At 40.2% G+C, this 144,179-nt stretch overlaps 5 protein-coding genes and 1 pseudogene across 5 annotated transcripts in view; 4 read left to right on the top strand and 2 right to left on the bottom strand.

Annotated features, from left to right (window-relative positions):
• Positions 1–7,047, bottom strand: part of SDC4 (syndecan 4) — a 25,374-nt gene extending 18,327 nt beyond the window's left edge. Inside the window, exon 1 of the mRNA XM_070941709.1 lies at positions 6,850–7,047. Within this exon, the coding sequence (XP_070797810.1) occupies positions 6,850–6,918 (69 nt within the window). The 5' untranslated portion in view covers positions 6,919–7,047. The remainder of the gene's footprint in view (positions 1–6,849) is intronic.
• Positions 7,048–39,350: 32,303 nt separating this feature from the next.
• On the top strand, positions 39,351–47,973 carry SYS1 (SYS1 golgi trafficking protein). The gene is made up of 4 exons (XM_070939993.1): positions 39,351–39,507; positions 44,729–45,005; positions 45,390–45,457; positions 47,167–47,973. The coding sequence occupies exons 2-4, from the start codon at positions 44,844–44,846 to the stop codon at positions 47,405–47,407; spliced, it is 471 nt and encodes a 156-aa protein (XP_070796094.1). The 5' UTR covers positions 39,351–39,507; positions 44,729–44,843; the 3' UTR covers positions 47,408–47,973.
• Positions 47,974–52,818: 4,845 nt separating this feature from the next.
• Positions 52,819–63,994, bottom strand: LOC139314872 (neuritin-like). Its single transcript, XM_070940826.1, has 3 exons — positions 63,952–63,994; positions 62,802–62,967; positions 52,819–53,044 (listed from the first exon to the last, which is right to left on the bottom strand). The coding sequence occupies exons 1-3, from the start codon at positions 63,992–63,994 to the stop codon at positions 52,819–52,821; spliced, it is 435 nt and encodes a 144-aa protein (XP_070796927.1).
• A 6,012-nt stretch (positions 63,995–70,006) lies between these two features.
• Positions 70,007–72,186, top strand: LOC139315093 (large ribosomal subunit protein eL20-like; annotated as a pseudogene).
• A 12,481-nt stretch (positions 72,187–84,667) lies between these two features.
• Positions 84,668–117,078, top strand: DBNDD2 (dysbindin domain containing 2). The gene is made up of 4 exons (XM_070939992.1): positions 84,668–84,884; positions 106,882–107,037; positions 107,891–108,037; positions 115,377–117,078. The coding sequence occupies exons 1-4, from the start codon at positions 84,839–84,841 to the stop codon at positions 115,577–115,579; spliced, it is 552 nt and encodes a 183-aa protein (XP_070796093.1). The 5' UTR covers positions 84,668–84,838; the 3' UTR covers positions 115,580–117,078.
• A 12,750-nt stretch (positions 117,079–129,828) lies between these two features.
• On the top strand, positions 129,829–143,979 carry PIGT (phosphatidylinositol glycan anchor biosynthesis class T). Its single transcript, XM_070941708.1, has 12 exons — positions 129,829–130,012; positions 131,885–132,062; positions 133,872–133,999; positions 134,820–134,920; positions 135,170–135,256; positions 136,353–136,440; positions 136,527–136,624; positions 138,109–138,274; positions 138,769–138,969; positions 140,565–140,730; positions 140,827–140,910; positions 142,528–143,979. The coding sequence occupies exons 1-12, from the start codon at positions 129,829–129,831 to the stop codon at positions 142,778–142,780; spliced, it is 1,734 nt and encodes a 577-aa protein (XP_070797809.1). The 3' UTR covers positions 142,781–143,979.
• Positions 143,980–144,179: the final 200 nt, after the last annotated feature.

Genomic DNA, 144,179 nt, shown 5'->3' with positions numbered 1-144,179 from the left:
AGTTATTATAATAAATGTGTGTTTGCTTCCCAAAAAACAAGGAGTTTCCATAAGCTATGCTTAATTATCGTGATGTCTCATTTACAAATAGCAAGGTGGGGAAGATTGATAGATTGTGAATTTGTAACAAGGACTTAACCTTTTCTCCTAATGTAACTCCATCGAGTAGAATATATTGCAGTACTGGTATAGTATTAACATTAATGACGCTTTGCCTATAGGAAATGGAAATGAGGGACAATTAAGAAGTTGACTTGTGAAATTACCCAGTATGGAGACCTGGTTGTTACAGCAAAAATATATATGTTGGCATGACTGAAAAGAGAAATCATGTTCTTCCACACGTATCTACAAAAAAACAATGCGTGTTAAGTGGACTGCTTCTCAGTGAAGTTGTAAATGCTAACTCTCAACATTTTTCTGAGAATAGTTAGCAATGGCAGCAGATCTTATACGTGACTTAAACTTCTGAGAATGTCAAGTTGTTTAGAAAGCTTGACTTACTGGGTATAATGAGTTTAAGAAAGAATGTTCTTTTCAGAGGCAAATAGCACTGAATCAATTTCATTTGTATTACAGTCTTAGCATATAATCATAAAAATATGTAAGAAGGTGTGCATAATATATTACAAAAGCTTAGCACATTGCAGTGATATCAGAATATATAGATTTCACATAATTCTCCACATTACAGTCGCATTCCCATAACCGCTTATTTAGACAGTCAAATTAAACTCAGAGATTACTTGCAAGTAGATATGTATATAGAACTGCAATGCATGTCTGCATATAAAAGATATTATATAGCTTTTCTTTTAAAGAAACATTTCTTATTTGCTTCAGAACTGAACATATCCAGGGTCATTCCTCCTAAGTTTCAGTATATTTGCAAAAGGCAAGTCTCATTAAAGCTTTTAAAAAGAAAACTACTAAAACTAAGATAAATCAGTTCCTTGAAAATGATCAGACTCTACTAACTTCTCATACCTCCATAAATAGGTTCTGCTGCAAACTGGCAGTGCAACTGGCAGTGCAACCCTCCTATGTTTCTGGACCAAGGAAAAGTCGATGTTCAACAGGTTTACCACATAAAATTTTCTTTATATCAACAGGAACGCAAAACCTAATATTAAGTTCTCATGCTGAGCACTGATGTTTTCAAATCTGACCTTATATAATAACTACGGACACATCTTGCTTGGAATTATTTGCACAATCTATCTCTGCTCTATTGGGAAGTGCTGAATTTCTTGAGTCTCCTCAGATCTACATTCTATAGCAGATCGCTGGTAGAATCTGTCTGAGGGCTTCTATTACTTCCAAATTTAATCAATTTGCCAAATGGTCAATAACAAATGCTAGGACGTCGAACATCTCTTGGGAAAATTTACTTTCCCTGTCTAGTTCATAACAATGTCAACAGCTACAAAACGATAGAGAATTGCTGAGTTTTCAACATGCTTGTATGCATTCTGTATGCATGTTGACTTGATGCTTGTTCACCGTACAAGGTCCTCTCTCCTCATTCCCTTGCTGTAGTTGACAGAACCAATATTTCCTAACTATGCTTTCCCTGCTCTACAAGACCCAAAAGGTTTCAGATCAGATGAACATAGGATGTATTCTTCATTAAATACTGTTGCCACTAATTTTGCAATATATCTTCCTCCATTTCCTATGTGACATAAAACAAACACTAGGAGGTTGTCTTTACCCCCCAGGAGTTGTTTTCACTTAGTCATCTTCCATTTCAAATAGCAACTTGTAGACAAAATCAATATGCCACAGTACTACGTCATACTTTTTCCTCATGCTTAGTCTTTCCAGTGTGACATACTAGGCCAAGAGAGCAAGGCATATCAACAATAGCAAGAATTTTCCTAGGAAGAGTTCAGCCAGAACCACTTATTTTCTATGGTGCCATTCCCCTCTCTATAAAGTTTTACAGTACCACAGCCGTACTTTTAGACTCAAGAATTCTGAGTATTTCACTTAGAAGAACAGTGGGTGTTTGACAAGTGGTGAAGTGGTACAGTTTCAAGTGATAGCAGTGAACAGGTGGACATAAAGTATCTTACCGATATTGAAGTCTTACAATGTAATAAACCAGGTCCTAATTCATTTGCTAGAAAATATGAAAAAAGCTATGTAACTCAATTTAGGGTGGCAGGACTGACAATGAAACTGAGCCAAAACAACGCAATATCAACATTCTGAAATGTATTTTATAATGGCCTAACTTTGTGCAACTTTTCTACCTACATTCAACCCTAGATTAATACAAAATCAACAAAATATAGTATTTCTGTTGCTAGATATAAAATTCAAATGGGCTAGCAGCTAAATTAAGGTTACAAAAATCTGAACAATCATTTGGCAGCCAAAGGATTCAGTAAATTCTAGTGGTCTTTCAATTTTGGCAGCCCTGAACTAGCAGCTCTACTCAACTTATATTAAATTACTAGCTGGGTCTTAGATGCTTACCAGTAAGTTTGTTAGGTCCACTTATTTCACCCCAAACCATGTGTGACCTATAACCCAGTGGCAGGGAAAGGATGCCTGAAAAGATCTAATGTTCCTTCAAACACAACCAAGTCAGAGTTCACAAATATAAAATCATATTGTAGTTCTTTGATTTTGTTTTTATATATTGTGTGAATCCAGTGACTGCATTTGCAGAATGTGAATTTAGCCATTTGTGACCTATTCAAACCATGATCCCAGAACATTATAGCTTTATAGGCATACTGTATACATAGTACTATGGGTCAGCCTTTATCATCCCACTGTCTTGCTGATTTCTTCATTATTTGTTGTTTCTATTACTTTACTATTAAAGTGGGAACACATCTAAACAATTCGTTTGCCATAATAGTTATATGGGAAATATTATGAAGTCGAAGACTGAAGCCAGTTAAGGCAACCTACACAAACTAAACAAACATCCATTTTTCTTAACATTTTTTCACTTCAAATTTCTTTCCTCTGTGTTTAAAAGATTTAAGACACTCTCATCTTCTGGAGATGTGAGTTGATGGCTTTGGATGATACAGGCCCAACCATATTTTAATTTTATGGCATGTTCTGTCTCCTGTCACATATCCCTACATGCTAAACGACTAGAAACTATAGAAAAATCTCAAGAACCACAAAAAATATTTGGCCATTCACTGCTAAACATATTCTGGAGATGCTAGTAAAAGGAAGCTAATCATCTTTGATTTTGTCAAGCTACAAGATGCTTCTAACACGGCCAGTCTTTGAACAGGGAGTTATATCATACTGGCCAAATGAAGGTATATCTGTACTGTGTCTCAGCCTGCCTAAACCACATGTTATAGATTGGAAATAAAATTACAAATTTAGGCTAACAATGCTGATTTGATTCTGAGAGACAGAAAATAAAACTGGGAAAGAGTAGAAAGAACAAGCCTGAGGGATCCATGGCAGCAGGACAGGACAAACCGGTTTGTTCATTAATAATGCTGCACTACTTTTCAAAACAATAAGCTCAGCCAGATTCTTATATTTTTTGAAATTAGATTAACACTGCCTGAACACCAAGATGGGAAAAAAACTTGGCATGCTGCATTTACGACACAATCTGATTCCCCACAGCAAGGCTTTGTGAATGCCAACTGTCACAGAACTGTAAAATATGATTCATGAACCACCCTTTCATTATAATCCTTGTGGGGGGGGGCTTCTAGAAAGAGTTAAGAGGAATTTGTGCAAAATAAAGAGTAAAAAGTAGCATTAAACCAGAGACGTGTACTATAGGTAAACCCACATCATGGAGATCATCAGAGGTCTATTAAAATATGTCAGGTGAATAGCCCACGAGGAATCTGGAACACAGTTTTCAGTTTTCAGCAAAAACAGAAAGTCAGGGAGGAAATGACTAAATAGACTACACATTTCACAGCTTGGGCAATTCAGCTTAATTCAGTTTATCTCAACCATATAAGGCAATCTTTTATAGAAAAGTTATGTACTGGTAGTCCTCGACTTTCAACAGTTCATTTAGTGACCATTCAAAGTTACAGCAGCATTGAAAAAAGGGGCTTATAACCATTTCTCCATACTTGCAATCTTTGTAGCATCCCCATGATCACGTGAGCAAAATTCAGATGCTTGGCAACTGACCCATACTTATGATATTGCTGTGTCCCAAGGTCATATGATCACTTTTTTGCAACCTCTTGACGAGCAAAAACAATGGGGAAGCCAGTTTCATTTAACAACTGTGTTACTAGCTTAGCAACTGCAGTGATTCACTTAACAACTGATGTAAGAGAGGTCATAAAATGGGCAAAATTCACTTAACAAATGTCTCACTTAACAGAAATTTTGGGCTCAATTGTGGTCTTAAATTGAGGACTACCTGTAACCTATCACAATCCAGATGTTACTGAATTACCACTCCCAACATCCCTCAGCACTGGTTAAATTGCTGAGAATGGCAATTCAGCATCTCCTAGAAGGCTACAGCCTTTCTGATCCTTCTTTTACAGAATACCAAATAGTTAGAATCTCTGAACTTTTTTACTAACCCAATAAGGCAATAAAATCAGCCCTCAGATTCATATAACTTTCTGCATGGATCCACTTAAAACAAGTGACAACCTCTCATGTATTTTAATATTCTATAAAATTAAGGTGAGTTAGTATTTAGGACACCCTCTGAAAAGTTAGGTAACTACATATTTTGCTAAAGACTGAGGAAACCATCAACAGAACCTTTGACTAAGAAATTGCAGGAATGTTTAAAACAAAAGTGTTCAATTTCAGAAATGCTTTGTTATCTTAAAATTCTTTGACTCATCAGTTTTGAGGCCAATATCTTTTGCATTTTTAAGCTAAGTGAATGTTGCCTCCGATGAAAAGTTTACAAATTATTACTACTTATAAATAAAATATGCTATGCCAATCCATTAGTAAGAAATGAAAGCTTGTGTTCTACTAACTAAATGCAGAATTTTTAAGAACAATCTGGCAAAGGATAGTAAACAGCAAGTACAAGAGGGTTAAAATATTCATGCTTCTGAAGTCTACAGATTACTGCAATCCATACCCAAATCCAGCAAAAACAAAAACAAACTGCAGGAGAAGATCACAGAACATCACAGTACAATTACAGACAAAGGCTCAAATGACAGACAAGAAAGCAGGACAAAAACTAAACTGGCAATGGAGTAATACAGCTAGATCTGAAATAAGATAAAGGGGGAGGGATTAAGCATCAAGCCCCAGTTTATAAACATCACCCTTCCCCTCTAGAAATACATAGTCGTCCCTCACTCAAATTACTAAAAACTTAAGAAACATTTCCTAAATACAGGCTGTTGTGAAGTAACATAACCTGAATTATTCCTCTATGCTGCTGTTCAAAGCTTTCTGATCTTCTCCCAGCATAACCTTATAAAGCAAGTTGCAACTAAATCTCCCACCATCTCTTCTGAGGAGACACAAAGCTTTAACGAATTTTATTAGATTTTTTTTCACACCTTAATCATTTGATAAGTAACTCTGGCAGCGAACATGTCTGGTACCACTTCCTTCTCCTGTTTCTCCCAGAACAAGGGCCCTGGTGAGGTGGGTTGGGCTGAGGGAGAGTGACTGGGCTGCCCCCCTCCCCATCCAGCTGGCTTTCTTGGCTAGGGTGTTACTAGAACTCCCGTCTCCTAGACCAGATTTCTAGACCAGTAACTTAACCACTCCAACCAAATTTGAGAGATCAGCAACAGGCAAGACCAGTGTTTGGCAAGGTCAAAGGTTGAAGAGTGTTTGCAAAGAGGATAAAACAGCTTGGCTAAATAACCTGAAAAAAGGAGAAGCAAAACAGCAGCTTTCTTTTCTCAAAAAGCAGAAAGAGGCGAATGAACCAGAAGCAAAGAAATGACGGTCAGATTTACAGGAAAACCCCAGGATCTCTAATGTGTCAAGCCTCCCGGGAATTTCACTTAATGGGTTCTGTGTGACGATAGAGAATTGCAAGAGCCAGGCTTTGGGTCAGCGGTTACTCATTCCACAGCTATGAGCTGGAGGAAGTGCTAAATAAGGCAACAACACGGCATGCCGTTTGCCAAACTGCGCTGGTACTTGGGAGACTGAGAACATTTGGGGCGGATGGTGTGGGGGGGGGGAGGAATCCACCAGGCAGTCAATGAGATGATGAAAACCATCCCGCTGGTCGTAAAGGACGGAGGAAGAGATTGCCAAGAGGGGGAGAAGCTTCTCCACCCCCCCCCGCCCCCGTTCCCCAATGGCAATACGCTCAAAAGCTATCGAGAAGATAGCTGCGGGTTAAGCAAACGCTGCGCTAAAAGTAATACAAGACCGAGTGAGAATAAACTACTAAGCGGGGGGCCAAAGGGGTCGCAGCGTCTCTCTCTCTCTCTCTCTCCCACCCTCCCTCTCTCCTAACTTCCTGCGAAGAAAGGGCGACTCGCTCCGGCTTTTAGCCCAGCGTCCCTCTCTATTCCGGCGTTTGGAGAGAGAGAGAGGATTACTTGAGAAAAAGGGGTGGATTTCTCTTCGGAAAAGGGGGACGGGGGTCCCTCTCTCCGGCGTGGCCCCGGGAGTAAAAGGGCGATCTCCTTTCTCCCCCCCCCCCCCATTACTTGATCCGCAAAAGCCATCAAAAGGACGAAGAAGATCGAAGCCCGGTACCCAACTTCGTCCTAACTCCGCCAGCGAGAATGGTTTACAAATCAAGGCCGGGCAATCCCGGGCTAATTTCCCTCCTTCCACCACCACCCCCCAAAAAAAAACCCACCGCCAACCCTTTGCTGCTCCCCCCCCCATTCCTCCTCCTCCTCCACGCAAATCCCCGACAACGCCACTCACCGACTCCGCTTCCACGCTGACGGCGAGTAGGAGAGCGGCGCACAGGCCGGCGAGGCGAGCGAGTTGCATGGCGTTTCTGGAGAAGGCGAAGAGCGCGGAGCGAAATCAGCCGCCGTGAGTCCGATGTAACCCCCCCGCGTCGGCGCTCAGCTTTCTTATAGGCGGCCCCGTCGCGGCCCGCCTCTTTCTCTCTCGAGGAGGAGCCGAAGGGGGTGGGGGGGCTCTCGCTTGCAAAGGGCGGACGGCGGGAAGTTTCCCTGCTTTCGCGATTCCTTTCGTGTTGCTCGCGCCGCCTCTCTCTCGCGTTCCCTTTCAGGTACGTACCGAGTACGGCGGTGTTGTTCCCCGGCCGTTCACAACAGCCGGTCTGGGTCGTCCGCCAATTTCAGTCTGACGCGGAGACTGGCCGCCAGCGGGCGATACAGAAACGTGTCGGCTTCCACACCACGGAGTAATGGAGGATGCTTCGTTGTTGATGTTGCCCCGCTCTTGGACATACAGGTAGTCATCTATTTACTACAGTGGAGCCCAAAATTTCTCTTGTTAGGCCAGACGTTGTTAAGTGACTTTTGCCCCATTTTACGACCTTTCTTGCCACAGTCGTTAAGTGAATCACTGCAGTTGTTAAGTTAGTAACATTGTTGTTAAATTAATCTGGCTTCCCCATTGACTTTGCTTGCCGAAGGGTGCAAAAGGGGTCCCATGACTCCCAAGACCCTGCAATGGCCATAAATATGAGTCAGTTGCCAAGGATCTGAATTTTGATCGCATGGCCATGGGGATGCTGTGACAGTCATAAGTGTGAAAAACAGTCATAAGTCCCTTTTTTCAGTGACATGGTAACTTCAAACGGTCACTAAATGAACTGTTGTAAGTCAAAGACTACCTGTGCTCTTGTAATGTACACAATGAGCTGCTGCTTTCAAGTTGTCTGGGAAATTTTGCAAGAAGCAGAATAGGGGGAGTAATTAGGTATGGACTTCTTTCAAAACACTGGGGAAATAAGGGGCACTGCCAGGGCCTGGTCTCCCTCTAGATCAGGGGTTCATAAAAACACCAACATGAAGACAAGTGAAGAATGAAAACAGTACAATAAAACTTGGAAAAGTGAATTTATTTTAGCAACAGGAGCTCTTCTCCAGAATCTTTCTGCACTCCCCAAAGGAGATACAGCTCACAGTTTAGGAAATCCTGCTCTAGATGCATTGGAGATGCTGCTCCCTGAGTACCCAGGTAGTCTACTTTTTGGCACATTGGCTGGAAACATCCATTTTAAGTCATCTAAAAAAAATGCCAGGTTGTGGAAGTCCCAAAAGTGCTTTTTCAGGAGGCAACTGGGCTTTCTTATTTTCTTTGAAGACGTTTCGCTTTTCATCCAAGAAGCTGCTTCGGCTCTGACTGGATGATAGGGAATGGAAGGATTTATATTCCTTGCAGGCTGCTGGTCATTTGCATTCTTTCAGAGAGTCCTTGAGGCCATTAGGAGGTTTATCTGTGTCCTCAGGGTTAGCTGAATAGTGCAAATGTGTGTGGAGAGCCTTCTTGGCTGCAGGATGTTTTCTGCCCAGTGTCCCTTCACTGTTGAAGACAAGCGCAGGCTGTTGGGGATGAATCTGTGTTGTATGCGTCTCAAACTGAAGTGCAAATGGTTCCTGTAGATTTGTAGGTTGTGGAAGGTTACTGACTGTAATTAGGTTTGGAAGATGCTTTTGGCAGCATTGCTTTCAAAGATTCACACCAGGCCTAGAGGAGAGAACGGGGGGATTTCCATGAGGCCATATGAAGAAGTAATGGCAGAAGTTGAAAATATTTCTAGACTGTAGTTTGCAAGCTCCTGGAAGTTATAAATCACTGTGATCTGAAGGGTGAAAGGTTCCACATACCTAACATCACCTCTTCATCTTCCACATTACTTGCAGCAAATAGTTTTACAAAGCTGATCGCCCAATGCTGTGTCTCTAGCCACAGAGAACTGAAACTTAACTCATTTCTGGTTCATTTTTTAACTATCTCTGCTGTCTGAGAGTCGACATGGTGTTAATCTCTCTCTCTCTCTCTCTGAAAATAGGCAAGGTGTGAAATTTGGGGGCTTAAAGATGCAGATTACAGGTAGTCCTCAAATTACAACCATTTGTTTAGTGCAGTGGTGAAATTCAAATTTTTTTACTATCGGTTCTGTGGGTGTGGCGTGTCGGGCGTGGTGTGGCGTGGCGGGCATGGCGTGGTGGGCGTGGCAGGGGAAGGATACTGCAAAATCTCCATTCCCATCCCACTCTGGGACTAGTCAGAGGTGGTATTTGCCGGTTCTCCAAACTACTCAAACTTTCCACTACTGGTTCTCTAGAACCTGTTAGAACCTGTGGATTTCACCCCTGGTTTAGTGACCATTTGAGTTATAACAGCACTGAAAAAAGTAATGAACAATTCTTGTGCTCACAACTGTCCCAGCATCCCCACAGTTGTTATCAAAATTCAAGTGCTTGACAACTGGCAAATATTTACAACCGTTGCAGTGTCCTGGGGTCATGTGATCGTCATTGTGATCTACCCAGCTGACTTCTGACAAGCAAATGGGGAAGCACATTCGCTTAACAACTGCAGTGATTCGCCTAACAACCATGGCAATAAAGGTCATAAAATTGGGCACAACTTTCTTAACAACCACCTTGCTTACAAGTGGAAATGCTGGTCCCAACTCTGGTCATAAGCTGAGGACTACCTGTAGTGTCCTGGTGCCCCATTCCAACTCGGTTGAGAAGGGATTAAAAACTGGATGTAATTAAAAATTAAATATAGTTAAAGCCATGTGGCTTTTCAAAAGGATGCCTTGGCTTGTTGAAGGCTTGAGCAAAACTACCCTACAAAGTACAGGGTACTTTCAACTTACGACCACAATTGGGCCCAAAATTGATGTTGCTAAGTGAGAAATTTGTTAACTGAACCTTGCCCCATTTTACAGCTTTTCTTGCCTTATTTGTTAAGTGAATCACTACAGTTGTTAAAGCCCACTAATAGGCTTTCCTTACATTCTTGAGTTGAAATTTAAGTCCTCCACTTATGACCATCTGTTTAGACGACTCTTTGAAGTTATGACAGCACTGAAAAAAGTGATTTACCACCAGTCCTCACACTTCCCACTGTTGCCACATGCCAAGGTCACATGATCGTCATTTGTGACCTTCCCACAGGCCTCCAACAAGCAATGTGTGAAGATGGATTTGCTTAGCAACCGCATGATTCACTTAACAACTGAAGAGAAAAAAGGTAGTAAAATTGGGTGTAGCTCACTTAAGAACCGTGATGGAACTTGCAGTCCAATTACGGTTGTAAATTAAGAACTACCTGCATAACTATATAAATTATCTTGCCCTCACAGCCCTTCTTCCCCATGACTTAGCAACTAGCTTAGGCAATGTTGCTATCCTAGCATAACATATTGTGATACAGTTTTGGGCAGCAGTTTGTGGCTTCCCTACAGTTCTCTCCCCTCCACACAGCATCATCTGCCAGCAGGAAAACCAGCTAAATTCTGCCAACGTCTCTTTCTCTGCCCACAGAGACATGGCCTTTCTATCAAGAGGCCTTGCTTTATCCTGACCCAAAAAGCTGCACTATAAGCAACTCTAGTAAGAGAAGGGAAGGGAAGGGAAGGGAAGGGAAGGGAAGGGAAGGGAAGGGAAGGGAAGAGAGAAGAGGAGAGGGGAGGAGAGAGGAGAGGAGAGGAGAGGAGAAAGAGAGAAGAGAAAAGAAGAGAAGAGAAGAGAAGAGAAGAGAAGAGAAGAGAAGAGAAGAGAAGAGAAGAGAAGAGAAGAGAAGAGAAGAGAAGAGAAGAGAAAAACTTCAAGGGAGCTTGGAGAAATGTTTAGATTTGGAATGCCTTTTTTTCCTCAGAGATACATGTGTGCTTGGGTCCCTCATGAAGGAAATGTGCCAAGAGCAACTTTTACAAGTAGAGTAGGAGAAAGAAGCAAAGGTTCTGGGCGAGGACCCAGCTCTGTTTCTGGATGTGAAATCAGTTGGCAGAAATGCTGGATTTTATTGCAGATATATGAAGAAAAGCAAACTAAGGTTGGTCTTTGGCATAAGTGTCTTCCCTGCTGTTTCATCACAAATACTTCCACAGCTAGCAGTTCTTGAGGGCCAAATTTCTCTTGGGGGTTGGAAACCAACTTTTGATCAAAAACAAGCTTAAATTGCCAAGTAAATAGTCCTGAATTACATTGAAATCTGAAATCTATGCGTTGCCACCGATCATGGATTTACAGTAGCTGAAGAAACACCGATCCACATTTCTGCCAAATGCAGCATCTTCCAATTCCTCCCAAGGAGCCTCACTTTTCCCAGCTATATCTTTGCTCCTTCCAAAGCTCTTTAGGGGCCACATGTCTCAACAGAAATACAGTAAATCGTTATTGCACAGAATATTGGAGAAATGCCATCGCCTTCATTCTTACTTGTCCTCTTTATTTCTATGAGCCATCCTTTTTTTTTATTGCTTCTTAAGCCAATAAATTGTAGGAAGAAATTATGTAAAGATGCTTGGGATTTTATGTTTTGGGTGGATAACTCTCTGAAACCTGGATGGAAGCAAATTTGGTGTAGTAGAAGAAACTAGACAAAGAAACATTAAGTTCAAAAATGGTCTGAATCTGGCAGAACTTGGGGAGAAAGAAAAACAGTCCAGGGAAAAAAAAGTACCCAATGCATCCCTGTGAGACTAGCAGTTGGGCACTATGTGGGAATACTATCAGTTGTTCCATGCTTAGCCTCTGCCTTCTGATTACCATATTTTTTGGACTATAAAATGCACCAGAGTATAAGACGCACCAAGATTTCGAAAAGGTAAACAAGAAAAAAAAGTTTTTGTCCTCCCCAGCCCCCAGGAGCACTCCGCAGGCCTCCCAAACCCTCTGCGTTTGGGATGCGTGACACGTGGGGGGTTTGGGAGACCAAAAATGGGGTGTGCAGAGTGTTTGGGAGGCCTGCAGAGTGCTCCTGGGGGCTGGGGAAGGCAAAAACGCCCACCCTGCAGCAGTGGTGAAATGTAAAATTTGTTACTACCGGTTCTGTGGGCATGGCTTGGGGGCGGGGGGTAATGTGACTGGGTGGGTGTGGCCAACTTTTTTTTTTTTAACTGTTAAAACCATTTTTTCTACAACTTCTTCGGCTGAAGAGGTTGTAAAAAAATGCTTTTAAAAGCCTCTGGCAATCCCAGCTGAGTTGCCTGATCGTCAGTGGCTTTTTTTTCTTTTAAAAACATTTTTTCTACAACCTCTTTGGCCGAAGTGGTTGTAGAAAAAATGCTTTTAAAAGCCTCTGACAATCCCAGCTGAGCCGCGCGATCATCAGAGGCTTTTTTTTTTACTTTTAAAAGCATTTTTTTCTGCCGAAGAGGTTGTAGAGAAAATGCTTTTAAATTTTTTTTAAAAGCCTCTGATGATTGCGCAGCTCAGCTGGGCATGGGGGGGCAGGGATCCAGTCTGAACCGGGAGCATTTCACCCCTGCTCTGCAGGCCTTCCAAACTCTCTGCGCATCCTGTTTTTGCAAAAAACCGGCCTGTTTTTGGCAAAAACAGGATGCGCGGGACGGGGCTTCAGTAGGCCAAAAATGGCTGCATTTGGTGTATAAGACACACCGACATTTCCACCCTCTTTTAGGGGGGAAAAAAGTGCATCTTATACTCCGAAAAGTATGGTAAGTGACCCAAACTGGAGCTGATACAGGTAGTCCTCAACCTATGACCACAATGGAGGTCAAAATTTCTGTTGTTAAGCGAGACAATTGTTAAGTGGATTTTTCCTCATTTTACTATTTTTCTTGCACAGTTGTTAAGTGAATCGTTGTTAAATTAGTAACATGGTTAAGTGAGTCTGGCTTCTTCATTGACTTTGCTGGTCAAAATGTACACTGCTGGACCCTGCTACTTGTTATAAACATGAGTCAATTGCCAAGCATTTAAATTTTGATCACGTGACACTGAGGATGATCAACGGTCTTTAAGTGTGAAAAAGGTCACTTTTTTTCAGTGCTGTTGTAATTTCAAATGGTCACTAAACAAACGGTTGTAAGTCAAGAACTATATGTATTAAGGGTGTAGATATTAATTTAAAAGCTTTTCTTATCTTGTTATTCTTCCCAACTCAAAGGAATGTTGAAAAGTAATTGTCAAAGAGATTCAAGGCTGTCCTTTTGTCCTGTCTCATCAGCAGGATTACCTCAAAACTGAGCAGAAAAGGACCAAATGAATGCGTGGAGGTCATGTTAAAGAATGGACTGGATCTGGTTGAAGACCGGAGAAAGACCTGACAGTTAGAACAGTTAATCAGTGGAAAGACTTGCCTCCAGAAGTTGTGAATGCTCCAACACTGGAAGTTTTAAAGAAGATGTTGGATAACCATTTGTCTGAAGTGGTGTAGGATTTCCTGCCTAAGCAGGGGGTTGGACTAGAAGACCTCCAAGGTCCCTTCCAACTCTGTTATTCTATTCTATTCTAAAAGATAAATCCAGGGGGAAAAATATCCCTAATGTATTTCTGTGGAAGAGACATTTGGCCGGCAAATAGTAATGTTATCAGCCCTTTCATTCTAAGAAGCCATGCTGTGGATATTTTCTGTAACTTACTATCTTCATCCATTCTATGAATGTTTCCATTTAGGATATACACACAGAGACACAAAATTTAGTGGTTTGTCTCCAAAACAATCTATTGGAATGTTTTCTTTTGCACCTGGAAAGGCCAGTCTGACATTTTAGATTAGTTACATTTCAAGAACAGGAGATGGTTCCAATGGAGGAATGGGCCATGTATGAACCATTCCATTTCCAGTGCCAACTATACACTTCTGGAAAGGCAAAGCCACCTCAGAACTTCAAATCTGCCCATAGGGAAATGGGATGGAATGAGGCAGAAATCATTGTTTTTCACACAAAAATTCCTTGACGCCCCTCAAGCTCCCTCCTGCTCCAAATTTTTAAAGAGTTTTTTTAATTTAGAAAAATGACTGAAAAGCTGACATGGCACCAGCCTAAAGTATACATTGTATCTTCTGCACTGTTTTTGGACCTACATAGATTCTAGGATTTTATTTTTACAATTTGGATGGCTGTAAATGCTTTGATTCCCTTCTAACAGTGCTTCTCAGCCTTGGTAACTTTAAGGTGTATGGATTTCAATTCCCAGAATTCCCTAGCGAGCATCCATGATCCCATATCCCAACATCCATTTTGGGAGTTGAAGTCCACGCATCTTAAAAGTGCCAAGATTGAGAAACACTGTTCTAAAATATGAATGCTTTTTGTAATTGGTGGTGTCCATGATCATAACTTTGTGAGTGTCTCCATCCTATGGTCTTAAAAGTCCAGTGTATCCACTGGGCCAAAAATTAAGGATATCTGTAGTCAACAACTTCCAAATAAATTATTAGAGTTAACATTGGGGGTTTTTTAAAGGTACCCAGCCTATGCTGGGTACTGGGTCCCTCCTGGTGACCTGCTGGGGTGGCAGGAGAAACCCACGCAGACCCAAGTTATGCCTTGACCTGCGCCATTTCGGACAGGGACCCTTTCAGATCCCTGCTCTGGACAAATCCGGGGCCAATACTGAGTGTCTTGAGGGGTCCAATCCCCAAGAGAGGCCACAGCTGGAAGGTGGCACCACACTCATCACCAACCCCCTTGAAGTACCTTCGAACAGTGTGGTTTCAGCATTGACATCCCCACCTACCCAGGATCTGACCTGCCGATTTCTCGGCAGCCATCTTGTTGTACCTTTCAGTACGGCCTTTTGGTAAGGCCTCTGGCAGGCGGTAATACTGGCCGAGGGCCCTTCGAGGGCAAGTTGTTAATCCCCGGTATAGATGGGCTGGAATGCTTCTCTATTCGCGGTGACCTGTTTCTTATCAGAACCCCAGAGTTAACATTGTTGATCATTGATAATAAAAGATCATGTCAAATAAGGAATCCAAAATATTAGACACAAAGGGGAGAATGTGGCTGTTTCAAAGACCAGTGTTTTATCTAACTTCATTTTTATTTATTTTTTCTTGTGTGGTATTCTGCTTTTCTTTTTAAGCCATTTGACTGTTTTAATTATCACTCATAATCTGCCAAATGAACTTCAATGTGGGCTTACTGAATAAATAATATATATGTTATGAATAGTCCCTACTTTCGAGGCAAAACATAATGCACATTTCATTTCTTGTATTAGCCCAGTTGATTTTTAAAATTCTAAAGAGATTATGTGAGAGGTTCACTTCCAATGCATAAGAACAAAATCATCTTTAAGCCTTAATGGAAAATATTCTTTTTTTCTTTTGTAGAAAAAGCAGATTCAGAATTCAGTCCTGTATTTAAAAGTAACTGCCATTGAAATCCAGAATAAAAATTACTCTTAAGAAGACTTGTATAGAATAAATTTAAACTCATTTAAAAAATGAATACAAATATATGCCCATTTATTGGAATTAAATATAGTAAGAATTGCACTTAGATAAGCACACTTAGGATAATGTTATAAAAAAATTCTTACTGAGCATCTCATACCTTTGTCTTTCATGTTTCAAAAATAATTAATTCCATTAAATTATTTCCTTTTACTTGTTTTAAGTGTGTAGTATATGCAGTTGCTTTTCATAAAAGTTCAAAGATGGCTTGCAAATCAGTTAATAACTAACAAGTTTAAAAAGTACAAATTTTCTCAGGTCAGAACCAAAACACTATTACAACAGATTTTATCTTCTGACTTATTTGTATGGGAAAATAATATTTTCAAAGACATGTGTTGCTTACTTCTAAAGAACACTGCAATGGCACAAAGATTTTAGTTATTATTATTATTTATTTATTTATTTGTCAAGCATGTATGAGAAAATAAACATAAGTATAAACATTACATATAAACATATAAGTATAAACAGGTATAAATATAAACATAAGAAATTAATACGAATAAATGGGGCAGTAGGTCAGGGACGGTAGGCACGCTGGTGTGCTTATGCACACCCCTTTACAGACCTCTTAGGAATAGGGTGAGGTCCACGGTTATGAACGATAAGTCTTTGTCAGTGTACTATTCTGGCTCTGAGAAATTTCTGAAGGTGTTACACTACTCTGACTTTTGCATCTAAAATTGCTATAAACTGAACCCTGGGGAAATGTGTCTTAAAGCCTGTTAAAGGAGCAGTTGATGCTTTGATGCCAAAGAAAGCACATAGATGGTGGGCAGCGATGATTCATCTTTATTTCCTTCATATGGAAGGACAAGCCAGTCATGTGGGTGGCTTGTCATTTGAATAGCTTGTGCCGGAACTGTATAGGAGTTCTAGGGAATTCATGAAGCTACAGGATTTCAGAGACAAAGCCAAACCGTATCTGGGCTGCCAAAATCCTGACAGTCATTAAATAGCAGCAGGGAGTTATTTTATGTATGTGTTTTATGATTGTCCTGATTTATATAGAAGCCTTGCTTTTAAATAACTAAAACCTGGGCAAACACTCATGGTTTCATAGATGTGTGCAATAAACAACAGTGGCAGGAAAATGACAATGTGCACGCAATGACATCATAATACAAGTAGTGATATTTGTGTTGTGATTCACATTCCATTATTTTCACATCACATTCCTTTCCTACAGAAACCTATGTATGCAGCCATATGTTTGCTTAAAACTGGGGTATATGAATGTACATTGGTTTCTTCACCTGACCTCTACATGAGCATGCACCAAAATTATATGCCTGGAGCTCATCCCAAGCCTGTGATTGAAGATTCTGAATTGTACTGTTCTTTCCTTCTTATTTTGACACTGTCCAAGGACAGGCTCAAGTGTACAAAATCTGGCGGTCTTGGTCATCCATTACCTTGGAAGGAAGCCAGTGATGGCAGGGACTTGAAATCAAGCCAGTGGCAAAACAGCAATAGGAATATCAGTTTTGTTCTGGTCTAGTTTTTTTCTGAATCAAGGATAAATAGTGAGCACTTCCATTCAGCAGTAGGGAAAAACTTTTGGCCCATCTCCTAACTACATGCCTTGTGATAAGTAGTCTTGATCAGGGTCTAGGGATGTGATGACTCCCCCAGACCTGTCCCCAGATACCTCTCCAGGCATGAGTTCAGAGGCGGATGAAGCAGTCCCAGGCATGTCAGGAGTGGAGTTGGTCAATGGCTCCAAAGAGCCATCTGAGAGTGATTTGGCTGAAGCACAGCTGCAGGTGGACAGCCCTGAGGCTTCAGATGAGGAAAGCATATAGTTGCAGCCAGTTAGTGATGAGGAGGAGGAACTGCCTTCTGCTCTTGATCCAAGAATATCATGTTTCCCCGAAAATAAGACCCTGTCTTACATTTTTTTGAACCCTGAATAAGCACTTGGCCTTATTGTGCTCAAAAGCCAGATCATGTTTATTATCAGGGGAGGTCTTATTTTGGGGAAAACAGGGTATATAAGGCAGAGAAAAGGCAGCAAAAATCAGCTGTTTACTCACAAGTAGCCTTGTCCCTCTGGCTATTTAGCACAACAGACAGTTGGAGCCGATGCTGAGAACAATAAATTCATTCCCTAGCTGCGTGTTTCTTGGTTGTTATAATTCCTGCCTTGCTTTGGATTGACACTGACTTTGGATCACGTCTTATGAACTGCCTTGTGAATCCTCTTGTATTGTGGATTTAATTTTGCCTGGTGGATTTATTTTGTTTGGGAAACTTTCAAGTGCCTTGTTGACTCATTGGCCATTGCTCTGTGGACTAGCATTGGTCTACTTTTGGCTGGACTTAATTGGGACAGACCTGAATTTTTGGTGAATTGCTGGGGAATATTAATAAACCTACTAAACCATCATTACATGTGTGTGTGAGTGAGCAGGATAGTATAAGGGATGTTTTTCCAGGACTCCATAAACTTGGATGGAAAAAAATTATATTACAGGTAGTCCTTACTAACAATGATAATTGAGACCTGGAACTCTTGTTGCTAAGCAATGCGGTCATAAAGGCACAATGTTACATGACTGTACCACCATATGCCCACAATTCTGGCAATCCCAGTTGCCATTATTAGGCAAATCCCAAATGATTGCAGCATCCCACAGTCACATAATTGCCATTTGCAACTTCCTGTCAGCTTCCCCATTGACTTTGCTTGTTAGAAGCCAGCAGTGAAGGTGGTAGGATACTGTGGTGTAATTGCAACCTGGATGTTGAGCTCCCAAATTGTGGTCATGTGATTGTGGGGATACTACAATGGTTGCAACTATAAGGACCCATCATAAATATCCTCATTCATAACGTCTAACAAGTGGATGTTAAACAAGGACTATTTATATTGTCGCTAACCCCTATCTGAGATTTAGCTTTTCTTGTTTTGAATCTTGTTTTCTTTGTGATACACTCTAGAACTATGGACTTTATTTTATGCACTTAAAATCTTCTGAGAAGGGGTTAATGGATTTTACCAGACTCTCAGAGGCTCCATGGCACAAAAGGGTTAATAACCTGTGTTTTGTAGCTATTCCATTTTCTTTCTTTCTTTCTTTCTTTCTTTTTTCACCTCTCTAAACTGAAACATATAGTTCTGGTGATCTTTGTACTTCCAATTTGCATGATGTTTTTGTAGCAGGGTCTCCTGGCAGCTGGTGTCCTTGCAACAAATAAGTATACTGTAAACACTCATGAACTGTAATCCTGATTGCTAAGACTATATTTTGTCCATCGGTTTATTCTCAAATAACTGTTCCTTCTGAGAGGATTTACAGCAACTTTCAGTAGCCTGTAAATGCAAAAGTGTTCCCTCGATTAACAAATCTCTTAACTCATAGGGAGTACTTCATATTGTTGAAAATAAATTCCCCAGAGGCAAGCTACCAAAAATTTAGATTTAAACCGATTTACAAAGGAAAGGAAGCATTATCTATCTACCACAACTATATCACAAAATAAAAAGTGTTTTTATTGTGGAAAAATATCCCTTTATATCATACAAATGTCCATTTGTTCAATATCGTTAGTAAATTATACATTTTTTTTATCTGTTAAGAAAATATAGATAAAAATTGGAAAATGGGAGAGGAATAGATTTAAAGTTTCTTGATTCTTACTGGTGGAAAATTTTAGGAAATTTTCTCACAAAAACAATTGACTGAAAAGTGTTGATTAACTCAATCACTACTACTAGCAGGGATTTATTTCTGTCAGTATTTTACTAAAATAAATTCTGATTACAAAGTTATACTCCATTCTTTCCTTTTCTCTGAAATATAGTTTAATTGATATATGAAAAGATATTTGCCCTTTGAGGCCAGTGCCGTGAGACAAATAAGGTATTGGAGTATGAATGAGAAGTCTAAGTTAAAATCCAGCCTGGACCAAACATCTCTCTTAATTCTACTTATTTTACAAAATGTATGTTGTAAGAAAAATAGAAAAAGTGAGCTGTGTACCACTTTGAGGAAGAAACGTGGGATATACAGTAAATGGTGTTAATAACTAACATCAGTACATCATGAGAAAATCTACATTTATATTACAGTGTTTTGATTACTTAAGAATATGAGGAACACATTCTTCAAAAACATTAGTATGTATTTTTTTATACTGCTTTGAGACTCAGAGCACTACATAACATTAAATCTAATTCAGATCTATGAATTCAAATAGCAACAAGTGTCATATTTTCATATTTTGCCAGTAAGGAAAAGTAGGTAATATGAATTCCATCATTCCAAGAATAATTCTTCCTGTGGCAGGATATAAATGTAATAAATTATCACAAAAAATAGAGTAACAGTTGTTAACATGAGACATTGTTATTTTTTAAAAAGAGGTAGATACCAAGAACCAAAAAAGCCAAGATGGCAGACACAACCATGCAATAGAAATTTCATCCCTTCTTACATGCATGTAAGAAATCGTGAGGCTTTCAATGATTCACTTGTGGAGGCCATTTTGATTTTTTTCAAAGTTCCCTTCCCCAACCCAGATGCCCTGGGTAGATGTTAACATTTATTTTCTTTTCAAAAGATGTGACCTTCCTTTGGCAAAGGGTAAAACCACAAGACAGCTAATAAAATTGTTCAAAGCATCTCTTACAAGAATACTTTACATAAAAAAAAAAAAATCCCCTTTGAGTTATCTCAAAATAGATACAGAGTATTTTCATTTCATTATACTGGTTATTTAAATCCCATTCCTTTACTAAAATACCTAATAATCAAATCAACATTAAAAATGCATCATTGGAAGAAAAAAAGCAGATATAAATACAAAATGCATTAAAATAGCAAGAAGATAGCAATATGAAATATTCTAATACAGCAGGTTTTTTTTCTTTTTTTAATTTGATTTATATGCCGCCCTTCTCCGGAGACTCAGGGCGGCTTACAATGCGTTAAGCAATAGCCTTCATACTTTTGTATATTTATACAAAGTCAGCTTATTGCCCCCACAAACTGGGTCCTCATTTCACCTACCTTAGAAAGGATGGAAGGCTGAGTCAACCTTGAGCCTTGGAGGGATTCGAACCAGCAGTAAATAGCAGGCAGCTGTGTTAATAACAGGGTGCGTAGACCACTGTACTATCAAGGCTCTTGGTTGATTGGTTAATGTTTAAAACCTATTCTAAATACAAAATCATCATCAAATGAACATTATATTATCTTTTCATACTTTCTGTATGGTTCTATATGTTTGTATGACTTCAATTCATGTTTGTATTTCACCTTACACATGTACTGAGTATTGGATAATTTACAGTGCTTTGGTGGCATATTTTTGTGTAACACCTGGAATTTCTAGTAAAATTGCATTTTTTTCTGGACCAAGAAAAATATCTCAGCAGCCACATTCCAAAACAAAGTGAGTCAATGTAAAAAGAATTTAGAGATGACCTTAGGATGGTATGAAACAGCTATTAAGGAGGGACCCAAAGAAGTGGTTAGACAGTATGAAGACTGATAGAAGCAGGAGAAAAATGCTCACTATCACCAGTCCCCAACTTGTTTTTATTTAGTATGAGATGGGACAGAAAAAAGTCTAGATTTTCATATCATAATATCCAGAATAATAAAGTACTATTCCTAGAATTCCTGTGGGTCTGTTCTTAATTTGACTGACCTCAAACAACTGACAATAGGGCTAGGACAAAACCTAAATTTGATATACAGCTAATCTTTGATTTACGATCACAATTGGGACCACAGTTTGCATTGCTAATGAAGGCAATTATTAAATGATTTGCACCTAATTTTATAACCTTTTCGTCATGGTTGTTAAGCAAATCACTGCAGTGAATCTCACGTATGTTAAGTGAATCCGGCTTCCTCCATTGATTTTGCTTGTCGGAAGCCAACAAGAAAAGGATTACAAATAGGGATCACATGATCCTGGGATACTGCAACCATCATAAATACATGCCAGTTGCCAAGCATCCAAATTTTGATTACATGACCATAGGGATGTTGTGGCAGTCATAAGTGCAAGGACCAGTTTTAAATCACTTTTTTTCAGTGCCATTGTAACTTTGAATGGTCACTAAATGAATGGTTGTAAATCGAGTACTACCTGTAATTTATGTTTAGTTAACATTAAATATTACACTCAATCCTCATTATGTATGGGAATTATGTTCTTGAAAATCCCTGCAGAAACAGAAACTATGGTTATTGAAGCATTTGTCGTAGTGGGAACATGTGGACTATTAGCAATATGGAGACTTGTTAACGTAACCAAAACTGTGAGAACAAGACAAGAATGCAGTTTCCCTGTGCCTAGCTCATGTTGACTCTGTGCAGGAAGGGTCTCATACACTTTTCCCTATTCTGCATGGCTGCATAGAACCATTTTGAGACTGTTTCATGATAAATGGATTACACTTTTATAGACACATATAAGCAAATCTGCAGAAGCAGAATGCATGGATAATGAGGATTAGTATCATTTAGTCATCTATTGAATAATTTTCTGGCACATTAAAAATTATAATATATTTTTTGGAGATCTATTGGGGATATATCCAAGGTTCTTGGAGACTGCCTTAATATATTTAAGCCAAAAGGATTTCTAGCTGAAACTTTGAAGAGCTGCTGCTAGGCAGCATAGACAAAACTAAATCCCACTGTCTTTGCCTTCATTCAGATGCCATAATATTTATCCTTAGTATTAGCTTTATTTCCCCAGGAAATTGCAATTTGCTGCATCAGGTAAAATGACAACCGGGGTTAATTTTATTGACATTTCATTCCGAGCTTGGGTGTTAATCAAATGTGGAAGCAAATGTTCCCCATCTCTTCTTTGCAAAGAGTAGGGAAGAGAAAGTGAGAGTCCATAGGAGCTTGGAATTGTTCTCTTAAGAATGAACCATCCAGTATTTTTATCATGTCTGAACATTCTCAGTATGATTGATCTTAATACATGGTTATTTTCCTCCTGAGATAATCTGGAGTTTTATGAAGATGGTATCTAGTGCCTAGATACTTTGAGGGGGGGGGGTTATAGGTAGTTCTCAACTTATGACCACAACTGTGCCCAAAATTTTTGTTGCCAAGCAAGACCATTGTTAAATGAGTTTCGTTCCATTTCTTGCCACATTGACTTTGCTTATCAAAGGTTTGCAAAAAGTGATCACATGATCCCATGACATAAATACATGCCAGTTGCCAAGCATCCAAATTTTGATCACGTAACCATGGGGATGCTGCGATGGTCATAAGTATGACATAAGGCCATAAGTAACTTTTTTCAGTGTCTTGTAACTTTGAACAGTCACTAAATGAATGGTTGTTAAATTGAGGACTACCTGTAGTAAAAATAGTTGTTGGATTCAGAGAACAAAACACAACAATGGATAGTCTCATATAGTCATATATGACAATGAAGAAGTTCACAAACTTAGAAGATCATTTTTGCTATCTTTGCTGAACTCCCTCTGCAGTGTTGGATTGCAGGAGCTTAATTGTTACTTCTTATTATCAGCCAGGGCATTTTGAATTTCGGTACTTACTTTGAACTTTCAGGTTGAAAAATGCAAAGATCTTGGTTTCTCGCGCCTAAACAAAGTGATAAAAAAGAAAGAAAAAGATCACTGACTTGAGGCCAGTGAGTAATACATGAAGTGGGAAAATCAACTGATGTGCTGATGGGTTTCCCAGCCTTAAGAGATTTGCATGAATTCAGTTTGTTCATTTCCTGAACAAACACTGAAGGTTTTCATCTCTAATTTTTAAGTTGAAACTTTTCAAATTACACTGATTCTTACCATGTGGCATAATATTTTTAAATTAAGAATATGAATATCATTTTCCAATTAGATAAAAATAATTAATTCTTCAAAGTTATCTGTGCAATATTGATAACTTTAATTTTCTATACAATATTGAAGAAACTTTGACTATATCTATAAAATACGATTTTTATAATCATAGTGAAGGTTTGTTTGATATTGTTGTTGTGAATAGCATGCAGTCAGGAGAAAGGTGTGAAAACTGCTTTTTTTTCCAAGGCTATCTGCCCTTAAATCAGATTTTAAAAGCACAGTTCATACCAGGGATTCCATTAGAGTAATATATAATAGGAATTCTTCTGCTCAAACCACCTATAATTAATGTTTGAAAGGTAAAACAAAGGAAAATAACTTTGGTTCACCTGCCTTTTTTCAAAACAAGCATTAGGAATCTAGAAATTATGTCAATTCTGCCAAACCTGTTACAATAAACATTTTTAAAGTGTGCTTAACCTTCCCAACTTGCTATAGTTTTGAAGAAAGAACCCTATATATTTTTTCTTGTGAATGTCGATCCCAGTTATGCCAATTTCTGCTGAAAACTCCCCTCTCAATTACCAACACCTAAGAGATCATGGAGAGATTTTTAATAGTAAAGTGCACCTACATGGACAAATAATAGTCCAAAGGATAAAGTGTGAGCCTTCAGATCAAATTGGGAGTAAATTTTTGATCAGATCCTACAGCAACTACTTCTTTAAAACAGTAACATATGCTTTTTAATAAGTATTTTCCCCAACATATAGTTTTAACCTTTGGCACCGTTCAAATGCAGTTTTACACACACCATTGAAAATTTTGCCTTCCCCAAAAAGACAATGACCTTCACTTGTCTATCCTGTAAGAACTTTGCTAGATTAAAGTCAAAAGCCAATCTAACACAATGCTTGGTTCCTCTAGAAGCAGGGGTGATCTTGAAGCTATCCCTCTGTTGATGTAGCTTAGAACTGTGTTGGCATTTTTGGCAGCTGCCGCCACTGCTTGCTCATACTTAAGTGGTCATCCACCAGGACACCTAGATCCTTCTCACAGTTACTACTGTTGAGCAGGAGTGAAATTCAGCAGGTTCTGACAGGTTCTGGAGAACCGGTAGCAGAAGTTTTAGGTAGTTCAGTGAACCGGCAAATACCACCTCTGGCTGGCCCCAGAGTGGGATGGGAATGGAGATTTTACAATATCCTTCTCCCAGGAGTGGGAAGGGAACTGGAATTTTGCAGTAGCCTTCCCCTGGAGTGGGGTGGGAATGGAGATTTTGCAGTATCTTTCCCCTGCCACGCCTACCAAGCCACACCCAGCAAGCCACACCACACCCACCAAGCCACGCCCACAGAACCGGTAGTAAAAAATGTGAATTCCACCACTGTCTAGAAGTCAAGTGCTATTATTTGCAAAACACTAGTGTTAGGTGAAAAAAACCTTAATACTTTGGATTTAAAATATGTGAATCTGCATCAAGTGTTCTCTTTTATTATTTCCAAAACAACATTACGTTAAAACTATGCAAAGGGGCTCAAAATGCCATCCAACTCACCAGCTACAAGATGACTCTCCCCAAATGGAAAAGAATGAGACTACAGTAAATGTGGTATGGTGGGAGAAGCCGGTAAAATATGAGTTAGAATTGCTTTGGGGGTTGTAGGAAAAACAGTCCAGAAAAAGAACCCCAGATTTTCATTAGGAAAAGCTGCCGAATGCCCCTATCTTAAGGATCCTTTTCCTGGTCATATGATCTAGGACAAAGCACATCCAGCTTGCTCTATGCTTCCCAGTGCGCACATAATACTCAAGCACAGAGAGATGTAGCACAAGAGGAAAACAAAAAATGCAAACACAATACACTACTTTATTGCACCGGGGAGGGGGAGAGAAGCCTCTTATGACCACTGCTGGTAAAGGGATTGGAAAAAATTTAAAAACCCGTGCTCTGCATTTTCTTTAACTTGTTTTTTTTTAAGCCCACAGGAATTACAAAAGGATCTGGCCTTCTGTTCAGAAGATGGAAATAAAAAAACATCCACTACTTTGTCCAACAAAAACCAAAACACATAACAATGAGCAATAGTTTTCTGCAATTCTGCTACTGTACTAATAGTATACAGTAGCTTCATCCCATAGAACTGTTGGCATCATGTAATCAGTTCCCCAACTTTGAGGGATGAACATGTAGATTTCGAACAGAGGATCAGAACCAGTTCTTGACCTCACCAGCCTTAGAAGTGGCATTTCTGTACCATTATAAACCTATAAACTGTAATAATAACATCTTATAGTGAAATAGATATAGATATAGATATAGATATATAGATATATTGCATAAGTGCACCAGTGTGCCTACCGTCCCTGTCCTAATATTCCTTTTTACTCTTACTCTTTTCATATATTCAAATTATGTTTATACTTTTACCTGTTATGTTATATGTGCTTGACAAATAAATAAATAAATAATAATTAAAAAATAAATAAGTCCTCCCATTCAGTAGTGGGTTCCACTTACCTTCGCTACCGGTTCGGAACTGTGAGCATGCTTGCGCGCTTCACTTGTGCGCAGCGCTTCTGCGCATGCACAGAGCATCTATGATGACATCCAGGTGGGTGGGCGGAGCCTCCCACCGCCACTGCTCCCATGCCTACTACAAAGAAGAAAAGTGAAATATAAGGAATAAATCATATTTCTTGGCAAACAATCAAAAATCATTCTGGGGTACAGGATTAGGTAGCGGGCCACAGGGTGTGTATCACACAAGGAATAAGTGGAGTGAAGATGCAAAAAAAAAATGTATTGGACAGAAAAGATTTCCGGGTAAGTGGAGAATAGAGGGAGAAAGTTTCTTGCTTGTGAAAACATATTAATCTTGTTCTGTTTTAGCACAAAGGGGGGTTTGTTGTCAACCTAAAAATGAGTAACTGCATCATTGTTTGGCAATTGTGCAATTGAAATCTGGGAGTTCAAGTCGGGTGGGCCCAGCAATTGTACAACTGGATTTAAATGACTCCACGTGGCTTTGGAGCAATATCCATTTCTGGTAGACCATCGCATGCCATCATGTGAACATCCACTTGTCTTAATGAAGATGCACCCCAGAGACAGATTCTCAGAATTTCAGCTCTCTGAAGTGCTCAGGAGATAGCTTGAAAATGGAAACTAATTGCTTAAAATTTCTGCTATAAGGGGAAATTCTGTGGTTTTGTGGTTCTTTGCAGAGCAGGCTGAACAGCTGAGCTGGGACTTTCCCAAACATAATGGTTGATTACATCACAATCAAATTATCTGAAATGGCCTTTGCCAGTCTCGTTGCCTGGAAAAGTCAACAGCCACCCAAGTGGGATTTTCCTTCTTTCTAGCTAAATAACTTATCATGTTTAGAAAGCTCAGAAACAGCCCAGTTGTGTCACATTCAAACTGACAAAAGGAAAAGGGAAGCTGTAGGATGTGACATAAGCCAAGTGGAAAAAATCCTAATAAAACAAATTAATCTTGCAAACAACTGTATCAAACCTCTCCTTATGCACAGAGAAGCAGGATTTTTAAAATTATTATTCACCTTCCTGAAAGCTGGGAAATTTCTGAAAAAGATTATTGCTGGACCTTCCTTTTCCCTTCACACAGAAGAATATTATTCAATTTCTTATCCCACACTGCCTTGGAGGTATTCCTGTTTATAAACCTTGGCATCAGAATTAATTTCCTAAATAATTACAAATAGAATAATAAGAGTATAAAAGTTTGAAATAGAAACTTAAATAACCCAGTTCCATACACTTCATGTATTAAGGAAGGCTTCCTCAACCTGATGCACCCCAGATGTTTCCAAAGAAAAGTAATGTCCTCTATAAACGGTATGTTAGGCACAGTTACTAGTCCACTTCTCAATCCCCCAAAGATGTTTGAAAACAACTTCACTGATGATGGACCTTTCAGTAACAAGAAACCCAAAACATTGCTCATCCTGTGTTGTTGCAGCTGTTCTTCTGCAGTAACAACTTGCAGAACAAGTGGCAGAAACTGAAACTATTACTAATTTCATACCTGTTCTGAACACCATTGCTAGAGGGTCTAGGGAAAAGATGTGAAGCTGTCAAAGTAGCCTTCCTTTAGAGCAGAGGCGGGGAACTATGGCCCCTTTATAACTTGTGGACTTCAACTCCCAGAATTCTGGGAATTGAAGTCAACAGGTCATAAAAGGGCCATAGTTCTCCATCCCTGCTTTAAAACTAGGTGGCCAATGTTTGAGGATGTGGGGCAGGGGTGGGATTCAGAAATTTTAGCAACCAGTTCTCTGCTCGATTGCTGGATCGGCATGGCCATGGTGGGCATGGCCTACTTGACCTCCTGCACCATGGGGGATGGGGTGTTTTTGCCCTGCCCAGGCTCTGGAGGCTTTCCTCAAGCCTCTGGGAGGGTGAAAATGGCCTCTCCCGGGCTCCAGAGGCCCTTCAGAGCCAGAAACGGGCCTGTTTTCGGACTTCCAGTGCTTTGGTAGGCCTGTTTTTTACCCTCCCCAGGCTCCAGAGCCTTTCCTTGAGCCTCTGGGAGGGAAAAAATGGCCTCCCTTGGGCTCTGAAGGCCAGAAAAGGGCCCATTTCTGGACTTCTGGAAGGCCCATTTTTCGCCCTCCCAGAGCCTCCATGTGGGCCCTGCACTTACCTAGCATCCAAAACGGGCCATGTGGAGACTCCTGGGAGGGGAGGGGAAGGGTGGGAGGGGTCAGCTAGTCTTTGCAACAACTGGTTCGGCCAACCAGATTAAAATTAACATCTGGTTCACCCAAACCTGTCCAAACCATCTGAATCCCACCCCTGATGTGGGGACCACAATTTAGTTTTCTCACTTTCCAGAGAACTGCAGGAAGCCGTCAGTGGCATCACTGGAAGAAATGAGTCTGAACTATTTCTACACAGTTCCTCATTTTTTGTAGGAATAGGAACATGAAGATTCTGAGATTAATAATTTCCATTCCCTCCTCCCTCAACTGTTCCAACCCACTGAAAAATTGCATAACATGGCTGCACTTGGGGAGGGAGGGAGGGAGGGAGAGAGAGAGAAAGAGAGAGAGAGATGGATGATAGGTCATGGCCACCTGTGTCTTGCAGGAATTTGTCTGCTTCTAAACTACAGGGTGACAACATTTCCATATGAAAACCAGCTTCAGAGCAATGCCTTTGCGGCTGAGCCAGAAGTAAACTGGTTCATCTGCTAAAGCATAGTGACAGCATGGTTTAAGAGCAATGCAAAGCCAATTCAGGGGGAACATAAGCATCTGGTGTGGAATTGTCCTTAGATGACATTCCTCATCATTTCCGTCTCTGAAGGTAACAGAATAGGGAAAGCTGACACAAATAGTATAAAACAATTAGGAAATTTAAGGCACGTGGACATTTAAAGGAATATTTAGCCCCAGTAAGGCAGAACAATGACACGGACTACATTAATCCCTCTCATACATTCAAAAGACTGCTTTTTGAAAATATAATAATACAGGTACTCCTTGACTTTCAAGTTCATTTAGTGACTGTTCAAAGTGCAGAGAAGAGTGCAGAGAAGAGCAACAAAGATGATTAGGGGACTGGAGGCTAAAACATATGAAGAACGGTTGCAGGAATTGGGTATGTCTAGTTTGATGAAAAGAAGGACTAGGGGTGACATGATAGCCATGTTCCAATATCTCAGGGGTTGCCACAAAGAACCCCTGTGAATAGTTGCCACAAACTATTCTTCAAAGCACCTGAGGGTAGAACAAGAAGCAATGGGTGGAAACTAATCAAGGAGAGAAGCAATTTAGAACTAAGGAGAAATTTCCTGACAGTTGGAACAATTGAACAGTGGAACAACTTGCCTCCAGAAGTTGTGAATGCCTCAACACTGGAAATTTTTAAGAAGATGTTGGATAACCATTTGTCTGAAGTGGTGTAGGGTTTCCTGCCTGGGCAGAGGGTTGGACTAGAAGAGCTCCAAGGTCCCTTCCAACTCTGTTATTCTATTCTATTCTAAGTTGCAACAGCACTGAAAAAAGTGACTTATGACCATTTTTCTCACTTACGACCATTTCAGCATCTCCCATGGTCACATGATCAAAATTCAGACACTTAGAAACTGACTCATATTGGTATGACAGTTGCAGTATCTTGGGGTCATGTGATCTCCTTTTGGGACCTTCTTTTAAGCAAAGTCAATGCGGAAGCCAGCTTCACTTATCAACTGTGTTACTAACAACTGCAGTGCTTCACTTAACAACTGTGACAAGAAGGGTCGTAAAATGGGGGTAAAATTCACTTAAATGTTTCACTTAGCAACGGAAATTTTGAGCTCAATTGCAGTCATAAATTGAGGATTATCTGTAGTTCATCTACTGGTAATAGGCCACATTGACTCTGACAGACCACATAATAATTATTTCCATCCACATGGAATAGCCATTTTGAAGGCTTGCTCAGGAAGGGGTAATACGGGAATGGACACTCTTCAAGATACCTCAAACAGAAGCACTCTCAGCAGTCTTTACAAATCTAATGCTGTGCTAGTTTGGGAGTGGTGAAAGTTGTAATTCAATTCAATCTGGAAAGCATGAGGTTCGGGAAGAAAAGGAGCAAATTTATTTGAAATGTATGCTGAAATAAATGAGTTTCACACTATGTACAGATTGACCAGTGGTGAAATCCAAATTTTTTTACTACCGCTTCTGTGTGTGTGGCTTGGTGGACATGGTGTGGCTTGGTGGGCATGGCAGGGGAAGGATACTGCAAAATCTCCATTCCCACCCCACTCCAGGGGAAGGATACTGCAAAATCCCCATTCCCTCCCCACTCCTGGGGGAAGGATATTGCAAAATCTCCATTCCCACCCCACTCTGGGGCCCGCCAGAGGTGGCATTTGCCGGTTCTCTGAACTGCTCAAAATTTCTGCTACCGATTCTCCAGAACCTGTCAGGACCTGCTGGATTTCACCCCTGAGATTGACATATACATAAGTTGTGTTCCATCTTCATGGAAGCCACCATCCTTACAGTTTTACTATCCCCATTCGGTTATTCTAGGAACTAGACAGGAATTCTAATAAGTCTCTAGAGCAGGGGTGTCAAATCACATCGTCATGGCATCGTCACATGACCTTATCGCAACTTTTTCCCCCTTCGCTAAACTGGGCGTGGGTGTGGCCAGCATGTGACGCATCCAGCCATGGGCCACAAGTTTGACACCCCTGCTCTAGAGGCTGTGTTAGAGTTCCTCATGTCAGTATCACTTATGTGAAATATACAGATTCTGTTTTGCTTAAATTAAACCAAGCCATTGGAGGAATCACATCTTGTTTCAATTTTGCACAGCTGAAGTTGTTGCTCTAGCTTTCATGCGGCCAGATGGCATTCCCCTTATGGACTTGTAAAGACCATATTAAAGTCTATTGTAGTGAAAGGAATTAGCCTAGCATGTAGAGTGAGCCAGCTTTTTCCTGCTTAGGGGCTCAATGCTTCTGGAGTAAACTGAAACAAGCACTGAGTATGATCCAGACAAAAGCATTCTCCGAGTCCCCCCTTTTTGTCTCTCTTGTCACCCTCTTCTTTCTCTTCCAAGTCAAGTAGGCTTTTAGCATGTCTCTGATTAGATCTTCTGCAGAGCCACAAAGGTTTGCATTGTTGAGTCTATTAGACTTGATTAATTTTCTTTTCTATAAATCAGTTGCCAAAGAAAATGAAAACTAGAACAAAAGTGGTTGCTCGTTGGGAAAATAAGTCATATTTGGCATGGTTTGTTGTGAATGAGAAGTCTTGATTTGTTCTTCCCTTTATACAACTAGGTAAAATTAACCAGGAATGGATATTCGTGATATTTGAACCTGATTTGGCTGCCTTACATTCCTGTCTCGTTTTGTAGTGAAGAAACAGGATTCCATGTTCAGACATCACAATAAGTTACCTTTTCCTACTTTACTTGCTTGCATTTCACTGTATAAATTAGGACTTCTGGTTCATTGTTATATATGATTATGCACATGTCTAAGGTTGTTTAATGCATTAGAATCATGTCAGGAAAAAGAAGAATGCCGAAAGCAGTTATGGGCTTTATTTAATGATTTCCTGAGGCGAAGACAACCTGGTGCCCAATACTTATTTTAGATTTAAAGCCCCATTATCCCCAGTCACTATAAGATACTGGGGAATGATTGTTGGGATTGCCGCAAATACCTAGAAAATGTCAGATTATTTGTGGGATCAAATCAGGCAATTTGGTAATGTTTGATATGTTCAAAGAGTTGTTCCCCGTATGAAATAACAGTGGACTTTTGCAACTAAGAAGAAATTCAAAAGTAGTTTGTGAAAATTCAGCCACAATTTTTTTCACAAACCCATATAAGGTTAGCATCATTATAGCACTAATGTTATAAAATTTTGGGACAGTGTGATGATGATTATCTCAAACCAGATAGAAAATGAAAATGAAAAAAAAAGGTATGTATTTATCTGAAAAAAAGTAGGTCACAACCTATACAGAAGTAACCTAGACAAAAGTCCTTTCGTCATGTTAGTGAGCCTCACCTGCCCAGGAATTTCCAGTCTTTTTGACTGGGGAAAGCACCCTGCTGTGTGTAATGGACCTGCATATAATTTCTGCTTTGAATATGATAATGAGAGAAGTAGGTGGGGCTCAACAGGTTTTTGAATACAACACGGCATTCAAAGGTTAGAAGTATATGAACAAAAGGATCACATTTATAGATAGTACACATTTCAAGAAGTGAAACTATTTTACAGTTATATCATACTTGTTTTCCTTTTAGCTTTGTCTCCATGTCTCTTATTGCCTTAAGCTTATTGTGGCATGCACTGTTACTTTTTAACTTTGTTAATCTATATTTCATTTACCAGGACTATGCTTAATATTTTAGTTTCCCTCTAGATCATTTTCCTCTTCTACATTTTGCATCATCTCCCAGAATTCTCCTATATTTTCTTGTTTCATTCTTTCAGGATTTATTTATGCGTGGTCTTCACTATTTCACATGGATTAATGTATAGCTCACACGTGTTATTTGTACTTATTCCACCAATGACTAAATTGTGAGGATGCTGGAAGTTAAAATTAACAATATGTGGAATGCCACAGGTTGTCCATTCCTCTGCTAAGTCATAACTAAAGAAATCTCATTGTAAATAACATTACTCATGTTATTCTAGTTGTTTGGTTTATCTAGGCTTCAAGCCAATTGGAAATGCAGACAGAAGATTCTGCAATGTAATGAAGGAAGTTAGCACCCACCCCTTTCCTAGAAGAATGAAATATTTTAGGAAATATTAAAAAGGCAGAATATTATGCTTCTCTGGATGAGAAATGGAGAAGCATGTTTTAAAGACAAAGCAGCTCCCATTTTCCTGCCTCCACCCTTTGTCAATGGGCCAGAGGCAGAAACTCAATCTTTGTCAATGGACCATCATCTGCAACACAATAGGACCCATCTAGCACCAGAAACTAACACAATAGGACCCATCTAGCAATAGAAACTCACCACATGACACCTGGGAAGATTACATCAGCCAGCAAGGCTAGCTAAGACCCCCCACCCCCTGGCAGTCTGACAACCAATCAGGATACTCTTTCTGGGCCCCTGGAAGTTCAAAGCCAGAGAGGACATAAAACCCCGGGACTCACTGCATCTCACCCCTTTTCTGTTCAGGAACTCAAACCATGTGATCCTGTCCACCATTAAACCATCTTTCCAAGCAATCTCCATATTTCCAGTGTCTTTTTCCCCACTTGGAGCTGAACTCAGAAGGATATTTCTTCCTACAGAAGACAAGCGGGCAGGGGGAGGGAGGGCAAAGAAGGTTTGGCAAACCATCACAATTGTCTGTTTGTTAACTCTTTGTACCCCCATCTTGTTGTCAGCTTTTCCTCGTAAATGTAAGTGATAACATAGTACATGGCACACTGCCATGACAATCTTAACAAGGCTCTAAAGTGGATCATCCAGAAGATCTGATTCAATCAACCAGAAAAAATACATGAAGTAATCTGTACAGAGTTGGAAGAGTCATATTTTCTCCTCCCTTCATCAATAGCATGAGAATAAATTATTTCCTCATTTTTACCAATCCAAATTATAGGCATGTTGCTACAAGCTGTGAAAAGCAGCAACAGTATTAGAAAAGAAGTTCATATACAAAATAAAACATCTCTGAAAATAAGATGTCCCAAAAAATTAAAGAGCATTCTTTAATAAAAATAGATTTGGTTAACATTAGTTATGCAATTCTCAAAAATAATTGTTCCAACCAAGCCTAGATTATTTACTGTATTAAGAGGATTTGCCACCTAGTGACAGCAAAGCAGCATGACACCAAGATAAATTACAAATATTTCAGGGCAGGATTTGTCCATCATAGATCATGAATATATCTTAAAAAAACCTGGTTTAATGTGCTTTAATCTATTTTTTCAGATGGTAAGTTTGCTGGCACAATGTTCCACCTACATTGTCAGTCTCTTCTCTGCTCAATTACAAAGCCAGTAAGTCCTGCTTAAGAGTTTTCTCTAGCAATTATTGTTCTACTAGCAGATAGACTAGGCTCTTTCTAAAACAATCTGCCTGTTAGGCTCATGTAGCAACAAATTCCCTAACAGGCAACAAGATTGCTAGAGAAAGTGAAAATCTAAGACATTTCTGAAGTGATCCAGTATGATGTCAGTCCAGCATCACCAATCATAATGCTCAAGAAGGAAAATTGGCAATGACTGGAGAAGAAAATGGTTGCATAAACAAACAGGAATTAAGTGAACTGCAAAGCTTGTATTTTGAGAGAATATGGAGAACACACTGTATGCACATCAGATCAGAAGAGAACACCCTGATGTTAGCTGGACTTGGGTGTAAATTGTGGATGACAAAGAAGATTATTACACAACCATGTCCCTAAAGAAGCTTAGTGAGGCATTTTCAAGTTGAAGGTAGAGGAATGAAAATGTCCCCCTTGATACCTTAAAGTTGGCTGAAGAGAAGGATGGAAGAAGACAGAGGTAGTATATGATGAAGAAATTTGTCTTTGTTCCTTTCCAAGTTCAAAAAGTAAGATTCCAGAATTCCTTGCAAAATGTTTTTAGGATGATACTTATTTACTGTATATTTTCCACTTTGCTTAAGAGTTCAGAATGGCACTAAAATCAGTTTCACAATCCTTACTTTGTGATCACAAGAATCCTGCAAAATAATCATGACAGGGAAACAATGCCTTATTTTAGTTTCCTTTTTGTAAGTTTCAATGCATAAACATAAAGCACAGAGTGGTGTGGGGGGGGGAAGACTAAAGGCTGTTCTGCAATAAAAATAAAAAAAGCAATTCACAGTGCCAAATGCAATATATGACTTCATTATTTCCATTAAATTCAGACATAACCATTCTCAGACAAGACTTTGCATATATCAGTCAGCCTTCATTATGGATGTCCCCAAGGGTGAAATCCAATTTTTTTTACTACCGGTTCTGTGGGCGTGGCTTGGTGGGTGTGGTGTGGCTTGGTGGGCGAAGCTTGGGCATGGCAGAGAAAGGATGCTGCAAAATCTCCATTCCCATCCCAATCCAGGGGAAGGATATTGCAAAATCACCCCACTCTGGGGCCAGCCAGAGATGGTATTTGCCGGTTCTCCAAACTACTCAAAATTTCCGCTACCGGTTCTCCAGAACCTGTCAGAACCTGCTGGATTTCACCCCTGGATGTCCCCTATTTACTTATACCATTTTTGTCTCTCAATAGAATTTGAGCTCCATTCAGTAAGACTGACCATGGTTTAATCCCAGAATCTACTGCATGGATTTAGTCTTGGATTACATGGAACAATTGACTTTGTGCCTTGGGTGAGTTCCATTACCTTTGCTACCGGTTTGCAACGGGAGTGTGCACGTGCACAGAGCATCCATGATGACGTCTGGGTGGGTGGGCGGAGCCTCCCGCCACCGTTACTACCAGTTCACAAGATCCAGACCAAACCGGTAGCAACCCACCACTGCTTTGTGCCTTGACTAAGAAAAAATGAGGGGCTCCTAATTTACCATCTCCAGTGCAGGAGGGTTATTTTGCTTCAGTCTCTACCAAAAATGCCCATGAAAGAGTTACCTTGGCTCATGCAAAAACTACTGAATGCCATTGACCAGGGGTGTCGAACTCACGTTGTCACGGCAGCGTCACATGACATGAGAACTTTTTTCCCCTTTGCTAAACCAGGCGGGGGCATTGCCAGCACATGATACATCCGGCCCATGGGCCGGGAGTTTGACAGCCCTCCATTGACTGTACTATAAAATGACCTCAAAGGATTACTTCCATTAAGGCTTTGATAAACATGCCTTTTCAAACGGTTTGCACAGCCATCACAGAGTAATCAGCCTCTATTCAAAGAGAAATGTGGATCTAAAAATGTGGATCTAAAAATGCCTCATGGCATTTTTTCCTAGCTGGGGCTCCAGAACAAGGTTCTGTTCTCCAGTAAGGATAGTGATTGCTCCTGCTCCTGACATGGGTAGCAAGAGTTGCTCTAAACAGGTTGTAGTCAGGCTGTAAACATGTCCTAAAGATAGAGACTGCAGGCCCTTGCTGCTACAGATACCCAAAAGAAGGGAAGGTAGACAGTGCAGGACCTATCCTACCTATGGATCCTTAATTGTCAATATGTAGAGGCTAGATATCAATGTAATTCATTGTTAGCTAGCCCAAGAAAAATGGCAGAGGAGACTATGGACAGCTGCTCCAGAGTCCCAAGTGAGTGCATGTCCCATCATGTACAGCTGAACTGGGGGAGCCATTGCCAGCGCAGCCCCTTCCTGCAGGAGCTACTGATGTGAACCTACAAGTTCAAACAGCTACTGATGTGGGCCTACAACCCCATATTTGTTTTGTTTTTGTGAAGAAATGGGAATATTGTGTTTTGTGAGGTTAAGACTTCCTTGACACATACATTGAAAACTAATCAGTCTTGTGACTCAGAATGTTCATATAAGAGATTTTCTTCCATTTTCCAATCTGAGCAACCTTGATCTAGTTTTAGTCTGCTTCAGCAGCCAGCTGGCTCCAAGATGGAGGCCTTGATGTGAGGACATGTCATAAACAGTAATCAGGCTATCTTGAAAGCAAGGTAAAGAGATATATGAATGAGCACAGTGTCCAGATAAGCTACCTGCTTGTTTAATCTTAGTGTTTTATTTTACTTTACTTTTACTTACTCAATTTACTTACTTACTAAGACTCAGTTTAATCTTAGCGTTTATGTCATTTTACTTAATATCCCATTTTCATGTGCTGAGAGCATGTAGGAAAGTCTTAACTGTTGAAGGGCAACTTCAAAGCTTTTCTTTCTTGTAGCGCTTTATTTTTAAATCAGACAGCACTTTAAGTAGAGGATATTTTCAAACAAAGAAGTGTCCTTCATAAAGGAGGGCACATTTCACAAGACCACAGTAGCAATTGTTTACCTTTCTTGAGAATTTTCAAAGAAAGATTAGAAAAACCACCAATCTGGCAACCCAATGTCTCGTATCTTCAAAGATAAATCCCGCAGTTGCTTCCAAGAAAACACACCCAGGTTTGCAGATTCAGAAATTGACTTTTTAGTTAATTCTTCTTTGGAAGGAACTGAACCCATTTCACGAGGGTCAGCAAAAACAAGCTTGCTTTCTGATAACATATTTCATCAGTCAGCACATATGGTTGTTTTTGGTCTGTCTCAAGGAGGTTGATTCATCTGTCTTATGATTCAGAAAATTTCACCTTAATAAGTTATTTCTAGTACTCTTGATTTTGAAACTTCTTCCTCCTTCCTTCTTTTCTACATTTCCTTTGTTTCATCATAGAGCCTGGCTAGGAATGGGTGAGTGTAGACCTTTTGAAACTCACAATGTTTTCCAAAACTTCCTTGCTTCTCTTAATAATGGAATGATGACATGCGGTTAGCTGGAATGAGGAAAACAACTTCGGAAACAAACATATGGAGAACTAATAAGAAAAGGGATGTTATTTTCATATTTGTTTTCACAAATACAATGAGGATAACATCAGATAGCCTTTTCCAATTGGATTTCTTCCAGATATATTCCTGCTTCCAGGCAGCTGGAAGATAGCAAGCAAGGGAAGGCAGCTGTAGATATTTAGAAGTTCTGTGTTCCAATCAACATGTTATTTTTATCTCTGCCCAGAACAACACTTGTTGGAAAATATTGGGGGTGGTACTAGACAATCCTGAAATAGGAATCAAAGGATTTGCATAGAATCTTATAGTTGAATAAATGACCCTCAATGTTATTTTCTGAACAGTGTCATTTGATTAGCAATACAAGCCCATGTATTCCTGCATTAAAACAGCCCCTATTTAAAGTAAAACAATAAGTATGAATGTGGCCAGTTATTTCTGATGACCGCACATACAAATCTGCATTGTTTATTTGCAACAACTAAATTATTTACTTGTTGTATCTCAGAAAGCTCAAACTGCCCAAAGAGCTGCTGATTCAGTTCTACAGAGGAATTATTGAGTGTCACCTGCACCTCTATAACTGTCTGGTTTGGCTCTGCAACCAAACAAGACGTAGACTTCAATGGATAATTAGAACTGCAGAAAAAACAATTGCTACCAATCTGCCTTCCATTGAGGACCTGTATACTGCAAGGGTCAAAAAGTGGGCTGTGAAAGTATCGACAAACCCCACACATCCTGGACATAAATTGTTTCAACTCCTACCCTCAAAACGACACTATAGGGCACTGCACACCAGAACAACTAGAAACAAGGACAGTTTTTTCGTGAATGCTATCACTCTGCTTAACAACTACTTCCCACAACACTGTCAAATAATTTACTAAGACTGTATTACTATTATTCTTCTCATCCTTCCTAGAGCCTATCTCTTTCCACTTATTACTATAACCATGTTGCTTGTATCTTTACAATTTATATTGTTTTATTGTTTCCTAATATGATTTGATTATTAGTATCCTACTAAGTGTTGCATTTTATGTTTCTTGATGAATACATTTTATTTTTTTCTTTATGTACACTGAGAGCATATACACCAAAGACAAATTCCTTGTGTGTCCAATCACACTTGGCCAATAAAAAATTATATCTATCTATCTATCCTATCTGGCACTGCTTTTATTCTGGGAAGTTTTTTTGGGTGTCCCATTTTAGGTACAACTCAGGATTTCCTGATATTCTCCAATCCAACGACCAAAAAAGTCCTATCCTGCTTAGATTTTCTAGATTACCGCATTTCTACAGTGCTAAACTTGGCGGAACTTGTACCCTACAGCTATTTAGTGGTTTTGAATTTCACAGCTGCCCCATGGGGGCGAGATTGGGTATTCTAATCCAAGACATAGCAGGGGTTGTATTAATTGAGCTCTCCTATCGAGTATCAAGAAGATATTTAAATTTTCTCTCTTTACATCTTCGGATTGGAAAACGACGGCCCGAAGAAGTTATTTATTACACGATGCGAACGTGACGGACGGACGAAACGAGTAAGGCTGACTCAGCGCTGGGTCATCCCGACCAACTCTAGAGCAGGGATCTCCAATCTTGGCAACTTTAAGATTTGTGGACTTCAACTCCCAGAGTTCTTCAGCCAGGTTTCTGGCTGAGGAACTCTGGGAGTTGAAGTCCACAAGTTTTATAGTTGCCAAGGTTGGAGACCCCTGCTCTAGAGGTTCCCTTGGAAGTGATGCCTCTGGAGCCAAGATTCAGGCAACATCTCATTGCATGCTTGAAATAAAGAGTGAAACACTGCCTGCACTTTTGGGGAAACATTTAAACATTGTAGTGCACCGTAGCACTAGAGCTTAGCACTGTTCTGTACACCGTCCAATGTTTACACTGGAAATTAAAGCCAGTCCACTTTTTTTTTAAATGAGCATCTCTTTTGAAAAGCACCTCTTTGAAAAATATCAAAGACTGTTTCACAGAAAGTTAAGGCTTCAGCGTATTATGAGAGTTTGTAAATATTCAGCCGCATTAAATGAATGAATTAGAGCAAAGTATCTTCCCTTCATTCTGAAAGCACCCTTAGAACAATATACAATAATTTAGATTTTTTTTTTTTAAAAAAAAAAGTATTCTCTACTTTTCTATCTCTACGGCTCAGGGACAACATAGACTCCCACCGGCCCGCAACTGTGTTCCTGTGTTCGATGTCACTTCCTTTTCACTGGCTACCTTTCTAGGCGCGCGGGGTTGTTTCCATGGCCCCTTGGAAGGACGAGGTTGTCTCAGTGTTCCTTTCTGGGCGGCCGGAGGCCGCGTGACTCGATGGTTCGACGGAAAGAATCAGCTGCGGAGACGGGGCCTGGCGGAGCGGAGCCTGTGTTGTCGTGGCTTCTCGGTCTGGTCGAAGGGAGAGATCGAAGAAATGCGAAGGGTAAATCGGGAGGATTTGAAGGGGAAATGACGGATTTGCTGCTCGATGCCGCGTCCATTGGGAGGAGTGATCGTGAGAATGGGGTGGGGGTGGGGGTGTCGGATGGGCTTCTTTTAGGATGATGCGTCTTTCTTTCGTTTCCTTCCCTAGACAGAAAACCAGCAGGGATGCTGTTCTCCCATCATGATCTAAAACAATGGAGTGTCTTTTCTTTTCTTTCTTTCTTTCTTTCTTTCTTTCTTTCTTTCTTTCTTTCTTTCTTTCTTTCTTTCTTTCCTTCCTTCCTTCCTTCCTTCCTTCCTTCCTTCCTTCCTTCCTTCCTTCCTTCCTTCCTTCCTTCCTTCTTTCTTTCTTTCTTTCCTTCCTTCCTTCCTTCCTTCCTTCCTTCCTTCCTTCCTTCCTTCCTTCCTTTTCTTTTTTGTAAAGACACTGGAATCTTGGAACTCAGGAAAGAAAAAACTCAGCCAGACATGTGTGAGCCATGCCACAAGATCTGTGGTTGTTTGGCTTCACAAACCTCCCCGGGTGAAAACTCAGTCAATTGTGGTTTAGGGGTGACTTGTGAATCCAGTCATTTGTGGTTTGTTGCATAAACAGTTGGGTAAATCATTTGTGATTGTTTCAACTTCTACCCTCAAAAAGACGCTATAGGGCACTGCACACCAAAACAACTGGACATAAGGACAGTTTTTTCCCTGAATGCCATCACTCTGATTAACAACTAATTCCCACAACACTTCTCTGCCTTACTAGTATCTATCTCTTCCCACTTATTACTATAACCATGTTGCTTATATCTTTCAATTATATTGTTTTTATTTGTTTTGTAGTATGATTTGATAGCTTATTAGTAACCTTGACTATCACTAAGTGTTGTATCTTTTTATTCTTGATGAATGTATTTTATTCTCCTTATGTACACTGAGAGCATATGCACTAAAGACAAATTCCTTGTGTGTCCAATCACACTTGGCCAATAAAGAATCCTATCCTATCCTGTCCTGTCCTGTCCTGTCCTATCCTATCCTATCCCACCCACCCCACCCCACCCCACCCCACCCTATTCTAAAAGCCAATTCGTGGAGCAAGCCCTTCATCTTTAGCATCTTTCAAGCTTAGTATATGTTGATGGTGAAAAGGTTGCCATGACTGTAGATTTTTTTTTTTTTAATTTGATTAAAATTTTAAAAAGCCGCCCGGAGACTCAGGGAGGCTTACAATGCGTTAAGCAATAGCCTTCATACTTTTGTATATTTATACAAAGTCAGTTTATTGCCCCCACAAACTGGGTCCTCAATTTATCTACCTTAGAAAGGATGGAAGGCTGAGTCAACCTTGAGCCTGGTGAGATTCGAACTTACAGTAATTGCAGACAGCTGGATGTTAATTACAATGCATTAGTCTGCTGTGCTATCCAGGCTCCTAAGAATTGAAGCTTATCAGGCTTTTGACTCTCTTCCTAACTTGTGTAATGGTGACTGGGTTTCTACATCATGTTAGACTATCATGTGACTGGTTTGGGCTTAATATAACGTAGGAATCCAGTCACTGTGATTGGCATTCTATGTTTCCTGCCTGTTATTTATGAACCCAATTGTTGTAACATAACACCAGTCTGGTTGCAGTCCAAACAGATAAATATATCCATCAGTTAAAATAATGTGTGAGATGCCACCAACTGATGCAGCTTCCAAAGTGCATGTTCAGTCTCAAAATTTGGACCTAACAAATGCTGATCTCTGAACAGATATATAATGTCATTTGGCTTAATTAACCGTTGGAACAGCTTGCCTTCAGAAGCTGTGGGTGCTTCATCATTGGAGGTTTTTAAGAAGAGACTGGACAGTTACCTGTCTGAAATGGTATAGGGCATGGGTGTCAAACTCATGTCATCACGGCTACGTCACATGATGTATTGGGACTTCCCCCCTTCACTAAACTGGGTGGGCATGGCCAGTGCATGATGCATCCGGCCCATGGGCCGGGAGTTTAACAGCCCTGGTATAGGGTCTCCTGCTTGAGTAGGGGGTTGAACTAAAAGACCTACAAGGTCCCTTCCAGCTCTATTTTGATTGATTGATTGGTTTTCTATTAAATTCCACAGACATAAAGTGAACTACTGTCTATTTTCCTCTATAAAGAAGGGCTTAAGGTCCAAGAGAATAGTACCATGTCAAAGACTTGCTGGATGGTCAATGTTCTAACCCAAGTATACAGGTTGATTTATGACTATTTATTTATTTATTTATTTATTTATTTATTTATTTATTTATTTATTATATTTCTATACCGCCTTTCTCCCGTAGGACTCAAGGCGGTGTACAGTCAAGAAAAATATAGACACACAAACATCATAAAATTGCTAATTAAAATTGTTACTTAGTTTGGTCAATTAAATAAAACCCAGAATTAGATAACATTTAAAAAATCATTTGCATGTTTGTATGTTTAGCCCTGCCTGTTGGAACATCAGGGTCTTGAGGGCACGGCGGAAAGCACGGAGATCAGGGATATTCCGTATCTCCGGGGGCAGTTCATTCCAAAGGGTTGGAGCCCCCACAGAGAAGGCCCTCCCCCTGGGAGTCGCCAGTCGACATAATTTGACTGACGGTACCCTGAGTAGTCCCTCCCTGTGAGAACGAACTGGTCGGTGGGAGGCTATTGGTGGCAAAAGACAGTCTCGTAGGTACCCAGGTCCTAAGCCATGGAGCGCTTTAAAGGTGATAACTAACACCTTGAATCGCACCCGGAAAACCACCGGGAGCCAGTGCAGCTCGCGTAGGAGAGGTGTTACATGGGCGTAATGAGCTGTGCCCATAATCACCCGCGCGGCTACGTTCTGGACCAGTTGGAGCCTCCGGGTGCTTTTCAAGGGGAGCCCCATGTAGAGAGCATTACAGTAGTCCATACGGGAGGTAACTAGGGCATGAGTGACCGTGCGCAAGGTGTCCCGATCCAGAAAGGGACGCAACTGGCGGATCAGGCGAACCTGATAAAAGGCACCCCTGGCCACGGCCGTCAAATGATCTTCTAAAGATAACCGTGAATCCAGGAGGACACCCAAGTTGCGGGCCCTCTCTGTGGGGAGCAAGATCTCATCCCCTATTGTCAGTGATGGTACCAGCTGACTATACCGGGACGCCGGAAGCCACAGCCACTCGGTCTTGGAGGGGTTGAGTCTGAGCTTGTTTCTCCCCATCCAGATCCGCACGGCCTCCAGGCAACGGGACATCACAGCAAGGATGTGATATATAATAATAACTATAATGGAGCTGTCAATTATAGTCATAAGTCATGATGGTCATAAAGCATGTCACCATGTGACCAGACCCAATTTTACCCCCCTCTTTTTTTTTTTTTTTTTTTGCAGCAGTCATTAAGCAAATGCTGAAGCTGTTGAGCAAGTGCCATGGTTCTTAAATGAACCCATTGTTCTCTATGGGGCATTTTTTGCTGGAAATCAGAAGTAAATGCCGGTTTACGGCAAAAACACAAATTGCAGTCATGTGACTAAAGGGTGTTGCAAACAATAGTAAATGCAGGCCAGTTGCCAAGCACCTGAAGTGTAGTCACATGACTATGGGGAAGAGTGATTTCAGAAAGGGGCCATAAATAGCTTTTTGGGGTCTGTCGTAATTTTGAATGGTCACTAAGTGACCTGTTGTAAGGTGACAACTAGCTGTGTAGCAGTGAGACCGTCATAGGAAATCTCCTACGATAGGTGGGAGAATGAGATGGCTAAGTAAAATACTTCACAAAGGATGTACTTTTGATAGATAGAAAAAATGCCTGCAATTTAATACACTTATCTACAAGTCTCATTAAGTGTATCTGAACTTATTCCTGAACAAATATGCAGTTGTTATTTTACAAAATTAAATAGACATGATAGCAGAAGGATGTAATGAAGACCTTTACTAGTCAATGCAGAAATGGAAATAAATCCACTTACATTGCACTGGGTTGCAAATTAAACTCTAAATTATGATGCTTTTAGGATGAATGTTTCATAGATTTATAAATTTCTGACAAGGAATAAGATTACTGACTAATATTAGACATGAAGGGGTCATGACTAATATGTGCTCAGTCTTTGTTTTTTTACAATGAAATGTCAGTAATGGAAGCAGAAAGTTGTATTTGCTGGATCTTTTTCATGGTCAAGAAAGTCAGTTTTTCCATTGTTTGAAGAACAGCTTCCATTTGAAACCACTCTTCTTCTGAATTTTCTAATGGATATTTTATTCATGTTGAATATGTTGTTGTTGTTAGTTGCAAAGTCGTGTCCGACCCATCATGACCCCATGGACAACGTTCCTCCTGGCCTTTGTGTCCTCTATCATCCTCTGAAGTCCATTTAAGCTCACACCTACTGCTTCAGTGACTCCATCTAGCCACCTCATTCTCTGTTATCCCCTTCTTCTTTTGCCCTCAATCGTTCCCAGCATTAGGCTCTTCTCCAGTGAGTCCTTCCTTCTTATTAAGTGGCCAAAGTATTTGAGTTTCATCCCAAATCATAGGGTTGGATGGAATAATATATACAAATGTAATTCTGCAAGGCTTCCTCTATAAGAATCAGAGTGTGTACTCTTTCCATTCTATTTATCACCTATAACCAGATCTGGAAATTTCATTTATTGTAACTTACCGTATTTTTCGGAGTATAAAATGCACCTTTTTCTCTGGGTGTGTCTTATACTCTGAATGTAGCCCTGCCCAGCTTCTCAACCGATGTTCAGAGGCTGAAAAAACCACCAGAAACCAAGCTTCAGAAAAGAAGCCCCCAAACAGAGTTTCAGAGGCTTTTTTTCTGAAGCTGTTTCGGAGGCTTTCAGAGGCAGAAAAAAAAGCAAAAAAAAAAAGCAAGGCACAGAGCTCACAACTAAGGAACCTGTTGCTAAAATTCACTTGTGGGAACAGCTGATTGGGATATTTCGGGAGCCCAATCCACCTGCCAGTCAGCTTTTTTCTTATTTTCCTCCCCAGAAACTAAGGTTCGTCTTATACTTCGTTGCATCTTGTACTTTAAAAAATATGGTAATAACTTTCCTATGCCAAGCTTGGGTCAGTGTCCTCACTTTAGGAAGCTGTAAGTAAACTGGTAGTATTGTAATTGGAAAAAGATGCAATACAGTTCTTGGATTTTGGAGAAGTTGTACATTAGAATGCCTTCTTTTTGTTGGATTTAATTGGAATGACACAATTTTTTTTTCCCTTTCAGGTGCTGCTGGAATCACTCTGCATTCTCTAGACAGTGACACGAGAGATTTTATGTTTTAAGACATCCGTGGGTTATTTATATATTTCTATGCAGCCTATGGGCTATTGCTTCAGGAATGGCTCCCCAGTTCCGCAGTTATGTTTGGGATCCTGCTCTTATCATTTCTCAGATCATGCTCATGCAAGCAATCTATTACAGCAGTCTGGGGCTTTGGTTGGCTCTAGTAGACAGTCTGGTACAGAGCAACCCTTCACTGGACCAGATTTTCAGTTATGAGGTAGGTAATTTCATTTTCAGTATGTCAAAACGAAATTCTGACAAATCAAAGTAGGCAGTAGGGAAAGAAAAATCTTGTAGAAGATTTTTAGGAGGAATACTGAAAGCTAACGTATAATGGATTACTTCTCATATAATTTACATTTAAATTTAACGTACTTTTTTGGCATATATTATAAATGAAATCATCAGTATGTCAAAAGTTAACATGCACTGTTTCAAATTCCTGCCTTTATTATATCAGTATTAAAATGAGTTTGATTACTTGTCCAGATAGTGCCTCTTGAACTATAGAACTGATCTAACAGGATGTATCATTGAAGCCAGTAGATCTTAGCTGGTTTAAAGTTTATTGCAATGACTATGTTTATTTGTATCTGTACAGGTTTTGGGATTTGCCACCTCTCCTGGGAGACTTTCCACAATGGCATTTATCCTAAATGCACTCACCTGGTAAGTTGGGTTATATATTTCTGACATCCTCAAACCAAACACTTTTAGAGTGGGGAGCTGCCTCTTGATAAAAACAGAAGCATTTAGATTATCAGTGCTGAAATTTGAAGGCCAAACTAAAGAAGGTTGGGATTAGGCATTTGACATGATTAACTGAGTAGCCCAAAATATCTGACTGCCAGGTGGACAGATTGAGCGATAGAACAATGGGTACACATCTGAAAGACCAGGCTGGAAACACAGTGTCCAGGAGAAAATCTACCTGTGTAATTCCTAAGAGAGGACACTGAGTTGATAAAATGTAATGAAATCAGGTTGGTGGAACTGCTCAAATCCTACGGAGAGATCATGAAGAGGAGTCTAGAGAAAAAGCATAGAAGCAGGGCCATACAGAAAGATGAAGCCAAATAATGGTGATATCTAATGCAAAAAAAAAGTGAAATTGGAGTTGTTTAAGGTGTAATGAAGAAAAGGAAAGAATTTCAAGAGGGAGTATATCCAAGGAAAATGTGCTTAAAAGTTACAGTTTTAGAAAGGAAAAACACATAGTTTTAATTACCCAAATTTTCTACGACTCATAACCATTCATTTAGTGACCATTCGAAGTTCCAATGATAGTTTAAAAAAGTTACGTAGGACCATTTTTTCACATGACTGTTGCAACAACCCTGTGGTCAGGTGATCAAAATTCAGGCAACTGGCATGTACTTATGACAGTTGCATTGTTCCATTGTCATATGATCACAATTTGTAACCTTCCCAACCGACTTCAGACAAAGTTAAGGGGGTGAAGCTAGATTTGCTTAATGACCACATGATTCATTCAACAGCTGCAGTGATTTGTTTAACAACTGTGGCAAAAGGGTCGTAAAATGGGGGGGAACTCACTTAACAACTGCCTTACCTAGCAATGGAAATTTTGGGCTCAGTTGTGGTTGTAAGTCGAGGACTACTTGTATATAATTATCCTTGTAGACCAGTGATGGCTAACCTTTTTGCTGTCGCATGCCAAAAGCGTGGGGAGCGTGGGGTGGGTCGCACGTGTGCGTGCCCACACCCATACTTCAATGCATCCCGCCCCCCCATGCATGCATGCGCGACCCCCCCCACGTTCCCCCCCTTTTGGCACACGATGGCACAGTGGGCCCAGTAGGCCCATTTTTCGCCCCCCCCCCCCGGCTCTAGAGGCTTTCTTGGAGCCTGGGGAGGGCAAAAGCAGCCCTCCCCACCCCACCCGCAGGCCCTCTGGAGGCCGGAAACGGCCCATTTCCTGACTTCCAGTGGGCCGGAAGGCTCAAAAATCATCTGGCTGAGCTAGGGCAATGCTCGTGTGCCCACAGATATGGCTCAACTTATGGCTGCCATAAGTTCGCCATCACGGTTCTAGACTTTGAAGACTATGGTAAAAAAAAAAAAAAGAAAGACATACGTATAAAACAGAAAAGTAAGGAAATTTTTATATTAAAATTTCACTTTATTTTCAGCTACCAATTTTTTAAAGGGCCTAAAATTGCTGAAATAGAAAGGAATATAAAATGTTTATCTTTGGAGTCTAAATTTTCCTTTAATTTCTTGGCTTTCTCACATAGCTTGGATTAAGATTTAAATGAAAATCCATGAGATATACCTTGCATAGCTTATATGGAAAACAGAATGTTGAAGATGGTGTGTCTTAAGGTTTGACACAATTCTTTTCTTTTCTTCTGCAGTGCCGTCGGTTTATTGTATTTTATTCGACGAGGAAAGCAGTGCTTGGATTTCACCGCCACGGTTCATTTTTTTCACCTGTTGGGCTGCTGGATTTACAACGGATCCTTTCCAACAGCTTTGACCTGGTGGCTTGTACATACTGTCTGCACAGCACTCATGGCTGTGATTGGGGAATACCTCTGTATGAGGACAGAACTGAAAGAAATCCCATTAAATTCAGCCCCCAAATCCAGTGTATAGGCCGTCAGGGGCACTGTGTTTCTCCATCAGTATCAGCATCTTGGTGCTAGTTTGTGAAACGTGGAAATGCAACTGAAGAAATCCCGAGGGCCTTAAGTATATTAGATGGGAGACTGACATTTGCAATACTTTGATAGGCCAAGGTGAATATAGTTTTTACATAACTCATTTTGTATTACTATGCAGACGTGCCCAATTTGCCAAAGTGATCAGACTCAAGTGTTGGATAAAATGCATAAAAGACATGGGAAGCGGACTGATTTTGAGAAGCAATCACTGAGTGTGATGGGTCACCATTTCCTTTCTCTATAGTGAACATCAGTTGACTAGAGAACTCCCAACAATTGCACAATAGACACTTTGTTCCCTTTTATCCTTCATATACTTGTTTTTACTTCCACTTTTTGAATTAAAGGATCAAGGAGATCAAACAATGCAGAAAGGCACATTATTCACTTGGTTGCTCAGATTCCAGAAAGCTTATTAACAGCAAAGAGTAATGTGACTGTATTTATTGGACTGAAAAAAAATACTATTTTATTTAATAAAGACTTCAATGTATTCATCAGGCTGGATCGTATCACCTAATATGACAGTAGAAATGAGAACGTCATCAGTCAGTAATACAATTTAGAAAACCATGGCCTAGACCAGGGGTCCCCAACCTTGGCAACTTTAAGACTTGTGGACTTCAACTCCCAGAATTCCTCAGCCAGCAAAACTGTTCTCTTGCAAAGCTGGCTGAGGAATTCTGGGAGTTGAAGTCTACAAGTCTTAATGTTGCCAAGGTTGGGGAGCCCTGGCCTAGACTTTTAAACTACTGGCTTCAAAAAGGGGAACAAGGACGAACTGCTCTTGTTCACAATCTGGCATAGAGAGGTAACTGCCTCCTGGTTACATACCCCGAGACAGGAGATGTTTCAAATGAGTCCTCTTGTTTACCGCAATGAATGTTTTATGTTGAAGATTCACTCTTCATAACCAAGGAAACTTGCAAGCTCTTGTGCAGGGCACAAAAAAACAGGATGGTTTCTTTTTGTAACTACTACTCCTGTCAGGATAGACTTGTTTTGCATATAATTGTAATTGTCTTCTTAGGATGGAACCTGAGTAAACTCTGTCCTTCAGAAATAATATTGACTTCCTGTGAAAAGAAAGGGTGTGAAGGGAAGGTTCATCTATAATGCACCCCAGGGTTGCTGTATTTTTTTATTTTATTTTCTTTTAAATGTTACTTTTTTTGGATATATCCCAGAGTTTTCCTTTTGTATATAAATATTTGGGAATGCTAATAATTTGTATCGGTTACAGTTGGGAAGCTAATGCTTGTAATGATTTAAGGTGAATAATTTTGGAATATGAACTTTATAAACCAGGGCTGTCAAACTCGTGACCCGTGGGCCGGATGCATCATGCACTGGCCACGCCCACGCCCGGTTTAGCAAAGAGGGGGAAAGTCCCGATACGTCATGTGACACCACTGTGACGCCGCAAGTTTGACACCCCTGTTAAAAACTATGTCTCAAAGCGCTTAGGTTGGATCCATTGACAACATATAAAGAAACCCCGAAGTTCTGCCAAAATAGCATGTTCTGATCCACATTCGGTACTTAAATATAGATTTGGGCAGAAGGAATATCCTTGCACCGTAGCTGGGAAATATAGGTGAGTCACACTGCCTTCATCCAATGTTAACATAAGCATAACAGTATATTTGTTGAATTATAGCTGCATTAACATCACTTCTTCCAGAAGATGGCACTGCTTTCTTTTGAGACAGCAGTGCAAGCCACTGCAATTCCTGTTGTTGGCTAAGATATTATGCAATCTGTCTGCAGTACTTATGTGTATGAGCACATGTGCGCTCAAGGCATTCGCTTTCCTTTGGGAGTATCATAATAGCATACCTAACGCAGCAAAGGAGATTTGCAGCCATTTCAATGAATCTCTGTAGACTAACATTGACTAAAGACTAGAATCTAATTAGGCAGACAATGACAATCTTAGTGCTGAGAGTTTCCATCCCCATTATTTGAGATCTATTTAGCAGATGTGATATTAATGATATGCTTTGAAGAAAAGCTAGGTTTCACATTTATTTAAGATCGAAGGCTGTGTTTGGAATTCAGGAACATGTTTAAATAAGGCAAAGTGAAGAAGTGGTTAAAAAGAAATGGGTTTGTTTGTTTGCAACTGATTTGACCCCACCTACTTTCCATAAATTGACAGAACCAACAAGCAAAAGATGCTTTTTTTGGGATTGGAGATTGGAATGCCAGAGTTGAAAATAATAAGGAAACTGAATTTAATCATAAGGCCAAGGAAACCTAGAAAATTAAGCAAAATAGTGACTTTCTGCTAATAATGATGACAATAATTAACTCCTGCTAATCAAATTATTTCTTGATTGCTGGCACAAGTCTTCAGATCACCAAAAGCATTCCTATGTGTGTGGACATCACCTGATGGACTAAGCAGAATCAAATCAATTGTATCATTGACACAAGGAGATAGAAGACTTAGTTATAGCAAGAAAGATTGAAGTCCGAGACGGATTGAAGATCCCAAACTGCTTGTGTACAAGATGTAAGTCAATTTCCATGTGATCTTGAGCGTATATCCATCATTCTCAAGAAGAATATCAAGATTCTCTTCAAAATCCTGGCCCTTATTGACAGGAAACCACAGGAACAATAGAATGAAGTCAAAGAGGTTGTTAAAGATTGATGTGGAAAGTTCCTGAACTCAGAAGGAAATTTCATCCTTAAATTAGTCTAGTAAGGGACACTAATGTACAGATAGCAAAAGTTGTTCTCAACACACGACTATAAATTGGGACTGGAGCAGTGGTGAAATCTAAAATTTGTTACTACTGGTTCTGTGGGCGTGGCTTCGTGGTGGTGGTAATGTGACGGTGGGCGTGGCCAACTTTTTTAAAACCATTTTTTCTACAACCTCTGGCGAAGAGGTTGTAAAAAAATGCTTTCAAAAGGCTTTGACGATCCCAGCTGAGTTGCCTGATAGGCAGAGGCTTTTTTTCTTTTAAATACCTCTGACGATCAGGCAACTCAGCTTGGATCGTCAGAGGCATTTAAAAGAAAAAAAGGGTTTTTTTCTTTTAAAAGCCTTTGACGATCCCAGCTGAGCCGCGTGATCATCAGAGGCTTTTTTTTTTAACTTTTAAAAGCATTTTTTGGCTGAAGAGGTTGTTAAAAAAAGGCTTTTAAAAGTAAAAAAAGAAAAGCCTCTGATGATTGTGCGGCTCAGCTGGGCATGGGGGAGGCAGGAATTTTTGCTACCGGTTCTCCGAACCACCCGCCTCCATCGCTACCGGATCGGGTGATCCGGTCCGAACCGGGAGCATTTCAACCCTGGACCTGAGTGAGGTTGTAAATCATTGTAGTTATAAATTGAGGCATCCACATGACAGGATCCAATTTTTTTAATGGTTTTTACAGTGGCCATAAGTGAACCATGTGTTCGTAAGAATCATGCAGTTATTAAGCAAATCCATTCTCCTGAATGCTTGCGGTTATTTTTTGCCGGAAACTGGCAAAAAATGTCAGAAACAAGAAAAATATATTGCAAATTGCAGTGACATGACTGGTATGCTACAGCTGGTCACGAATGCAAGCCGATTGCCAAGCACCCCAAATGTTCATGTGACCATAGGGAGGGGGTTCCCATGTTTTAAGATAGATGGATACCCTTTCTGAAGCCGCTGTAACTTTGAACGGTCATTAAATAATTGGTCATAAATTGAAGACTACCTGTAATGATTCAAAGATCAAACAAAAATGGAAGGAGTATATGGACATTCTCTACAGTGTGGATGTTAATATCCAAGATAGCCTTAGAAGATTTCATCTATTTACATGAATGTCAAATATTAGAAAATCAAGTTGGATCTAGAGATGGGAAGGCCTGGAAAAAAACCCAGAAAAATTGGGGGGGAAACAGGTTTTTTTCTGTTTTTTCTGTTTTTCTGTTTTTTTCCATTTTTCTGTTTTTTCCGGAAAAATACTATGACTAAACGCATGGAACACTGTTATCTTCCCACCAAAGGTGGTCCCTATTTTTCTACTTGCATTTTTTACGTGCTTTTGAACTGCTAGGTTGGCAGAAGCTGAGACAAGTAACAGGAGCTCACCCCGTTAATGTGGCACTAGGGATTCGAACCACTGAACTGCCGACCTTTCGATCAACAAGCTCAGCATCTTAGCCACTGAGCCACCGCGCCCCCCCAAAGGAATGTAGGGAACTTCAAAGTTGAACTGCAATTCCCGCAAGCCTCAACCCAAATAGGCAGTTATAAGGGATACCCAGAGAAACAATGAACAGTCAGTTCCATATTTCTCCGTTGTTATTTTACAGCAATGTTCATACTTCATTCAGGTGATTCTCTGAACATCCACCCAACCTGCCATACAGAAGTTTTCCTTAGAAAATTGCAAAATACTTACTTCTCACTGAATATTTCTTTCCATTTCAGAAATATTTACTGTAATACACATTGTATTTTGCAACATTCAGGGGAAGTTCAGGTAGGAGGAAAAACTAGTTGTCAGGAATGGAGGAAAAAGAGTATCACAGCATTATTCCTTGCAAACATATGTAGATGGGTTGTTCCTTAAGACTTATGGACTTCAATGGGAGCTGGCTGAGGAATTCTGGGAGTTGAAGTCCACAAGTCTTAAAGTTGCCAAGGTTGGAGACCCCGGCCTTAAGCTACCTCAGGGTTTTGGTCAATCTTCTTTAGCTCTGAAGTCATATACCAACATAATGTAAATCTCTTGCATGACTAATCATTCCTTTAAATACCTCTATAACAAGTCAATCATCAGTCTGTAATCTTCCTTTGGACATTTTGGAGAGCTCATTTTAGGTAGGTAATAAAACCATCATGTTCTGCTGAGAGAATCCAGTTATTTTAAAACCTCTTGCTACCCTCTTGAGTTCCTCAACATTTTCTTTCCTAAAATTGCAAATTTGTTAATTACAGAAGTTACATCTATATACAAAAAGCAAGTTGCTAAAAAGTTCTTTAAATGTAGAAATCAGTACAACAGTTGGAATGAAATGTTTACCAAAGCAAACCCTAATTAGCAGGTCAAGATACAAAAACTAGTGACACCATTCCACTCATGCCACAGTTTCCTATGCAAGCTGTAATTTAGTAATTTAATTTTGAGATCCTTAAGGCATGCACAACTTTTGATTGTCAAAATTCAATTGGAACACTTACCATATTTACAACTGACCTCACTGGAAAAATTAAATATTAGGAAATTCTGTTACCACAATCAAAAATTCACTAAAAAAGAAAAAAAACCCACCACAAACAATATTTTCCAAATATTAATGGGAAAAAAGCATATGTTCATTTGTACAAAATCACAGAGCTGTTGCCTTCATAAATTGAACCAAATGAGCATCAGAGTGATGCCTAATAAAAAAAGGGTTGGGACCTGGGATGAGGGTAAATTCTGGTAGTTACTGGAGATGCAGAGGTCAAAAAGATTGCCTTCAAATTTGATTTTTCTAGATTCCCTTTTCAACTTTTCCCAGACAGTCACCATCTCCTTCTGGCACACCCAAAGAGTAGCCATCGCACAATTATGAAATTCATTCCAATATCTGCAAAAGAAAAAGGAAACAATAAGTTATTTACCACCAATAGAAGAGAATATTTGTAGTTCGGGGTTGAATTGTGGGGTCCTTGGTGCTCTCTGAGATCCCATCAAATGCAGAGAGACTAAGGACTCCACAGTTCTTTGCCACAAAAGTCACAGATAGACATGGGCCATCTATGAAGAACATAACCTGTCTATCCATCTGTCCATCCACCATCCATAAAAGGTAAAGGTAAAGTTCCCCTCGCACACATATGCTAGTCTTTCCCGACTCTAGGGGGCGATGCTCATCTCCATTTCAAAGCTGAAGAACCAGCACTGTCCAGAGATGTCTCCATGGTCATGTGTCCGGCATGACTAAACGCCAAAGGCGCACGGAACGCTGTTACCTTCCCACCAAAAGTGATCCCTATTTTTCTACGTGCATTTTTTACGTGCTTTCGAACTGCTAGGTTGGCAGATCCTGGGACAAGTAACAGGAGCTCACCCTGTTACACAGCACTAGGGATTCGAACTGCCATAATATCTAATATCCATAATATCTGGTTAATTGGTCTATGCATTTATGATCTACTTTAGGTCTTTTTTTTAATAAATGACCTGCTTCAATTCTAACCATTTTAGAAAGTCAACTCTGAGGAGCAAAGAAACCTATCCTCACACAATGACTATAATTAATACATAGTTCCTCTGTACAGAATCTTTTCCAGGTCACAGGAGGATACTGTTCCAAGTATGCAGCAGGATCTCCAAAATAATTCTAATGGAGTATTTAATACTATGCAGCTGAAAAGTGAAATTTAGTGCCTGCCATACAAGACTATAAACTCCGGAAAGGTTTATCTAGTCAAGAATGAGAAATTTTCTAATGGTTTTGGGGGCATTATAGAGAAATCGAAAAAAGTAGCTAAATAAGGAGAATCCCACATGATGCAATTGCTATTTTCTGAGGGTTTTAAATTTTTTTAGATTGAGCAATTTTCCATATCTATTCAGCTAAAGCCTATTTGGCTTGGTGGACGTGGTGTGGTTTGGTGGGCGTGGCTTGGCTTGGCTTGGCTTGGCTTGGCTTAGTGGGCATGGCAGGGGAAGGATACTGCAAAATCTCAATTCCCACCACACTCCAGGGGAAGGATATTGCAAAATCCCCATTCCCACCCTACTCTGGGGCCAGCCAGAGGTGGTATTTGCTGGTTCTCCGAACTACTCAAGATTTCCGCTACCGGTTCTACAGAACTTGTCACAACCTGCTGGATTTCACCCGATGCAAACCTTCAAAGTTCTTTTTTTTTTCTTCCCTTCCTTGTTTATTTACGAAAATTAGAACTCATGGTCTCCTGATTTCTAGTCTGATGCTTTAACCCAACACCAAATTGGTGATATACTTACAATCTTATATTGTGCTTTATATATATTGTGCTTTTATGGTGTGCTAAAGCAGCCTTAGTGAAAGTGCTATTTTCAAGAAGTTTTGTGTTCAAACTTTCAGACTGAGAGCAAGAAATAGCGTTGGTACCGCTTTAAACCACCAATATGGCTGTTTTAAGAGAAATGTTTATCTAAACAACCCATCACTATATATTCTTACTATATTCTACATCAATGTAATGTTTTTCTCCATTTGTTTTTATTTTGTACATTGAAATCCATAGCATAATAAGAAACCATTATAAAATTGACAAGATAGCTTTTGCCAACTTGCATGAAAAATATTAAAGCATTGGATGGTTTCAAATATTAAATTATCCTTTGGAGGGAGCCTCCACCATGTGGTGGTGCCCAGAGCAATTGCTTTCCCCTTAAAAAGTCCCTGAAATCACACAAAAAGAGCCTCTAGTTGATTGCCAGCTGTCAAGAACTCATTAAATAGAAGAAATGTGGTAGAAGAAATCTTCTAAGACAATAATGAGAGAGATTGGTGCAAAACAAGGTAAACTCTGCTTTGATTTTCTATGGTTGTTTCCTCTGAATCCTGCAGCAATGTGGGGGAGTGGGGGGGGTAGAGTAAGGGGAAGCAATCCAGTGTGAAAGCAGTTGGATGTTAGCTGGTTCCATATTTAAAAAAATAAAAAAGAAAGGAGGAGAGTAACTAGTAAGGACTGAAGTGCCAATTTGTCAGAGGATCGGGATTCTCTCTTTTGACTCTTCCCCTTTCAACTGGATAATTTCAATTTCCCAATGCCTGGTTTTTACAGACTTTATTTGTTTGGGAATCAAATTATGTCACATGCTCTGTCAGTTTTAGATTTTGGGAGATGTTGCACAATTCAACCCCTCTAAAGGCAAATACACCAAAACAAAACTAATTCTATTATAGATCACTTTCCAAAGCATTCATTCTAATCATATTTGTCACCAATGAGCCTTTTCTTATTGTAGACGACAGAAACTCAGAAGCTTCCTCAGAAAAGAGGCCAGTCTTGGATGCACAACAGTACTGTAGAACAGTGGTCACCAACCGGTGGTCCGTGGACCACTGGTGGTCCGCAAGAAAATTTTGGTGGTCCTCAGAAAAATTATTTGCATTTTTTATATTGCACTAAATCAGAGTTCCTCAAACTATGGCCCCTGGGCCGGATCATGCAATGAACATTTGTGTTACTGCAGAGAGTCTCCCCTTCTGGGTCTTTTTGTGCAGATTGGAGGGGGGCAGAAATTCCGACTTGGGGTCTGCTTCAGCCTCCTGGTGTGAGGCTTTGGGTGAAGGCTGGAGGGAAGTGCCACTGGTGGTGAAGAGCCGAAGGGCCTCGTTCCAGTGGAACTGCCTCATGGCCTGGAACTGGCTGACCATCTCAGCCTGCTGAGCCTCCAGGCACTGGTACCTGGCCTTGCACTCCTGCAGGTCTTCCCTCTGCTTGGAAAGCCTATGCTCCTAGTCCTCAGTGAGATGCTTGTGGTGAGACTCTTCGGTCAGATCCAATTTGAACTGAGCTGTTTTACCAACTCTTTCTCATGGTGGCTGCTTAGCTCCAGTAACTGCTTCCTGTTGGAGCCCTAAGGAGCCTGGGCAGGCAGGCAAGGAATAGCAAGTAGAGGCTGGCAAGGCACCCCTCAACATGAGTGACATTGAATTGGCCACGCCCAGCCAGTCACATGACCACCTTGCCACACCCACCCAGCCAATCATTAGGCAGATCATATTAGTGGTCCGCACGATTTAAAATTATGAATTTACTGGTCCCTCAGGTCCGAAAAGTTGGTGACCCCTGCTGTAGAAGGAAGACTAAGATTTTTGTCTTTGTCTGATTCAACTCTTGTATCGCAACAATAAGGACATTGCTCATTTTGTGCTAGAACCCCTCAGAAACCCTAATTCAGGGGTGGGCTGCTGAGGGTTTGCAGGGGTTCGGGAGAACCTCTAGCTAAGATTCTGTACAGTTTGGAGAACCTCCCCAAATCCCACTCCTGGCTGGTCCTGCCCGCCCCACCCCACCCCTCCTAGGAGTCCCCATGTGGCCCATAAATTCAGGGTGTATGCAGAGGTTCGGGGAGGGCAATAAATGGGCCTACCGGAAGTTCGGGAAGTGGGCCTCCAGAGCCCGGGGAGGCCTTTTTTGCCCTTCCGGAGGCTTGAGGAAAGACTCTGGAACCTGGGAAGGGCGAAAATCCCCCCACCCCGGCCGTGGTGCAGGAGCCCAACTAGACGACACCAGTGGTGGGTTTCAAAAATTTTTACTAACGGTTCTGTGGGTGTGGCTTAGTGGAAATCTCCATTTCCTCCCCAATCCAGGGGAAGGTTACGGCAAAATCCCCATTTCCTCCCAATCAGCTGGGACTTGGGAGGCAGAGAATAGATGTGGGCGGGGCCAGTCAGAATTTTTACTACCGGTTCTCCGAACTACTCAAAATTTCTGCTACCGGTTCTCCAGAACTGGTCAGAACCTGCTGAAACCCACCTCTGGGCCACACCAACCATGGCCACGCCCACCCAGCAACCAGGTAGAGAACCCCTTGCTAAAATCTTTGAAGCCCACCCCTGCCCTAATTGTTCCTGATGCATAGGTACTAAGAAGACTTATGAGAGTCACACAACAGAGTGCTTCCTCACAAAGAGGAAAAAAGAAAAATACAACATGAGAGCAGGAAAATGCCATCAACACAGCAAACGTGTTGTCCACTAGGAATTTGTGACCAATATAACATGGGTATGGAAGGACAAACTTGTCAGTAAAGTATTCATGTATTATTTAATGATTTGCTTATTTCTTTGCCTTAAACCTATCCTCTAATGCTAGCAAACACTCAGGGTGGCTAACAAAATTGAGGAAAAACAGAGTATAAAAAGGTTTAAAACCTTTTAAATGGCATAGGACCCGGGTACCTCCGAGACCGTCTTCTGCCACCAATAGCCTCCCACCGACCAGTTCGTTCCCACAGAGAGGGTCTCCTCAGGGTGCCATCAGCCAAGTTATGTCAGCTGGCGACGCCCAGGGGGAGGGCCTTCTCTGTGGGAGCCCCAGCCCTGTGGAATGAACTGCCCCCGGAAATTCGTAAGATATCTGACCTCCGGGTGTTTCGCTGCGCATTGAAGACCCTGTTGTTCCGCCAGGCCGGACTATCAACACAATAGTTTTAAATTGGGGTATTTAAATTTATTGGGGTTTTAAATTTGAGCCACTTATTTAATTATTTTAAATTTTATATCATTGTTTTGTCTGTGTTTTTAAATAGGCTGTACACCGCCCTGAGTCCTTCGGGAGAAGGGCGGTATAGAAATAAAATTATTATTATTATTATTATTATTATTATTATTATTATTATTATTATTAAAACAAATCATCGATACTAAAATCAATGAACAATTAAGGACCTCGCAAAAGGATTAACATTTTTTTCTAAATGCTGAGAGACTGGTGGCAAATATAACTCCTGAGCAACAGCATCCTATCAACTGGGAGCAACACAAGAGCAGGACTTCCTGGTCAAGAACCAGAAAAATAATCCAATAGGGGCATTTTCAAAAGGACTTCTCCTGCATGCCAGGTTTGGATAATTGTACCCTACGTTATCTGGGCTTTCAAAGCCAAGACCAACATCTTAAACCATGCTTGGCAAGTAATTGGCAGTACTGCAGATCTTTCAAACTGGGAACTGTGATTCCTCTCCCTTGCATCAGCCTAACTATATGTTTTACATCAAGCTGTACTCTGCAATAGCTCCGTTCTTTTTTTTTTTCCGCCTGTGGTAAATTTTTTATTACATTTCTCATCTTCACTTTTTCTCAAGGTTGCACATTGTCATATTGTTTATTGTTCGTGTGTGTAAATGTGTTCCTTCAGCACTGAATCATGAACCACTTTAGTTTTTCAATGGTTCTTTAGTCAAGCTTCATTATCAGACTATTGGTTTATTTCCCCATTACATTCTGTACCACTGTTTTGCATTTCTTCACATCTTGAATATGAAAACAGGCCTACATGTTTAAGTTTGAAGGTTCTTCTGGTAACTGGTTTTCCTTTTCAAAGAAAATTGAACCGAGTTTTAGAAAATCTTGTTCTGTTGTGTGATAGATGAGGAAAAAACAAATAGCTTTGGCATCTTTTTGGAATTTGTTAGCCCACAGTGGTAGCGTAAACTAAGACAGTGGTTGCCAACCAGTGGTCTGTGGACCACTGGTGGTCTGTGAGAAAATTTTGATGGTCCGCAGAAAAATTATTTGCATTTTTATATTGCACTAAATACTATTTATCTTTTTTAAAATGCATATTAGTGGTCCGTGGGATTTAAAATTATGAATTTAGTGATCCCTGAGGTCCAAAAGGTTGGTGACCACTGAACTAAGAAACCAATGCTAAGAAACCAATGCCAAGAGCCACAGTGGCACAGTGGTTAGAGTGCAGTACTGCAGGCTACTTCAGCTGACTGCTAGTTGCAGTTTGGCAGTTCAAATCTCACCAGGCTCAAGGTTGACTCAGCCTTGCATCCTTCCGAGGTCAATAAAATGAGGACCCAGATTGTTGGGGGCAATGTGCTGACTCTGTAAACTGCTTAGAGAGGGCTGTAAAAGCACTATGAAGTGGTATATAAATCTAAGTCAGTGGTGGGTTGCCCCCAGTTCGCACTGGTTCTATAGGTTCTCACTGGTTCTATCTGTATATAGTCCTCTGTTGTGGTCCGCCAGCAACCTGCGGAGCTGGCAGCAGAGTTGGACAGTGAGGAGGCTGGGGAGGAACATGGGCCAGTCCTGGAGTCTGGGGAAGGCTCAGATGAGGGCTCTGTGTCGGAGGCAGAGATGGGGCCAGGGCCATCTGGGAGTTATGTGCAGACTCCGGAGCCTCCAGAGTGGGACATCAGAGAGGCAGAGGAACAGGGGGAGCCTGTTCCTAGTGCGCACATGTGCAGAGCTGCCAGAAGGCAAGAACAGTTAAAACAAAAGGGACGACTCGGGACTAAGGCTTGGAGATGATTGGCCCCTCCCATAAGACATAAAGGAAGAGCAAAGGCACGTGGGCCTTTGCAGAAAGCAACATTGTGGATGGTGTCGGTTTGTACTTTGAACCTCCATTTTTGATTCTGTGTTTCTATATGGTCTTGCCAAGATAATTGCCAATTGGGTCTTCGGCAGCGTGTCAAAGGAGATAAAGGAAGCCTAGGTCAGGACATCCTTGACTTACAACAGTTTGTTCAGTGACCTTTTGAAGTTATAACAGCACTAAAAAAAGTGACTTACGATCATTTTTTCACACTTTAAATATTTGCAGCATCCCTATGGTCACACAATCAAAATTCGGATGTTTGGCAACTGACTCATATTTTTGACAGTTGCAATGTCCTGGGATCATGTGATTAGCTTTAGCGACCTTCTGACAAGCCAAGTCAATGGGGGAGCCAGATTCACTTAACAACCTTGTTACTACCTTAATAACTGCCGTGATTCCCTTAACATTTCTTAACCTTAACATTCCTTAACCGCCGCAGGCTACGGATCCCCACCCCCCACCGCTGACAATCGCTAGGCCCTCGCCACCGAACCCCGCCACAGGCTACAGATCCCCTACGCATAAATACTGAATCTGAGGCTAGGCTCCGAACCCCCACTGCCGAAACCCCCGCCACCAAATCCCCCACCACCATCACCATCGCAAGACTACCTTTAAAACGTCCACCAAGAAAAACTCACACAAACCGAGACTCTCCCTGGAAGCCCCGAAGTTCCTTTAAAAAACTCCACCAAGAAAAAACTTTAAAAACTTTAAACTTAACAACTGTGGCAAGAAAAGTCATGAAATGGGGCAAAATTCATTTAACAAATGTCTCACTCAGCAGAAGAAATGTTGGGTTCAACTGTGGTCATAAATCAAGGACTACCGATACAGTAATCTGCATCATCATCATCTAGTACTAGGATTCCACATCCAGTAATGTTCTTTACATCGGCATCCCTTCCTTCTTCTGTCCTCTACCAAATGCTTATTTTTCCTTTATTAATCCCTTCATTTTATTACATGAAAAATTTCTTTGCCCTCTTCCATCTGGTCTTTTTATCAGCTTTATCACAATCTAATTTACTGTGGTTTCTACATTCCCCCATCTCAATAGTTCTTCTCACACAGTTTTGACAGGACAGTGTTTCTCCAGAACGTCTGGCTTTTTCCTTAATTGTTTTGTACATTTCCTAGTTTGTCTATAATGTTTGCTCTGTCCAGCATTTCACCTTGGAAGCTTCAATGAGCGGCATTTATCTCTACAATTCCTTTATTTCTTCCCATTCTCATGTCTGCTTATAATCATTCTCTGCTCAGACTTGCTGCAAGCTAAATTTCCAACATCTTGATGTTTTTGCTATTTTACTGCCTTCTTCTTGCACTTGATTAGATTAAAGATAAACAACCAGATGTGTTTGTACTCTCCTCAATCCTCTGGCTGTGAAGCTGCCCAAGGTGGCAAACCAAGCCTGGCAAAGAACAATGGGATAATAAAACACTACCCATTATGGTTAATATTGGTAGTTAGAAAATGCATAGTTTAAAGTCAAAGGCCATTGCAGACCAAGGAAATTCAACAAGCACCACAAAACAAATGATAAAGCTATATTAATCGAAGCTTTGAAGGTTGTGGGATTAAAGTGAGTGGAGAAATTATACAAGATAAAGGATGAACTCCTTCCCAGCATCCTCCCCTTATAGTTGCCTTAAATCAAAGAATTGGATACCAGAAAATCTAATCATATTATACCTATCAGGGCACTGATAGGATGAAAGCCAGCACACTGAATTGGTAGCCAACCAAAACTGTTCTGGCTCAAATTGTATTCACGGAAGCAGATTTCTTAAAATTCTAGTATGGTACCCCATTCTTTACTTGAAACCAAATGCGTGTTTCATAAGAGGCAGCAGAACTGGCTTTGTCTTTGCTATCTACAAAATGACATTTCTAATTGTGTTTAGAATCTAGGGTTCTAACATGTCAGTAAGGGACAGCAAGCACTTCTCAACAATGAAGGACTTGTTCTCTTGTATTGGTACTAACTTTAATTAGTCTTTTGCTTTCAATTGATGGTTGTCTTTGAGGAAGTGCCAATGGTAGCATTTAAAATAAAGGATAAAAACATACTAATTCCAAGCCAGTTTCAAAAGAAAGCTCCTTCCGTTATTGTGGTTCCTATGGCTAAGCAGAAAGATGGAACCATTTTCTGTGGGGAACACAATTTGCTAGCCAATTAATAGACATGAGACCAACTACTGTACTATGAGAGTGGAAACCATGACTTTTTCCATTAATATTAAGAGAATATTCAGTGGAAACATTCACACAGGAGAAAAGGGAAGAGGATATCAGTCATTCTGATTTAGAAGGCTGGCAGGACAAGAAGCAATGAATAGAATAGAATAGAATAGAATAGAATAGAATAGAATAGAATAGAATAGAATGGAATGGAATGGAATGGAATGGAATGGAATGGAATGGAATGGAATGGAGTGGAGTGGAGTGGAGTGGAGTGGAATGGAATGGAATGGAATGGAATGGAATGGAATGGAATGGAATGGAATGGAATGGAATGGAATGGAATGGAATTCTTTATTGGCCGGCCAAGTGTGATTGGACACACAAGGAATTTGTCTTTGGTGAATAAAATACATTTATCAAGAATAAAAAGATACAACATTTAGTGATAGTCAAGGTTACTAATAAGCTATCAAATCGTACTAGGAAACAAATAAAAACAATATAAACTGAGAGATATAAGCAACATGATTATTGTAATAAGTGGGAAGAGATGGATACAAGTAAGGAAGAGAAGAATAATAGTAATATAGTCTTAGTAAATTATTTGACAGTGTTGTGGGAATTAGTTATTAAGCAGAGTGATGGCATTCAGGAAAAAAAACTGTCCTTGTGTCTAGTTGTTCTGGTGTGCAGTGCCCTATAGTGTCGTTTTGAGGATAGAAGTTGAAACAATTTATGTCCAGGATGTGAAGGGTCTGTAGATATGGATGGAAGCTAATCAATAAGAGAAGCAACTTAGAACTAAGGAGAAATTTCCTGACAGAACAATTAATCAGTGGAACAATTTGCCTCCAGAAGTTGTAAATGCTCCAACACTGGAAGTTTTTAAGAAGAGGTTGGATAACCATTTGTGTCTGAAATAGTATAGGTCAGGTTTCCTGCTTGAGCAGGGGCTTGGGCTAGAAGACCTCCAAGGTCCCTTCCAACTCTGCTATTTTGTTATTCTCAATGATTAAAGGGACAACTGCACTATATTCAAGATACACATCATGATAGGATGTTCCTACAGTACAATTTAGAGGTTTGCTGCTCACCCACAAACAACCTGCAATCCTTGCAGCAGACTCTGGTTCACTTTGTCTTCTTCAGCTTCTTCTTCATATCTAGCCATGTTCTCTCCTAATTTTAAGATGCAGCCAGAGAAATCTTGATAAATATTTTCACACTGAGTTTCTGCCGTCAGTAACTTGAGCAAGTACCCTGCAAATGGAAAAGGGGCTTAATGTAGCATCTAATAGCACACCTCTTTTTCCAGGCACTTCATCTAAAGACCAATTTCCCTTCAATAAGAAGCACAAAATATATGTGTGCAATACACACACACACACACACACACATAATTCATTCAACATAATGAATGGTCATCATATACAAGAAGCAGAACCAAAATTAAGTACTAAGTAGAATTCTGCTTCAAACATTGCATTAATCCACAATGTCATTAGGGTATCATTTGAAAAGTCACAGCCTATGGTTGGTGTTAGGCAACCCGAGCCGGTTGTGGGGTTTATTCAAATAAACTATGCTTTAACAAACTCTAGCATAGCCTAGTAAAATACAACTTGCTGGACAAGATCAGTGTTAGGGATTTTGACCTGGAATACATGATTTCCAAAGGAGGGACTAAACAAAGAGCTGGGCCAGTATGATCTTTTGTAAACTGCCCTCTTTCACGAGGCTATTTAAAACGTAAAATGGAAAACGAGATGCGCTTGGTACTTTAAAAGAAAAAAAGCAGCCACAAAGAATAAAAGGAATCAGTAGATGAACGGAAAAGTAAACTTGCATCATTCTTGAATTCACCGTCCCTGCTTTTGGAAAGTCTCACCAACTTAACTGAATTCTGAAAGCGTTCCTTAGAAAGGTTTCCCTTGGAAACGAAGCCATGGTTTTAACTAAGTTTGTAGTCAGAAGTTGCCCATCACTAACACTATCCCGGGCTCTTCTACTGTCTGTTATCAATTTCGGGAAGTTAACAGAGGAACCCTTCTAACGATGCAGAGAAAGAGGAATAACATCGATTCTTGCCTAGTAAACTGTTATTTAACATATCTGGATTTTTTTTTTTCAAGTTCCAGTTATCCTTTCGACAAACACCCCCCCCCACCCCCACGTATCCACTCAGAGGATGCCATTCCCATCCTCTGGACCGGCGTCCGCGATCGGGAGGAGATTTGGGCTTACCCAGAGTGATGAGTAGCAGCACCGTGCCGGGTCGAAGTGCCATTGTCTCCGCTGTGGCTGCCTGGTTTAGGGGCTCCGGGTAAACTGGGTCGCCGCCACCGGCAGCCCTCCCATTCCTCTTCCGTGGGGAGGACCCGAGGGGCTTCTCGACCTCCCGAGGAGAAAGTCAAGGTGGGAATTGACCCTGGCAAAGCTCTGCGGGAGCCTCCACGCCACGCGGGGGGGAAAAGTGCCACGATTCCTCTTCGGAGCGCGCTTGCTCTGCCTCTGCCCTCGCTCAGGTCGGGCTCTCTGGCGCCGAGGGCAGGGCAGACCTTGCCCAGGTGCTTTGCGGATCAGCCACGCGAGACGGACACGGCGGGGGACGTCGCGGGTCGAAGGAGGCAGGGAAGAAAAAAGAGGGACAGGGCAGAACAAGCCCACTGCCAAGAGAACTGCCCGTCATCTGCACCTCTAGAACTGTCTGGTTTGGCTCTGCCACCCAACAAGACAGAGACAGACTTCAGAGGAAGATTAGCACTGCAGGAAAAACAATCGCTACCAACCTGCCTTCCATTGAGGACCTGTATACTGCACGAGTCAAAAAGAGGGCTGGGAAAATATTTACAGACCCCTCGCATCCTGGACATAAACTGTTTCAACTCCTACCCTCAAAACGACTCTATAGAGCACTGCACACCAGAACAACTAGACACAAGGACAGTTTTTTTTCCCCCAATGCCATCACCCTGCTAAACAAATAATTCCCTCAACACTGTCAACTATTTACTAAGTCTGCATTACTATTAATTTTCTCATCGTTCCCGCCACCCATCTCCTCCCACTTATGATGTATGACTGTAACTTTGTTGCTTGTATCCCTACGATTTATACTGATATTGTTTCCTGATTGCTTATTTGTACCCTCTGACTATCATTAAGTGTTGTACCTTATGATTCTCGATGAACATACTTGATGAACCTGCGGAATGCCACCTCTGATTGCCTTGTGTTACCTCTGGAACTGAATTCAGCCTCCAATATTCCACAAATTAGTAGCTGCCCTAAATTAATATTAGCAATACTGTAACACTCTTTTCACCTCAATCTTTATTTTCTTCAAAACATTAATTAAAATGTGTGTGCCCGCTTCCCAAGGAGAGGAATTATCTTTGAAATGCATTTATCAGTATTCAGCTAAGGGAGACAATTTATGTACATGTTGGTTTTCTCTAGTTTATGCACTTTTTTGTAGTGTTGTTTAGTTTGTTTCATTTTTGTATTTTGTGTTTTTTTTTTTTTTGTATTTTAGTCATACTATAACATTTTTGACTAGCATTCCAAGCAGAGGTGGTATTCAGCTGGTTCTGACCAGTTCTGGAGAACCGGTAGCGGAAATTTTGAGTAGTTCAGAGAACCGGTAAATACCACCTCTGACTGGCCCCGCCCCCATCTATTATCTGCCTCCCAAGTCCCAGCTGATTGGGAGGAAATGGGGATTTTGCAGTAACCTTCCCCTGGAGTGGGAAGGGAATGGAGATTTTACAGTATCCTTCCCCTGCCATGCCCACCAAGCCACACCCATCAAGTCATGCCACACCCACCAAACCACGGTCACAGAATCAGTAGTAAAAAAATTTGAATCCCACCACTGGTTTCAAGCCATGATTCTAAAAAACCCCAATTCTGCTTAACCAGCTTATCCTAAACTTCAATAGCTTGGCAAAGAAGTCAGAGATGGTTCCACATGTTCAAGACGAACCCATTCAGAATCTACCCCTTCAGAATACGTGAGTTTACTTTTAAGTAGGTTTATGAATCAGAATAGGTAATATAGAAGATATGCCTCTAGCCAAATTATAGGAACATTTCTAATTACTAAAACGTCTTAATTCAGCCTTAACTCCTATTTCTCTTGCTTTTGAAGCCCTCAGAAACCCTACTTCAGCATGCTCAGTGCAGTTAAAGCAAAAGATTAAGGCTGATTTTAGTCTTCTGTTTCTGATCCTCACAAAACATGTTGGTGTTGATTGAATTGGGTCTCCTTCAGAGCATCCTTTGCATGCATCCTGCTGAGCTGTAACATGGTCCACAGCTCTGGGGAAGGTTTGCTGGATCTGGTACCTGCCTTTAAATGGCAGCTCAATTTTTAAGGAGGTAGTGGCAAGAGGTGATACCAACTAACTTGCAGCCTTCTTGAACAAATCAAATCAAACTGTCATGATCCTGACTAATGAACTCAAGCAAATCAGAACTCGGAGGCTAAAGTCTTCCTCTAAGAACTTCTTTATTGGATATATCATATTGGCATGATCAAATGGAAAACCAACTCTAAATGTTTCCCGCGGTTTCAGTATAATTAAAATAGAAAATAATTCCCTCCCCAAAAGTCACAGGTCACGTTGGCCAATTAGGTTAATTGGCGGGATTTCCACGCACTCCTCCCTGTAGAGATGACCTTGGTTCCCATGAGAAAGTTCTGTGTTTTGTCTAGCAATGTATTTCATCCTCCTTCCCCCTCTCCACTCTGAGTGGCAACTGAGGAACAGAAAAATGGCTTCTGCCAGATCCAATTCAAAGTTGACACGAACTATTAGAAAGGCAGGAACTCCTAGGTCATTGGCTGGAAGAGCACAATATCCTAGATCAGGGGTTCTCAACCTTTTCTTCCGTGGAGCCCTGGTTGAGAACCACTGTCCTAGATATTCCCAGCATTTGTGCCCTGGTGTGCCAGTGTGCCTGTAAACAACTTTTTTAGTTTCTTGCTTTATCTGACTTTTGGGGTTTTTTACTAAAATAAACTAATAATTTTTGAAATAAGGCTCCCAACTGCCAATCTTCAACATCAAGTTTGTTTCTAAGAGGTTTCTAGATGAATGGATCCAGTGGAACCCTTTGGTTAGAAATGTATACACTTGTCTAGGAAAGCAGAAAAGGTAAACAGGTAGGGTGCATGGGTGGGGAGTCAAGATTTAGACAGAATTCTAGTAAATCAGTGCTCTGTAGCTGCTTATGTTTCTTATGGCCACCATGATATGCATAGAAAGTCTTCAACTACCATGTTTCCCCAAAAATAAGACCCTGTCTTATATTTTTTTGAACCCTGAAATATGCGTTTGGCCTTATTGCCATGCGCTCAAAAGCCCATCAAAAGATGTCTTATTTTGGGGAAAACGGTATCATTTTCAAGTGTGCCATTATATTATATTGGTTCTGTGCCTTCAAGTCGATGTTGACTCCTGGCAACTACCTGGACTAGACCTTATAGTTTTCTTGGCAAGATTTCAGAAGCATCTGGCCATTGCCTCCTTCCTAAGGCTGAGAGAGGGTGATTGGCCCAAAATCACCCAGCTAGCTTCAATGCCTAAGGAAGGACTAGAACTCACAGTCTCCAGGTTTCTAGACTTTAATCACTATACCAAACTGGTCCTCATAATATGCTATTAAAATCCTACAAAAGCTTAAGAGATTTTAGCATTCCTACACAATGCTAAAATTTGATTGGCTCGCTGTTGCACAAATAGAGGCAATTGGGATTAATCACTAAATCCTGATTCAGTTAAGACTGCTGTATTAGAGTAATGCTCTTTCCTGGCCAACTGACAACCCTGTTCTGGGCATATTTTTTTTGAGGGGGGTGCTTAAGAGCTCCCTTTAGCCATTCTAGTATAATTTCTGTTACATGTAAATGATGTTGAAATCATCTCTACATTCCAGCTGGTGCCATGATTACATTGTACAAGGCAGCCATACAAAAACACTAGAGTTTATTGTGTATAAATATCCTAAAATGTTGGCCCATTGAGGATTCTGAGGTCATTTATTCACGAGCGAACCCTAGAGAGCAGACATTTTTATTCTGTATACTCTCTGATGAGTACTAAGCCTATTTAATATGTAAACTATATCACTTTTTCAGATCAAGGAAGTTATTTTGCAAAACCAGAATACTAAGAGAAATATGTTTTCATAGAATCAGAGACCTTAGAATCTAGCCCCGTGATGGCGAACCTATGGCACGCGTGCCACAGGTGGCACATGGAGCCATGTCACCTGCCATGCCAGCTCAGCTCCGGCGCACATATGTGCGCTGGCCAGCTGATTTTCGAGCCTTCTGGGCCCACCAGAAGTAGGGAAACAGCCTGTTTCCTGCCTCTGGAGGGCCTCGGGGTGGGGGTGGGGAAGTCCTGTTTTTCTTTCTCACCTGGCTCCAGATCCTCTCTATGCATCTGGGGAGGGCCAAAACAGCCTTCCCTACCCCCTCGGAGGTCCTCTGGAGGCCTGAAACAGCCCATTTCCCAACTCCCGGTTGGACAAGAAGTAACACTTTTTGCTGTCCCCAGCCTCCAGAGACTCCTAGAGTCTCTGGGATAAGAGATTGATGAGATGAAGTTGTTGTGGACTGAATGTAAAAATTTAGCTATGATGCCAGGTCTCTTATTTGTGGTGCAATAGAAAGGGTATAAATAGTGTTGTAGATGCCTCTGGTTATTGGTCAGGATAGGCAAAACCTAAGGACCCATCTGGAATACAAATCCCATAACCATTATTCCCCTCCCTTGGCCTGAATAAGCATGCCCAATTCTTTGCCAAGTCCAGACAGGTTTTGTGTTTGAAGGATGATCAATATCCCATTTATTGCAGGAATATGAGTTAATAGGGCACTTAATAGATCTATCTCTTCAGGATTCTTCTTACTACAGTATCTTCAGAGCATCTGAAATGAACGTCAGTCCGGTCAAGCCAGTTTCTTAAAAGAGAAAAAAAGTAATAAGGATGCTCACATGTGAGACTTTCAAACCAAGGTTCCAAAATTATACCACTGCTACTATTTATTACTAGTATTAATGTTGAAATTTAATCCCTCCTGTTCTGTTCTTTTCTTTTGCCTGCGGCAAACATATGTTCCACCTACTTAGACCTATAAAAATCACTCTATTAATCATCCCAAAGATGTTCATCAAAGCCTTTCTTTTAAATCTGGGGAGAAAAACCCACCTGATTTTATTTATCTTTTTTTTTTAAAAAAAACCTAGTTTTTAACTTTAAAAAAATGTAAAAGACTACCACCTTGCAGAGTAAAGCTTCGTCCTACAATATCACATAAATCTGAGAGATATTCCTAAGAAATAAAACTGGAGGTAACTTAAAGCCCAATCTTCAGTTTTGTTTGGATATGAATCAACTTGGTAAAAGAAAAAGACATGAGTTGTCTGGAGATCAATAGCAATGGTCTTGAGAAAGAACTAGAGAAGTCAATGAGAAGGACCCCACCAGTTCGCTTTCTGCTAAATGTTGTGTGTGTGTGGGAGGGGAGATTGATGGAGGGAGGAATTGGCCTTGACCCAATGTAATTCTTTGTGGGAGAATGGCTACAAGATGTTCTCAAAATTTAGCTGTGACCACCAGTCCCAAAGAAATAGCCTCTCTCTGTTTTAATTCCATGCAAAAGGTCTTGCAAGACATGAAATTGTAAATGTGCTTCCTCAATCTGAGTAGGCAAAGATATTCCCCTTTTTGGTTGCCAGTTGGGTCAGCAATTCTGTTCTTTGTGTGTTCTGACCTAGGCTCCCTTATCTCACTTGATAAGCTGCCACGTAACTTGTTTCCAAATGCAGAGTAAGGCAAAACTTGGCACAGAGTCTCTTAAAATCACAAACAGAACTTTCCACTCTTTAAATGACCAAAGGAATGAACGAATTGTTTCCTGCAAAAGCTCCTTCCATGTTCACTCCTCTTTTATTTCCTATGGGAGGGCCAATCATCTTCAAGGTGTGGCTTTACAAGTCGACCCTGCTTTCTGAGTTGTTCTTGTCTTCTGACAGCTCTGCACATGTGCACACTGGGAATGGGCTCCAGCTGCTCCTCTGCCTTGCTACTGTCTATCTCCCTCTGCCTCTGACGCAGAGCCCTCGTCCGAGCTTTCCCCAGCCCCCAGGACTGACCCATGTTCCTCCCCAACCTCCTCACTGTCTGACTCTACTGCCAGCTCCACTGGCCGCTGGTGGGCCACAACATTGTGTTTTCATTTCTAATAGACCCCAAGCTATTGCTGTGACTTTCCCCCCTTACCTTAATGAATCCAATTCCTCTCAATCGATTAGATAAGATGAGCACTTTGAAACGTGCTGTTTATACAATTTCTGAGTCTCTAACCTTGTTCACTTCAAGAGTAAGCAGGATGGGAATCACCATAGAGACATTGTACCAACCAGGAAATATTCCCTGATTGCTTCAGAGTAAAGTGCTGAAGCTATTGACAAGACTCTAAAGATACTCAAGTTTGACTTTTAGACAAAAACTGGCTTCTTAGGCAGGCCTGAGTTTCTTTAAGAGACTCTGTACCCTAGGCAACAATAATTGAAGTTTGGTTGCTCACAGAATATGACTTCTGACATTCTGAATAATTGATGGTGATGATGTGCTCCAGAGACTCATTACACGATCTGGTGCAGCAGGGCTTGGTCCATCTCAGAGCTGAAGGTCTACAGAGCATTCTGGGTGCTGGCATGTGGAACCGGTGAGGGAGGCCTTTCAAGCAGAGTGCTTCATAACATCCTGAGGTTGAAGCCTTCAAGGATGTCTCAGGGAAACAATCATCTTCAACCTCTTTGTCAATAGACACCTTAGTAATATCTATGACAGGCTCAATGACCATATCAGCATTAGAACTCAGACTATCTGCAGAGGAGACGCTCATCCTGTCATAGAAGCAGAATGGAAGCATTATTATGAATCTGCATTCTGGTTTGCTCTGTCTTTCTACCACAGAATATAGAAGAAACAATTGTTGGTTTGTTCCTCTGGAACCACCCAATGAATTGATATTTCGATTTACTAACAATGTAATGCCACAGACTGGTATCCTCTGGAAGTACTAAGACTACAGTTCTAAGCCAACTTGGCCAACATGACGCTGTAATCCCAGTACACTTGCACTTACCAGATTGGCTGGTCTAAATTTTGATAGTATCAAGTTGGTTAAAATAGTATATTTTCACTAATGCGTTTGAAATCTGTGGCATGGCCTTTCTGACTGAACTGGGAAAATCTTTTGGACTACTGCTTTCTATGGGGAGAGCCAGATGAAGTTCTCTTTCAATTCTTGAATTGATCGTGTGTTTTTCCCATCCTTCCCTGAGACCCAGTGGCCACCATAATGTCAAATAATACATTGGCTTGTAAATAATCATGTCACAACAATGAAATAATATTTGAATGAGAAATCACCAGGATATCTCGGCTCTTTAGGAAGTCAAAAAACATTCCCAGAATAAGATAATGCAAATCATTTCCATATTATTGCCAAGAAAATTATCATCAGCTCAACTGAAGGGAGTCTTTACTTTTCTTGATAGCAAGTTTTAAAAACATTTCACTTTAATGATCCAACTTTATCTCATTTGGGCAAAATGCATGCACAAAAATTTCTCAATTATTCTCACTTACCCTAAAATGGAAGTGGATCTCTTTGATGGCTTTTCAAGCACTAGCATTTTCAGGTATTTGTTGGCTAATTCCCAAAGCCACTTAATTCTGCGGTTTCGGCTCTTGAACATTTTGAGTAGAACCAATTTCTTCATTATCTACCGGAGTTCAGAGAGAAACAAGGTAAATTTGCAAATGCATTCTACTGTTTTCTGATCTTAACTATGTTTTCCTTAACAATAGACCACATTCCTGAGCCAGTGTGTTGTAGTGGTTAAGACTGTAGTAGTTGAATGCCTTTCTGATGACTGTGAGAGAGATGAGATCATAAGGGAGTATAAAAATGTTGGGAGATGCCTTCCTAGTCCAGGGTATCCAATACCACTTTTTATTGGGTTCACAGGTTTGCTCCTAACTATGTTGTTGCAAAATCCTATTTCTAGTGTTTTATATTCAGCTAAGAAGATTAAAAAAATATTCTGAGGAAATTGTATACTGTGGACAGGTTTATGAGAATTCTCTTCCAAAGATGAAAAACTTTGTTATTAGGCTGCCCTGAGATTCTCACAGTGGAACTCACAGTACGAACAGTATGAACAAGGAATGTCAGGATCTGACAACTGTTGGAGATGCTACACAGTGCTATCATGATATGAGAACACATCATAGAATTTATGCTCATCCTTTTCAGATTATGAAGGTGGAAGAGATGGCTGCTGACAATTTATATAGATTTGCTGTCAAAATTAAGTTCCCATTGCCACAAAGAATGGTGTGCCACCAGTATGCTTCATCACCAAGAGACCAAATACATTCTTCTTGATGTAGGCTTGATTTATATGCTCCAGATATCAATATTGTTCTTTCTGAACATTTATGAAACAAAAAACAAAAGATCCTGGATGAGGAGTGGAGGGTTTGCTATTAGCCAGACATTCACTGGGTGGCCTTGGGCCAGTCACTGTCTTTCAGTCCAATTTACCTCACCAGATGTCAGTGTGATGTGAATTTCCTAGGGGAGTAAAGCACTATGAAGCGATATATAAGTGTCATTGCTATCCTATAAGATCTTGAAGAAATGAGGTATTTGTTTTGTTTTGTAATCTAACAAATAAAAGTTGCTTCTTCCCAAACCATTCTGCCTAATTCAGGATTTGATTCATAATTTGACCAAGAGTAGGCCACAGGTTATGTGTAGTCCCTGAAAATCAGGGGTGAAATCCAGCAGGTTCTGACATGTTCTGGAGAACCGGTAGCAGAAGTTTTGAGTAGTTCGGAGAACTGGCAAATGCCACCTCTGGCTGGCCCCAGAATGGGCTGGCCCCAAATCAGGGGTGAAATCCAGCAGGTTCTGACATATTCTGGAGAACTGGTAGCAGAAGTTTGGAGTAGTTTGGAGAACTGGCAAATGCCACCTCTGGCTGGGCCCAGAATGGAGATTTTGTAATATCCTTCCCCCAGGAGTGGGGAGGAAATGAGGATTTTGCAGTATCCTTACCCTGCCACACCCAAGCCATGCCCACCAAGCCACACCACGCCCACCAAGCCACACCCACAGAACCAATAGTAAAAAAATTTGGATTTCACCACTGCTGAAAATCCTTTGGGGGGAATAGTTGTGTCCCTCATTCATTCATGCTCTCTCCTCTATTGTGATTCCTAGCTATCATACAGCTATCTAACCTAAATTAAATTTGAGGGAGAAAGGAAGAAATGCCGTCTTACCCTTTTGAGTTGGCTTATTACTTGTACTAAATTGCTTATCTGTGGTACTTCATTAGTCACATCAATGATCTGGGAAAGGGAAAGGGGGGGGGGAGGGGGAGAGGGGAGGGAGAAAGGAAGGAAGGAAGGAAGGAAAGAAAGAAGGAAGGAAGTTATAGAGATAAGAGAAAAGGACACATGATTAAGAGTAATAAAGTATTAGAACAACCTCATCCAATAAATTAGGCTAATTCTATAATATCAAATGGCCCCATATTAGTGCAACTTTTTAAAGCCATACAACCGTAATCTGAAAAGTAACCTTGACCAAGGCAAAAATATAATTTTAATCTATTTTATTTACATTTAAATTTAATGAGAAGAATGCAAATAAATAAAGCAAATATTATTACTATTGTGTAATTGATCATTTTTCTTTTCTATCACATCAATATAACTGTTTTTGCTGGCAATGCTTAGAAAGTCCTTGGATTGCAACATCCACAGTATTCAAGGCTGGGTGTAGCTTGGGCCTTCAGAAGTGAAACCCAACCAAGTGGCCTCAACAGATATCAATATAATAAGAACTAACTCAGATGAATGAAAATGGTTGTGATCTGCACCCTCAATGTAAAATCTACTAGATCTGAAACTGGCCAGAGTAATGGATTAGATAAATCATTATAGAATTGTGGAAACTATGTGTCTAAGTAAGCAAACTAGATGGAACTCAACAGGGGCTTTTCACAGTTATTGAGAATTCGATGAATTAAAACATGCTAGTTTAGAGTTTGATAATCTATTGTCATAAAGAGCCTCTTTTAGGATATAAAAGTGGATTCTTGCACTGTGCAAGAGATTGAATTCAGTGATCCCCAAGTTATCCTTTCTAATCTTACATGCTATGAATGCAGAGCACAAATATTGCATTACATATATCCTTAAGGAACAAGTGTCCCACAAATTTAACACAGTTGCTGAGTTAATCAGGTTTCTGAGCTAACACAATACATTGGAACATAAACTAACCCAAAGGGCTATAGCTGCAAATTAGGTTACATCTATAGTGAGCATGATTTATTGGAAAAAATGAAAGATAAACCTGAAAAAAGGGCAAATCAGAAAAAGGTTCATAAGAATAAAAAAATGTAATTGTTTATGTTTATAACTTCGCTGCACAAAGGAAAACTAAAGAACAAAAGTAAGGGGGAAAAAACTATATAGCCCTCCCAAAAATAGCATGAAAGAATTCAAAATATCCAAGCTTAATATTTGGTGCAAATGAAGTCCTAGATCTTTAATGAAACTTGCTATAGAATTGCTTATAAATATTCTGAAATGACTGTATAGAATGGCTTTCCCCAACAAGGTGCTCTGTTGAAAAAAACTCCAGACTTCTGAACCAGCCTGGTCTTGGCAATCCTCAGCATATTTGAAGGATGCCATGTCGGATAAAACTACAGGAGATGAGCTGTAAGTAAAAACATACATGACACAATAAAGAAAGATGGCTCAGCTTTGTGACCAAAGGCCAAAGGCCATGAAGGCTAGGGAATTCTGGGAATTGAAGTCTACACATCTTAAAACTGTCAAGGGTGAGAAACTCTGGCCTTAGTTTACCTTCTCATTTGAGTTCAATACAATTTAATTTGCCTTGTTTGTTTCAGTCTATCTTTTGATTCAAATATTTTGCTGCACACTCCAATGCAAGATTCTTAAAGTGTCTCTATCTTTAAAAATATAATGGTTTAGATGCACATTTATGGTTCTTCTATCTAGTCATTGCTTTGTCTCTTTTATCTTCATCAACCATTCCATGCCATTACACCATCATCCCAATTGCTGTGCTCAGCAATTGGGATGTTGCTGTACTCCCTCCAGCTGCCCAATAAGGACCCTGCCCCAAAAGCAACTAATGTGCACCTTGAACCCATGTCTGCCTAACAACATTTCCTTTTTTCAGCTAAGAAAAGCATTCCTAACTGCCCACTGTTTTAGAGAGCATCATCAGTGCCATCTTTTGAAGAGATTGGAAAAGTGTGATTGGACACACAAGGAATTTGTCTTTGGTGCATATGGTCTCAGTGTACATAAACAACAAATAAAATATATTTGTCAAGAATCATAAGATACAACACTTAGTGATAGTCATAGGATACTAATAAGCAATCAAATCATACTAGGAAACAATAAAAACAATATACAGTAAGTTGTAAAGATGCAAGCAACATGGATATAGCCATAAGTGGGAAGAGATAGGTACTAATAAGGATGAGAAGAACTACAGTCTTAATAGTTAATTTGACAGTGTTGTGATGGACCCAGGAGACTTGTATTGGATGCAAGAGAGAATGGGGAAGTCATGGAATCCAGGAGGTGGGGTGAGATTGGACTTTGAGTAGGAAACAGATTGCTAAATAGCTTCAGAGAAAATGCTGCAAATCAGCTTTTCCAATGTATCCTCTAAAGCAGAAGCTGCTAATCCCACACACACATTTTCCATGGCAACATGGAGACAAAAGCAAATGTTACTGATAATTGATCAGTGCGAATCTTGCATGTGGAAGAAATTATAGACAGGACTAACTCATTGGAAATATTAAGACACCAAATTCAAAATACTTTTGTTAAGCATTATTACATCAGAAATAGGCTTTAAAAATATCAGGCAGTAGCTGCACTCATTTCAGCAAGTCTGTGACAAAATCAGAGCTAAATTAGGATCCAACCTGATTAAAATAAGATGTGACAAAAGCAAAAATAGCAGAAACTTGAGAAATACAATTAGCAAAAATGTCCTAAAGACCAATGGCACTGACTGCTTCTTTAAGCATCCCATGTTTTCATCTAGCATCTGAAAATCATTGAAATAGATATGATATGAGCTGCCTTAGAGGGAGAGTTCCATCAATAAGTTGCTATTACCTTGGCAGAAGATGGAAGTGCCATCTATAACTGTTTGCCAAGAGAAATTTTGAAAGTTAGGTTTATTTTATTTATTTATGTGTAGTCCATCTTATCTATAGATTTATACGAGGAGTAAAACCTATACTCATTATGAGATACCGACTACTCATTCTTATGATTGGCAGGGTGTATACAGGTAGTCCTCGATTTACAGCAGTTTATTTAATGACTGTTCAAAGTTACAGCACTGAAAAAGTGACTTATGACCATTTTTCACACATATGACCATTGCAGAATCCCCGTGGTCACGTGATTTACGGTTGCTTGACAAGGTGGTTCATATTTAGGACAGCTGCAATGTCCCAGAAGGTCCCAGGATCCCTTTTTGTGACCTTCTGACAAGCAAAGTCAATGGGAAAGCCAGATTCACTTAACAACCGTGTTACTAATGTTACAACGGCAGTGTGATTCATTTAATAAATATGACAAGAAAAGTCATAAAATGGGACAAAATTCACTTAACAAATTACTCACTTAGCAACATAAATTTTGGGCTTAGTAAGTCAAGGACCATCTGTATCAGTAAAGTGTTTCTTATGGATCAATGAAACGACCAGTCAAATCTTAGTCAACTGGAAGCATCTATCTCTTCTAAACAGCTTCTAGACCTGAACTGGGAGACCTACAAATTGTGGATATCACATAATCACTGTTTTACTTTTATGAAGCTTAATTTCATTCAGTTTTGAGGCATGGGATGGTAGAGACAGAAAGGCCTTCAATCTTGACATATGGTATATACTACCCACCATCTACTCTGGCTATTTCCTCTACCCTTGAAGTCTCCAAGTGACTTTTACCCTTGGCTGATAATCCAATTTATATAATCAAGCTCTTTGAATAAGAACCATGATTTTGAGGATTTGGAATATACAGTATTGCTGCAATATCATTTGTTAGATTGACAAATATCATTTGTTAGTTCAGCAAATTGCTAAAGTCAATATATAACACTGATGGAACAGTGGAAAGAGGCCTTTCTCAGTTTTGCTTCTATAGAAGATAATTCAATGTTTCTGCCTTAAAATGATATTTTTAGCAAATTAGTTTGCATACTATGATTCATTAGCTTTTTTCCCCAAGAACAAGTTATTTCCTTCCTTTTATTAGTTATTTAATAACTTCGGTTTTAACCCTGTATACCAGGATGGGAAACATAGGATCTTCCAAATATTGCTAACTGAAACTGCAATCAACCCCAGGCAACATGGCCAATGGTGAGGAATCACAGAATATATGGTTAAGCAACATCTGGAAGGTCATCTCTTCTTCACATTTACAACATTATGGCTTGTTGATATTAATTAATCTTACTTCTGAAAAGAACAATGTATGTAACCCATCAAAATCAGTGCACAAAACCATAATGCAATAAAATATTTCAAATAGAACTTAGTATTACAAAGTTACAAATAATTATTCCATAATTGGAGATTGTTAGAGTCGCTATTAAAATGATAATCAACTTTCAAATGAAACTTAGGTCCATAATATTCAAAATGCCTCAAGAGGGAATACATTAAGACATTCTTTCTTCTTCCCAACAGCCTTCATCTTCTTTCAGGTGGTTCAGCCAGAGCTTCACAGGAGGGCCTGTAGCTCATAAGCAAGATAGTTGAGAGAAAAGGTGATTGCTCCCTCTGGCTCTGAGAAGCTACTGGGCCTCTTGGGTTTGGGGAGCCATGAGTGATGTTCAAGCTGCACAGATGCTGTGACATCATTTCTTTGTGACATCAGAAACCATGACAGTAATGGCAGAGAAATTAAAGTGCTGGAGAAAAGGGTGGGAGGAGCAGGATTATGGAAAACAACTGGAAATATTACCTGAGGTGGTGTTGTTTTTTTCTGAGTGGCTGAGACAGAATCCAATAAGGGAATTCTCAGATTGGCTTTAGGTTAAGGCTGAGTAGGCAGTAACCTAGCCAGTTTTGCTGGCAGAGGAACTCTGGGAGTTGAAGTCCACAAATCTTAAAGTTGCCAAGGTTGGAGACCCCTGATTTACGGGGCCAAAATTTAGGAAGTGCCAGCATCACACCTCCTTCCAAATCATTCTACAAATGCAAATATTTTCTTTGATGGGAGGCAACGTAGCCGAGGGTATTGAGAGCACCAGCAGCTCTCCAAAGGAAGGAGTAGCTTTAACTGTTTCATATTACATTAGGACAGCCTCAGTGTATTGTTCTTCAGATGTGGAATGTCTATGGAGAAGGCTGGAGCTTAGGCTGGCGATTTAGATCTTATGAATTTTTTCTATAAGTTAGACTTCATGAGACCTTCTAAATCACTAGTCTCAGCTCCAACCTTTTTTGGAATACAGAGGTATTTTTAGAAGCACTTGTCTGGTTACTCTGTTGACAAGAACTTGCTGTAAATGTGAAGAACAGTCTTGTGCAGATTGTTCTTATTGGGGCTATTCAAAGAGAAAAGCTAGGAAATATATGATAGAGTGGAAGTTTTATTTATTGATTGATTTATTTTAAATTATTTTAATAAATAACTCAAGATGGTGAACACATACAATATTCTTTCCCCACCCTATTTTCTCCACAACAACAACCCTGTGAGGTGAGTTGGGTTGAGGTAAGTAACTGGTCCAAGATCACCAAGCCACCTTTCATGCCTAAAGATGGGACTGGAGTCACTAGACCTAGTTGCCAGATGTTTATCCTGAATTCCTGAGGGTGCCATTTAATTGTTTACTTTCAGGACTCAATTCTGATATTGAAAAATGGCTTTTAAGGTGTAGTCAGTTTTGGTATTAGTTTTATTGAAAAAACTGACAAACAGAATTATCATACAATCAAGAGTTCAAAAATCTATCAAAGTAATCATTGCACAAAATATACAATAATAGATGGCAATTACATAACCCTCAGCTGTTGACATGCGAGGTGTCAAACTGGCGGCCCACAGGCTGGATGCGACATGCTCAGGCCACGCCCATCCCAGCTCCGTGAATTGGGAAAACGTTGCAATATGTCATGTGACGGCAACGTGACGCCGCGAGTTTAACACCGTGTGCTAGAGTCAATACCAAGCAGTAACCATTAGCCTTTCCAGAGGAAATTTAATAAAGTTGCAGGCATAAATCATAGTTTTTTGGGAGCAAGGAGGATGTTCGGTATGAAAAAGCATAAGAAGACATCTATTGGACCACCCATTCAATCATTCTGGGATACACTCTGGTTAAAAGGAAATCACAAAAGCACAGATAACAGGATGGATCACATCGATGGTGGGTTGCCCCCAGTTCAGACCAGTTCTCAAGAACCGGTCCCACCCACCACCCTGGATGTCATCATCAGTGATCTGCACATCCACAGAAGCTTTTGCGCATGCACAGAAGCAAGGTGCGCGTGTGAGCAAAGGGATCGCGCACGCGCGATCCCATTGTGAACCGGTAGTAAAGGTAAGTAGAACCCACCTCTGGATCATATGCTTGTGTAATTGTTCCCCAGCAACTTGTATTTAGCTTCTTCTGACTCAGAAGGTACTACTAGATTGTGTTCTATCTGCATTTCCCCCTGAAATTTTTTATTTAATCTTTCTGAAGAAGCTCCTGCTTTGTTTAAGAGGAGACGAAAACAAATAAATAGGGAGACAGCTGGAACTAAAAGTCAAAAATATTTTTTTCAGATTATAGTTTACTTTCATAATTAGAGCAGAATGAGCTAACCACTTATCAATTATTCATACCCTAGGCATGTAGAGTGTTGTTGTTATTGTTGTTGTTTAAAAAAAGATGTTTCTACAGATTTGGGAGTCATGCCTCACATGTGCTATTGAGTCCTGACATCCCATTCTTCATTTTAGACACTGCACCTTATTTAGAAGCACAGAAAGAAATCATTTTCAGATGCAATGAATGACGAGATTAGAAAGGAATGAGATTATCAAGCAAGCTGAATTTCTTTTAACTGATTGCAAGACTAAAAATATTAACGTGAAATTATTACGAAATGCAGGATGCTTTGGTATTTTATCAGCAGGGGGCAATGTTGCTCAGATTAAAATCACCATGGAAACTATACAGTAAAGCAGGACAGATAAGGCAAGGAAGATTGCATCCTTATTTCTAACAGAACTGTCAAGTAATAAAAATGATTAGTCCACCCGCTGTCTGGCATTTAACATCTTGATTCATGAACCTGTTAAAATAAACACTTGAAGTGTCTCACAGATAGCTGATGCAGTACTTGAATGACATTTATATTACATTTCTACAACAGGAAAGTTGGGTAACGGGTCATATTTCTGCTTTAAGATCAAAGGCAATCAACAGCTTTATGATGTGGGACTTCAACACCCAGAATTCCCCAGCCAGCAAGGAAGCTGGCTGGGGAATTCTGGGAGTTGAAGTCCATACTCCTTGAAGCTGCCAAGACTGAGAAACACTGATCTAAATGAAACAAAATTAGCACTGTTAATTGGTTAGCATAGGTTGGTAGGCTGCCAGAATATACCACTGCAGTGCAGTAGGTTAAATTGAGAAATCTAAAACTTCCTTGGAAGAAAATGATGGCAAACTCCTGCCGTATTATGCCAAGAAAACTATGTAAAAATGTCCATAAAATTAATAAGAGAAAGGTTTGACTCAGAGGTGAGTGTTCCTACTTTGGAGGATGGAGACTAGAATGTTAAAGCTACAATAATGGGCTTCATGAACACATACTTAGACAAAAACCGTATATTATGTTCAGCAAATTATTCCAAGAGCACTTCCTGAATTTAAAAAGTGCAGGCAACTTGGCAATGTGGTTCCTTTTGTGAAGGACAGCTTTAAATAAAATCCAATTTGAATTCCACCTTCTAAACTGGCAGTGAATCAATTCACTGCTGATGACTGCTGCTCTGACTCTAAAAAATAATTCTTTCATTAACAACCATACATAGCTCTCTTGTGCGTAAGTAGGATTGCAAAAACAATGCATGAAAATTCAGTAAAACCCAGATGTGCCCAGAATTTTTCTATCTTGGAAATCATCTCCCATCCATACATAACTCCAACCTTATTAGTTCTAAGATTGGGGAAGGGGATCTGTGACCCTCCTCATGCTGCTAAATTATATATAAGTTACAGTGGACATGTGGACTAGTTCTTGTTCAACAGTGTTTAGGTTTCCCTAACATCTTTCCTCCAACATGGGTGCAAGCATGAGTTCTTGAAACTGTCACTTTTTCATCTATACAATATAATTACCTGTCTTCTGTCACCCAGTTAGAAACAGTTGGTATGGAAAAGGACAATAGCAAGTGATCCCAAATGAAAAGACAAAAAAGATTGATCTAAAATCAGAGGGGCAACCTGAAGTGGAAGAGAAATGCATGAATAGACAAGGCAAGCAAGCCAGTTAAGACTAGACTAGACTAGACTAGACTAGACTAGACTAGACTAGACTAGACTAGACTAGACTAGACTAGACTAGACTAGACTAGACTAGACTAGACTAGACTTGAATTGAATTGAATTGAATTGAATTCTTTTTTGGCCAAGTGTGATTGGACACACAAGGAATTTGTCTTGGTGCATACGCTCTCAGAGTACATAAAAGATACATTCGTCAAGAGTCATAAGGTACAACACTTAATGATAGTCATAGGGAAACAGTCAATATAAATCTTAAGGATACCAGTAGCAAGGTTACAGTCATACAATCATAAGTGGAAGGAGATGGGTGGTGGGAACGATGAGAAGGTTAATAGAAGTGCAGACTTAATAAATAGTTTGACAGTGTTGAGGGAATTATTTGTTTAGCAGAGATGGCCTATACATAACAACACGCAGACACAATGTAAGGACAGCCTCCTTGAATTTAATATCCTCCAGATGGGAATTGTATGCATTCCAAACTTGGGGGGGGAGGGGGGAATAAGATTGAAAGAGGGAGAAGTCAGGTCCATATTTTCACCATAGTCCTGAAGACCTTCCATAAGTGGCTCTGTGATTATGGATGTTAATAGACTCCTGTTGAACACCACTTGGTGGAGGAAGCCAAGGTTATGTTCAATGGTGACTTGGATGAAGGAGTCTGTAGGGCACTCTCTTGCGCTGGAGGTGATAAATCCTTTCTAAAGGAACAACTAGCCTGATTTGGTCAATGGCATAGAATGTGGAAGAGATCTGGTTGTTACCACATCCTTCTCTTCCATGGTCAACTGTGAGTCAAAGCAGACAATAAAGACTCAAAGTCAACCTTCTGGAAGAAGAAGACACTTGAATGAACAAATGGTAAAATTGGAAAGGCTACTATACAGTCAGAGTTGAAGTGCCCTGGCTGTCATAGCAGAATTATACTTTGTGCAGTTCTCATGCTCTGATTTATTTGCATGGCAGCATCAGGAATCAAGAACCAATACCTAGGTGTTACACATGTTGTAGTGACATGCATCTGTCAGTCATTCAAAGTGGTTCCAAAAGTGACAAAGGAGGGGGGAGGTGGACAAATGTGATCAGTAAAAAGCTGTGATGGATCCTCCTTCCCCCTAGATATTGGAGATTATAATTATATCCATTGTTCAAGTATTATATTGTTGCTCTTCAATTTTAAGGCATTGGTGAGTCAGGGTTTAGAAAATGTATACATGAAAAAGACTATTGCATCTTATTTTCAATGCTCATAAAGGGCTGGTTAATATTTGCCTAATTAAGAACTACAGGATGCACTATAAATGAATACTAAATCGTGAATAGATCAGGTATTTGTTGCTTAGAGTGGAATTCAGCACCTTGGGTGACATTTTATCCATCAGCAGAGAAACATACAGTAGCATCTGGCAGGATTGTCCCCCACAGATATCTGTCCCACATAAGGTGATTCTCTTAGCCATCCTGGTTAATAGCCATTCATAGCATCATCCTTTAATTTGTCCGAGCTAGCAGCCGCAACTGCATCTTAAGTAGCACACTGAATCCCATCAATTAATTGTGCTCAATGTGCAGGAGTACTTCCAACTGATTAATAATAGATCAAAACAGATCAAATCATTTCACAGCAACAAGATATCTCGGAGAGAAAATCTGTGTGCCAGGGAGACATTAGACACTACCAGTGGATTAAGTAACATTGGACTCACAGAATTATTAGCTGCGTAAGCAGCTTTTTTTTTTTTTTTTTTTTTGGCAGCATTGATCTTTATACCTCACACGCTTTTCTGAATCCTTAAGCATTCATCACTAATATTATCAGACAAGAAAAACTGTGGGAAGAGAGCTGTGTTAGTCTATGGCAGCAAAGATCTGATAAAGTGCTCTTAGGCCTTTTAATAACAAAATTGTTTGCCAGAAAAGGGACTTCCAGACAAGCAAGGAATTTAGTTTATCATACCTGCTGCACTGCCTGCTCCTCCTTGCCTGGGTTCCTTCTGCAGGTACAAGGGAATGGAAGCACCTGTTTCACCCAACTGCTGAGGCCTAGAGGTGGAGCTCTTGCCTTGCAATCAGGAGGTTATGAGTTCAATCCTAGGTAGAGGCAGATGTAGGGCCTCCTTCTTGGGCAGGGGGTTGGACTAGATGACCTGCAAGGTCCCTTCCAATTCTATTAATCTGTTAAATCAAACCTCCCCACATAAATGCAAAATAGTTCAAAACACAGGGACTTCCCATTTAGTATGCATAAGACTGAAATTTCCAGTTCCCTGTTCCTTTATCGAAACCACGAGAGACTCCGTCAAAACAAAACTCTCCATATCAGTGTTTCTCAATCTTGGCATCTTTAAGATGGATGGACTTCAACTCTCAGAATTCCCCAGCCAGTCTTGGTTGGCCGGAATTCCCTGGCGAACCAACCAGCTAGGGAATTCTGGGAGTTGAAGCCCATCCATCTTAAAGATGCCAAGGTTGAGAAACACCGCTCTACCTGCATTCCCTTTGGTAGGAAAGAAATAGCCTGCTGGCTTTCAGGTGTCCGAAGGTACATTTAGGTGTCTGAAGGCACATTTGAGGCTACATCAGCGGTATTATTGTCATTTTCTTCATATTTCCACATGTTTCTAGGAGCTCCAGGCTCCCATATAGAATGGAATGGAATGGAATGGAATGGAATAGAATAGAATAGAATAGAATAGAATAGAATAGAATAGAATAGAATAGAATAGAATAGAATAGAATAGAATAGGAATTCTTTATTGGCCAAGTGTGATTGGACACACAAGGAATTTGTCTTTGGTGCATAGTTAGAGCACAGTTCCTCCTTCATCCCCTTCCACAGCAACAACCCTGCAAGGTTAAGTGAGCTGATCGGTCCTCGAGTCCCGCCAGACGGCCCATCTTTGCAGCCTTCAGCCTTTTCTTCTCCGACTGCTGGCCTTTCTTCCTTTAATCCCCGTCCGTTTTTCACGCCTACAGCGGCCTTGGGAAAAACGGCCTTTATACATTTAAAAAAAAAAAAAAAACCCCACGGGGCGAGTCCGTGGGTGCTCCAACGTGCGTGGGAACGTCTGCGCCACTCCAGCCTCCTCGTCTCGTCCTCCACTTCCGACCTCGCCAAATGAGGCGGACGGAAAATCAGCGCGAAGACCAACACCCCTCTCCCCCCCACCCCCCACACACACGCAGCTCCGCGATCTGCGGCTCCACCCCTTTGGCATCCAGGCCACTTGGTACGTTCTGCTTGCCGAAGTCCCAGTCCGCCCTGCCGGAGCCAGACAAGCCGGAGTTACGGCCGGTGGAGTCCCTGGGAAGATGAGCAGGCGCTTGGGAACGGCGGGAGTCTTGGCGGCCGGTCTGCTGTGAGAGCGTCCTTCCTTCTGCCCGGAAAGGCCGTGGACTATCCAGGCGAATCGGCGCCGTACTTGCCCACCCGAGAAAGCGATGTCAGGACCCGAAGCCCATCACGGCCACAACCGGAGGCTGCCCTGTAAGTCCGTCCTTTGCCCGGGGAAAGCCAGGGGTGGGCGCCCCCTCCCCTCCCCAGTCCCCCGTTTTTCCCACCGAAACTTTTATTAGGCATTTCTGAGGAACGGAAGTGCCGGGGCAGAACCGGCTAGGGTGGCCCAAGGCGCTTGGCAGGTGAAATTCATGGAGGTGAGAAAATAGGGCTTCCTTTCAACCTTCCAGGATCCGACTCCTCTCCAGACTTCGCGTGCTACAACTCCCCGCCTTGGCCAGCCGGCAGGTGTAAAGGGGTTGTGTAGACTAGCCAGAAGTAATGGGGGCCAGGCTGAAGGCAAGCCCGTTTTCCCTTAATGTCCCCAGATCCCAGATTTCCTTCCTCCCAACTGGGATGTGGGGCCAGGTTCTCTCCATATAATACATACAGAGGGAGGGGAAAGAGCTTTTATGGGAGAGCGGGTCTTTCCCCCACCCCCCACCCCCTGATTTCTTGCCCTGAGTTATTGTGGGAAAGTAGCTTAACTACACCATCATTTCTGGAGCAGGGGAATAACTTGGGCACAAGTCCCAGGATCCACACCTCTTGATTAACAGCAGGAAACCACTCTAACCATTGCCCTCTAATTGCAGTTCATCTCTTAGAATTTTATCACTTCAACAACAGCCCACAGCATTTCTTTCTTGAGACAATCTGACTCACAGGCTTGCATTTCTCCCCCCATTTCAATCCAATATAGATGACTACATCATTTAGATGCTGTTGAGAATGCCTCCCGCTTCTTAAGAAATTACAACTCACATCAACCCCAACCAGCATCAGAATGGTCCAAAGCAGGGGTGGGTTCTACTTACCTTTACTACCGGTTCGTATCGGGGCCGCGCATGCACAGAAGCTTCCTGATGACGTCAGGGTTGGTGGACAGAGCCTCCCGCCGGTTTTACTACCGGTTCTATAGAACCGGTTCAAACCGGGAGCAACCCACCACTGGTCCAAAGTCTCTGGAAAGCCCCATGCTTATTAGTTCTTGCTTACAAATACTCTCCTGCTAACCTTGGACTTTGTGCCTCATCCAGTCTCTTCCTGATTTGCATTCAGGAAATACCTATCGGCAGATCTAAACAGTGGCTCCCCACTTCCCACCCTTCTATGAAGTCTGTATAAGGTGTTTAGTTTACATTTGAGAGGTGTTTATGGTCAAAAATAAATGCGTCCATTCATGTTTTGGCTGAGAAAAATACATTCGATACACCAACTCTCTCTTCCTCTGTGATCAGTGTAAGGGCACAAATGGTAAAGTTATTATTTTTTTTACCTGGCAAAGAGAAAGTATTGTTCTCATAGGCAAATTCAGTGGGAGTTTATGTGTAGTTTCACAAGGTGCAAGTGGTGGATAATTGCTATGAGACAGCAAGATAATAAAAGCAACAAGCCCACTCTGCGTTTCCTCCCCCTCGTTTTAGTCAGAGTATGCCCTCCTCCCCACTTCCCCCATGCCTTTCTAAAAAAATACCCTGCAGTTAAGAAGTTAGGCTTCTTGTGTGATCATCCCTGCAATTTCAACTTTGCTCTTTATATGATATCCCCTTGCTCTGACTTAAGGAGACCTTTTAACTCTAGTGGGTGATGGGGCCTGACCTGGTGTGATAGTGATGTCATGTTCCTGACAAGATACTTGCCACCCCCATGAAAAGCTATGCACGAACTCTTATTCCTAAGAAATGCATCCTCTGCTGCAATCTTTCTTCAGAATGTACTTTCAATATTAAGTCTAATGAATTTACATGATTCTTATGTTGATGCCATTTTTTACACTGCCAACTTTCTTGATGCAAAAGAGAAAAGCTAGATCTATCTTTGCATCATTTCGTACCCAAATATACTATATTCCCTTTTCTTTAGATATCCTTCACTTACAATCAACCTTTGATATTAACAATATTAATTCCTTTAAAAATATAAATGTATTTTTTTTAATGCAAAGATGCATTTAATGTGATGTCCAGTTCTATCTCTAGGCTACGGGGTTTTTTTCCCCTGGTTGGCTGAAGAGCCTTCATTTTTAGATGAGGTTGCTAAAACAAGTCTCTTTTGATCTCTGTTTAAAGTCTTTTTCCCTAGGCTCTGAAGAGAAATTGAGTAACATTGGCTTTTGTGAGATCTATTAGCCTATGGCAGATTACTGGAAATAGTTGGAAGATCGGTGGTAGATTTCCTTTATAGAAAAAGAAAATAAAACCCTTCTGTTCCATAGGAGATAATGGATAAGCATGTTTTAGGAATAACATGTATAGAAAGATGAACTGGCCTGAAATTGGAGGTTTAAAATCCATTCACAACTCCCATTGAATGCTCCTCTCAGCCTTCCTTTGGGATGTTACACTGCAGTAAAAGCATAACTCAAACTGCGGGGAGGTGAAGTGCAAGAAAAAGAGGAAAGGAGGGAGGAAGACCAAAAAGCTGGTAATTTGAGAAAAACAGGGTGAGGTGGGGAAACGTCCTGTGACCCTTCCCACTGTCTCAAATTCATAATGAAAGCTAGATTGGCCTACCCTCAAATCCCTTGAGTCTTGAAGCTAAAAATATTTTCACAGGCCACAGCTCTCTCTCCAGCAGAGACAATATCATAAGACCTGGTTATTTACAGGGCCACGAGTTGCTTTATATAGAACGACGAGAAGGATAAAACCAGGAGCACATTAGAGAGGTTGATGGGAGGACAAGAGATGTTCAAAAACCCCAAGGACAACAAAAGGAGGCAGCTTCCTTGTCATGCTTGAACCAAGCTATGAAGCCAGCATCCTTGCCTGCTTCAGTTTCGGAACTGTCTTAATTCTCTAGATGATTGAAGTATGCTCTGTATTAAAAGGATTTCCTGTTCCTCAACTTTTGCTGCTCTCTTGAATATTTTATTTTGGTTGCAGGAACAGTGGTGGCGTGGATTTGATTAAATCAGGAGCTAAAAGGAGTGTATAGAAAAGAAGGGTGGATGGATGGGAAAGAAAGGTGTCCAAGGTCAGATTTACTGTAGATGGAAATCACATCCTTTGCTGAAGAAAATTTATCCCTTAATCCAAATACCTGCAATTCCATGCAGTACAATTAAAGCATTCTGCACCTATAGAAATGCTATCTATAGTATCATGCAAATGTAGCAAACAACAATCCATTGATATTCATGCAATAAACCTAGAATCATTCCTGAAAGTAGCTATGTTGAATGTGTTGAATAACCTTAATAGTGGGATTTACTTCCAGATGACAAATAATTTATGGCTCCTGTAGGTCAGCATTACTAATCTGAAGACCTCCAAAATGTGTTGAGTTTGCAGAACAGAATTACCAACTAGTCAGAGCATGCATTCTCCTATATCCCAAAAGAACAGAAACGAGGACCTATCGTTGTTTTTCAGTGCTATGATTAAGCTTTTGCATTCTTCCACTGGAAATAAATGAGAGCCAGGTTGGTCTAATGGTTAAAGTGCTGGACTAGGAGATAAAAAGCTGAGTTATAGTTCTGCCATCTGGGTGTTCTTGGGCTCGTCATTCCCTCTCATCCTTAGGAAGAAGAAATTGATGGCAAATCACTTCTAAAAATGATGCTTAGAAATCTGTAGGGATTTGTCCAGGCAGGCACCAGGAGTCAAATCTTTCTCAAAAGGGAAAAAAGAAAAGGAAAAATCCCCCATGACTTGCAAAAATACACCAAATTATACAAAAAGGAACAAATATATATCATTTATATGTAGAATTCATCTTTGGGGCCTGAAGAATTTGGATAACTCTCAGGTGGTTCTATGTACTTCTCACAGTCCTGGAAACTGGAGATGTGAGATGAAAATGTGAGAATATGACTTGAATTATGAATTTTTAAGATAGATAGCACTTTAGCAAGCCTATGGTGTTAAAGTTTATCCCTTAAGCAGGCATACGTTTTTAAAGTTAAGTTTCTATCTGCAATGTGGATATAATAATCAAGTTGAATTGTTATGTAGAATATTGAAATAAAAACTAAAATTTTAAAACTAAGTTTTTGCAATTTCCCTAGCTCATTCATTCATGGACTTTATAGTCATATTTGTATCCAGACAATGTTATGTTTCATTTGTTAGTTCTCTCCTGTTTATTCACCACATCCTCCATGCTTGTTGTTGAAAAGGAAAGGATGGAATAATCTATAGAAATGCCTTTTCTTGGTAATATTAGTATCAGGCTTCCTTTATCTCCTTTTGTTGTGGTTGTTAGTTGTGAAGTTGTGTCCAACCCATCGCGACCCCATGGACAATGTTCCTCCAGGCCTTCCTGTCCTCTACCATCCTCTGGAGTCCATTTAAGCTCACGCCGACTGCTTCAGTGACTCCATCCAGCAACCTCGTTCTCTGTCGTCCCCTTCTTCTTTTGCCCTCAATCTTTTCCAGCATTAGGCTCTTCTCCAGTGAGTCCTTCCTTCTCATTAGGAGGCCAAAGTATTTGAGTTTCATCTTCAGGATCTGCCCTTCTAAAGAGCCATCAGGGTTGATCTCCTCTAGGACTGACCGGTTTGATCGCCTTGCAGTCCACGGGGCTTGCAGGAGTCTTCTCCAGCACCATAGTTCAAAGGCCTCAATTTTTGGCGCTCAGCCTTTCTTATGGTCCAACTTTCACAGCCATACATTTCAACTGGGAAAACCATAGCCTTGACTATATGCACTTTAAACCCTCCTTTAGGAAATTCTAAGTTACCAAATAAGAGGGCTAGATCAATGACATTTTAAAATTATTGCCCAGTTTGGGAAAACTGACCTTCTTAAAACACATGTACAAAGCTGTCTGTTTGGCTGTTGGATGCTGACTGTTTCTGGTAATGTAATATTAGGCAGGACATGCAGTATGGAAAATGTTCTTTCTAATTCAAAAAATGCATGCTATTGAACCAAAATCTAGAACCAACCTTAATACCCTGTTTAGTTTCTGGATTTTCCTGACTGAATACAGGTAGTCCTTTATTTACAATCATAAGCGCACCAGCGTGCCTACAGTCTCTGTCCTACTGTCCCCATTTATATGTAATCATTCTATATGTTTATGGCTATGTTTTGCCTATTTATATCCTTTTATTTGTGCCAATTTTTTTCATGTGTCCATGTCTATGTCTATACTGTTACTTTTTCCTTATACTTGTTGACAAATAAATAAATAAATAAAACAATTGAGCCCAAAATTTATGTTGCTGAGTGAAACATTTGTTATCTGAGTTTTGCCCCATTTTACTACCTTTCTTGCCACAGTTGTTAAGTGAATCATTGCAGTTGTTAAGTGAATCTGGCTTCTCCATTGATTTTGCTTGTCAGAAGGTTGCAAAAGTTGATCACATGACCCTGGGACACTGCAACCGTCATAAATATGAGTCAGCTGCCAAGCATCTGAGTTTTGATCACATGAACCATGGGGATGATGAAATGGTTGTAAGTGTGAGAAATGGTGATAAGTCACTTTTTTCCAGTGCTGTTGTAACTTTGAACAGTCACTAAACAAACTGTTGTAAATTGAGGACTACCTGTATTATCAATTTCCCATTTTTCAGCCATGAAATTTTAGAAATGTCTCAGAGTGTGGGGGAACCAAATTCTGTATGCACATTAATAGTAAACATAATGTTTTATCAAGGCATAGCAATAATAGGCCCAAAAAACTCCTTTTCATACAAGTGCAAGCCCCTTGTTTTATATGGTGGCTGAGAGTTCAAACCATGAACCATTAGTAATTCTAATTGAACCTAACATTTACATCTGGCTTGGAAAGAATTCCAGATGTTATGTACTGGTGAAAGGTAAAGAGGTAACTCTTCCAAACGGGATGTTTTAATCTTACGGAAATTTTGAGACTCAAAGATTTTTAAGAGCCTCTTAAAGCAGGGGTCTCCAACCTTGGCAACTTTAAGCTTGGGAATTTAAGAATTCTGGGAGTTGAAGTCCTCCAGGTTTAAAGTTACCAAGGTTGGAGACCCCTGTCTTAAAGAAGAAAAGCCCACCATCGTCTCTTGGATGTATGCCTATGGTAACAGCACTCCTCTTCCATCTCCTTTCATTCATGCTGCCTGCCTCACAATAGCCGTTTTGTATTCAGGATCTAACTGGACAAGAAAGAATGACAAAAGCTACCACTCCCAGCTGAAATCCAATCCAACAGTTCTGACAAGTCTTGTCCAAAACAAGACTTTACTTCCTGCTCTCAAGACAGCCCAGTAAAATCTAAGCCTGCCCTAAAACTCTTAGATTAAATATATCCTCTGTTCCTGACACTTCTGCAGTTTTTAATTGCCAGATTTGGCAGGTTTTCTTCTTGCAAGTTTATTTCTGCTGAAGATTTTAAAAAACAGTTTTGTTGCCTTGCTAGACCAGGTAGCCACCAGATGTGTGGAGATTTCAATTCCCCAGCTAGTATGGCCATGAGTTTAGAAGGCACCTGACTATAGAAGGCTGGTCTATGCTGTCCTCATTTTGTGTTTTGATTTAGTCAAGACTACTAAAATAACACCTTATTTATACTGAAAGAAATACAAGCTAAGGCGATAAAGATGAATGATTCCTGCCCTACCAGGAATGGTTGAAGGATCTATGCTTACTCTTTAAGAAAAGACAGGTGAAAGGAAGATTGTAGTACTTTTCAAGAACCAGGAGAGCCAAAATAAATAAAAATTTCCTCAGAATGCAAGTCCAAAGCAACGTTTAAATTTCAGAAAAGCTGATTCTTCCATTTGATGTTATGAAAATGTTTCACAATAGCAAAAGTAGTTTGATGATAAAACCAATTAGTGAAGGGATGTTGTGAGCTTCTCTTAATTGATGTTTGCAACCAGATGTTAGGTAAACAATTGCTGAAGATACTTCATTTGAATTCGTGTGTTGAATAGGAGACTTCCTCAATGGCTTTTTCAAGCTTTATTATTCTATGAAAAGCAGTACCTCATTAATTATCTGTTACTTGAAACAACATCATAGGCAAATAATGCTGTACTTTCTCATTTCGGATTTATTGGTTTATCAAGATAGAGAACAAAATACTGGATTAAAAGAACTGACACAGGCTGGCTGGCTGGGGAATTCTGGGAATTGAAGTCCATAAGTTTTAAAGTTGCCAGGATTGGAAACCCTGGATCTAAATGATAATAGTATTTAGAATTAACAATTAATGAATTTGGAGTGGCTTACCTGTGTGACCTCAGCAACTCTGGAATTTTGTTCTTGCTCATAATCTTTATGTTACACTTCCTCATAACTATGTACAATAGCTCACTGTTCTTATTTTGCAGTCAATCAAATATAAAATAGCCATGAGATTAGTAACTTGTATCATATCCCCTGGTGATCTCATATCTAAAATGAGATTTGAATCGTCATATTAATCATCTTCAGCTTTTATGTTGGGCCTCATAGGCTGACCATGTTAATTCAAAATAGTGAGTAATTTTATTTATCAGTACATTTCAATCTATGAAGTAGATCAAGCAACGTAAGAGAGAGGAAGTCATTTAAGATGTTTTGGCTGATCTCAAAAAGCTAAGGAAGGACAGATCTGGTTAATACTTGGGACAGGAGTGTGTTAGGATAAACCAGAGCTGTAAACTAGATTGAAAAAATTAATAATTAAAAAAAGAACTAGAAAAAAGGCGATGACAAACCATTGACATACAGGTGGTTGCCAACATACAACCATTAGTTTAACAACAGTTAAAAGTTATGACAGGAATTCAGGGGGGCTTTTTTTTTTTTGGTTTTTTTTTTTAAATTTGATTTATATGCTATTCTTCTCCGGAGACTCAGGACGGCTTACAATGCGTTAAGCAATAGCCTTCATACTTTTGTATATGTTTATACAAAGTCAGCTTATTGCCCCCGAATCTGGGTCCTCATTTTACCCACCTTTGAAAGGATGGAAGGCTGAGTCAACCTTGAGCCTGGTGAGATTTGAACTTGCAGTAATTGTAGGCAGCTGATGTTAATAACAGTGCTTTAGTCTGCTGCGCCACCAGGGCTCCTGATGAGGTGCTTGGAACCTCCTGATCAGGTGCTTGGAACCAGCTTGCATTTATGATAGTTGCAGTATTTTGCAGTCACATTATCATGATTTGTGACCTTCCCAGCCAGCTTCCAACAAGCAAAGACAATGGAATTTGCTTAATAGCCACATGATTCACTTAACAACCATGATAAAAAAGGTTGTTAAATTGGCTCTTTCGTGTGATGACTTGCTTAATTGTATCTCTTAGCAACTGAAATTATGGTCTGAATTGTGATTGTAAATCAAAGATTACCTGCCTTGTTTCTAAGAACACTACATAAACATATCCATTTGAATCAGAAAAGGCCTTTACTTTTATAGTACAGTCTGTGGTGGAATGTGGTCCAGATTCCCAAGATGGATGGATCACATTCCAGAGGAGCAAAAGACAGCAAAGTTTCAATAGTTTGGTTGGGAGAAAAAAAAGACAGCTCCTCCCTGGGAGTTCTTAGATTATATGTTTAACGGTGCAAGCAGTCTACTTTAGTTTGGCAAGATTTCTGCCTAAAGGTGAGGAACAATAAAGGAAACTCCTTAGAAGAACCTCAGCATATCTTTCTTGCTTTTGGAGCTTGACACAGACAGACAAACATTCAGGGTCTTTATGGGAGCTACAGTATGAATCATTAACAAAGTCAAGTTGCTGAGATGAACTTTTCATGCCCTTCTGCTTGTGGAACTTAGGCGCCTAAGACTTGAGAAAAGAGATTCAGAGAAGCCACAGTATTGTGGTTAGATAATTTTATACTCTAGATATAAGGATTTTCTGGGCCCACACAATGTGACCATTTGTATTATTTTAGTTGCAGAAGCATCAAGATAATTTGGGAATAAAACATCTGTTAAGAAATATAGTGCATATAATCATGTACAAATCCAGCTACAATAGCTTACCCCTGGCAAACCAATGTTTGTTAAAAGAAGGAAAAAATTATCAGCTTCATCTATTATGGACTCTATCCTGTCCATATAAATGCTGTAGACCTATGTTGTCACCATGACAACCTACTTCTTAATCAGATTTCAGTAATCAATTTAGTAGTAGTTATTATTGCAATAGATTAAAATCTGAGAAAGTCAAGTTGAACTTCAAAATTCCATTGTTCTATCCAAAAGTTACATTTGTGTAGATAGAGGTAATCTATGAGGAATTAATTGACTAATGTAAGTTAAGGACAAACATGAGTAAAACCTTTTTTTAATTACTGGTAAATGACATTTAACATTCTGTTAAATTAGCAGCTGATGCAATTTGCCACTTTTAAATATGATTAAATACAAAAAGTATTCTTGGTTTCCTGGTATTTTGCTATTGTAAATTTGCAGCTAATAATGAACATTAAATTTCTTGTGTTGGACCATTTTATAGATTTCCTGTATTAGTATTAATTTCTGGACTGTTATCTAATCTCTTGAAAAATTTCAACTTAAATAAATACCACTAGAAAGTGTAATACAGTGCTTTCAAGAGAGTCTATTGTATACGATAGAAGAGTTTTAATGTATTGATACTAAGTGATGTGAATATGCCGTACATTCAGTGTTAATATTCTTGATTTATATACTAAAATTACCTCCAGAAGACATTAATACACATCATTTCAAATGAACTCTTATGCAGAATATATTCAGTAGAAATCTGTTGCCCATCAACAATAAAATTTCTAACCACATAAATCCATCTTTTGGAGGCCTTATATGCATCTTCCTTCAGAGAAAGGTACAGCACCTGATGCTAAGGTTAATCCAGCTGCTGGGAAGCCTCTCTTTGTTTGAAAAACCTTTCATGTAAATAATGAATAGATGAATGAGAAGCAAATCTACAGGTTTCATTTCCAGATTCCTTTCTTTCTTACAGTCCTTGTTTTCACATTCAGTCCCAGACTTCAGTGCATAATGAGTGAGAGCCGGAAGGATTAGTAGGCAATAGGGAAGCTGGTGCTTTTGGAACCCAAGTAACAGACGCATTGGGGGTGGGGTGGGGGGCAGGCATTTCAAGAGAAAGCACTGTTGCACGGTCCACCCCACCCCCAGTTGTGAATGAGTGCAGGCCCCTATTGGTTGAATGCCCTGGGAAAGAAAATGCAGCAGCAGGTATTTTTCTCTCCTTAAACACAGAATGCAGCCCACAAGAGGAAGCATTGTGAATGAATACATAACAGTCATGGGGTACATGCCATCCTAGTGAGGCAATCTTAGTACCCGGCAGTGTGTGAGACAGCCCATCAGTCCTGAAGAGAAGGAAAAGCATCTGCTCTGTTCTTTTCTAAAAAGAAGCCAAAGAGAAGGATGCAAAAAAAGCTTGTATCTAAACCCTGTTGCCTTCTTGTCTGCCCAAGATATATAAGGTGGGATAAAGAAGATGGCACCATTTCTGGCCCTCAATTCCTGTCTTAATGCCGTCCAGCCCGCCACCAGCTGCTCAACAAAGCAGCTGACTATCACCAAGAATTACATAATGGCAATTCAATGCTTTTGGCCAGCTACCCAGCTGGCTAATGAAACTTCATCAGGAATCTATCAGCAGGTTTGTTAATTTATCTGGGAAATAAATCCCAACACATCTTTTTGATTCAGGCTCTAACATAAAGCATTCTGTCCAAGCCGTGGCATGTTGTTACACAGTACCAATCCGTTCCATCTCTCTTTGTCTTGATGCCTAATATCACTTTCTTCAGCTTGGTTTCACAGTGTGTTTGCTCAAACATTAGAATTGTTCTACCAGGAGAAGAGGAGACTCAGCATAGTGACCAGTATTAAATTAGACCACCATCATGGAATGAGAACTGCAATTAATTTTAGAAAGCTTTCTTTCTGAGCTTAAACTAAACCTTGTATTCTCAAGCAGTAAGAATAAGGGTTGGCTCTGGATATTTAGTTGAAAAGAAAGGAGTGCTGTTTTTTTAAAGACCACAGCATTCAGACAAGTTATAAGGTTCAATTCTATGTCAAATGAATTCATGACTGAGACCTGATAATATTTATCAGAGCACTGTGGGTAGATTGGCAAGTTACAGATCACCAAGAAAACAAATCAACAAAAATGAACAATAACAACAAAAGAACAAGTTTACATAAAATTGCACATATCAATTTAAATGTAATCAGAGACAGAATAGGCAACCTTTAACCTCTCAGATATTGTTGAACTATAATTTCTGAGAAGCATACTAACATCTGAGAAGCTATAGTTATCCCACTCCAAAATAAAATGTAACTTTACATTAGCCATGATTGCTGGTAAATTCTGGGACTTAAAATCTGCATATTTGGAGGGTGCCAAAGTTGGTGAAGGTTATTTAAAGAGAAGACGGTACCTTCGAAAAGGAAGAACGCAACAGCATAAGAATAGCCTTGCTCATTCAGGCTAACGTTCATCCTTGTCTTGTGTTTTGTTTCTCACTATAGCCAACTGGATAATTCTGGAATACTTACAAGCCAAATATTATGATGGGAAAAGGGTGTAAAATACACCCTTTTCCCATCATATTTCTCCTGTAACTAGTATTTGGAGGCATGAGTCTTCAAGATTAACGCCCTTGTTAAATATTAATTTACCAATCCCATTTTAAAGCCTTTAACTTTGGCTTTAAATGTGTCTATCATCACTTGGTGATGTATGTAAAACAGTATATTTATTCTAATTGTGGGTGGATGTGTTAGGGAGCTGGGAGGAATATCTGATGAGGAAAATAAGAACATAAGCAGTGCATTGCTGGCTGGACTCCTGACCCATTTAGTCTAGCAGTCTGTTCTCAAGTGGCCAGCCAATTGTACTAGGAAGCCAACTAGTCTCCCAACAGATGGACTTCAGAGGCAGTCCCACTACCATCAAGGCTAGGAGTAATTGATCCCAGGACTTCCATGAATTGCTCCAACCAACCAAGCGGGTACCAGCATTACATCCCAGAGTACTGAATTCTAACATTTAATTATGTGTTGTGTAAAAATTTATTTCCTTTTGTCCATCCCAACTTTTCCCAATCAATTTCATTGGATGTCCTCTGATTCCAGCATTTTGGGAAAGGAAAATAGCTTCTCCTTGCCCACTTTATCTACACCATACATAATTTTATAAATCACCATCATGTCCCTTCTCATTCACCTACTTTCTAGAATGTCACAATTTGTCCTCATTGGAAAGCTCTAGTTCCTTGGGCAACTTTTATGTTTTTTGTGTTTAATGCTGTTAATGGAGAAATTAATAGATAAATATTGAAGAAATAATGACAAAAATATTTTCTTGACATGTCTTATTAAGAAGTATGAATTCAAGCAATCATATATACTTCATAGAATTTAGAAATGTTTTATTTGTACAGGTAGACTTTGAGTTATGCCCATAATGGAGCCTGCCCCTGATGGGTGTAATTCATGACAGCTGCAAAGCAGATCAATCACTTGATTGACCCAATTTTACAATCCTTTTTTTTGTGGTGGCCATTAAATGAATACAGTGTTCATTAAGTAGCCATGACAGCCCTTAAGCAAATGCCCTGGTCATTAAGCAAACCAATGTTCTCTCTGGTTTTGCCAAAAATCAGAAGTAAATGCCAGTTTTCTGCAAAACTGTTATAAATTGTAGGTTACGTGACCATGGGGTGCTGCAAGTAGCCCTAAATGTGGTCTGATTGCTGAACATCCATGGGGGGTGGGGGGAGAGGGAGGAAATCATCAAAACTTCGATTCTGGGTCCCCAGGTAAGTCCATCCGGACTTTGAACGGTCGTTAAAAGACCAGTCTTAAGTCAAGGACTACCTATATTTGTTCTATTTGCTTTTAGCATTAGATAATTCATAGGCACTATATACAATACTTTCCCTCGTTGTTTGCACAATATCCCTGTAACAACTTAGTGAAGTAGGTCATAGTGAATGTTACTTCCAAACTGAGATAGCACCTACAGTAAGCTTTAGCAATCAAAATACCAGTTAATTGTCTTTTCTTCCTTAAAGACATTTTTTCCTTAGGAAAAATATGTATATTAGAAAGTGTATAAATGGAAATGATTTCTAAACCCATGGTTTAGGAAATATTATACAAATAAGGCATGGAGCTTCCACTTTGAAAATCTCGACTGCGGATGTTTTAAGTTAAGTAATGATGACTGATCTGAGCACTTTTTCACAGGCTAATTGATATTTGCACCCTAGCTCTAAACAGGGTCACAGAGTTGTGTATTTGGCTTTCATTGTCACACCCTTGAAGACAGAAAAATTTATACGTATTGGCTGTGTCTGTGTCCAAAAATATTTTTCTGCTGATGGCGTCAGCCAGAATCTAAGCTGGATGAAAGTTCCTCTTTGTCTGCAATAAGCCTTGAAGCTCAAGCCCAGATTCTGAAATATTTATTATATTAAAGTGAATATATTAGGAACACCTTGGAATTTTTAAAATTGGCAGTGGGCTCCCTTGTGCAGTGTTGATTTCAGCATTTCTCTATGATTTTAAAGAGATTAGATATGTAGTTCTCAGATATGCAAAATGACTTCAGCTGAAGCCATGCTTACTTCTGCTTCATTTCTTGATTGCCATTCAAGGGGGAGGGGGGAGAGCAGGGGAGGACTCAGGAATGTGGTACCTCAGCTGGCTATAACATCTATCAGCCGGTGTGAGAACCAAGGTCACGTCAACAGACAGCTGTTGAAGTTGAGCGGGAACCTACATCTGCACTGATTGGCCCATGTGACCTGAAAGATAAAGGGGGGTGGGGAAGTATCATTCTTTTAACTAACCCTAAGCACGGGAATAATTTAGAGCTACTTTCACCTTTCTAAGTGCCAATATGATGTACTCAATAAAGGATCTTTTGAACCTGAGCAAAGTGTTGAGTCCTGACATGAATAGAATAGAATAGAATAGAATAGAAGGGGAGGGGAGGGGAGAGGAGAGGAGAGGAGAGGAGAGGAGAGGAGAGGAGAGGAGAGGAGAGGAGAGGAGAGGAGAGGAGAGGAGAGTTGGAAGGGACCTTGGAGGTGTTCTAGTCCAACCCCCTGCTTAGGCAGGAAACCCTACACTATGTCAGACAAATGTCTTCCTAAAAATTTCCAGTATTGGAGCATTTACAGGCAAGTTGTTCCACTGATTAATTGTTCTAAGTGTCAGGAAGTTTCTCCTTAGTTCTAGGTTGATTAGTTTCCACCCATTGCTTCTTGTCCTGCCTTCAGGTGCTTTGGAGAATAGCTTGACTCCCTCTTCTTTGTGGCAGCCTCTGAGATATTGGCATACTGCTCTCATGTTACCCCTAGTCCTTCTTTTCACTTCCCTGAGTCCATTACTCAGAAAGATGACATCATTATTATCAGCACCTATTCTGACTGGATCTGCTGCTGCAATTGATAAAGAATAGAATGAGCTCTGCAAGCATTGGGTTTTTTTCTTTTCCTTTCATGTTTTGTTGAAGTAAGTCTCCAGGTATAATGCTAACAACCTGTGGCCTTCCTGTACTGCATCTCCCAGCATTCCTCACTCTATGCCATAGTGGCTGAGGCTGGTGGGAGCTGAGGTTCTGGAACATCCATATGATGGACTTCAAAGTATAAACGGTGTTGAGAGTAAACCGTTGTACCTAAATTGCTTTTCAACTCCATGAAAAGCAGAAACCAATGCAAAACTAAGACAATTTACACATTGCGGACTTTTTACTGTCTTGCTGAGGATGCCATTTTGGAAGTAAAGCCTCAGCTTATGCCAGCTCTTACCACCCAAAAGCTTTGGGAAATTGAACAAGTGCACCTCCAGTGTTTAGAAATAATTGCCTCAGCCATCAAAATCTGATCCTTTTTCATCAAACATTTGCTCTTGCTTTAATTGCTGGCTGTTTTCTATTGGAAAACTCAGTTAAGCAGCTGACTATTCGTGTCTGTTAATAAAGGATTCCAGAATAACATGTAGATCTTACTGGAATAAAGAGGAACTATTGTGGCTGAAGTGGTATTCAATAGCCATACTTAAATATTTTTGATACTGCAGACCCATGCACAAAAGCTGTCATGTGCATGGGTCTGCAGGAATTGGTGTTGTCCGTGTGGTCAGTACTGGACCTTCCCCTATTTTGCTGATTTCTTGATATCTTGGTTTTTTTCTGGATCATTCTCTTGTAGTTGTCAAGGGCTTGCACCTCCCACTGATGCTCTGAACTATATCAGTGGGAATGTGCACCCACAGCTGTGCACATATGACAGTCAGGTCATTAGGGGGCATGGGGTTAGACTAAATTTGATCCAATATATTTTATACCTTTGCTTTTTATCTATTGTGAGCTATCCAAAGTCAACTTGGGTGATATGCGGAGCTATATAAATTTGATAAATAATCAATGTTTATAGCAAATACCTTCATCCAACTGCCTAAAAGATTACTGTTTTTAGCAATCAGAAGGTAGGAATTATTTTTATTGTGTAATAATGTGTTCATCCTGGATACTGGCACAGAAAAGGCAAAAAGAAAGAATTCTATATGTCCCTATAGAAATTACAGTACAATATTACACAGACATTTGTTTTTATTTCTTTTGAACCACCCACTCAAACTTATTTAAAGGATATATGATTATGCAGTAAAAAAATAAAGATTAATTAAATGGATTAGATTTGATAAAATAGGGTTGCCTGAAGAACTCTGGAATGAAATTCATAGCTCCATTAAAGATGATGCCAACAAAAGTACCCAGTTTTTAACAATATATGGGAAACACAGTAAGAAAAGTTGAATGAAAAACATGACAGAAAATACCCTTGAAGGGAAAAAGAACAAATCATTCAGTACTAGATCAAGTGAAAACAGATTGCTCGCTGAAAGCAATAATTTTTATTTTATTTTATTTTATTTATTTGTCAAGCATATATAAGATAACAGGTAAAAGTATAAACATAATTTGAATACATGAACAGAAAAAAGAAATATTAGGACAGGGACGGTAGGCACGCTGATTCTATTATGCACACCCCTTACAGACCTCTTAGAAATGGGATGAGGTCAACAGTAGCCAGTCTAAAGTTAAAATTTGGGGGGCGGGGGGGGCGGGGTTGGGTTGAAACCACAGAGTCAGGTAGTGCATTCCAGGCATTGACCACTCTGTTACTGAAGTCATATTTTCTGCAATCGAGTTTGGAGCTGTTTACCTTGAAACTTAGATATTTTGCACCTATAATGAAAGGGAAGGGTCATTGGAAAAGATCTTGATGCTTGGGCAAATTGCAGGTAAATGAATAACTGAACAACAAAAACTCCCATAGTGCTTAGCTTTTGAACATGCTGATTGGCAATTATGGTTCAACACATCTGGTTGGACTACTCTGTTGTGACTGTAAGCCTCCAGGACAGGAGAGACATTATTTTCATCATCCTTTTTAATTGAAACTTGTGCTAGCTGGAAATTCTGGAATTCGAAATCTCAACATATTTGAAGGGTGGCATGTGGGGTAAATTTGCTCTTGAGTAATTGCTCAGGTAGAAAAAGAGGTTGGCTGATGAACATGAATTAAAATAGTACATGAGCCATATATCTATCTAGTGGTTTAACATGCCTTCTTTTATTGTGTTAGTTTAGCTGCAGAGGTTCTTGAATTACTTCTTGAAACATAAAAGGTTGCCATTGCCAGGTTGATACATGGGAAAAATAGTTTCAAATAAAACATTGGGTGATGCGTTTCTTAGGAGTAGCCAAATGATAGGAGTGTAGCTTCCTACTTCTCCTGAATTCAGTGACTTGCTTGATGAAAAGTTCTGGAGAACTCAAAATTGCATATTTATTATGTCATTTTGGTCGGTATCAATGGATTTAGGGTCCCCCCCCCAAATCTGGAGCTGAATTCATAGGCCACATCAGAGAGACACTGCCTCATCTCCCTCTTTCCTTTTCCCCCTCCCATAACAGGAAGTTTAACAGTTGTTGCTGTTGAGCTGAAATTTCCCCTGAGGCAATTGAAAAGGCTGTTCTACTTGAGACAATTACAATTTTCACTATTTGTTTTGTTCCCTTGGTTATGGCACTGCCCAGCTTAGTAATCACATTTTCCTTATGTCGGTCTAGCCAGTCCCTGCATCATCCGTTGTTGAATAGAGGAGCTGAAATGTCTTTAATTTTTAAAAGCATCTGATATTTGCTATGGAAAATCTCCTAGATAAGGTCAAGGAGCCATTCTTATTCCAGCTGTTACTTTGTTCCTTGATTATGTGGATTTTTTTCCCCAGGAAAAAAAAAAGAAAGAGATTTCTCAAGATTCAGCCTTTTTTATAATGGGCTATGATTACTTGATTGAATCTGGTTTCTTTTTGTCTCTTTGTGAGTTGCATCTTTGAAATATTTTTTTAAAATCGATTTTAAAAAACCCAAGGAAAGACTTGCTTATCTTTATCTGTGTTCAAGGACCAATTATTGTATATGTTGGAGAAAAATTATGAAGGGATTATAGGATCCAAAAAAGAAAATGTGGGTGGATTTCATTCATATTAATCCCATGGAAAAGAAGCAGATTTAGCCATCTTTCTTTTTGAGGAAGTCACCCCAAAAGGTTGGTTTATTTTCTCTCTGAAATGGGCTCCATTATTTCAATTTATTTTGGTCAGTTTTTTAATTCAGAAAATAAACAAATTGTCCAGTGACTGGTCAGAGTGATGCACTTTGATACAAACCGTGTATTAGGTGAATCCATTAAGACTACAAGACAGTCTCTTTGCACAGCTCAAGTAGTTTCCTGCAACTTCATAAACTAAGCAGAACCTGAACTCTTAGCTTCAAGCAGAACACTAAACTAAGAATGTAATGACCTTAAAAACTAATTAAGACTAGCTTTGCTAAATCTAAACTGACATCAGAAGGTATGCTAATGTTCTTGGCAAAGATTTAACAAAGCTTTTGTCCTTTGTTTAGCATAAAAATATTGGTAGAGTTGTCTATTCATGTTCTCACTTCTGTGAGCTCCATTCAACATTTAGAATAGAATAGAATAGAATTCTTTATTGGCCAAGTGTGACTGGATACACAAGGAATTTGTCTCCGGTGCATAAGCTGTCAATGTACATACAAGCAACAAAGTGATAGGTCATAGATTATAAATTACAGTTATCATAAATCATATTTGTGGCCCACAGGGGTTTTTTTTTATTATCAATATGTCCCTTTTCTCTTGATACAGGCCTTCCTATCCTGAAATAATACATTTAAATGAATTATATTTTTATAGTTTATAGTTTATTGGATTTCTATACCGCCCTTCTCCCAGGGGACTCAGGGCGGTGTACAGCCACATTAAAACACATGAATTTATAAAATTTAAAACCAATTAAAACAAATATATACAATTTGGCCCTCAAATTAAAACACACATACACCCACTTAAAATTCATATTAGGCCAGTCCGGTTTGCTGAAACAGGAAGGTCTTTAGGGCACAGCGAAAAGTATGCAAGTCGGGGCTAAGACGAAGCTCTAGGGGCAGCTCATTCCAAAGGGCTGGTGCCCCCACAGAGAAGGCTCTCCTCCTGGGTGTCGCCAGTTGGCATTGTTTGGCCGATGGCACCCTGAGGAGCCCCTCTCTATGGGAGTGTATTGGCCGGTGGGAGGTTGTTGATGGCAGAAGGCGGTTGTCAACTTGCAAAGCTTTCAAGTTGCCATGAGCAGGAGGGAGGGAGAACTGATAGAGTTGATTGATTTCCCTAAATGAAGTGCATTCCATACATTCTTCCTGACCACAATCAGAAGGACGGTGTTGGATTTCACAGCCAGCCAAAGTGGTTATTTTTCATTTTTTCATTTTCATTTTATTAAATTTGTATACCGCCCTACTCCTGAAGGACTCAGGGCGGTGAACAGCCATAAAATAAAACAGATAGATACAAAATTTAAAATAGAGATAAAACTAATTAAATAAATTGGCTGAACCAATTTTAAAACCCCAATAAATTAAAACCAAATTTAAAATTTCCATTTAAAAAGAGGAAAAATTTAGGTCAGGCCGGCTTGATGAAATAGGAACGTCTTAAGCACGCGATGGAAGGTACGCAGATCCGGAATCCTCCGTATCTCCGGGGGGAGCTCGTTCCAGATTGTAGGTGCCCCCACAGAGAAGGCTCTCCCCCTGGGGGCCACCAGTCGACATTGTTTGGCCGACGGCACCCGGAGGAGCCCCTCTCTATGGGAGCGTACTGGTCGGTGGGAGGTTAATTGGAGAATGTGACTTATGACATGGCCAGAGAGGAGGGGAGAGACAGGGTCATAGGTAAATCTACATGGGATTAGTTCTAACTGCATCCGAATATTGCCGAAATGGTGCTCCCAATAAATGACTGTATATCTTTTGAAGTTTGGCTCATGAATTAATTAGGGCATCTTTTGGAAACTTCACAGCGGTCTCGTATGTATCCCAGTCCTAAACCATGGAGCGCTTTAAAGATGGTGACCAACACCTTGAATCGCACTCGGAAGACCAACGGGAGCCAGTGCAGCTCACGCAGGAGGGGTGTTATATGGGCGCGCCAAGTCGCACCCATAACCACCTGCGCAGCCGCATTCTGGACCAGCTGGAGCCTCTGAGTGCTCTTCAAGGGGAGCCCCATGTAGAGAGCATTGCAATAGTCCAGACGGGATGTGACGAGGGCATGAGTGACTGTGCGCAGGGCATCCCGGTCCAGAAAGGGACGCAACTGGTGCATCAGGTGAACCCGATAGAAAGCTCCCCTGGCCACGGCTGTCATGTGCTCCTCCAAAGACAGCCGTGCATTCAGGAGAACACCCAAGTTGCGAGCCCTCTCTGTGGGGGACAAGATCTCACCCCCAATAGTCAGCGATGGCGCCAGTTGACTATACCGGGACGCCGGAAGCCACAGCTCAAATTTGAGTTTGAGCCTGTTTCTCCCCATCCAGATCCGCACGGCTTCCAGGCACCGGGACATCACGTCAAGGGCATCATTGGGGTGGTTCGGAGTGGAGATGTATAGCTGACTGTCATCAGCGTACTGATGGAATCTCACTCCGAAACCATGGATGATCTCGTTCAGCAGCTTCACATAAATGTTGAACAGAAGAGGCGAGAGGACTGACCCTTGCAGCACCCCACAAACAAGGCACCTCGAGGTCGACCTCTGCCCCCCTGCCAACACAAACTGCGTGTGGTCGGAGAGGAAGAAGGAGAACCACCGCAACACGGTGCCCCCCACTCCTAACCCCTCCAATCGTTGCAGCATGATACCATGGTTGATGTATCAAAAGCCGCTGAGAGATGTAATAGGACCAGGACAGAGGAACAACCCCTGTCCCGAGCCCTCCAGAGATCATCAACCAATGCAACCAATGCCGTTTCCGTGCTGTGCCCTGGCCTGAAGCCCGACTGGAACGGGTCTGGATAATCGGCTTCATCCAGGTACTGGGGCAGTTGTCGCGCTACCACACTCTCAACAACCTTCGCCACGAAGCGAAGGTTGGAGACTGGGCGATAATTCGCTAATGTAGCCGGGTCCAGGGAAGGCTTCTTGCGGAGAGGCCTCACCACTGCCTCTTTCAAAGAGGGGGGGAAGTAACCTTCACTCAAAGAAGCGTTAATAATCCCCTGGGCCAGCCTCGTGTAACCTCCCGGGAGACCAGCACCAACCAGGAGGGACACAGATCCAACAAACATGTGGCAGCGCTAAGCCTCCCCAGAATCCTGTCCATGTCCTCGGGAGTCACAGGGTCAAACTATTTCTTGTGCTATTTGTTTCTTATATAACATTTCTTGTCTGTCTGTCTGTCTGTCTGTTTGCTTGTCTACCTTTTTATCCTATTTCTCATTTATATAGCTGCCCATCTCACAGAACAAGCCCCTCTGGGCAGTTTACAGCACATAAAAACAATAAATAAATAAATACCTAACATCATAATTATTAATAGAAAACATCAAAACTTATTTATTGTTACTTATTTATTTACATAAAAGGGGAAGACCTTTGAAATGGGAAATAAGGAAGATTATTTATGTCAAAATGGTTTCATATTGGATAATGATTAAATTTGCCTTCAAATACATCCTCTTCAGAGGCAGTATTTACCAGCATCCTTTCAAAGTAATTTTTTTGAACTTTTATTTGGTTTAATCAATCAAAAGGAATCAATCAATTCAATATTTTGAAGGTAGCTTTTCTTGCTGATTCCTGTAGCCTAGGTAATTTAATAAGTCTTTACAGTGTCGTTTTCTGGTTCATTTTGTGTATTTTACAGAACTGGCCTGCTTTGTAATGAGTAGGGCAAACTTTTAATGTTTCTTTCTCAACATCACAAATAGGAAGTTCATTGCATTTTTACACCACCATGCATCCAAGAGCTCAAGGCTGTGTACACAGTACTTTTTTTCCGCAAAGCAATTCTGTGCTATAAACTGTGCTGCAGTATGAATACATTCTAGAAAGGATTATAAATTATTTGAGACTTTGGAAAGTGAAGAGGATTAGCTGGTCTGAAAATAATAATAATAATAATAATAATAATAATAATAATAATAATAATAATAATAATAATAATAATAATAATAATAATAATAAACAACTTTGGTTTGCATCATCTTGCATCACGTTACAATTCTGTAGAAAATAGTCCAGCTGATTGGGCAGATCAGAAATTGTTGGGTCTGCTTTCTTCATGTAACTCAAGGTAGCTTGAAAAGAGAAAATAATTAATACTAGTTACAAAGTGTTAAGTCTTCTGATTTTCACCACTACCAAACATGCTTTACTGGGGTTTGTTCCTACTTGGCAGGAAGTGATAATAAAGCAAAACTATAGAATCATGCATTGAAGTATGTAAAAATGGAAAAGGATCTTGGAGATAATTTTAGTCCAGCTTCCTGTCCTGTGCAAAACCCCACAGAAGTGAAACTTTTTTCAAACCATTATCATTTCTCTTTAAAGAAATGTGTTTCTATCCTGCATATTGTTAAGGACAATTTTTGGTTCTGGAAGGAACAGGAGAGAACACTTCTATATTTCAGTTTTTCATTCTGATTTCATTTCAGCTGATATTGAAAATGGGCAGCGGGGGCTGGACCCTGAGCAGATGCAACAACAGCAGCTTAAACTTTGGGAAAGGCAGAGATTCTTTGAAGAAGTTTTCCAGCACGATGTTGATTTCTTCTTCCCAGTATCACATCTGCAGATAGAACACAGGAGACGTAAGTTCAAGTGTCATGTTCATAGACTTTACATGGGCATCCTGTATCATCTTTTTATGACACTTTATAGCAATTGTAGTACCACTGCTTTTCAGCAGGAAGGCAGCTATTTCCCACCTTGAGCCCAAAAATCCCTATAAAAATAACATCATGTGCCCTCAAATAGGCTCAATGCTGTTAAAATAACAAAACATCACATACAAATTCTAGAAGAATAAGAATAAGAACTAGTTCTGTCCATGCTATGATGCAGCCTTGCCTTCTCTACATCATTTTACAATTCAGTTTAGTCCCCAGGCTCCAGAAAAGGCTGCTTACCCTGTTTCATGGTACTGAATGGAAAAACTATGTGTTATTTGTGTGAGAACAGTCAGTAAATTTGTAATTTACTTGTGATTAATTTGGGCAGCAAGCTATGAAATGGAGATCCATTTCTTCCATAATAAGCGTAGTTATAACCAGTTGTGAAATCCAAATTTTTTTACTACCGGTTTTGTGGGCGTGGCTTGGTGGGCATGGTGTGGCTTGGTGGGCGTGGCAAGGGAAGGATACTGCAAAATCTCCATTCTCACCCCACTCCAGGGGTAGGATACTGCAAAATCCCCATTCCCTTCCCACTCCTGGGGGAAGGATATTGCAAAATCTCCATTCCCACCCCACTCGGGGGCCAGCCAGAGGTGGTATTTGCCGGTTCTCCAAACTACTCAAAATTTCCGCTACAGTTCTCCAGAACCTACCAGAACCTGCTGGATTTCACCCCTGGTATAAACCATTATCAAGCCGTGTCTTGCCCTGTGCTATTATGAGAATTCTTCATGCAGTGTGATCTCTGATAGTTCCTACATCTTTCCAGCTCCCCTAGGTAGCATTTCTTCCATGGAGGTCAATGTCGACATGCTGGAACAGATGGACATGTTGGATCTCTCTGACCAAGATACTGTTGATGTATTTCTTAGCTGTGGGACCGAGGACAACAACAATGTAGCTACCCTATTGCCAGGTATGTACAACTTCCATAACTACCCACATCAATTATTGGCCCCTGTGTTCCATCTGAAATATGTTATGGTAAAACTCTTTGTTCAGGGAAAGGGTTGGAAATTTAACCAAGTTAATGCAGTTCATCAACAAGTTCAGCATGGGCATTAATGGTAGAAATTAGTATGGATGTAGATGCAATCGGCAACAAGAATAATCTTGAGAAACAGGAAAAGAGTGGTCATAGTCAGACAAAACAAGTTTCAGTCTGAGGCAGAAATGTAATTTGAGGAAGCATTTCAGATTTGACCCTCCTTAATTCTGATGAAGGAAGGAAGGACTCACTGGAGAAAAGCCTAATGCTGGGAAAGATTGAGGGCAAAAGAAGAATGGGACGACAGAGAACGAGATGGCTGGATGGAGTCACTGAAGCAGTAGGTGTGAACTTAAATGGACTCCAGAGGATGGTAGAGGACAGGAAGGCCTGGAGGAACGTTGTCCATGGGGTCACGATGGGTCGGACACAACTTTGCAACTAACAACAACAAAAATATTACAATAAAAATAGTATTAGCATTCTTGACTTTAATTTCCTAGTCTGGTCTATCTCAAAAGGCTGACAACAGAAGAGAGATGGCCTCCTAGGGAAACTCTTAGCATCCTGGTCATTAGAAATACCACCTTAACTTATCTTCTCAGCCTATGACACAGCTTTCATTGGTATCTTTTTCTGCAACTATGAAAAATACTGTAGAAACTTTAAAAATATACTTTTTTTTTTGTTCTGTCACATTCTCTTGCTCTGTTTTCTAAAATTAAAGTCAGGTAGAAATAGATAGGGTAGAAATCAGGGAAGTACCGGGAAAAATATTCATAAGTGGGATGGTATACAGTGGAACCACTCTTGTATAATACCGTGTTTCCCCGAAAATAAGACCCTGTCTTATATTTTTTTGAACCCTGAAATAAGCTCTTGCCCTTATTTTTGGGGAAGTCTTATTATTTTGGGGTACATGAAACAAAATGGGGCTCCTCTTGCCGTTTTACGCAATTTCCAGCTCTGCGTTTAAATATTTTCGGGGAGGGCTTATTTTCGGGGGGAGGCTTATTTTAGCACATGCACACAAAAGCCCGATTGGGCTTATTATCAGAGGATGTCTTATTTTCGGGGAAACAGGGTACATTGAAATACATTGAGAAACTATGGTATCAAATAGAGGCAGTCAAAGAAGCTCTATGCCCAGGCATATTCCTTTTAAGGGAGATTGCAACTGCTTCTTAGTGGGAGCATTGAGTTGGGAGATGAAGTCATAACTCAAAACAAATTTCCAGATGGCCACTGGACAAGGCTTGAGCGTTTTTGTTTTATAAGTTCCCCACTGTAGCTGAAAAACTCAAATACCCATAATCAGTTTAAACCCAGAAGGTATTGTATGCCTTTCTGTTAACACAGAAACCTCACAACCCTGACTAATGTTCTACCATTAGTACAGAGAAACTCTTGTTTTCCCCTTTCCTACAGACCATTCTTTATTTGCTCTAAACTTTCAAGTATTTCCTATTACCCATATGTATTCTTTATTCCTTTTCAGAAACGTATAGCTTCCATTTTGTCATGCCTGGCCCTTTCTGTGTTAATTTGAATTGAACAAAATTGAAATAATGAAGTAAGCCCCAAAGACCATGGATATGCTGCTGTTGGCATTAGATTATTCTGGCATTCTGTAAAACTTGAAACATCACGAGCATTTATATAAATTAAAGTCTAAGGAAACAATTGGCTTTCTTACTCCCACTGACAAGATTTGGGTGTCTGTTTATCCACCTTAGCCAATCTTAACCAAGGAATCTTAACCAAGATTCCTATTGCTAACCTTAGCAATATGAATCTTGGTTTAAGGCAGGAGCAGCCATGTCATGGGTCTCTGACATGTCCCCTAACCCTATTGTGATCCCCAGAACTTCTGCAGCTCACACTACTCAGTGGCAAAATTGCTGACACCATAAGTAAAGGTTTGGATCAAAATAAGGGTCAAAGCAGGAGCAGTATAACCTCCTTTAGAAGTAATACACCTTTGTCACTCCATAAATTGAGCCCCTAAATTAGATTAAACATTTTTGCCCTAACTAACTTCACGACATCCCAGTATTAGTGGCCATGCTCAATAGGCACTTGAAACTTATTCAGAGTTGGCTGCAGTTGGAATGATTTATAAGCCATGTAAATAAATTAATTAAATAAATACACAATAATTCAATGTTAAAAAGAGAGCTGTACAGTTTATGGCCATATATAGTATCAGTTTGGAAAAAAACATTTCTGGGCTTTTCAGGACAAGACATCCCCGCCCCCCCTCCCCAAAAAGTGAACCCAAGGATTTACCTGTGGCAGATACATTCCATTGCTGTTTTGCTGGTCTTTTTGGATAGAATAAAGTAGCCAGCCTTAAGGATGTCCTCAAGTGTGTATTTGCCCACTTTGTGCCAAGAGGGTAGACTGACTCCACAGCAGGTCCGAATCAGTGGTGAAATCCAAATTTTTTTACTACTGGTTCTGTGGGCGTGGCTTGGTGGGCGTGGTGTGGCTTGGTGGGCGTGGCAGGGGAAAGATACTGCAAAATCTCCATTCCCACCCCACTCTGGGGCCAGCCAGAAGTGGTATTTTCCGATTCTCTGAACTACTCAAAATTTCTGTTACTGGTTTTCCAGAACCTGTCAGAACCTGCTGGATTTCACCCCTGGTCCGAACCCATTTTGTGTCCTGTGATAAGCAGGCTGCACAGAGAGGTGTGCAAGATGTTTCAGAGCAGAAACTTTTCAAACTCAGCCTGGAAAAGAAACCTGCTGTTTTAAAGCTCAACGCTCATTGTTCTGACTTTATTGGAATTGTTTCAAGTTAGAAAATGCTCTGTTTGGGTTAGAAAATGGGAGTTTTGGAGCCATTTGGATCTGCTGCCCAAAATTAAAAGAGGAAAAACAACCCGTCTGGTGATAGTAGTGTCTTGCGTGCCTGCATTGTCTGCTGTCTGCACATTGTGAACTGTTTTTATAGCACCTCGTCATCTTCTTCCCTCTGGCTTTTTACTTATCACATTTTCTCTCCTGGGGTTTTTTTTTTTTTTTTTGGTAATGTTTATTCTGAGGAGTGGGGAATGGAGAGTGCAGGGAAGCTGTTGCTTAACAACCCCATACTTGTTGCTAAGCAACAGTGCTTTCCTTACTCCGCTCTTTCTAGGTTTGCCTAAATAACAATGTCTGAAATTTATTAAAAGAAATAACTGTTCCAAGGACACAGCCAAGTTCCCCTTGATGAATCTCAAAATGCTAGATTTCTAACAGGTGCCCACATTTCTCTTCTGCTCTTCTTCTGCATCTTTTATTATTAAAGTTGACCCAATATTCTTGAGAATAGCTAAAGCAGAAGTCTTCAAACTTGGCAGCTTTAAGACTTGTGGACTTCAACTCCCAGAATTCTGGGAGTTGAAGTCCACAAGTCTTAAAGCTGCCAAGTTTGAAGACCTCTGAGCTAAAGTAATTGATTTCATTCAAATCAAACGATGGATAAATGCACAGGAGTAAACTGTTTGTATGTTTTGTTCATGTGGCAATCCTGACAGAAGATGCTTAATGTTTTCTCTTTGCTGCATATACCAGTTTTTGACTTAAGAATTCTGGATATCTTGAGCCAAATTTATTTTACAGGGAGTGGCCATTTTCCATCACATCTTGCATTCCATCACTCTGTGGCCTTCATTAATCTTATTTCATGAAATAGTAAAATAGCAATATGATCTGGGAGTTGGATAAAGCAGGCTGACTGTATTTCCTGATCTAAGTAAAATACTTCTAAAGTTAAATACCCTTTGCCACCATCACTTTAAGGACCATTTCTGTGATACTCCGGATGTTTGTTTGTTTAATTATTTTGTCAACAAGTACAAGGAAACAAGTATCAGTATAGACATAGACATGGACACATGAAAATATGGCACAAATAAATGGATATAAATAAGCAAAACTTTGCCATAAACACATAAAATGAGTACATATAAATGGGGACAGTATGACAGGGACGGTAGGCACACTGGTGTGCTTATGCATGCCCCCTAATGTTGAAACTACAACTTCCAACAGCTCCAGCCAGAGGTGAGGTACGTTTGACACTGGAGTTAAACAACATCTGAAAGGGCACAGATGGCCTCACATCATAGGTGGAGGTAGAGATATCAGGTGCAACAGGTTATCATCATGCCAATTATGCACCAAATGGCATTTGTATCATAGCATAATGTGCTTTGATGCATGAGATGTCATTGTGTTCTATCAAATGATTTTATTGAATGCATGTACAGTGAATGTAAAGTTTACAAATTTGTAAAAATGAAATTATAAAAATCCAGCAAAGCAATTAGTCAGTTTGTTAAGTCCCTGGATAGTCAGCACTGCTAACATCTCCAAAATACTTTTGAATTTGTGTAGATTAAGAGCTTTTTTAAATGCTGTGATTTAAAGCTGACCCATCTTCCTTCGAATGCCAGGAGACTTTAGAATTTGTGCTGGAGGGAACAGGGCTCAGTTATACCACAATGATTCACCCTGAGAGTGATTCAGATATTTCACAACATAGCCTTCTCACATTCCACTTAAGTAGCTTCACTGATGAAATCTCCAGGCTGTGAGATTTACAAACCAGGCACCAAAGCTCCTGTCCAAAGATGGAGAAGGAATGTAAAGTATGTCCATTGCATAAAGAATAGCTCAAAGATTCATTCATAGATAGGATCTAGACCAAACAACAGCCCAGCTCTGTGTGGAAGGCTACAAGATCACTGGCTTCATCTGTCCCTGAATCCAATAGGCCAGTGGATCTCATATTCATTAGCATGTTTCATGATGTTTCATTAGCCAGTTAGATCCTAACTATTATTTTGGGGGAGGGGGGGCTCTTACTGGGTTGTTCTTTTATGTATCTCGACCTTATGAGCCCTGGTGGCACAGTGGTTAGAATGCAGTACTGCAGGCTATTTCTGCTGACTACCGGCTGCCTGCAATTTGGCTGTTCGAATCTCACTAGTCTCAAGATTGACCCATCCTTCTGAGGTTGGTAAAATGAGGACCCAGATTGTTGGGGGCAATATGCTGACACTGTAAACGAGTTAGAGAGCACTGTGAAGGGGTATATAAGTCTAAGTATTATTGCTAAGTACTATTGCTATTATGGTAACTTGAGGACCATGTTTCCTATCATGATTACATCACTTCACCAGGAAATATGAGGTGAGATTAATAACATTCCGTATCTTCTATTGAATAAATAATTCTGCCTTTGAAATGTAAATTTTTGTGTAGAGAGGGGCAGAATGTAGACAACGTAAAAATGGAGATGAATGACGCATAATAATCACAGGTGTAGTCGCACAAGCAATTGCAGAAACTGTTTGGACTCAGGAATGTTCACTCAAGATACATCCCACATATTTGCAAATTTTCTTCCAGGAGCAAAAGATTCAGAAACATGTTGTTTAGGAATTTAGCTCTGCCCTTGAGAAGTAGGTGAGAGTGGGAGAATGGTTGCCTAGTCCCAGGAGAATGAAAAGTATGGGAAAGAGACTCAGCCTAGCTCCACCTTGATATTTTTCGCCTTCAAAAGGGACAGTGAGGATTTTGTACAGATTTTCAAAATTGTGTAAATACCCCTACAACAGTAAAGTGGCCTTCCTGGAATTCTTGCAGGGTATGTTTCTTGACGTGACCTCCTGCAGCACTGCAAGGAGCTGACACACGTTTTCCTTTTCTTTCATCTTAAGGCAAGGTCCTACAGAGCTGATAATTTTTTATAACAAATAGGAGGTGAAGTATTGATGCTGCAGTCTTACAAGAACATTTTTATATCCAAGTCACATCTTTTTCTCTAGTTGGCATCCATACTACGGCATTTCATGAACTTAGGCTGACTGTACCCGTGCCATAATAAACATCATAAAATAAAAATGCATCAGCACGATTCAAACCTTACAATTAAACTGCTAAGCAAGGGGTAGTCACACCTTTCATCAAACTGGTCCCCTCTTTTGGACCACCGCAGAATGTTTAATGTTAAGCATTAAGGGAAGCTGTCTCACTGTTGCCTCTCAGATTACATTTTATGATTTGTATTCTAAACTGTGCAGAATATATCCAAAGATGTACATGTTTATAACATTTTTAAATTAGGTCAGGCTTGACAAAATGCCCGAAAAGCCTGCTTATGATGGATTCTTCTGGCACAGTGAAGGGTTATGCAGAACTAGAGAAAAGGGATTCTCATCCACCACTTATTATCTGCGGGGTGACTGCAAGGAAAGATCAGCTCAGTCTGTGGAACTGGGTAGCTTATCTCCACATATGTATGTAGTGCAATGAGCTCATAATATTCCCTACAGCGTGTAACTGTCAGGGGGCATTGAATTCTAGGCAATCTGCAAGGTTTTGTTTGTTTGTCTGTTTGTTTGGAGAAGGATTGATCATTGAATAAATGCTTCCCAGAAGAAATGAAGTTTAAACTCCTCTGACCTAAAATGGCATTTTTCTTGTCCGTACTATAGCTTTGGGAGTGATTTACATGCAACATATTTAAGTCCGGAACAGTAGTACGACATATTACTTTGTTCAACTCTGATGATGCAATAATAAAATTTAGTGCATTTTGCATTTTCTATTAATAGCCTGGTGTGCATGTGTCTGTTAACTGATTTCAAAAAGCAGTGCATATCTTTGAAAAACTGCAGCAATACTTAGAATTTCCTACTGTACTTTCTGCAAAATGAAGTGGTAGTATTTGAACAAGAACTTAGGTTAATTTTGTGTCTTCATGAATATATGCATTTGCAAAAATGGAAAAATAATTATAATTTAGATTTCAGTGCAGACTTGCACAATTTTGCATTTTAAAGCAGTACACAAAAAGTTTGTTATTCAAAATTTGCACTTTCCTAAATTTTACCATAAAGTTTATCAACACATTTGTATGTAAGTTACTAAGGGAAAGGTCTGCGCAAAGATGTAGATATTCATGAAAACAAAGAATAAAATATACTGGGATATTATTAGCTGATAATGTATGCAGGAGGGTAATATGACAAAAGAAGTATGTATGTTTACAGAAATGTGCACCAACATTCATGCAATTTTAATCCAGAGTTCTCAAGTTTGGTTCAAGCAACTGCAATACACAGTAGCTGTAAAGTAAAAACTAAACCTGGTATAGTAGATCCGCTTATCCCTAAAGGCTGATACCAGGATATTATGGGACAGGATGAACCAGGTGCCAATCATCTAATTAATGTCTTCCTTCTTTTCTTTTTGTCCATCTCCTTTGCCAGATTCTAACCCTTTCCAGGAAGATATTTCTCTGCAAGTACCCAATACAGTTGAGGTCAAATCACGAATTTCGTCCACATCATCTGCCTCTACAGACCTGAATAGCCTGGACACCAGTGAAGAAGGAGCTGAGACTCCTGTGGTGCAGTCAGATGAGGAAGAATTGGAGCAAGATGGGTCTGAAGAACAGGAGAGCAAGAGCTAGCGAGGTTTTCCATCCATCGTGCTATAACGGACCCTGCCAGCATGAGATTATGAACATGACTGGATTGCTCTGATTCCCACTGTGTAAAACCCACAAAAACTCCCTGTCCAAATGTTGTACTTGGGGAAGATTCAAGATGATCTTTCCTCCTGCAAGATGGTCAATGCATGGATAAGGCAACAGAAGAGGGAGAATAGGGTGAGGCATGGGTGCTACAGAATTAAAATAGAATTTAACTCTCCATCTTTTTACGCGTATAGTAATGCTTCTGCTTCCCTCACATGAGGACTCAGTTTGCTACAAGGCTACAAAGATTTAAAACAAGGCCTTTATGCAAACTGATAGGCTCCCTAATCCTAACACATATATACACACAAACATGAATGCAGCATGTCTTTAATTGTAACATAATAGAAAATTACATTCCTTTCAAGCAAGCAGCTGGGATGACGTGTGTTACTGGGAAAGGAACAATGAGGCTACCTGGATAGGAAAGATGGAGAAGGAATAGCTGAAAGGTGGTGGGACTAAAATAATTTGAAAGGTTCTTGGAGTGAATCAGATTTTTATTAACTTTTTCATTCGTCTGATTTTACATACTTATATTGCAAATGAAGGGCATGTACCACAAAGCACAGGAAGAGCTCTGGAGGAAGGAAATGGGTCTTATGGAAAAGCTACACAGTCAGGACAGTCCTTAGAAAAATTTCCTTTGAACCTCCATACTGAACACCTCAGTAGCAAAGTGAACTTTGATTGCTTTCCCATAAATTTTAAAGTAGCCCAATTATTTCTACGATGAAAACATCTTCTCCATTTCCCCCAATCATTTTTATTTTGTTTGATGGGAGAGAAATGGCTTTCAGATCTTTTTCCAAGGGAGAAGAACATTTCGTAGAGTTTTTCATGGCTGTGGTGCTGTGTCTTTATATTTACCTTAGTTGTAAAGTGCCTGAGAGGTACTTGTATGTGCTCTACCTTTCATTCCACAGTCACATCTCCCACTCTCTGGCATCCCAGCCTTCAATTATATTGGTGAAGGTCAAATCAGACAAAGACTGCCAAACAAAACTCCTTCCATAGAGCTTTTTCAGATTAAGAAGAAGGGGTAGTCAAAGATGCTGTGGAATGATGCAGATACAGATAATAGGGGACAAAAAGGACTACTGACTGCCTCTTTATAAATTTAATTACACTGATAGAATATTTGTAGCTCGAGATTGAACTGTGAGGTCCTTGGTGCTCTCTGAGTTTGGGGTTTTCTTGAAGACATTTCATTACCAAACATTACCTAACTTCATCAGTGCTAAAATATTTACACTAAAAATGTCTCTTTCCCCCCACCCCAAAATAATAAATCCCTGGCATATGAGGCAGATAGAATGAGGCAGAAAAAGAGAATACTCTTTCTCCAGGAGAAGGAAGCTTTGTCGAAATTAGAGGACAGATTTTGGCACTTAAACTTTGCTTTCCTTTTGATATATTATTATTATAAAGAACTTGCTCCCTTTATTTTATATATATATATATATATATATATATATATATATATATATATATATATATATATATATATATTATTAGCACTTTTCACATGATTAAAAGATAAATATAATAATACAATGAGAGACCAACAAAAAAGAAAAGATAAAAGCATGAAAGATAGTACAAACAGAAAAAAAGAAAAACATATAAAGAAGCAATCTCTTCCGATCTCCTTTAGAGCAATTACAAACTTATTGTGTCTATTTCCTCTTTAAAATTATCTTACATGATTCTCTTCCTGTATTTATTTTTAAACCCACCTTTATATTATTTTTATAAATATTCAACACTTTTTAATCAGCAAATCCAAAAATCATTTTTTTTCTATTTTCAGCATAAAGTCCCTGTTCCAGTCTTTTATAAAAATATTTGTTTTATCCTGATCAAACAGCTCAGTTTTGTCATTACCACCAATTCTGCCATCTTCACAATCCATTTCGCCATTATAGGTATGGCAGTATTTTTCCAACTTGGGAAATATAATAGCTGCAGTTATGCAAAATCTATAAAACATTTCTAATTGGTTATCCATAAGTGCTAGTTTCATTTGACTATTAGGCTTTAAAATTCTTTATGTCATTATACGTATTTTTTTGGTTTGTTTGTTCGTTTTTCACAAGTCTGCCATGCATGGCAAAATGACCCTTCATGCTTTTCACATTTCCAACATGGGTTAGAGGTACTGTTATACAGGAGCATTTTACATATTGCTGAACCACTATTTTGTAGCTAATGAGGAGTGATGCTGGAAATTTCAAATCAGGAGGCCAAGATGTTCCCTATCTTTGATGCGTAATGGTCACATGTGAAGGATGCATGAGATGAGTCTCAGAAAGTTCCTGGTAAAATCTCACCACGAGTATGAACCAGAGAGTTAGCTGTAGCATCACTTCATCTCTTTTCCAAAGCCTTCCTACTTCCTCGCTATGGGAACAATAATACTGAAAAATACATTGGTTGCAGTATCGAATTCTATAGTTTTAAGAGATTTGTACAGCCAATTGTTTGCATATGATTTTTTTAAAATGTAATTGCTTTGATCCAATATAGGTTTTAAAAGTGCCCCACCTCACAGGGACATTTGGGGGAAAAAATCCGAGAAGGTATATGTATGTAAAGTGCTTTGAACATTAAATGCTAAATAGTTTCATTATCATTTTTTTTTAATTTTAGCGATTAGGGTCAACTCAAAATCCTGGATATGTTTAGTAGACAAGTTAGTAGTTTGGAAAAGGATGATGCTCTTCAAAAAAAACATGCTGAAGATCATAAGAATATGCTAGATTAGGTTAAAGTGAATAGTTTATGGTTAACTATGTCATGGGAACCAAGCAACTTTCTTAGTAAGTTATGTGGATCAGGCCACACTTCATCCCTTCACTTGAAGGGAAGGAATTCAGGCAGTGGGATAGATGAGAACTTGTCACTCCACTGTCAATGGGGACAGTTTGTAGGGTTTTCCTTCACTGCACTGTAGGACTGAAGATGCAGATAGTCTTCAATTTATTACCATAATTGAGCCCAGAATTAGGATCATAAGTCCCTGCAATCATTAAGCAGGACACCATGTGACAAGGCCCGACTTTAACACATTTTTGTGCAGGCATTACAGGAACACTGTAATGGCTGTTAAGCGAATCATTAAACAAATTCATTATACCCAATGGATGGTGTTTGCTGAAAACTGCCAGAAACCAGCAAAAACACCAAAAACTGCAGTCATGTAACCACATGATGTGCAAACAGCAACAAAGGTGAACCAGTTGCTAAGGACACAAAAAATATAACTTGGGGGTGGGGGCAGCTACTGTAAATTCAAAATTGGGTGGTAAGTACCTTCTGTGGGAGGTTCCATTGCAACTTTGAACAATCACTTAGGCAAACAGTCACAATAAACAATGCCTGAAAAATGTTACAAATTCAGTGACATGTCAAACTGTCAACATCTTACATGCCGAAACCTTTAAGAGTAAACTAATAGCAGATTTAGTGGCAAAACCACTGTGAGAGATGGAACTATACGGTAGTATTCATCTGAATGAGAACTTTCGTGGTTTGGGGCATATTGTTGAATTCCAATTCCCATTAGCCCCAGCCAGCATAGAGAATGAACAGCCATATGAGTCTCTGTGGGGGAAGAGATTTAAGAAAGCATGAAGGTAGGGGCTGCATGACCAGAGCCCGACCCAAATGTTATGTGCACAAAAGAGGTTTTGGCTGCCATCTCGACTACTTTTAATCCCCTTGTGTAAATGCCCCTGAACAATAATGATAGCCATTGTAGTCGACAGAGATTTGGCAGTCCCACAGGACAGAATGATTATGGAAGGTTTCAATATTCCTGATACTTAATTCATCTGTTTTTATTTGTTGACAACCTCACTGTGTGAAATAGCTGCCTTTGTGGACAGAGTCCTGCCTGTAGCTCTTAGTCAATTGGTTGGATTAATCCATTAAAACATGATGATTGACTAAAAAAATGTCTCCAAGTTAAATCTCTGCTAAATCAAGTGATAATTGAGAAGTAACAATGGGGTCAATTATAGCTAGAAGTCAGGGATGGGTTCTACTTACCTTTACTACCGGTTTGCAACGGGGCCGCACACGCACATGCTCAGAAGCTTCCTGATGACGTTGGAGTCGGTGGGTGGATCCTCCCACCAGTTTTACTACCGGTTCTACAGAACCGGTCCAAACCGGTGCCAACCCACCACTGCTATAAGTGTTACAGGATGAAAAGCAATCTGATTTGTGGATATTTACATGATTTGATGTATATGGCATCAAGTGGGAAATACTTGAGTTTTAAACACGATAACACATTGATCCTTGGATAGAGTACTGGAAATAGGCGTGGGGAGAGAAAAAAACATGCAGAGTGCTGTCCTGTAACAAAATTTATACAACTTAGTAAACAGCCTATGAAACTGTCTTATTAGTTCTCAAGCCAGGTTTGTGACCGCTAATAATGTTAGTTTACAGACTGGTAACCAAGGCTAAAGATCAAAATTTTGTAGGCAGATTTAAAATTGTTTTAACACTGAAGTCTATGTCAGGCACTGCAGATTTACTCCTTCAAAGATACATCACAAAATAATGTGATGGGTGGAGCCAGGGGGAGCGGGGAAACCAACCTTGACTGTGTAACACAGAGGTCTTCAAACTTGGTAGCTTTAAGACTTGTGGACTTCAACTCCAGCATAGCTGGTTGGAGAATTCTGGGAGTTGAAGTCCACAAGTCTTAAAGCTGCCAAGTTTGAAGACCTCTGGTTTAACAGACTCAGTTGGTTCAAGTTAATACAGTATATAATTTTAAAACAATTATTTCCAGATCCACATGGAATGGGGTGTTGGGATGTGGGGTGGAGAAGGAATCAGGCTGCTACATTGAATAGTAGAGAGGTGCTATACTTGCTTGAGTTCTGAAGCATTTACTTCAAATCATTTTTGAAGTGTGCTCAGTGCTATTAAGGAAAGGGCCCCCTCTCATTACCAGTGGCAATTTGTAAGGGCATTAATGTAATTAATTAATGGAAGGACATTTTCCCCCAATAACAATCTGCTTAAGGTAAAGGTAAAGATTCCCCTCGTACATATGTGCTAGTCGTTCCTGACTCTAGGGGGCGGTGCTCATCTCCGTTTCAAAGCCGAAGAGCCAGCGCTGCCCGAAGACATCTCCGTGATCATGTGGCCAGCATGACTAAATGCCAAAGGCTCACAGAATGCTATTACCTTCCCACCAAAGGTGGTCCCTATTTTTCTACTTGCATTTTTTACATGCTTTTGAACTGCTAGGTTGGCAGAAGCTGGGACAAGTAACGGGAGCTCACCCCGTTACACAGCACTAGGGATTCAAACCACTGAACTGCTGACCTTTCGATTGACAACCTCAATGTCTTAGCTACTGAGCTGCCGCGTCCCTAACAATCTGCATACTGATACCTTAAATGAACGTCATGCCTTGCTATCTGCACTGAAAGAGAATAGGTGTTCTTTTTCTGTGTGGCATCCATTCACATCCTTGAAAAGTCCTATCTCTCAGAATCATTGCTTTATTCCTGGTTCTTTCCCTCTTCTTCTATGGTTTATTAGGACTAGAAACCTGAGACTGCAAAAATCCAGACAACTACTAGGTGGCAGCAAAGCGATACAGTTTCAATTCTCTGCTGCCATCCAGTGGTCATCTGGATATTTTAACCTTAGGCTGGTAGCCTTGGGTTTATACAGTGAACCTCACCTTACCATAATCTGTTCAGTGAATCCATTTTTTTGAGCCTGCATGATACACTGAACCATTAACTGATTGCACATTCACATAACCCATTAGTCCAAACTGGTGGGTGACTAGATTTTGTGGCTCACAGACCTTAGAAAACTGACATAGGAAACCACTGACCTCAAGAATATTCAGGTTGCCCATGAACCAGTGGTAGGTTTCAAAGATTTTTATTACTGGTTCTGTGGGTGTGGCTTGATGGGCGTGGCAGGGGAAGGATACTGTAAAATCTCCATTACCTCCCCACTCCAGGGGGAGGTTACTGCAAAATCCCCATTTCCTCCTGATCAGCTGGGACTCAGGAAGCAGAGAATAGATGGGGGCGGGGCCGGTCAGACGTGGTATTTACCGGTTCTCTGAACTACTCAAAATTTCCACTACCGCTTCTTCAGAACTGGTCAGAACCTGCTGAAACCCACCTCTGCCATGAACTGCAAGTTGGCTTAAACCAGAATGGTGATACTTAGTATAAATGAGAATATAAAACTCTCCTTGAAAGAATAGAATAAGCTCAAGAGGAAAACGAAGTGCAATGTATAAATAACCTTGGGCTGGCTCAGTTCCTGGGGCTCTCTGTAGTTGCCTGGCATCTGTACTGAGTCAACACATCAGCCAGCCCTTTATGGCCCTGGTTGCAGCTTTTAGCACTAAAACTTCCGTCCAGGTGCAAATGACTCATAGACTCTCTCTCCCCCCCACTCCCTCTTGCAAGTGCAGCTCTCTAGTCATTGTTTTTGAGAGAAAGGTTGAATAGAAAAGGAGGGACTGAAAGGGGGAAGACTTTGCGAGGAACAGGTGGGTGGTGAGAAAGTCCAGAAAAAAAGATGTGGCAGCCACAAAACTCCCCACTTCTCAGTAAGGAAAAAGCCAGCGAAATAATGCAAGTGTTTTGAAAGGTCAACAGCTGAACTGCAGTCGGAAAATAATTCTTAATAGCTTTGCAGAGAAAACTGTCTTTCACATTAACCATATCTGATCATCTAGTCTAAAGCTTTTCACAGAAAAGCAATGAAAACTGTGGGAGGGGAATTTAAACAAGTAAAATGCATTAAAGTACAAAAGATACAATTTGTGACAATTTGTGACAATTCCATTAAGTAACTGGCCAGTTTGGTTAAAGGCCAGCTAAGGCTTTAGGTGCCAGATGCATGGAGAATGAAGCTCCTTCTTATTGAACAGACATGTGAAGAGCCTAATAGCAATAGCATTTAAACTTACATACTGCTTCATAGGGTTTTACAGCAGCCCTCTCTAAGCGGTTTACAGAGTCAGCATGTTGCCCCCAACAATGTGGATCCTCATTTTACCAACCTTGGAAGGCTGGAAGGCTGCATCAGCCTTAAACCAGTGAGGATTGAACCAGTGGTGGAATTCATTTTTTTTTACTACCGGTTCTGTGGATGTGGCTTGGTGGGCGTGGTGTGGCTTGGTGGGCGTGGCAGGGGAAGGATGCTGCAAAATCTCCATTCCCTCCCCATTCCTGGGGTCAGCCAGAGGTGGTATTTGCCGGTTCTCCGAACTACTCAAAATTTCCGCTGCCAGTTCTCCAGAACCTGTCAGAACCTGCTGAATTTCACCCCTGGATTGAACCCCCTGGCAGTCAGCAGAATTAACCTGCAATACTGCATCCTAATCACTGTGCCACCACTGCTGTTATAAAACTAGACTTCTTCCACTTCCCTCTGTATAATCATTAATAGATTAAAATGTCTATCTTCTTTTGCAGCTAGCAGTTCTATAGGGATAATGGGAGATCTAGGAACATAAATATAAATAAATAAAATAAATCATACAGCTGAGTTCACACACTGAGCTAAGGCATGGCTTGCTTAACCATGCTATACTATATAAGGTACAACTGACACCAGATATTTCCACCAGATGCTAACCCATAAATCATGGTTTTCAAACTACACTGTAGTGTACAGGCTTATTCAGCACACAAAGCCACAATCAAACAATCACATTATACACTAAGCTGTCATCGTAAACACTTAATAGACACCAAATTCAGAAGAAGCCCCCCAAGAGGCTCATTGCATCAGGGGTGGAGGAGTCATTTTATCTGCTGTGGTCTCGAAAAAAAAGTCTACTTCTGCCAGCAACTGTTTGCATTGAAAGAAATGTACCACAAAGTGCCAATGACAACGTATGTCTTGCTTTCTGAAGGTAGTGACAGAAAAGAATCTGGTGAATTCCTTATTATGTGCCATGTAACTATTAAAACATTTTAAATATTACTCAGATAATTACTCAGAAGTAAGTACACAATTTAAAGGGTTGATCTGATTCTTCCTTCCTTTCTGCAATAAATAATGTTTTATCAACTTCGCTTTGTAAAAGTCCCATGTACAGGTCAAATGAAGTTGAGAAAATGGCCAGTCCATTATGAGGGTGACTGACATCATTGTATTATTGCTTTTTGTTGTTTTATTTATTGTATTATCACTCTTATTACATCCAACAAGATGCAGCTCAGTGGTAAGAAAGAAAGGTAAGGCCCTGCAATTAGGCAGGAAAAACCAAATGCGTGGATATAAAATAGGAGGTACAGCCTCAACAACAGTGGTGGAATTCAAATTTTTTTACTACCGGGTCTGTGGGCGTGGCTTGGTTGGCGTGATGTGGCTTGGTGGGCATGGCAGGAAAAGATACTGCAAAATCTCCAATTCCCATCCCACTCCAGGGGAAGGATACTGCAAAATCACCATTCCCATCCCACTCCAGGAGGAAGGATATTGCAAAATCTCCATTCCCATCTCACTCTGGGGCCAACCAGAGGTGGTATTTGCCGATTCTCCAAACTACTCAAAATTTCCGCTACTGATTCTCCAGAACCTGTCAGAACCTGCTGAATTTCACCCCTGCTCAACAGTAGTAACTGTGGGAAGGATCTAGGTGTCCTGGTTGATCACCATTTAAGTATGAGCAAGCAATGTGTTGCAGCTGCCAAAAATGCCAACACAGTTCTAGGTATACCAACAGAGGGATAGCTTCAAAATCATGGGAAGTGATAGTACAGCTTTATACTGCACTGTTGAGGCCACACCTGGCATACTGCATCCAGTTCTGGTCACCATGACACAAAAAAAGTTGCTGAGGCCCTAGAAAGAGTGCAGTGAAGAGCAACAAAGAGGATAAGATGACAGCTAAATTATATGATGAATGGCTAAGGGAACTAGGTATGTTTAGCCTAATGAAAAGAAGGCTCAGGGGAGACGTGATAGCAGTCTTCCAAAACCTGAAGGGCTGTCACAGGGAAGAGGGTGTCAATTTTTTCTCCATAGCACCTGAGGGCAGGACAAGAAGCAATGAGGGTAAGCTCGTCAGAGGGAGGTTCAACCTGGAAATAAGGAGGAATTCCCTGATAATAAGAACAATCAATCTTGAGCCTTGGTAGTACAGTGGTTTAGAGCACCCTGTCATTAACACAGCTGGCTGCAATTACTACAGGTTCGAATCTTACCAGGCTCAAGGTTGACTCAGCCTTCCATCCTTTCTAAGGTCGGTTAAATGAGGACCCAGTTTGTGGGGGCAGTAAGCTGACTTTGTATAAATATACAAAAGAATGAAGGCTATTGCTTAAAGCATTGTAAGCCGCCCTGAGTCTCCGGAGAAGGGCGGCATATAAATCAAATTTAAAAAAAAAAAAAATCAATGGAACTGCTTGTCTCCCTGAGTTGTGGATGCCCTATACTAGAGGGTTTCCAAGAAAAGATTGCACAACTATTTCTCTGAGATGGAATAAGAATTCCTGCCTTGGGCAGGTTGTTGGACTAGAAGACCTCCAAGGTCCCTTCTAGCCCTATAATTCTATTATTTTTATCACTGTATTATTTTATACTGTGTATTTTTATTTGGTAAACACTCAAAGTCTTTGGGAATCAGGTGATGTATCAATCAGTCATTTCCCACCTGAAACTCTAGTAATCGATGTACATCAATCTTTAACCTGGCATCATCATATGCTTGCTCTGTAAGTCTCAAAATGCTACTCTGAACAGGGATGAAAGAGAAACTTCAATAACATAACAAGCTCAATAATCATTCATCCTGAAGCCCTTGTAAGCCAAAATCACTGTTATAAGAAACGTGGCTCTGAAGCATAAAACATGTCACCCTCCCACCATAACCCAATGCTGGCAAACTGCAATATTCACATGACTTGCTAAATCACAATTAAGCAAACCACTTTATGGTGTAGCACACCAAACCACTTTGTGGTGTAGCACAAACTCAAGGCCCATGGGCCAGATCCAGTCCGTGGGGTGCTGGCCCTCAGGACTGCCCTGAAAACAGCAAAGGTCCGGCCTGCAGTGCCTCTGCCAGCAAAAACGGAGCTCGGAAGGGCCCTCCTGAGCTCTGTTTTCACTGGCATAGCGCTGGGGCCACCATAGGTGCCCACGACACAAGTGACATCAAGCCACACACCACCCCCATCCCCTGAGGTCAAACACAACCCTGAAGCGGCACTCAATGAAATTGGGATTGATACCCCTGGTGTAGCACAATGTGCCATCCAGGTGATTCAAGCAAAGTGTACAAAGATCCAAGTGACCACTAGATAGCAACAGATGTGGAAGCTCTATTCGAGGCTAAAGAGATTAGAAAGAGCACAACTACCTTTGCAGGATGGACCTCTGTAAAAAATGGGCTGCAGTCTAAATAGATCGTGATTGCCCTCTGCTGGAAAACAATTTCCTCACTGTCTTAAAATCTGAAATGCTTGTAGAGGGGCTGTCTTTAATATAACTTTAACTTCTGCAAACAATATAGTTGTAGTTTAATGTGTATGAACTCCGTAGAGGAACTAGAAAGAAAAATGGGGAAAAGGAAGATTTACAAATAACTTAATAGATTTAATTTCATGACTTTGTTAACCATAAGTTCAAATATATTATTTTTAGCTTTTACTGTAATATTTCATTAATATACATATAAAAACTTGTTTAAAAAATTTCATTGTCTTTTTCTGTTCAGCAATGACCAATTACCGTGTTTGTTTGTAGAAATGTCACATCGAATAGCACAGATTGGAGTAATGTAACCATTCCCATCAGGGTCAGGTTTCAAAACCTATCACTACCGGTTCGCTCGTGGGCGTGCGCACGCAACACTTCTGCACATGCGCAGAAGCGTCTAGGCGGGTGGGCGGAGCCTCCTGCCACCGCCACTACCAGTTCGCCTGATCCAGGGCAAACCGGTAGCAACCCACCACTGATTCCCATTCCATGGAATTCATTAACTTCACAAATCCAGACCTCACTGTATTGGTTCAATCTGATTGTTGTTTTATGATAATTCCTGCTTAACTGAGTGTTGATTGCTGGATAGGATGTGTTCTGATTTTTTTTGGTTTCCTTCCCAGGTTGTTTTAATTCTGATTCTAATTTCTTCAGCCTGAGAAATTATTCTGTTTTACTGGTAAGTTTTCATGTTCTTTTGCAATAGGCAACTGGTCCTAATGCATGTCAATCATCTTAGCATTTTTTAGGTTCTTTTGGGTTCATTTCATCTATTTTTGCCCAGAGAACAACATTCTATATTTTCTTCAACTTCCTTGAGTTGCAGATTGACCTTCTTGGATATAGCAGCCACCCCCCCCCCTTCGCCTCCACCCATTTTCACAATTCTGCATGCCTATACTTGAGCTGCTTGGCAAGTCAAAGCAAACATCACCTTTCCAGCCTCGTAGTTGTCTGAAAGCAATTTGGCCAAGCCCAAATTCCTGTCCATTAATTCTTGTTAGCATTAAAATGCATGAATAAAGAAGTGCTTTCGGTTTGCTCCCTCCGTCCCCAAACAATAATTGTGCAATACAAAGGGGAGCCATAAAAAGCTCTTTGCAACCATATTTCTTCAACTGAGCCAGTGTTAGATAGCTGCATGGATATTGTTTTCCTGATCCTATTCTCTCAAGCGGCAATGTTCAGAGAACTACATTTTCATATGCCCATGCTACACAGGAGTTTGTGATTATAAATTGCTATATTTGCCTGTGCTTAGTAGAGTATTTAACCACAGAAATGTTTAAAATCGATTACTGTATTTAAAAAGTCAAGAGAAAACATGGTTTTTTTGCTATTGTTTTATATCTTTGTGTACACGCCTGTGCTTTTGCTTATACAGAATGACATCCCAATATTCAAACTCTCCCTGGGTTTCATATCAACTCATACCGGCTTTTACTGACAAGCCCATATAGTTTGCTCAGCTGCAAGATGGAAGTGGTTTAACTAATTTTCCAAATTCTTAGTCTGGCACAAAAGCCTAGGATTTCCTGGAGAACTCCCATCCCAAATATTAACCAGGCTCCTCCCTGCTTAGATGTTTCATGATAAACATGAAGATGACTTATCTCACAATAAGCAAGAGTGGCTATGCACTGCTACCTGCTATGATTGAAATTTGGAGCAGCAGTTCTCCAACATTGTAGTCTCAGGACCCTTTGGCATTCTTAAAACTGTTTAAGGACCAGAAAGAGCTTTGTTTACTCTAATTGGGACTGGCAACTTCATCCCTAAGCAAAGTCATCACTAAGCAAAATATCAGGTGACTGCCATGCTTAGTGACAGCAGCTCTGCCAGTTCCATTGATGTAATTAAGCAACCCACCAGCAAATTTTAAAAGAAACATCATGGGAATACGACGTATGACCTCTTGCCAGCTTCCCCATTAAGTTTGCTTGCTGAAAGCCGCTGGGACAGTTGCATATGGCAATCATGTTACTGCAAGATGCTGCAATGATAGTAAAATGTGTGACAGTTGCCAAGTGCCTGAAATGCGATCACATGACTGTGGGGATACTGCAATGGTTGTGAGAAGATTGGTCATAAATCGCTTTTTTTTCAGTACCATAAGTTCAAACAATCACTAAATGAATGGTCATTAAATGAGGACTACTTGTATGTGGGTTACAGCTATCAATATTTACTAATCAAAAATTAAAACAAAAACATTTTAAAATATTTTTATTTCACTTCTCTGACCCCCTTGAAGGGATCTTGAAAACCTTCAGGACACACTTGAGAACTGATGATTGACAGCAAAGTTTCCCCCAAGTCCCAGTTCACAAAATCAAAATTATTTGCCATATATTGAAGATATTTGCAAACAAATTAAAAGAACATCACTCTATTCTTTTTATTTGTTAAAACAGAGGGTTGTATTTATTTATTTATTTATTTTATTTGTTTATATTTATATACCGCCCTTCTCCCGAAGGACTCGGGGCAGTGAACAGCCAACAGATAAAACACAAGAAACACAAAATTTAAAAACAGTATTAAAATCCAATTAAATTAATTTGGCCCACAATTATAACACCCCTAAATTAAGACCGATAATTAACAATTTAAGAATTAAAACTATTTAAAAGAGTTAGGCCAGCCCGGCTTCCTGGAATAAAAACGTCTTTAGGGAACGGTGAAAGGTGCGAAGATCTGGGATCCGCCGTATCTCCGGGGGCAGCTCATTCCAGAGGGTAGGTGCCCCCACAGAGAAGGCTCTCCCCCTGAGGAGACCCTCTCTGTGGGAGCGTACTGGTCGGTGGGAGGCTATCGGTGGCAGAAGGCGGTCTCATAAATACCTGGGTCCTAAGCCATGGAGCTGAAAAATATACCCTGTTTCCCCTAAAATAAGACATGCCCTGATAATAAGGCCAATCGGGCTTTTGAGCGCATGCACTAAAATAAGCCCTCCCTGAAAATATTTAAACGCATGCGCAGCCGGTCCTCGCTATTTCCTCTGGTTTCCTCCACACGCCCCAAAATAATAAGACCTCCCCGAAAATAATAAGTGCTTATTTCGGGGTTAAAAAAATATATAAGACAGGGTCTTATTTTCGGGAAAACACTGTATTACTTATCTTAATATCCCATGGATTTAATACTATTATTTTTTAAATAATTCGATAAATAAATATTCTACAAGTGCATCCTTTTTGTTTTTTAATATGGTGAATATTGATAAAGGTAACCCATACAAAACAAAAACTCTTTTGGGGTCCTCTGTAATTTTTAAAAGTGGGAAGTTAAGAAACACGGGTTTGCAGGGGTCTCCAACCCTGGCAACTTTAAGTTTGGAGGACTTCAACTCCCAGAATTCCCCAGCCAGCAAAGCTTCCCTTTCCCAGCAAAGCTGGCTGGGGAATTCTGGGAGTTGAAGTCCGCCAGCCTTTTAAGTTGCCAAGGTTGGAGATCCCTGATTTAGAGCATTTGAGACTTATCCTCTCCTCTGCGGACTCGGAATATCGGAAAAAAACAAAAGAGACACGTCGCTCTATAATCTTGTCTCTACGTTATCGCAAGGAGAGTTCCTATTGGCTTCAGGGAGAAAGGGGGGGCGGAGTTTCCGAGGCTCGCCGGCACTCTGTTGACCAACTAGAGCCGGGGAGAGGCGGAGCTTCGTCTTCCTTGGCGCGGCGAGAATGGAGGTGGCCGTTTCGCTGCTGGGCCTCCTGCTTTGGGCCTCGGGGTCGGCGGAGAGCGCCGCCCAGCCCCCTCGGGACTCCCTGCGAGAAGAGCTGGTGCTGAGTCCGCTGCCTTCCGGCGATGTGGCTGCCACGTTCCAATTCCGCACCCGCTGGGACTCGGACCTGCAGCGTGGCGGCGGTAAGGGAGGACCTGCCGCGGAGACTCGGGATGCTAGCAGAGCCTTGGGGGGGAAGGGGGGTGGTGGAGGCGGCGACAGGGCAGGTGGCTGCGCGCACCTGGGTAGGTCTGTGCATTCTGGGCACCCGATGTGTAGTTTTCCTGCCCTTTGGGAATCCTCGTTTGTAGGATCAGGGACCAGCTTCGCCTGTGGTGGCTTCTTTCGAAAAGGGGTTTTGTAAGAAAAAGCCTCGATGATGCCCTCCGGATTCCCCCGCTCTCGAAATCCTCGGAAACTTGATGCGCTCGCTCCCGTTTAAAATATTGGAAGAGTATTTTAAAATATTAAAATAATGCAGTAATAATGTTTAATCTGATCAGTTTTTGTTTGTACTGGAAATGTAGGGCGCCCAGGTGCCACCCTGTTCACACATTGATTTGACATTTTTATATAAAAAAATAAAAAAAAAACCTGGGGAAAAAAATAAAATATTGGAAGAGTATTTTAAAATATTAAAATATTTTAGTAATAATGTTTAATCTGATCAGTTTTTGTTTGTACTGGAAATGTAGGGCGCCCAGGTGCCACCCTGTTCACACATTGATTTGATATTTTTATTAAAAAAATAAAATATTGGAAATGGTGGTCTTGTAAGCCTGGCTGCTTGGGACGAAAAAAAAAAAAAAAAAAAGAGCCTTGGTACTACAGTGGTTTAAAGCACCCTGTTATTAACACAGCTGCCTGCAATTTACTGCTGGTTCGAATCTCTCCAAGGCTCAAGGTTGACTCAGCCTTCCATCCTTTCTAAGGTAGGTTAAATGAGGACCCAGTTTGTGGGGGCAATAAGCTGACTTTGTATAAATATACAAAAGTATGAAGGCTATTGCTTAACGCACTGTAAGCCGCCCTGAGTCTCCGGAGAAGGGCGGCATATAAATCAAATTAAAAAAAAAACAAAAAAAAATAAAAAAAAAAACGAGGGTTTTTAATTGATCCCTGTGATTATTGTAAAGTTTGAAACAGCCGACAGGCTTCCTGTTTCCCGCAGTAGGTTGACTTCCTGTTGTAGCTGGTGGCTTCTACCTAAAAAAAAGTGCCTTCTCCTCCAGCTGGGCACCTTTCCCACCCTTTAGGTTTGGAGTGTGGGTTTCTGGAGTGTGTGGTTGCAACCAGTCTGAAGGATGCCGGATGACAGAAGAGGCTAGGGGTGAATCTATTTAATAGTCTAAGTAATAGCAGCCATTGCTTTAACTGGAGGATAAGGTAAAGGTAAAGGTTCCCCTAGTCGTTCCCAACTCTAGGGGGTGGTGCTCATCTCTGTTTCAAAGCTGAAGAGGCAGCACTGTCTGAAGATGTCTCCATGGTCATGTGGCCAGCATGACCAAACGCCAAAGGTGCACAGAACACTATTACCTTCCCACCAAAGGTGATCCCTAATTTTCTACTTGCATTTTTTTACGTGCTTTCGGACTGCTAGGTTGGCAGAAGTTGGGACAAGTAACAGGAGCTCACCCCGTTATGCGGCACTAGGGATTCGAACTGCTGAACTGCCGTCCTTTCGATCAAAAAGCTCAGCGTCTTAGCCACTGAGCCCAAAGATGCTTTTTTTCAAAAGGCAACTGGACTTTCTTTGTTTTTCTTGAAGATGTTTTGCTGCTCATCCAGGATGCTTCTTTGGTTTTTGGATGAGAAGCGAGACATCTTCAAGGAACCCCCCCCCCCCCCCAAAATCCAGTTGCCTTCTGAAAAAAGCACCTTTTGGGACAACTGGGTGACTGAGAATCTCCATAGACATTTGTGGAGGGACAGATAAAAGGTGGGGCAGATAGGCGTGGGAGAGAAGGGATACTATTCTCACTTTGCTTTCCCATTCCGTCTCCATTTTCTCCCAGTCTCCCATTATCGGCTGTTCCCTAAGGCTCTGGGCCAGCTTATTTCCAAATATTCAGTGCGCGAGTTACACCTCTCCCTCACTCAGGGCTTCTGGCGGACACGGAGCTGGGGACAGCCCTACTTGCAAGCTCCTGCAGGTGCAGAACTTTGGGTCTGGTTCCAGGACACTGTCTCAGAGTAAGTAGGTCACAGTCTCCATTCGTTTATGTATTTATTTGATTTGCTTATATCCTGGGTAGAACTCCTCCAACTGATTTTTTTTTCTCAATAGAAAGCCTGTGAAGTAGGTTGGGCTAAAAGAAAACTTCAGTAAATCTAGTGAGTTACTGAACCTGGGCTTTATGGATCCTGACCTAAAGCTTTAGCCACTTACCCTACATGAGCTGTGACAATTAAGAGCAACTATATAAAAGTGACCTCAGCCTTCCTTTTTTGCTTGGTTACTTGTATTTGGTTATTTATTTAAAGGCTGGTACGGAAATTGCGATTTCCATAAGTCTTCAGTCAATGGGAGCCTCCAGAAGGGCCATGTTAGTTCTTTCTCACCATTTATAGGTATGTCTGATTGGCTTCTGTCAGTTTGACCATATGTACAGAGGATGGTGGAAAATATAATGTAATACATTCCAGAGAGCTGGGAAAGGCTTGATCTGATCGTCCATTATTCATATCCATCATATGTGAGCATGAATTGCACATATATTAAACCATAATCAGTTTGGGGTTCTTTTGGCTTATCATGTTGTATGAATCCATCATTGGAGGAGGGCTTGTTACAGGTTTATAAATGATGGTTTATAGTTTAGCAGTGGTATCATGTGCTGGTATCTTTTCTGCTTTTTTCACTAATGGTGTCTTTGATCTACTTGTACATATGGGTGAGAAAAATCAGTTGTTATAGTTGGCTGCTGAGGGCATGGCAACCCTGTAGAAGGCCTTGGCTGATTCTGCAGTCCCAGGAACAGCTCTCTTTTCTGCAGGTGCAGTGAGGGAGAAAGAATAAGGAAACTCTTATTCACCACCCTATGTTATAAGGCAAACATAATGCAATATCCTCTAAGCGGAAATCTGCTCATACTTGGTTTTGTATTTCCACTACTCATACTCCAGGCATTTCCCTGCCTCCTTCATTGCCTGTAACTCCTTGGTAGACCAAGCAGACCTACAACCTTGATGAATAGGCAGAGGTCACAAGGAGTGAAACAGCCTATGGGTTGAGATGGTGTGACATTCCAGTCCACCATCAAACCCTCAATCAAAAGTTTTGTTGATGCCACAGTAGGTGACCTGTAAGCAAATTTGTAGATCCAGAAGCTGCCATGGGTGGCTTTTACAATCAGCCCTGTATCTCTCAGTGGATACATTTAACCAAATAGTGATCATCCCTTAAAAAAGAAGTCACCTGTGGCTCTTCCATCCACAGACTATTGCCCTCAGAACAAAAATCAAATCTAGGGTAAAACTTGGTGCTTGGAGAAAGATACCATTTGTAACGGGCCCATGGACATTAATGTGGCAATGTACTTTGGAACTGATCTTGAATGACTAGTTATATGTGACTACTACACATGTATGTTGACATCTCTAAGCACCAACAGATGGAGTACTTGCAATACATTCTGAAAGTTTCAGGTATGCTCACTAGCCAAAACATTTTTTTAAAAGCCTTTGACCTCTGGTTTAGGGTAAATCCAGTCAGAGATTGTGAACATGACTAGTTTTCAATGGTATATTACTATTGTGACTGTTACTGCTTGCTTTGTTTCTAGGTAACAACGCCCAAGCTTCTGATGCATATTTTTCAAATTTTAGATACTGGAATTCTCTGCCACAAAAATTGCATTAAAATGAGGCGTAAATCTGTAAACACAACTTAACAATTTAAAGATGAAATTGCTTTAAATGTTTTAACAAGTACATTTTTTTAAATTTCAGATAACTCCTTCACAAGCATATTACCATGCTTACTATATTTTCTTTTTGTAGTGTTGACAAAGCTTGGAATGATCTTAGTAACATCCTCTCAGGAATATTCTGTGCCTCTTTGAACTTCATTGATTCTACCAACACAATCATCCCAACTGCATCCTTCAAACCCCTGGGACTGGTGAATGGTGAGTTTATATTTATTCATCATATTTATTACTTATAGATGTAAAGGGTCTTATAAAACAAATTTTATGGGTGTTCTCCAAAGTCAATTAAAATTTAAGAGTAACATAAAAATAGTTTATTGAAAAGTGCTATTTAAAAAATCTGGGTTCTTGGATAATTGGAAAAAAATCATTAAAGGTATTGTAATTCTGGCAATTTACAATTGCTGACATTCTTTAATTTAAAATGACATGCAGCCAAAAAGAAAGAAAGAAAAAAGAATGGAGCTAATAATTATTAGAAAGCCACAAGGAACAAAAGGGGTTTTAACAGCTTTTGCAAACCTCACTGAAATTACTATTCAGCCTCCTTAGGAAGAGTTCTTGATTGAGTTACCGTAGTTGAGGCATTTCCATGGTTCTCAAGCATTTTACAAACAGATATTGCTTGTTCAACAGTAGTTTCTCTTCTTTTCTCTCTGCATCCCCTCAATTCCCCAGGACTGATCTGAGGAATACAAGAAGTACAAGAAATCCAGTCCATCAACAACATAATAACCCATATACTGTATGCTATTATATGTGGGATAATGTCATTTACAGAAATAATAAAAAAGGAAGAGGCTAAAGGATGACTAGATTTAAATAATAGTCAAGGTGCAGATTTCTTCGGTATACCCTTGGAATCATCTATATTTACAGGGGATAGGCATATGTCTGTAAACCTTCTCACCCAGGTGTTCCCTGCTTGGGACTTCTGAGTGTGCTGGACTTTTAATTCCCATAATCCCTAGCAAAATCCAAGTTTGGGAAGGTTCTAATCTTTGGCTCCCTCGTTCAGTAACAGATCATCGTTTCCTACGATACGCTGTCTTGCCCCGTGAAGTTGTATGCACTGAAAATCTCACACCCTGGAAGAAGCTGTTGCCTTGCAGCTCAAAGGTGAGACGTGTGTTAGCTGCAGTAGTTGAGTCTTAAAGCAGCAGCATGTCCTTTGACCCCTGGAATTCTTTCACTCTTGTAAATATTATTTGGATATCTGCAACAATCGCTTCAGGGGTTTTGTCTCTTCTTTGATGGGTATGTGTAACTTGGAATTGTACCATACTATCATATGTACATACAGTAGTTGCATAGTTCCTAAACTACTTTTGGATTCTGCAGAAAAAAAGGCTTCTTTTTATTTTCCAGGCTGGCCTGGCTGTTCTGCTGAAGGCTGAGCGACTGTTCCATAGCAGTTACCACTCCCAGGCTGTGCACATCCGTCCCATCTGCAGGGTGGGTTTTTGGATGTTTGGTTCATCTGTTTGCTGAAAGAGTTGAGGAGGACAGAATGCCCAAGACTGATAATGCTGAATCTATAATCTTACTTCCTAATATAGTTGAAGGTGGACCTCTTAAAAATTAAATTTTAAAAAATGGATAAATCAGTCCAGATGTTTAACTACTTTGACACTCTGTTACTACCATGATCAATCTGATATCTTTGAAAATCACAAGTACAACACTTTGACTGTGATCCACAGCAATTGGTATTTAGTGGCAATTTCCTCTAACACCTGAGGTAGAATATAACCCTCATAAGCAGAAATGACTGATTAGCCTAACATCCACAAAATTATATGGCAATTCCCTTTTAAATTTCCAAGTTGATGGTCATTGCTATATTTGCATCCTCCAGTTATATTATGGGATTTACTATGAGCTAGATTCAGAAGATACTTGCTTTTATCTGACCTAAATCTTCCACCATCAACTTCGTTGACTGAGGAGCCCTTGGAGTTCTCTGAGCTTGGTTGTCTGCTTGCAAACATTTCATTACCTGCCTAGGTAACATTATCAATGCCATACATTGACTGACTCAGTGATCCAATGTTTTGCCTCAGCTATTAAGTTGGGTTTTCTTATTTTCTTATTTGTTTTGGTGGTGTGTTTATAAGAGTTTTATTAGATGTTGGAATGCACAGATATCAGGAGTAAAGCACTGGCTGCATGATGGTGACTGTTTTCTAACAGGCAAAAATACCACCAAGTAATATATGCCCCCATTTAAATCCAGGCTGAATAAAAGACTGGTTCTGAAAAATTAAAACTGGCAATGAGCAAGTTTAGCAAAAAGTTCCAAGCAGTTATATTGGGGCTCTTAAGAACCAAAAGAAGAAAGTTATCCCTGTATATCTTTATGTTGGATATGAGATCTTATTTATATGTCTTAGGGTTTTCCATGTATAAAATTTGTTTTGCTAGCATATTTACAATTCTTGGGGCAGATTACTCTAGAAATTTTGGGAAGAATTTTCAGATTATTATAGTCTTTAACATGCTGGCTTTTTAAAATGTGGGTGTTTTTTCTCCCTTTGCCTTTTTCTTTCAGGACAAATCTTGTCTGAGCTTATCTTGGGAACTCAGGCAGATTCTCACTGTTGTCTTTGATAGTTTTGCCAGTGCCCAAGGAAAGAAAGGTAATTCAGGCTACTGTCTCTGCATTGATATACATTGCTGGCCCGGATTCATCTCTTTATTTGATCTTGTGTCATTCTCTCTTCAGACTGGTCACTCTTAAAAATTTTCTCTCGTACCCTCACTGAAGCCTGTCCTCTGGCATCTCAAAGCAAGGTTTATGTTGATATTTCCAGCAAAACCCAGGTAACTTTTTTTTTTTTTTGTCAACCATGTTTGAATATAGATGTAATGTTAATAAGCTGGGCACTGTTGTTTTTTTTATCTGAATAAGACAAAAAAAAGACCAGGAATTGGGAGGGATCAGGTCAATGCCACTGGAGAGAACAGGACTTGTTTTGTTAAGACTTTCTAGACTTTTGAGTGGTTCCTTTAAGTAAAATGTAATTATCTAAAATAATTAAAATTAAATTAAATAATTAAAATAATTAAAAGTAAAAATCAAATTAAATTTAAATTAAATTAAAAATTAATTAAAATTTAAAAATTAGGTAAAATCTAAGGGATGTGGTGGCTCAGTGGCTAAAATCCCTAGTGCCGCGAAATAGGGTGAGTTCCCATTACTTGTCCCAGCTTCTGCCAACCTAGCAGTTCAAAAGCATGTAAAAAATGCAAGTAGAAAAATAGGTACCACCTTTAGTGGGAAGGTAACAGTGTTCCGTGTGCCTTTGGCGTTTAGTCATGCCAGTCACATGACCACACAGACATCTTTGGACAGCACTGGCTCTTCGGCTTTGAAACGGAGATGAGCACTGCCCCCTAGAGTTGGGAACGATTAGCACGTACAAATTTCAGTAATGTGATCTGCAGTATCTGCATCAAAATAATGGCTGGGGCAGCGATGCAAAAGGTTACCCTCTTCAGTACAAGATTCCCAGCTTTATCAGTATTTCCATAGTGTAACCATCCCCTGAAAAGGGCTGTAGACTGACCTCTAGTTGGGTGAAAAAATCCTGATGGAAGCTCCCCATGTAAATGGACTTGAGTGGGTATCAGGTGTGCTCAAGGAATTTAGCTTTTTGCAGTTGAAATGCTTTATACTTATAATAGTAAAATCTGATTGTTGGTGAAGGCAGTGTCATGTAAAAAAAAATATTGTACTGTCATTTTTACTTTTTGTAGATTTTTTTTGTAGTTTTGGTAGTGTGTAGGAAGTGCCTTACTTGGTGAAGGTATCTTACTTGGTTTTACTGCTTTAGTGGATCTAAATTGGTTTTTTTTTAACTAGGTGAACATGCTGCTGTAATTTTATATGTAAAGATTTATAATTACAGGTTTCATTACACATTCTGATGTTTTAATTGACTTTTGAAATGGTTATTACACGCTCTATTGAAGAATTATTATTATAATGGATACACACATTCAGTGCATAGAAAGAGTACCTGTGACTTACCGTGTTTGCCTTTCAGCTGTCATATTTCCATGTGCTGCTTAGAAGAGCAGTTTCAGTGATAGAATTTTCAATGAATTGGAGAACTTGGGAAGTTGTGATACTGAATACACAGAGAGGCTGCCTCAACAACTTGTCTCTAGTTGCCTTTATAAACATAAGAAGTTGCTCTGGAATGCACACAAGGAAGGAGGTGTTGAGCATGTTTTTGCTAGCTGTGGTATGATGAGGATGTCATATATTGGCACAAAGCAAATGAGTGTGCTTATATTCTCAGGCGCAAGAGTTCCTGGATGTTTCCCCAACTCCTTTATCTGTCTATGAAGCATCAGTCCAGGGAGACAGGAGAACTTATGCAGTCTATGACCTTCTGAATCCAACACTCTTCAACACATCTCGCAACCTCAATGTGCTATTGAAATGGAAACGGCCTCAGGATAATTGTGAGTGATCAGTGATTCTTGGCTATTTTAATAGCATAAAGGAGACCATTGCACTCTGTCAGTTAAATCTATTAATTAGGACTAATACTTAATTAGTCCTCACACGCTCCCATGGCCTAATACTTTAGAGCTGAATTTTATCCATGGGCATTTCAAAATATTGTTTATTTTGAAGTGGGACAGCAGTACAAAATCCGGTAGTATTCCCAACCATCCAGGAGAAATTTCTTTAAAGAGAGAGTACAAAAACTCTAGAAATTCAGAGAAGTTGTTTATTGTCCTCTCATTAAAAAGTGTCTAAATCATCAAGCAGTGATTTGGTCACATTAAAAAAGTAGGAAACAATAGTTCTTGCTCTCAATAGGTAAACAATGGGGAAATCCTATGTAAGTAAAGAAATTGAGTTTTTCTTCTGAGGTATTGCTTTAGGTGTATTTCATTTCATACAGGTGCTAAAGCTGAGTTTCTAACTCGTCTAATTTGTTTTCCTTCAGTGGGCTTGGCAGGACCGGTGCTCCATGCTCAGCGCTATGTGAGTGGTTATGGTCTCCAGACAGGAGAAATCAGCACTCTTGTGTATAACACACATCCGTATCGAGCTTTCCCTGTGCTTCTGCTAGAGACTGTGCCCTGGTACCTACGGCTCTACATTCATACCTTGACCATTATTACGAAAGGAAAGGAAAATAAACCAAGTAAGATAGAAATTCTCCCATGCTTCTTCTAATCCTTCTCTTTTTAGAAAAAAAAATCCTTTGAAAGAGAACAGTGGAAATGCAGAATTGTTGCTTAGTTTTTTCTTTGCTCCACAACTAATTTGTATCCATTGGTACTTAGATCTAGGGAATTGCCCAAGATTACCATCCGCCTTTAGGGCTGATTGTTACAATTTTCAGAATGTTGGAAATCTTAGTTTATACAGCTGATTGCGAGCTCTGGACTTGAAATCCACACTTGTTTAAATCACGGTTCTATATTGTTTCAAAGAGAATCTCTGGCATAATTATTCTGATTCATATAAACAAAAGCTATCAATGGAGCAAAGAAAGTAATATGCAGAGCCATTATTTGGGTTTTACTTTCTAAGCCCCCGTTTAGCAATCTGTGCATGTAACTATTCCATTACATATTTATTTGCATCTAGCCATAAATTTCTGATTTATAAGCCCAGAACAAAGAATTAGGGTGTGTAAATTTATTTATTCCAATTGTATCAAAACTGCTGTACAGGCAGGAAGCCTCATAGCAAGATTAGAGGCAAAGTTATTCATTTACAACATTTATGGCCTATCTCAATGAAGAAATGGGAAGATGTACAACAAAGTTACATATAGAAAAAACCAAAATACAATGTACAGTTATTAAAAACCTCAGTGTCGAGCCAGATATCAGCTCGACATATAACTAATATATAAATGTCCAATAATTTAATTGCCCTAATAGACAAGTATTGGTGTTCTGACAGGGTTATTTTATTAAAATGTGGCCGGCACATTTTGTTCCAGATATAACTTGTACCAGCTACAGGTAACTGTCCTGGCACGGTTGAAGGTGATGCATGAGCTGAAGGGCTTCCCTGATTACAACTTTCGCTGTTTAAACAAGAAGCCCCCAGCTCATAAACCAGTTCCTCCACTCAGCATTATTTGCAGGATAAATGTTCCTGGATTGTACTGATAGCTTTTGATGACAAGCAACTCCATCTTGTTAGATTTAATCCAAGCTACTTTCATTTGATCCAGATCACAGCATTCAGGCATTAATTCAGAATCTTGACAGCATCTGCAATGCAGCATTAAAGTGGCAATATGTAACTGAGTGACACAAGTCTTAAAGTTGCCAAGGTTGGAGACCCCCTGCAATAGAGGATATCCATTTTGGCAACTACAGTAATTTGCTATATAATGTGATTGTTTTTGTATTGATTTCATCAATATCTTTATACATTTTCTTAGGACTATTAACACATCATTTTTTTAAAGGATTAAAAATAAAAATAAATTACCTGTTACTTTGGAAATAAGCCCTACTGTAGTCTGTTTGGCTTTTTAGCCAGCCAGTACAGTCCTATACTGGATTTTTTTTTTTTCACAAATAAATTAAGATGTTTAATCAGAATCCCAAAGATTCTGATTGTGTTCCAAAGGATTAAAGTGGAGCATTGTGATCTGCTCTGAAGAAGTGTTGAGATCATCTGGGCCTAAGCAAGAACATTTGTCAATATATTTATATGAGCCTCAAGGAAGGATTTTGTTTATCTGAAATGCTGATTGTATTTCTCTGGTATTAGGTTATATACATTATCAGCCAGCACAGGACCGAAAGCATCCCCATCTCCTGGAAATGTTGATTCAGTTACCAGCAAATTCAGTCACCAAGATCAACATCCAGTTTGAGAGAGCCTTGCTCAAGTGGACCGAATACACACCTGACCCCAACCACGGCTTTTATGTGAGGTAAGCGGGGACAGTCTGTGCTCCATCCCTTTGAATCCTTAACTGCTTTTCCTGAAGGGGCTTATAACCTTAATTTTCTTTTTCTCTGGTTTTTAGCCCATCTGTCTTAAGTGCCCTAGTGCCAAGCACCATTGCCATAAAAGAGGAAGATGAAGATATAAAACCACTTTTTGCTTCACTGTAAGTCCCTAAACCTTGGCAAATGAAGGAGGGTCGAAAGTGGGAAATGTGTAGAGTTGACATTGCTGCTTTATGTAGTGCTATTGAACATGGGAAGCTGCTTACACCAGTTTTCATTGTTTGGGCATTTAGTCATTATCTGTTCCATTCTCCCCAAAATATTTATTGCCTGTTCTTGCCAGCTCCATTGGGTAGACCAGACCAGGAAGGCTAAAACTACTTTTATTGAGATTGGTTATAACAACAAAACCTTGCAACCTTCTGATTATGATCACAAGAAGTGAATAGTACCACTCTATTCTGCACTAATAAGGCCACACTTGGAATACTGTGCCCATTTCGTGTCACCATGACACAAAAGAGATGCTGAGATCCTAGAAAGAGTGCAGAGAAGAGCAACAAAGATGGTAAGAGAAAAGCAACAAACATCATGCGGAGGCTAAACGGTGCGGTGAATGGCTAAGGGAACCAGGTATGTCTAGCCTAACAAAGAGAAGGCTTAGCCATCTTCAAATATTTGAAGGGGTGTCCTACGGAAGAGGGGAGTCAATTTATTCTCCATAGCACCTGAGGATAGAAGAAGCAATGGATGGAAGCTTATCAGAGGAAGATCTAACCTGGAATTAAGGAGAAATTTCCTGATAGTGGAAAAAATTAATCAGTAGAACAGCTTGCCTCCTGAAGTTGTGGCTGATCCATTGCTGAAGGTTTTCAAGAAAAGATTGGATAACCATTTGTCTAGGAAGGAATAAGGATTTGGGGTTTGGACTAGAAGACCTCCAAAGGTCCCTTCCAGCCCTATGATTGTGACTTCCAATGACGGCAACTATGACTGCAGAGATTGTCATTTGTAAGCATTGCAGCCATGGTTTACAACTGCATTGCTTAGCAATGGAAATTGCAGTTCCAATTGTCATCGTAAGTCAAAAACTACTTTTATGGAGGGTTTCAGATTGGATAAGGCTGACAGCAACATTGTGCAGTTTCTTAAACACAGATTTCCTCCCCCCCCGCCCCCCATTGCCTGGTATTCTAACTGGGATCACCAGCACTTGAATTTGGAAGCCTTCTGCATGCAACAGTGCATGTGATCTGTCACTTGAGTATTTTCTTTGCTGCTGAAGCAAGATAATACTTGCAGGAGTCATTATCTTAATATAAGTGGGAATGTTATGCCCAAAATATGTTGTATTCATATGTGTAATCCTATTTGAACACTAATACCATATGAAGTAAATGTCCAATTCCTGAATGAAGCCTCACCCTAAATATTTATGGTAGTTTGTGCATGTTAAAGCACTGGATACAGCTAGGACAGAAAAAAGTTACATATCTTTAATCTTCCTCAGCCAGTGGCGCTGTCTACTTCACCATAGCAGATTTCAGAAGTTATGGGATCATACCGGGTTAGGTCATGGCTGGAGGATCACCTGTGATTTCCAGGACTACTGGATTCCAGGATAGCAAAGTTGAAATACATGTTGGAGGATCAGATGGGTTATCTATCTATAATCTGCAAAGAAAATTGCATTGGTCACCAGAAGTTGGGCTTGACTCAAAAATACTTGTATCTTAAACTCTGATTTTAAGCTTCTGCTGATTTTTTTAATTTCCCAGATTTCCTTCCTTTGATGGCTCCAGCTACTTTGTACGTCTCTACACTGAACCTCTCCTGGTGAATCTGCCAACACCAGATTTTAGCATGCCATATAATGTGATCTGCCTGACTTGCACTGTGGTAGCTGTGTGCTATGGCTCCTTTTACAATCTTCTGACCAGAACGTTCCATGTGGAAGAACCTAAGAAGGGAGGCCTAGCCAAGCGCCTGGCAAACATAATTCGTAAAATAAGAGGTGTACCACCTCTCTGAGGACAGTTGGTGCATGTACTTCTGAAAGCTTTAGGAACTCTCCAGCCAAGAAATGAAGGGCCAACTTGTGAGAAGGTAGATGGTTGAAGCAGGGTACCTTTTGCAAGACTTAATTTATTTTCTTGTTACGGATTGTTTTTCATGGTTGTTGGATAGCTTCCTTCATTGCTGATCTCAGGACTGTAAATAAAAATGCCCAGGAGATAAACTTACTCTCTTGAAGATGTTTACATTATCTGGAAAGACAACTTCAAATAAGCCAGAATTGCTCTTGAATTTTTATCTCCTTGGTTTTGGTAAAGTAGAACCACTCTTATCTCATTAGCTAATTTACTTCAATTGCCCTGTATACATACTGAGCTTGCACCTTTTAATTGCCATGTGCAACTTAATTGAAGGCAGAATTTTTTGAGAGCAATGCATCAACACTGTGTTGGTGGACGTAAGAGAGAATATTTATATAGATTTGTGCTTGAGGGCATTCTGCATACATATTAAATTTTGGCAAATTGCTATTTTAGAGGAAAAAACAATTCAAAGCACACCGATGCAGTTATCACTGGAGAATGCAGCTTCTAGAAACCTCCATAACAGTTTGTGATTTAAGAGCATGAGCGACCTGGACAAAGAATACTCTAAAACAGAACAAACCATGGTGCTGGACTAGTGATACCCAGGATTTAGATTAAGATGATAATCTAAATTGGGAAATGAACGCTGTTTGTATGCAAACAACTCTTTAAAAAGGTTTCAATATATAATTGACAAGTGGTATTAAGGTCTTCATAGAGATCATTTTAATCAGTCTTCCATGTACCATACTGCCTGATAGCCAAGCAAAACTTTTCACCTGAGCAAACGCATAGAAATCCATGCAAGATAAGGAAATTGGTCAAAGGATAGGTTAGAAAACTTACCAGTTTTTATCCTATGTCCACCAATCCAATCTGAAAGATACTGTTATTTTGGTTGATGGCAAAAAGCTAAGGAGAATCGGACTTGGATAGTACTTGGATGAGAGACTGCCAGGGAATACCTAGTCTGTAAATTAGACTGAGAAGTTGAAAAAGCATTCTAGAGAAAAGCAGTGGAAAGCACTTTTTGCAGTATTGCAAAGAAAGCTACAAGTATGTACAGTGGCGATAAAGTTTGTGAATAGCTAAAACGATTCTGATTAAAGATGCAACACCCAAAACAGCGCACTGTCTCATTTTTATTGAACTCTGAGTTAAATATTGTTCATTGTTGATGTCCAGAAGCTGAGGGGTCTTGTAGAGAGGAAGAAGCTCACACTAAATCTGAGTGCTATGGGTTCTAAGGCCTCCCAGATCTGGGAGACTTTCTCACATGATCCAACAAAGTGGGCATGCTCCAGGTCCCTTCTATTAAGCAACATCAT

This window comes from Pituophis catenifer, unplaced genomic scaffold (genome assembly GCF_029215685.1).
Source record: "Pituophis catenifer annectens isolate HBS135680 unplaced genomic scaffold, rPitCat1.0.hap2 SCAF_3, whole genome shotgun sequence".
NCBI classification, from domain to species: domain Eukaryota; kingdom Metazoa; phylum Chordata; class Lepidosauria; order Squamata; family Colubridae; genus Pituophis; species Pituophis catenifer.
This window is presented reverse-complemented; position numbering and strand designations above follow the sequence as displayed.

Bases quoted from the DNA above. Each gene is read 5' to 3' on its own strand.
- PIGT (XM_070941708.1), top strand. From the start codon at position 129,829: ATGGAGGTGGCCGTTTCGCTGCTGGGCCTCCTGCTTTGGGCCTCGGGG. The intron at 136,441-136,526 runs GTAATTCAGGCT...TTCTCTCTTCAG, and splicing joins CAGTGCCCAAGGAAAGAAAG to ACTGGTCACTCTTAAAAATT. The intron at 138,970-140,564 runs GTAAGATAGAAA...CTCTGGTATTAG, and splicing joins AGGAAAGGAAAATAAACCAA to GTTATATACATTATCAGCCA.
- SYS1 (XM_070939993.1), top strand. From the start codon at position 44,844: ATGGCTCCCCAGTTCCGCAGTTATGTTTGGGATCCTGCTCTTATCATT. The intron at 45,006-45,389 runs GTAGGTAATTTC...GTATCTGTACAG, and splicing joins ACCAGATTTTCAGTTATGAG to GTTTTGGGATTTGCCACCTC. The intron at 45,458-47,166 runs GTAAGTTGGGTT...TTTCTTCTGCAG, and splicing joins ATCCTAAATGCACTCACCTG to TGCCGTCGGTTTATTGTATT.
- DBNDD2 (XM_070939992.1), top strand. From the start codon at position 84,839: ATGTCAGGACCCGAAGCCCATCACGGCCACAACCGGAGGCTGCCCT. The intron at 84,885-106,881 runs GTAAGTCCGTCC...ATTTCATTTCAG, and splicing joins CCACAACCGGAGGCTGCCCT to CTGATATTGAAAATGGGCAG. The intron at 108,038-115,376 runs GTATGTACAACT...CTCCTTTGCCAG, and splicing joins TGTAGCTACCCTATTGCCAG to ATTCTAACCCTTTCCAGGAA.
- LOC139314872 (XM_070940826.1), bottom strand. From the start codon at position 63,994: ATGGCACTTCGACCCGGCACGGTGCTGCTACTCATCACTCTGG. The intron at 62,968-63,951 runs GTAAGCCCAAAT...TTCCATTTGCAG, and splicing joins GCTGCTACTCATCACTCTGG to GGTACTTGCTCAAGTTACTG. The intron at 53,045-62,801 runs GTGAGCAGCAAA...TTTCTTTTGCAG, and splicing joins GGATTGCAGGTTGTTTGTGG to ATATTGGAATGAATTTCATA.